Source organism: Styela clava, chromosome 4 (genome assembly GCF_964204865.1).
Source record: "Styela clava chromosome 4, kaStyClav1.hap1.2, whole genome shotgun sequence".
Lineage (NCBI taxonomy): Eukaryota > Metazoa > Chordata > Ascidiacea > Stolidobranchia > Styelidae > Styela > Styela clava.
In genome coordinates, this window is record NC_135253.1 from 15,245,873 (window position 1) to 15,367,163 (window position 121,291).

Genomic DNA, 121,291 nt, shown 5'->3' on the forward strand with positions numbered 1-121,291 from the left:
GATCTTGGTAAGGTATTATCTTTGGATGTAAGGCAACTATCTTTGGATGTAATGCCAAACCGACTCAATACACCCCGCGGTTACGTCGTAGAAATGGAATTTGAACCCTTAATATTTAATCTGTGACGCCATCGCAGCAAGGTTCAACGCAGGCCGTGAATTTCGGCACAGTGCTGTTAGGAGTGCGATTTCAACTACTGCGCGGGAAAAAATTTCCATCTGTTATGTAGGTTGATGATATTCTCAAGGAAATATTTAAAATCGTGTGCATGGGTATCTTAGGATATATCGGTTGAAAAAGGCTCATTCGCAACCATCACGGATGTCTAACAACTTCGTTACCCACCCGATAAGTAAATATGCCAATCCCAAACAACAAAAGATATTATTGCATCATTTCCAATATGGCAAAGTTGAAATTATTTAGGTGCCTTGCCATTTTATATGGTCACGAAGAATTACGCTTTCAACAAACTGAAGAGATATTTTTGGTAAATATATTTTATTTTCGCAAGCAGCATGAGAGATGATTTTTACATGCACGTTCAATACACACATTACAATACCTAATAATATAAATTGATACCACGAAAGTACAAAATAAAAGGATACAGGATTAACTAATCAGGTAGCACAGGCAGACTTATAATATAATCGCTACAGCGCCAGAATAGACAGAAATATAGAGCATAGTATATATAATGTCAATACATAGCTGATAGTGCAGAAGTCAAGATTTTTTCTAAGTAAAAAAAAAATGAAAAATTAACCCGTTCATTACCTTCGCAATAAGAGATTCTACGCTTGAATTTAGGCTCTCAAAAAAAATGTGAATATGGGAGCGGAGATAGATTCACTTTTTACCTATTTCTGTATAGTATTCGGAATTAAGTGAGGTAGAAATGGCCTTCTGAAGAAATCTAACAAGATAATCTATTTTATCTTTCAACTGTATTACAAAATTTTAAGAATAGTACTGCAAGTATTCAGGAAAGAGCACTCGATATCAGATGATCAATGGGGTATATTATAAAGTAGAAAAAACTTAGAACGGTTATCATTTACCCTGATTAGGAATATAAATGTGTCCACTGCCTAAGCTTGATTTTCCAGATTTTGAATGAAAAAATTCTCACGAAGGCACAAAAAATATCAGTTGTAGGACAAACGATATCTAGTCTGTGGTTGGAGATTAACATTTTTGCATTGGATTGTTGTGCAACCTGGCTACAAGTTTGTTTGGTTGATGCGAAACGTGAAAAGAAATATTAAGATTTTGTACTTATGTTGTTATATATTGCACTCTCAAAATGTAGTACGGTTTCACATATGGCTTAAACGCCGCATAGCAAGTCTATCATCAATTTGTTAACTCACAGAAAAATAGTCAGGAGGAAATTTTTTTGGCATGCCTTATCCTTAACAGATAGTTATCATCACACTTACAAACAAAAAAGTAAATTTCAATGAAGACCAAAGCTCTACTACACTAAATTAAAATGTAACAAGATTTACAAATTTCGGTGCAAAATATAAAAAAAAGCTAACAGGACGGAGTTACTGCAGTTATTGATAATGTTAAATTGAATAATAACAACCAGCACCACTAGAATTTCAGAAATCATTTAGGCCATTTAACATCACGGCAGTTACAGTTTCTCGAAAACAAAATTATAAGGGTTTTATGACAGTATGGAGCTTAATGTATTACTAGCTAGAAAGGCTGCACTGCATTGAACATTAAAAGCAAAATAGCAATAGAGAGAACATGCTAGAAAGTATATAGATAGATATAGGAAGACACACAGTAACACATTAAAAGCAGGGCGAATGGTACTAGTATAATAATGATTAAAAACTAAAGATTCGTAAAGACTATATATTATAACCTTGATGACTTGTCACTACAGATTAACAAAATTAAAAACTATAAAATACTACTTTAACGCACGGGTGCTGTAAGTTCTGTTTCTGTCTCAAAGAAGTGACTTTTTGAGAATGCATGATAAATATAATATACAGACTTAACTTGTACACATCAAAAACAATAGAGATCAAACTACTGGCAGCATAATCAAAACTCATATTCAACAATAAGAAAGCTTCTTAATTTTTAAAAATTTGGTAAGTGTACCACATACAAAAAATTTTCAAAGTAAAATCTAATTTAGGCTAGTTTCAATGAAATCTCAAAAGGTTCAGGGATGTAGATTTAGAATAAACCCTAAGCTTACATTCATCATAAGAGCATATTTTTCCAAATATCTATTCTTACAAACACAAAAGGATTTTTTTAAAGCTACACCTATATGGGCCAGGCTGAATTGAAGTCTGAATATAATCCACACACGCATGCACCACTGATGAAATTGGAAAAATATAAAATATGAAGACGAATCTTGATCAATTCAACCAGATGCAAACTGGAACATTTTTCTGCTATTGGAGATTCAAGCATACATGGTTGTAACAAGCCACTGTAAAAAAAAAATACACAATTAGTCTGATAAGTTAAAAATACTGGACCAGCACTTGAGAACGCTAATACAAAATTATCGGTAATAGCTAAGTGATCTTTATAAAATCTGACGCAAAGCCCTATAATTGTCTCTTATCTTATAGTTAGCCATATATATTTCCATTTTGACTATGTCTATATCCTTGAGCGATAGAAAAGAAAAATCTTAGTACATGGAGTACATCTTGTACATGTATTTCCTGAAACACTCGAGTAAAAACAAATCAAAATTTTTTTAGTGCTGTGCTCAGGTCACAATTCTTACAAAGAATGTGCATTTTCTTAACATTGCAAAATTGTTCTGTCCCAATAAAAATTTTTTTTTCTCTAACTAAGCTCAAATATTGTAACATTAACAAACAATGCCAGCACATCAAATGATGATAGTTAATGCTAAAACAAAATTCGATGGCTCATCTCACCTCTTCAAGAGACAAAGTAGCATCTTTATTTCCCTTGCTTCTGTATGATTTGAACGCTTCTACAAAGTAAAAACAAGTGAATTAGTGCACAACTATACAAATGGTGCAGGAAATCAAATAGGCAATGAATTGAATAAGCTACAAACTTTGGCCAATACCAATATGGAGGTAACTAAATGTAAAGGGACTGAAACCAATAGGCATGGGGTATATTCACTTAGCTAACACATTCATCCCTGAAATCGTTATTAAAACCAAAATGAGGAAAATCAGAATAAAAATATGGCCTAACCCTAACCTGGCACACATACTACGGGAGTATCCAAACTTTATCTAAATGTTTTTGATGAGAAAAATTCAACTCGCACTAAATATCAATTTGAGAAATTTTCATATTTATTTAGAGAAAGGTCTTAATCATATTAAATAAACCACTGCCTCTTATTCCTTGGAAGTCTATTACAAATATGAAAGTGAATTCGCTCAAATCAATGTCATGTACACACACTCAGTAAGAAGCGAAAGAGAATCATCACTGAGCAAAGTTACGGGCAACCAGTGACAGCCCAAGTTCAACAACAACATATTTAAGATAAACTTCAATTGAAAATAGTGCACTTACTGAACATTGCCTCCAGTCTTACAGAAAGAAGAATGAAGTCATCCATATTGATTGTAAGTTGTTTGCTGGCATATCGCACACACAACATTTCATAAAGACGACAGCTGAGAGAATATCCTGAGCAAAAAACAGCATTAAGACATATAAGAATAGCAACGGCCTAATAGAATGACATACCTATATGCCGACAAAAGTATTTAATGTAAAAATTTAATGAAAAGGGAAATGAATTGGAAAGACCCAAACATGATCGAAAGATCAATTTAACAATCATTGTCCCATTTATCCTCCATGAATCCTAACACTGATTAAATGGTTGATTGAAAACTACTACTTTTTCCTCTCTCCGATTTGCGCTTTTGGAGCCATATACACTGACCGCAAGAATCAAAAAAGAATTGAATCTGTTTCGACAGACCAAATCAGGTTATGAGAATGACTAACATTACAGAGTAAAATTTGTGTGATGCAAGACATTTGAATCAATCACTGCAATCAAAGCGAACAATTTACCTGCATGTTCCAATGCTTGCCTTAGTTCATACGAATCAAAACATCCACTTCCATCCTTGTCATAATCCTTGAATATATTCTATAAACAAATAACAATTGATTATACAGAAAAAACAAACCACAATTTTTTTTTAACATTTTATAAATACTTACAATCCATTTCCTTACTCTGACCCACAAATTCTTGAATTCATCATAATCTAACCTTCCAGATCTTGTGTACTATATGATTATTTGTTAAGAAAACACAAAATTGAGATATCATATACTTAACTTACATATTTATAAACAGGAATATTGTTATACGTAATAATAAGAAACACAGTGGTCTATTGGACAAAGCATTGGACCAAACTTTGTTGTCATCACAGGTTAAAGTTCAAACCATCTTATAAACCGTTGTGTAACAAATGGGGAATGGCAATGTTAAACCGAAAAGATTCTCATCCTCCAAAAAATGGTAGCACGAGGTACATGGATAAATATCTTTATATATCAATATATTTATTAAAAAGAAAAAGGATACGTCCATGAGAGAGACCATACTACGACAAGCTTCAATTCCAAAACCAGTGTATTTTCCTGTCTTGGAATCTGAAAAAGCAAATTAAAAACATAGTACATGTTCATGTACCAGCTTTTTTTATCTACGAGGTGTGGCTAAAAAGAAACGAGACTGACGTCACAGATTGCGCAACACGATTAACCATTGGTAATCAACACTTTTACAGTGTGGTGTAATATGTGTTCTTTGTTCAACAGCTTTTTTGACACAATATCGCAATTATTTTTGCTCTTTAGGAGCCATAGGTGAATGTGATTAATTGCTTGTTGAAAAAAAAATTGCCGTGCGAGATCTGATTGAGTTTTTTGGCGATAGGGGGTTCAATTGCAGAATGACGATTGAGCAATGAATTAACATTAAATTTTGTGTCAAACTTGGAAAAATGCATGTCAACTGGGCAACATTTAATCGTTGAGCTTTCTGCTCCTCAGTCAACAGCCTTGGCACCATTTTGGCACTCACCTTTCACAAGCCAAAAGTGTCAACCAAACTGGTGCGAACCGTTTTTTTTTGTCTTTTCCAACTTCGCAATGACGCGAATTGTTGAGCGACGGTCGCTGCGAATCAACTGCCTTTCACAACTGAACTCACAACTGATACCTTTTCGATGTTGGTATCAGTTGTGGAAGTGCAAGGCCTTCCTGACTTCGAATCATCCTCCACATCCTCCCTGCATCCCACAAATCGCTTGTGCCATTCAAAAACTCTTGTTCTGGACATGGAAGAATCTCCATAAACATCACACAATTTCTTCAAAGTCGCAGTCGCCGTTCTTCCAAGTTTGACACAAAATTTAATGTTAATTCATTGCTCAATCGTCATTCTGCAATTGAACCCCCTATCGCCAAAAAACCCAATCAGATCTCGCACGGCAATTTTTTTTTCAACAAGCAATTAATCACATTCACCTATGGCTCCTAAAGAGCAAAAATAATTGCGATATTGTGTCAAAAAAGCTGTTGAACAAAGAACACATATTACACCACACTGTAAAAGTGTTGATTACCAATGGTTAATCGTGTTGCGCAATCTGTGACGTCAGTCTCGTTTCTTTTTAGCCACACCTCGTATAACAAATATTATATCACGTATTTTTAAATTTTGATCAAAACTTATAAAATTATTGAAAAGGGAAGATGGAAATGGTATTTGCCCTCTGTTAACCTGGTTTTATATGCTTTTTCTTCAATTTCAAGCTTGGCCAAGTACTCAGTTATCTGTTAAAATTGCTTGCGAAGAACTCTAACTGGATAACTATGTGGGAGAATTTGAATGAAACAGTTATTAACTTACTTTTCTTCATTACAGAATTGATGATATCTTGAAGTTCAAACGCATCAATTTCACCATCCTGAAAGAAACAAAACTCAAAAATAAGAGATGAAGATATCAAGCTATTACTGTACTAAAATTTCAGCACTGTAAAAAAAGAAACAGAATGAAATTTGATTCCTTTTCAAGAGAGTGGCATTGTGACTAATGAGCACACAGTGTGTTTGGAGATTATTAAGTACCTAATCACATTTCATTTGTTACTTCACAATGGGTCAATTATTGTAATTAAGTAGTTTTGAACAGGTTTTGTTGACTTTTTCACTTCCTTTGTTTTTATTGCAATGTTTTGATATATATAAACGTATAACTTAGATACACATAACTATCTAATACAATACCATGTTGCTAAAAATCAAATACTATAAAAAATAAGCGTCCTGGAGTATTAAATACAGACTATAGAACCACTAGAAAATAAGCACATCTGAGCGCATAACACAGGCTTTTGGACAATATTTCATATAAACCAGGAAATCGCTGACCCAGATTAAATGTAAAAAAGAATGCAATAACTACTTCTCTTCAATATGTATTTTTGGATGTGTGTACATTATTTGATAGCAATACAAATAGTCACATTATTCACAAGTGGAAATCATAATTTCCAAAACCTCAAGAGCGCCAATAATTCAGGAATTCAATCATTAACTATCTATTGAGAGATATATCAACCAATTTGAACCCAGTGAGTGACGCACGCAGGGCATCCTGCGCAATGCTTTGATTGGACAAAATAAAATACCGGCCGGTCGGTTGCAGCGGTACTTACGTCCCCAGTGAGTTCTTCAAACAGCTGCTTGAATTTTTGATCATGCTCATCTGATTCTTGCTGTGTATATTTATAAATAAAGATTAGTTGGTGTTAACCGAGCATGGGTCGAACATGTGACTACGATTTGTGCCTCCACACACAAGATCTGGCTTAGGCTTGGCCGAATGAAAATGATACTTAAACCACACATTCGTAGGCATGATGAATCAATTCATAATTATAGTAACAACAGCATGCAAAAGTTTGAGAACACATAATGGCTTGTTGATGCGGTTTGTGAATAAGTAAAATATTATTACATTGAAACGAAACATTTCAAAAATTTCGTCTGTTAGTCTGTTACAATTACAATATTGAAAAGGTTTTCGTTTTTTTATCTTGTAGTTGCTGTAGTAGTGTATTACATTCATAGTCACAGCAAAACTGCTCATCCTAATTCATGTGAATTGTGGTTTTAATTAGATTTGCATTTCCAGATTATAAATGCTACTGGTGTGAGTGTTTTAAAAGTATTGATACATAATTTTAGGAACAGACATTATATTTTGATTTTTACTAATATTAAAACAAAAAAAAATTAAAAAAAGTACAGTGGAAACTGAAATATAACAACTCAGGGAATCTAATTTTTCATCTTTCATTAGTGAATGATGTAAGAAATTAAAGTAGTGAATACTAGTGATATTCATTATGATATTTAAAACAAACAGTGATGAATTTATTTGAACTTTTTAGGTCAAAAATGCGCTTTCTTTAGCAAATTATTCCTTTTTAGGGTAAGGTATGTGTAGTTCTTCCTTTTGGGTAGGAAAACCAAAATTATGTTATCTGCTATAAAAAAAAACAAGACGGGGAAGGAAATGAAATACATGCATATGACAGGTTTGAAAGTTGTTTCCCAGCAGGAAAATTAGAGCCACAAGGAAAGAAAAAAATTGAAAAGCCAATAAAATTTCGCGCAGTATATACAAGACTATAATGTTATATACAAATCTTGATGTACGGCCGTCAAGTTTAGATGCAAATAGTGTTAAATTATTAAACATGATGTAAGGTATGATAGATGAAAGGTTAATACAAGAATAAATTAGGAAAAGCTGTGTGATAGAATTAGCAAATTAAAGAAGCAACAAACAGAAAAAGTTCGAGATTGAATCCAAAAAAGTGTTGTTAGTAATTGATTGAATAACAGGAAATTAAGAGAGAAGAAGTAACATAAATTCAGCATTCTGATCTACCTGATCTCTGGAATGTTTGTGTGGCTGCAGACGTCAATAAACAAGATTAAATGCATGAAATATATAACAACGTAAAATTTCTCAAATCTCCAGATATACCGGTACATGTTTACATGAAAACTCTGTTTGAATATGAATTATTCAATTTTGCAAGAATGAATACAAATGTTCACACAAAGCTGCATATAGTGTACATGCAAATCAAGACATCAATCTTATCAGTGAACTACAAAAATGAAATGTCAATGACAGTGGTTCTCAAACTTTGTAAGCCCCCTTTTTAGAATTTGTCAAGTCTCGCGTCCTACCCCAAAAATAGCTAGCTAACAATAAGCTATAAGTAACAGATAGTAAGGAGAAAGTATGTTTTATTCCAAAACATGTTGAAAATACTTCGATGGAACGTAAATATCCAAAATAAAAAAGTGTAAATATCCAAAATAATGCGGACAAGATCAAATCTAACAAAAATTTTTATATTTGTTTGGCTATGGCCACGCCCCACAGTTTGGGAACCACTGAATTATGAAGTAGTATTCGTAGAAAACACGCTGATCAAAGAATGAAACACAGAAGAATATAAAATGAAAATATTAATATTCAATTGGGTATTTACATTTTGCACCAACAAATTTTAATCAATGCACGAATATTTGAAACAAAGACCCTATTTTTATGTTGACTAATTTAACATACGGTAAATATATCTTACATCGGTGACTGGTTCCAAAGATGCTTTTTCATCTTGTTTCGTTTCATTATCCATTTCTCTGCATAAATAAATATATTTGGTTAAAAAGAAGGCATACAAAGAAATAGTAGTTATATCAGTAAAAGTTCTAAAGAGCTTGAATAATCCAGGAAATCGAGAGCTGACAATGTGCTGATTGAGCCAAATTGGCATATGGTCTATGACTACTTCTGATACCTCTCCTCTATGAGAAAAAAATTCAAATGGTGGTGATTAACTGCTAAATTAGTCGAAATATTTGGACTTTTATGAAGTATTTCAACAAATAACACACTTTTGCCCTATTACAGTTGATCTATTATAAGTATAAAGCGATTGTTACAATAACTTTCCAACATTTCTAAACACAATCAATTAAGAACATCAAAAATGCTACAAATATAATACAGATTCAACCTATATCTCACCGTCTTCTATAGAAAGAAGGAAAGCAACACAGCATCATCAAATTAAATCTAGCGATAAAAAATACCCAAAAAACTAATTTCTCTATTTGTTAAACGCCTACACAGCTTTTTGTAGTCGCTAGAACATGAAATGAACAATTTATTTGTGTGCTTCTGAACTTGTTCCTGTATTAATCACCGAAAAAAAAGTTTGGGCATTCTAATTGGACGATGGGTAGAACGAAGGATATGGAATGTCGAAACAATTGCGCAGAGGAATTAACATGAGACAGCAATACATACGATTATTTCCTGTTATGTGAATAGTTTTAGCGATTTAGTTGGATTGTTCTAGCCAGGCCCTTGATTTACCAGTGCCAAAAATATTTTGAATATTTTGACAGAAACACACAATATCAAACAGACTAAGATTGTGGTCATATCAAAAATCAACAGCAACGACAAGTATAGATTTTAATATCTTATTTGAAGATTAAACAAGATACAAATTGAAGACATTTGGACTTCTAAGAGACTCACCAACATGACATGCGTGGATGAAACTTAGCATCAATCAAAGATTTTAAGTCTGATTCAATTTAGCAGCAATCATACACATTCACAAATAAAATTATTAAAGTCAAGATAATGTCACAATAAGCTTTTTTTATCAATGCTAATCCAATGGCATCTCATAAGGGACAGAACATGCATTTCATCCCAACCTCAAACCAATTTTTTTTTTCAAATTCAGAATTTATAAATATTTGTAAAATATTAAATGTAAATTTGTAAATACTAACGCAGTGCCAGATCTTTTCTCAGTGAAGATACGAAGCACAAAGTCTGCTTCTTCGTTGGGTTGAAACGTTGATGGTACAATAACATAATCACCGGGAGGAAGACGAAATCTTTGTGAATTTTCTCGAAGATTAATATAGTTTTTCGATCTTGCAACGGATGCGTTGTATAGGAAAAATTCTTTGCGTACAGGTTGCGTTCCGCATTCCTTCAACTGTGAGTAAGTATGGTACATTGTGAGTATGGGTTTTATATTGAGAAGAGATAATGGAATAAATAAATAGTGCCAACACACATTTGAAAAGTTCCCATTTTTAAGCCTATAATAAGGAAACTGGTCCAATTTAGATAACCATGTAATGCTTGTTATGAATACTATACTTTGATTAATTTATTGTGAAAAAAATCAATTTGGAAGCAACATATGATATATAAACCATACAACTCTTAACATTTGTACATAAAAAGATACATACAGAAGGTCTTTTTTGTTTTAATATTGCTGCATCAGCATCACTAATTAAAAAATTTCAATTCCATAAAAAAAATACTAAATACTTTTAATTTTTATACTTGTGAACTAAATATAGGCCAACTTTAAAAATGAAACAGCAAATGATCAACTCAAATTTATTTAAAAAGAAAAGTAATTAAAAGAAAAAGAAAAATTATTATTGGAATAGCATGCAATTTATCATTATTGAGTTGGTTATAAAATCTATTGTGTTATCACTCTGAAAATCACCATAAAAATCAGATGTAGTATTAAATTCTAGTTATGTTAGTCGGTAAGTCAAAGTCATTAAAATATTTTGATAATTTTCAATTTTGTTATCACCAGTAGCTAAAATTCAAAAGTATTTAGGAATAGGACTAGTAAAATGACCATCTCTGTAATTTAATTAAGTGCGAAACAAATAGTGAAGAATTATTGAGTTTCTGTGTGTGCAATATGTGTATTGTGTAAACAAAACCAGTCAATATGAAACTAGGGTTATAGTGTCAACAAGTTAATGAATTAACAGTTGGTAGGAAGACACTGTGGACTAAGTACCATAAATGAAAAATTATGAACACTTGATCGAGTGTGTACCTTTGATAATCCAGGTTTGTCTTATCATTGGCATATACTTGCTCTAGTATGACGATATGATACATGAGCCAATATCCATTGAACATATGGACAATATAACAAAGCACAGCTGGGTCCCACTGGGATGTTATAATAGGGGTTATTATTTTGAAAAGAACTTCAATAAATAAATTGGAAACAAGCCTGAATGTACTGTTCTTAGGTATGGTATCCCAATGATATCACATTCATGAAGTATACCAGTTCTTATTCTGATATACATGGTGGTGTCTATAAAGTGGTTCACCCGAAAAAAATATTCCCAGTAATTGATAATATCCCCGAACCAATCATTATCTATGCAAATTTAATATATTATCTAAACTCATAAACGTTAAAGTAAAATCATGATATATCTCTGATTTCTCCGCGATTATGTTGTAGTGAGGAAAACTTAACACAAACAATACAGGAAATTGTTTCATCTAAACTTTAAAAAATAAAAAAAATTCAAATATCATGAATTTGTATTTTATTTTACCCAGTTACACACCCCAGTTGCATACTACTTTATTTTCAGTTACCACACCATAATCCAAGATTTATTATTTGAAAAATGCTAATCAGAAACAATTGAAATATTCCATGTAGAGTGTTTGATACTAGGAAAATCCCCCCCTAAAAATTTCACGAAGGGAAATATCCTCAATTGAATATTCCACCCCGACGAAATTCAACATTTCTTTTAGAAGTTTTATTTCAATTGATTCTTTAAATAATGTCATATATGTTAGAATTGCTTAGAATTATCTGGGTGGAATTTTTCAGACACGGACTGTTTGTGAACAGTAATTCATGCATCCATTTTCAACGATAATTCAAGATAGAGTTGAAGTTCAAATACCACCAGAAATTATTAAGCAAAGATTAGAAAGAAAAAGATCAAAAAGCCAAAAAGAAAATGAAATTAATTTAAATCAGATCTGCACACCCGAATTGCCACCAAATTTATAAACCGACGTTACCTGTTTTTTGGTAAGCTGAAATAAATACGCTTGATTTATTATTCAAATGAAATGTTCATAAAATGAGAAAAATATTAAAATAGGGTAGGCTATGCAAAACCAGAAGAGTTGCGTCAAAACAAAACACAGATCTCCTTGAAATGTAGAGCCTTGTTTGTAGAGTAAATGTTAATAAATCATTTAAAGAAGTAAATAGGTGAAAAGAAAAAAAAAGACTTTTAATCAACAATAGGTCCCTCATTTTTCAGATAGATCTTTGTCGAAAGAATTAGAACTTAATTCTTTCAGTAAGAATAGTACAAAACGAATCATATTTCATGGCACAAAAATACACAAACAAAGAAGTAGAGTAGTACAGGTTTTTCTATCTAATACTGTTATTAAGATGTACAATGTCATTTGGTTTTCCTACATACGCAAAGTAGCAAATAGCATTAATCTAAATTTTAACGTCTATTTAGCGTAATAACCTCAGACAGATGGGCCCGGCCCATTCATCCTATGTAGCAAATTTAAGTACAAGACATTACCATTGCTGCCGTGAAAAATGATACCCACAAATAATAGCAGTTTAACTCAGGTGTAATATAACTTTTTTAATTGTCATTTGATTATAACTAATAATTTAACATAATTTTTATCTATATTTATAACTCAAAGTTCCTAGAGTTAATTCAAGAAGACTTACCTTGTACAATGCAAATCCTATGGTAAGAATGCCTTGTCCTTTGGCTTTCTGCTTCCTTCTATTCTTTTGTATAAGAGAAAGAATGAAACTGCATCCATCCTGATCATCATCAGGATCATCATCTTCTTCTTCCAAGGATAATCTAAACTGCGGATTCACCCAGAAAGTATCTGTAAAATATATACAAATATAAATTGAAGAATCTATAAAATAGATAGAATAGGACTTGCTTCATGAATTGTGTGAATGTGACATTATGTAAACCTTCATGTGACTAAAGTCAACAAATCATAGATTATAGCATTCAAGCATATAGCATATGTCCTAAAAAATCATTCAAATCATAATTAGTTATCAATATGGATATTTCTGATGACTAGGGCTGGGAATTTCAGGGAAAACACTTCAACCGCTAAGTTAACAGGTAAAATTAACCGGTTGACCTGAATTTATTTGTCTGAATTTATCATTGTCAAATTTTCATAATCTGCAATCTTCGTACTCCAATTGTTTTTCACGTTCATTGGGTACTTACCGATATAGTATGTGATATTCTTTTTAATTAAACGCCACAGGAGATAAATTTGCGATGACGTAATTATTTTCATAGAAAACTGTACATTATAAAGATGATTTGTACCTGAGGTGTCAGTTAACGGTTAAATAAATCGTAACCGTTAACCATCTAAAATCAGTTACGGTAACTGATTAACCGGTTAATCGTTTCCTACTTATGACAGATATCACAAAAAATTACAGACCAGGGAAATTTCTGCATCCGCCAGCAGTACAACCTCTGATCCAACGACCTTCATGAAGTGAAGTCACCCAAGTAGTAGTTGCATCATCTTCTTCCAGAGCATCAGGTCCCAAGTTACAGATTTCGAGTTTAGTGTAATTACGAGAAAAATCATCGAAGGACATCCTAAGAGTAATGTTATATGTAATATAATTTGACATGAAAAATGACATTTTGATAGCAAATACAATTAAATATTATGATTAATTGCAATAAATACAATTGATTATATTAATTAATTATACTGGCTTATGAACAACACGTGAGGAATGAAAATGTTTAAAAGTTTAATCAAAAACTGTATGATTAGGATCTTGGAGAAAAGGTTAGAATTCAGAAAATCATGAATAAATCACTATGTGAAGATTATCGGACGAGTAAAATATAATTTGGTGCCACCGCCTTCCTCGGTATACTGCAAAAAATTTATGTATATGATTTTTAAAAGTTACATGGTATATATTTGTTCTGTAACTAAAATTCATTCCACAATCAAACTTACCAAAATTCACCATCATCACCAAAATCAACTTCCAATTTCTTTCTTTCGCTTTCCGAGATTGACTTCCAAGAACTGGAACTGAAAAGTTAGACAAGTGGAATAGTAAATGCAAAGATTTATTACGATTTACTGAAAAAGGAAAGCTCGAAAAGTTGTAGTGAGAAAATATGACTCCGGTTACGTCAAATGTGGTTTCATTGAGGCAGAAAATGACTTTGAGCCAAAAACATGTGTTGAGTGTCGATGTTACGTTGCGTATAAGCTACTTTCATATCAAGCCTCGAAGAAAATGACTTTGAGCCAAAAACATGTGTTGAGTGTCGATGTTACGTTGCGTATAAGCTACTTTCATATCAAGCCTCGACTTGATCTGATAATATCCAGTATGCAAGCTCAAGTTTTGTATCAATAGTAACTTGCATGTCTCTTTCCTCATATATTAACACCTCATTGTGGGTCGCAGAAGAAAAATTGCCATACAAGTGAGTCACAAACTGAAAAAGGCTGGGGAGCACTGACCTAAAGTAGCCTACAAATCAATCAAGAATTGGTACCAAGTTTTTACTAGTTTAAGACCCGCCATAATCAAAACAATAATACACGTCCGGTTTTTATTTTGCGTGACACAAGCAAATTATGAAATAGACAAATAATATGAAAATGACTGTGGTTATTTTATAAATTCAATCAAATCATGACTAAATATAATAATCATAATAAAAAACATTGATACTAAACGGACGAATATGATGAAACAATAACAATGAACCTATTTTAGTCAAATTAGTAATAATAACGGATGACTACTTGAAAAATGTATATTGAAAAGATTGCATAACATTGAAATAATATAAAGGTAACAAAAAGGGGTGGGCAATGTAGAATAATTTACTTACTAGAATCCTATTCTATTTTTTCACTTATTTGAATAGTGGGAATTCGCCCACTTACATATCATTGGATATTAGCGTATTTTTATAGATGGTCTTGTTTGGAGGAGGAGCGAATAAGAATCAAATAAAAATAATATACATACTCATCAGACCAAGCTCCCTTCCATTCAACTTGTCCCCAAGGATTTCGAATTCGAACCAACTTTGTTCCATTTTGCAACTAAACATGAATGAGAGGTTTATTACCATGATTACAATGTATATACAATATTAAACTGTGAGAGTCGAGTTAACACAAGTTTAAATCCAGCCATTAAGAATTTTGTTTAATGCTAGACATAGGCTGCAGATGCGCCGTATTTATGATTGAACTTACTTAGTAATATTAGTAACATTTCTGAATTTTTACTGAAATAATTCTATAAAATTAGGATCTGTTTAAAATCATTATTTGAAGGCTTTCAATTTATGTGGGTTATTATACAATATAGTCTTCTGTATTTATGGAAGGATGTTTCATCTCAATTTTTGAAATATTCCAGAACAACACCCTTCATCTTTTGATTGGTCTGGTTCAAATATTTATGAACTTTTTTTACTATTCTGGGAGAGCAAACAATGACTATGTGCATCAAAAAGTGATAGGTTGCCAGGAATGCCGGATCCACGCCTTACTAAGAACAAACAAAAGCTAGTTCAAATACCTTTTCTACTCCTGTGATGCTGTAAGCATGCCCCATTATCAGACCATTACTCAATTTTGATTCACGTTGAGACATGTTCTGGGTCTGAAAAAGAGAAAATGACAATTTTTCAAAAATAATAGATTTGGTATATATAGTATGGTAATAGTGATATTATTCAAATCACTAAACTATGAATTATTTTAATAATTGCCTCAAAGAATAAAAATAAGTTACTTTTCATTTAAGTAAATAGTTGTATTAGTAGTTTTAATTACTCATATATGGTAATTATTTAATGGTAATAACTAGGTAACATCCTGCATATCTGATATCTTACTATAAATTTTATTGAATTAGAACAAATTTGAAGGGTCAGAATTAATATATTTTATTAATAAACTAGAAGTGTTATAATCTCTACAGTCCACAACAATTTAAAACGTTCCTGCTGTAGTAATATAAATTAAAACTTAAAAAAATGGGAATATTTGAAGTTTCACATCATAGATTTTCCTTGGGCATGACAGTACAGCCAGAAATGAATTTTGTTTCAAATTACACAATTCACTCCCTATTTGTTATACAGCCTGTTAAGTTTTTTTTTTATTTTCCTTGAGTGGATGAAAGTTTGATATAAACCTCCATAGCAGAAAGAAAAGAATAAAAAATGAGGGTCGACTCAATGTAAACACTAACTAGGGACATTCAACACCTACACAGACTTTTGTTTGCGGACAAACATTGATAGATATTGAGTCGACATTGCTGAGTTTACTTTTTCATGACGCTGAAATATCTTTAAGTGTAGCTTCAGAATATCCAACAATACATTGAAAGCCCTTATGAAATATAAATTTCAATGAGAACAACTAAATGGAAATGGTGGAAATGGAGAAGTTTCCGTGTACATATGGATTATTTTGTATCTCTACAGTTCTAAAGTTATGATATTTAATATCAATTGGCTATAGTTGTGAATTTGTATTTGTTGAAAATATATTTAATAAGTATTGCTGAACATTTAACATTTTATAAAAAATATTTTAATGTAAATATGTGATGTAGAATATCAGCTACCGGTCATGAATTCATACCATCTTCATGATGAAATGCCAAATATTCTAATTTGATATTACATTACTGCCTTTTACATTTACCAGTAAATTAAAAAATTTTATTATCGGATCTGGGTGGAAGTAATTCATCCAGACTCATTTTGTAAGGCATTGAAGTGTGAATACTAAAAAGCCACAAATCTCTCTTTACTTTAAGCAGTGGTTTTCTTTACACAGCACACCTCACTGCATGACATGATTTTCTCCTATTGTAATGAAACAGCAATACATTCAACTATTTCTGGTAAGCAAAGTCACGAAAGGGATAGTTATACCATACAGCCTATTGACCTGGGTAACAGGGGATAGTGTAAGATGAATCACTGCATTTTAAAAAGTGATACCTTCTACCATAACTATTCATTTTATTGCCGGAGAATGGAACTCATGAAATGAATAATTTACTATTAATCAAATTAACTTGAAACCATGAGGTAATAATTTTTTTCCTACATGCAAATCTCATATCCCCCAAACAAATTATTCTGATATACCTAATCAGTTAGGAATGACAAAATTTCTGTCTTTTTTCTAAGAGAACTCATCAAGGTAAGGTCAGGCATGCCCACTCAAAAAGTAAGGGAGATTCATCACTGAGTAAAATTATTAGCAACAATTTGAAATACCATGAGATACTCAAACACTATAAAATTATAGACATGTAGTAGTTCATGTCAATACGATCGTGAAAATAGTTATGGTTTAGCAATACTTTCCGCATAATTAAAGTTCTAGGAAAAACTTTTGACAAATTCTTTGACAAGTGGGTACACAAGACAGTAAACATAGGAGAAATCACAGCCAAATAAGTATGACGCTAAAAACATTTCTTGAGGGTGAAAGTTACGAAAGACAATTACCAAAAATACCAAAATATAAACTATTTATTAAGTATAAGTGTAGGCCAATTGTATATAGTAATAAACCAAAATTGAAATAATTTTGTCCAGCATTCAATTTTGTCAAGCATATAAGATTAGAAAATACACATTTATGGTGGAAAGCATACCACCAAAATATTACAATTAAAGTAATGAACCACGGCTGGTTGAACATTAATACCATATTATGGGCAAATGTATTCTTAATGAGGTGAGAAAAATAAACAGAAATGGGTGAAACTGGGTGAGCCGATTTATTAGCTAAGCATTTCGAAATATATTAGTGTTTACGGCAATCGTGATAACATCACATCAGTCAGGACAGGAAATATTAAAATCATAAGATGATTATTAATGGTTAGCCAGCCCAGAGCTAAGAAAATTAATTGACATCAATTACAGCTGCAATCATGATATGGGTAACTAATATTCATGTCTTCCTAATTTCCTGTGTCCATACTGAACACAAATAGAGGAAATGACCACATGAACACTTGATAACTCACACACACACATACTTAGAAGAGGCACAACATTTCCATCCAAATTTCCATGATAAAAATTTTACATTTCTCAGAATTCATGAAATGTCAGTTTAGCAAGGCATATATAAATCTTGGCATATGTTCTATATTTTGTTCTAACATAATCAATATTTGACTCTAGCAAATCAACTTCAATGTTCTTGTTTCAAGATTTTAGGTATTCATCATAACATAGACAAAAACGGTTCAATAATCAGTCTGACTCATTCGGTGTTGGTTTGAAGTATCTTTCAACTACCGCAAGTGATTAAAAATTTATATATAGTGACATGGTCAAAAGGTGATGAACAAAAAGTCGTTCTATAAATAAAATGAACAATACATTGTTGAAAAAATATATGAAATTTCAACAGGAAATGATTTTGGAACTGCACACCGATTGCAATTCACTAGCAAGTATTGCACCAACATAATTCTAATAGTTTCAGTAAGACAGTCGCTCCTAATAATTCAGCAATGGTCCCTTCCTCCGACTGAAGATGAGCTGATCAATTTTGAGTGAATGAGTCTCACTAACTTAAAAGTAAAGAGACTCATCCCTTGAACTCACACACTCACCACTTAATTCAAATGAAAAAATTAAATACAATACCTCAATAGCACATCCCATCAGAGCTCCTTTCTTGAGTGACTTTCTCATTAACTGGAAAAGATTCTTTGGAGCCTCTCTTAGTTCGTATGTCTCAGTTACACCTCCAGTAAAATCTTCCATGGCTTCAGTAGTACTGCCACCTTTGAGAGCTTCATAGGAACCATTGAGCCTATTGAAATAAATTAAACAATGATAGTTAACAATTGTCATACATGATTACTTTCTGATATCGTATTTATGAAATAAGCAATTAAATCCATAGGCATCCCAATAACTAAACAAACACATGCTAATAAGAGCTTGACTTATTCAACTTAATTCATGTGTTAGGATTGTTGTTACAATTTAAAACTATAAATTTTTTTCAAATTGTCATAATGACAAGCAATTTACAATTTCTTTTAAAACCCAAAACCAGTGAGTAATATATAAAATTACTCAACATCAGTAAAGCATAAATGTTTGATGTTTTATAAAATATAATTGACAACGATTCTATTAAAGTGTCACTGTGCCCTGTGACATACAATAAATAATTCAGTGGATCAAAATGATATTATGGATTTTATACAGAAATTTAGAATACATTATGTGAACTAAAAAAGAACATTTTGATACACACAAGTCTTATTAGCGGAAATTACCAAACTACTACACCCCAATGTGGAATTTTGAATGTTTTATTATATTTGCTGAAAAAGGTTTTCAATCTATTCATTCTAATGGAGTTCAAGCATATATATGGGAAATTTTTGGTTATCGGATATGTGGAGAATACAATGACAATCCATTTATATAGATAATTATCCTCCAGAAAGGCTGAAAAGTGAAAAGAACTGTAAAAATTTTTGGTTGAATGGCTATTGACTACATGAATGTCAGAAATTGGAAAATTCAGCATTTGTTTGTACTTACTTAGCATAAGCTTTCTCAAGCAAGGCACTCCAAAATTCATTCTTATCTGCTGAATGAAGATACACAAGTCTGTTGTTGTAAGTTGGCAACAAATCATCAACAAGAACATCAATCCATTCACCATACTGAAATAATAATAAAATGTGTTGATCTGAACGATCATCAAATTTTCTATTATCAAAAATAAGCGATTTGTAATTGTTATGTTGTGTATCAGTTGACTTACCTGCCAGAATTGGAAATGGAATATTCCAGAATAATAGCCTTTAGCAAAAGTCTGATCCTGAGGGATGATTCTATAAAGCAGACTTTCGTTCAATGACAAGGAAGCAATAGCTGCAAGAAGCCAGCAATCACCTAAACAAAACATTGCATGGTATAATACAAAGAGGTAGCTAATAAGTTACAGTGAGGGTTGTGGCGTCAGGAAAAAGTTACACTCGACTCAACTATAAAACTATTCGAATAACATCTCCTGGTTGATGGAAATATTGACTCCCAACTACAGCACCGAACTCCAAAACAAAACATTTTGGCCACGAAAACTATGGAATATGCAAGCCTTCTTGTATTATATGTTGAGAATGCTTAGTTGACTCAAATGTATTTTTAGTTTCTGTCAGAAATTTTAACATCAATTCCCACCATTAGAAAAAAGTCAAATTCAAATTTTCTACTTGATATCCAACTCCAGACTTTTGCTAGTTTGAAAATAAAACTTCGTCCCTGACTCAATATCAATTAATACAAGCCAAATTTAAGAATCAACAGTCCTGCTTACAGCATAACATGAAAAAATAAAACTGAACAAATAAAAATAATCTTAAGCGAAATCCTATTTACTTACCTAGTTCACCTTGCTTGATGTCAAATCTACTTGCACCACCAACAAAGAGCTTTGGGTCATCACAAATATCCTGCAAGTTGATATTTTAAAACGTTACGAATGGGTATTCAAAAAATATCAAGATATTGACAACATACCATATTATTTAAATAATTCACCAGTAAATATAATAATATTCGCAAATTGAACACCATGCATTCTATATTGACTAAATAATTATAAATATTCTGAAATGAATCTATATTTCACCATCTTTAAGTCTAAGCCTAGAATCTGCATTTCAGCAATAAGATGAGCCTAATAATATCTCCATAAAAAAGTCTTATTTGATTTTATAGATTCATCTTTTTAAGTTATGAAATATGATTTATCCATATACACTATATGATTGAATAATGTGCAAATAGGGTGCGCAATTTTTTTATTTTGATGGTGTCATCGCACATAAAAAACTATCCCATAGAGGCCACAGAAATTTTTGAAATAAATGAAATTATAGCGTTTTATTGAAAAATACAATCTTAATAAATTCCAAAGCAATTGGTCCAGCAGCGATTTTTTCACAAGGAGAAAAGGAATACCTAAAAGATGACAAACAACAACATAATAACAAAACAACCCATATGTACACTTTGTGTCCAATAAGCAAACAGAATTTCTATCTTAATGAAAGGCTGCCTAAATGAACAGAATTGTTCAATAAAATCCTCATTAATACACCACTTACATGTGGCCTTTTCCATTCGAATTTAACTCTTGGTCGTTGACTAAAGAACAATGCATCATCATTAGCAGGAAATTCAGGATCTTCAAACAGAACACCTTTATCCAAGCATTCCTGTCGGATCTCATCGAATGACTTATCCTCAGTGTCAACAACAAAGGAGGCTCCTTTCTTCTTTGGCGCTTGGTATCTGAAGAGTGAATAATCAGATATGACTTTCTATAAGCATAGAATATGCTGAAACTGCCGCAAACAACATACTTTGTATATTTGAATTTTGCTATTTTTATAGGGAAAAGAATGTAAATTGAGGAAACTCACTTAAAAGTAAGAATCTATCCAAAACGAATATACAAATTCTTTCAGTAATTTGCAACATGTTTATACAACAAGTCTAAACAACTTAAAATTATTTACAGTTGATTCCTAGTTAAAAGCATTATTTATATTATTCATAAAAAAGGAAGAGTAATATTCAGTCGAGAATAGGTTTCAAATTCTTGCCTCAAAAAGTTTTATTTGCATAACCAGCTCATTTTTTCCAAATAGAATGTAATTATAAATAGAACAATCAAGTCTTTACTTCATAAAATAAAAAAACTACCTTGCTAAATTATCATGTCCACCTTTTCCATGTAGAGTTTTTACATTATATCCCCCTCCTCCTATGTTTATTATACTTTTGCTTCCTCCTCCACCACGGTACGGGCCAACCGGAACTGTGCTACGGTATGTTTTCTTATAATAGGGCATTATTTTTGCTGTCAAACCTAACTTTCGACTATAAAAACAAAAAAACAATAATGTCAATGATTGGAAAATATCGTCAATTTTGTGTTTCTTTCTTTAAAAATTAGCGATGTGTGTATTTGGTCATGATTCCGCCAGCCCCCAACATTGCCTTTTTGCATATAAAGTTTTCATCTGTAAGTACCTTTACCATGCTTTCGACATTGCTATCAAGTAATCCAGAACTAGTATGGAGTAGAATAATTGCACAACCGCCACCTCCTGCACCAGTTAGCTTCGCTGGAAACCCAAATTTTTTTGCAATTAAGCAAATTTTATCCAAAGTAGGGTGACCCACTCCAATGCCACACAAGAGACATTGATTTGTTATTATAAGTTTCCCTAAATCGTTTAATAATTCATGATTTAACGGATTGGCATGAATATTTTTTAAAAGGATTTCTGATTTTAGAGTGATACCATGCATAGCGTCTAAAATAGGATTTACAATATCAGGAAATTTATTTAAAAATTCTTCCACATTTGATACCAAAGTCTTTGTGTTTCGTTGCACTTGGCTATCAACAATAAGCAGCTGCAACTTTGGCATGTTTTCTAATTTGGTAAGAATCCCTTTTTCAAATAAAACCGCCCCACCATATGTGGCAATTGAATTATCAATTCCAGATGGAGTCTTGTGAACTATTTTCTCCATTTCATAAGCCAATTCATTAATTTTATTCAAACTATTTTCATTTTTCAATTCAATGAAACTATCACTTGATTGAGTAGAAATCCTTCCTGATAATAGAAGCAATATACATGCAACACTTGTATTATAAGCTGCAGATGATCCCAAACCAGCGCCAATAGGCAACTGTGACTCAATAATCAATGAAACATGTGGTGCTGTAATGGGGTCACTGCACAAAAATACTTTATAGTAAGCATACAGAAGACATGACATGGCAAGCCTCATGAATTCATCAGCATGTTCCGATAACGTCTCTGCGCAATATTTTTCAATCTCTATACCAGGATTTTCTTCATCTTTCAGTTTGTCACAAAAAAAACAAAATTCGTTGATTTGAACTGTTATTTGCTTGTCATGAAGGGATGACATTAAAACTGAAATAACTCCATCGTTTGAGTTTGATGTTGTAGCTCTTACAAAAACTCGAGATTCAATGGCACAAGCAATGGCTTTTTTACCATGAACAACAGAATGTTCACCATGCAGAATGATTTTTCCAGGTGCAGATACAGATATTTCAGTCATGATATGATAAATATATTTAAAAATACATCTGCTAAAAGTATATTCTAATCACAGTATATACTCAAAAGTCACGTTAAACTAATTTGGGATTTCAGACAAAAAGTATTTTTTGATGGTGACAACATAATGATTTGTACTAATTCCACTAAATTTTACACTAAACTATGAGAGGAAACCTTGTCGCATCTTAGAAACAGAGTCCGTGTTTTTATACAAAAAACAAATAATGGTTCATAGAGAGATGCTACTTGCAATACAACAAGATTAAATGGAACATTCTCCTTAGGCATTTCTGAAATGAGTATTTTAGAAATCAATATATTTTTAATGATCATGATGTTGTGGGAAACTATGAACAAAGTAGGGTTGTAAATCAATCAATAGATATAAGCATATAGTAGGTAGGTAGTAGGTACGTACAACATCATTGGATTAAACACGCATTACTGCATTAGCATAATAAAGTAAGGTATTCTGGAATCATTAAAGTGAAAATGCATATCATTCTTTTTTTTTATCATTTTATAAAAAGGGTAAGGCTTAGATTATGGTACCCCAATGCACCAAGAGAAACTTTAGAATAATTAGGAGCAACAGATTTTCACATTTCCATATTCATCTACTTAAACTTTGGAAGCGGTTGGCCCAGCAGTTGAAATTTTTTTGGCTAACAATAACATAAACAGCCTGACAAGACAACAATTTAGAAGATACATCCATATCCATATATGTCCAACTGGATTCCAAGTGCTGAAGTGATAACACAAACACCACAAAGAATAAGTATATTTCATTCGATTCCACAATCCAGTAATCAGCATACCGGTACCTCACAGGACTGTAAATACCTTTAACTTACACACAAAACACGCACTTGAATCATGGAGCTTGATTTGTTATACGACACGGTATATACGGTGCATAGCATACGGACATAGGCGACAAGGCCTGTCTGCCTGTAGGCGCCTTACCTGCTCTCATCTCAGACATTGAATAACAATCTGCGCTGGTCTCGACGGACGTCGAAGCCCTCTCTAAATCAACCACGGTAACGCTCCTATTCGATTCTAAGCAATCGTGGAATCCACTTTGAAAATAACAAGTCTTCAACCCCAGTTTCATTGCAAAAGTAAACTTTACATCTGCTTTCAGAGAAGAACAGACACATGAGCTGAAGGCTAGACTATATCACGACTCCTACACACCTCCCGCGGCTACAAAATGCTTCAGTGCTTGGAAATTTTGCTTGCCCTCAAAACCAACATTCTAGGTTGCATGGAATTCCTTTTCACCGGCTTGTCACGCCATTCATATAACATGTATAACAATCAACATTGTTATTCTGAGGAAAAGTTTTTAATTGAAACAAGCAAACCCAGTATCGTGTTGCTCATAAAGCAGCAGATATCCTCTTGCTCCAACATTCATCTTTTTATAATTCACTGCTGCGGACCATCGACGTCTTCGCTCAACAACAATGATCCTTTGTGAAGCAGTTATAGGTCATCTGTGTTTCACTTTTATATTTTGACCCGCTTATATATAAAAATTCAAATAATTTTCTCCAGCGATCAATGAGGCACCGCAGTCTCTCATATCCTCATACTAATACCTTACGCTTTCGGCCTTATCGTTTTGTCTAATACAAGAGATATAGTATACCCTATAAAAGGTAGACATGTACGATTACGTAACGAGTTAGAGTTAGACAATGTTGGTATAGTCCAGGGATGGCGAACCACTGACCTGCGGGTCACAAAGTGACCCACCACGTTTTATCCGTGACCCGTCAAGGCACGAATAAAATAAAAATGCCAACATAACAGTGATAAAAATTGATAAAACCGGCTTTAAATTAATTTAACAATACCTATTATAGTCTACCGTCAGTTTGGCAGTCAGGGCCGCCATCGCTCTTATTCAAATTGGTAATTTTTCGGGCCGGTATGAAGATTTTCAAAACCCCTAATTTTGGACGCATGTCTGCACCGCTGTAAAAAGTTAATCAGCTGTTGGCTCTGACATCGTTTATGACATAACAATATAACCGATATGTTCATTTGTCGCTACGTCTGACCTCTTTCGGTAGTTCATCTAAAGACTGTTTCAGGGGTTATGCGAGAACTAGATGAGACTTGAAATAAAAGCCTAGAAATCTAAAATAACAATGAGTGTAAAAGTGCCTTAATGTGGTTAAAAGCTGATCGAAAAATAGAACACTATCAGAGTGGAATTCCCTCCAGACTCTTGGGAACCGTAAAACAATTTGTCGCATCTTTCTAAACGTTTTTGGTAATTCATATGCGTGTTTTCGTACTTTAATTACATAAAATCGAGTGCCATATAAAGTCCCTGATAGAAGTGCTGCATAAGTGAAGTCCAAAACTACGCCAACATCAACATGAGGTTATAAGATTTCTTTCAGAAGTTTATTATCAATACAAACATTGATCAAATATCTGTGACCCACTCAAGAACACATGTTATCATAGGCGTAGCCAGGGATCCCCCCCCCCCCCCATCCATAAAAATAAATTTAACATTTTTAATACCATTTTCCGGCATTTGCAGTGAGACATCAATTCTAACGGCCATTCGAAACACCATTTTGCTTTATTCTTGAACGATTTACCGAAAACCTGACGTACTATTTATTATAGGGAAAGAATGTCCCTATTTCGCGTGTCTTTACCCCAGTACTATTTGACGCAATTTAGCGGAGCAAACCTTAACTCAACTTCTTCAGTCGCCAATAAGCACACAATAGATTGTAATGCCAAATATTCGTATATTGTAAAGTTGCACAAACGAATTGATCCAAATAACTATTAACTTTAATACACTCAAAGCCTCACTCATATTATATATATGTAATGAAACCAATTTTCTAACTTACAAAGGGCGACAAAACAAGCAACACCTGAGCGAGGGTGAAAGTACGTCATCAACTTTTTCGCAAAAAAATTTGCATGAATATATCATGAAAGAAAATGAAATCGGGCAGCGACCTTTTTTCGGGTGAATTACATGCACAGGTGATGCACTATTAACAATAAGCGGTAAAAAGTATCGAAATACACATTAACTATCTTCATGTACTCGCTACACTATTAATAATCCTTTCTCCAAATGAACCAACCGAGATTGATGAAAAAGCGCGCTTATATATATATAGCTTGGATAACTTCGACAGCAAAGTAAGTCTGTAGAGAGTCTATTTCGAGATATCAGTGGCTGTCTTTATGGAGTCTTGTTCGGACCAAAAGGTACGAGTGAGAGTCGTATTACCAAATTATAATATAATAAAAAAAATTTTGCCCCCCCCCCCCCCTCTCCCACAATTTGGGTGGCTACGATCTTGCATGTAACCAAGAGTTAAATATTAATAAATATTTCATTTCACGTAATTTCATATGAAGAAGGGGAAAAATTTGTCCCCTAACGAAACTATTGATTTTGAGTAGTAGATTTCAGGAATGTGATAAGGTATATTATTTATCAGCGTTTTTATTAGCACTCATGCTCCGTTAGCTGTGTAGATGTAGAAGATCTTGAATTTTTGCCTCCAGTGTCAGTCTTCCCGAATTGGCCACAACCAGTGCAAGGAGCAAATGAGTTCTCTATCAAGAAAATCAATATATATGTTAATTATCAAAAACAAAATATAACTAAATATATTCATTTGCAGTTAGGTACAGTGTTTTTTAATTCGATAACTTAATTACTGTTTTGTTTTAAACCTATATATATACCTAAAATATCAGACACCGTGTTAACAAATGGCCTGTGTTTGATCACTTCCCATCCACCTGGCCAATTTTCAAACTCTTTTTCCATCACCTTGTCGGGTTTCTGGTGTTCTGCGTGATTGTTCTGAATAATAAATTATTTGAATATACAATCATCAAGGATACCAAAGCCATTACACGATAAATACTACGTCAAATATATATATATATTTATATATTAGAAAAATGATGTATAAAGTATATAGATGTATATATATATCGGGTAATGGTAATAATTGATGAAACCGACTGATAGCCACACTTATACTTACACGAAACTCGTATTTGTTAGCTCTGCCAATAAAACCTCCAAATCCTCCATATTTAACATAAGATGTCTCGCATATACAAACAATGATTCCACCCGTCACTCCGAATATAAGAAATACGTACATTCCAATAAAGGCCTGGTAATTATAAACAACAAAAATTGTAATACTCTAATCAATTTTGGCGACAGTATATCAATCAGATGAGATTTTTCAACCACAATAATATTCTGGCTTCATTCTTGAAGGTTTTTCATCGGGAGAGAAGAGTAATTTTGCAGTCTTTGTTGACTATATTCTATATCAAACCATATTCATATATATACCGCGTCTTTCAAAAAATGGAAGTCCACTAACTTTCAGATCGAGTTGACCTTTTGCAGTAGCTGGAATGGCATCGGTCTCACATCTCGCTTCTAGATCACCAAACCTGATTTCACATTTTGAAAAGACAAGATATTATCAGCAGAGCAACTGAGCAGCGGAAATCAGAAAACTGCTACATCATAGAATAACTAAAACTCATTCATCAATGGTATATCAAAAAAGCTTGAATTATAATTTTCGCTAAATATCCAAAGAATCGTTACCATATATTTAGATATAATTTTTGACAAAGTTCTAAAACATTTATAGTTCAAATTATATTTTATAGAAAATAGTTATGAACGTTACAAAACTGGCTGGCTTATATTGAAGGACTTCTGTAACAAAACCATACCATTCGCGTTCCAGTTGTGAGATAATACCTTTGTCATATAATCTCGCCAAGTGGTCGTTGATCATTGGAAGAAACTGCCAGCCTTGTGGGACTGGGAATCCAAATTGGTATTTGTAAAACCCATCGCCCACCTAATGCATTGGGAAAGTTACCAATGTAAAAAGAGTAAAATGGCAGACATTTGACGAAAGTCAAAGTTTTGAGAGAGTCAATATACAAATCTAAAAAATCCGAGTTATTACTAAAAAGTTCAAGGTTTTGTTTATAATGATGACATTGTATCATATTTTCTTTCATGTTCTGGTTAGTATTACTTATTTTTGTTATCCTAGAATAAATGATAATGATATGATCCATTTGAAAAATTAATTTAAATACCATGTCGTAAATGCAGCTCTCTTTTATAGCGGTAACGACTTCTTTGAATGAAGCAATCATGATAAATTTTCCAGAAGTTATTTTATCTAATGCGTCTTCAATTGATTTAGATATGCTTGTGTTGTATCTTTTTTTCAAATGTTCCCACATAGAACTTTAGAATAAAATAATGTTAGGAAGTATTATAAATAAGCATAGATTCAAAGCAAAATTAGTTTATGAACAACAACATCATAACTATATTTGCAACTGTTTGAGTAGATTTTAATTATTATCCAGGATTCGGTGGGAAAGCATGTCATTCAAATTTGATACCGTAATTTGCAAAGGCCTCTCAATCAATTTTTTATATCTCGTACAAATGTAAACTAAACATAGAACATTTCAATCGACTTTCTAAATTTGTTTAAAAAGTCTGCAGTGGACTTGGGCCCACCTGAGAATCAGTTGTTGCCAAATTATATTTGTGAGAGACATTCACAAAAATTTTGAGCAAGAATAACCCGTAGGTTTCTATGTATTACCATTGTACTGATAATGCAGTACATCAGGGGTGTGCAACCTTTATTACAGGCGGGCCAAATATTGATAACTGGGTGAAACCGCAGGCCGCACCTTTTTTACCATGAGATTTCTAGCAGTTGCATGTACAAATATTTTGTTTATTGATCTTATGAAATGCGTTGTTTGCTTCGCACAAGCTAAGCTGTTTGGGAATTGTAACTTAATGGGCATAGATAATAAATTGGACTTCGTTATAGGCTTTGCAAAGCAGAAGCAGATACTTTCTATAATTTTGAAGGGGCGAAATTGAATCGTCAACCAAGACACGCGGTGTCGTGTTGGCACATTGTTACGTCACAATAACCGTTCGAATTTGTCAATCTCTTAAGATTTTAGAATGTCATTTCGATATTTGCGCGTCACTAAATCGAACCCTTGAATTCAATGATATTTTTCCCACGGCTCTTGCTAACATATAAAAAACTACAGATTTGTTGATATTATTTTTCTGTCGTTTCAACTACTAATTTTGCAGCTTTTCGGAGTTTTTATCCATTGCGAAAACAAGACAGACGCAGTAAAAAGAGTATAAGTATTCAAGTATAAGTATCAACTTCATAAATATCACATTCCACTGTAAGTGAAGAAAATATTGTTCGTATGAAATTCGGACGCTTAATTCACAAACGGTGATGATGAATACAAAGTCGACGAAAAAGATAAAATCAGAATAAAATAGCTCGAGTCCTGAATTTACTCCTTAGTAGTTGTCCTTAACAAGGAACTGTAGTTTGTTCACCTCTTTCGACAATAACACTATTGAATGGATTTGGCAATGGAAGAAAAATAAAAACGTTTGCAACATAGTAGGGTGTAACGCAGGATGAACAGGCAATACGGAATCGCAGGATTGGCGGTGCCTGTGAAGACTACGTATTACGCGTTCAGCCGGGAATTGGAATAACTCTCACATACCGGATCAAACTCGATTAAAAACTCGTTTTGCGGGCCGCATATCATTCAATATTGGCTCTTCTCCGCGGCCGCACAATTTTGCCTTGCGGACCGCATTTGGCCCGCGGGCCGCAGTTTGCACACCCCTGCAGTACATTATACCTATATGGTGCATCTCTTGCTTGAGGCAAGAACTTGGAAAGCATCGGATTCGACTCCATCATACCATAATCATACTCTTGTTGGCCAACCAACTCTTCTAAAGTCGTGATACCTGCATTGTCTGTTTGTGTCATGAAAGCTATAATATAAATGAATGATGAAAATTTAATGTTTACAAAGCGATATATATTCAATTTCAAATATCAGTATAAAATTGAATTATTGAAAAATAAGTACTACAATACCAACACATTTATAGAGTCGATATGCACATAACAACACTCACATATCATGCTTGCGGTATATGCGGACACAACTAACATCACAAAGCACCACCATATTCCACTCAAGACTTTCAATGATGCTGAACTGGAATGAACATAACGATTAAAAGCATTTAATAATAATAAATTCATGTATTCGTACAAAAAGGTATTAATGGGGCATATATACAAATATATATATATATAGATATAGCATTTATCTTAATTTTAGTAGTTTAATACCTAATCCCTTCTTAAAAATGTTGTAACAGGTGTCTAGCAATATTGCTTCTTTTTATTTTTCATGCTATCATGAATTTCGATCTGGCATGTAACGGACATACCAAAAGGAATTGAGGCTGAATTACAATGTGACACAGCAACGACTGTTATTATCATCTAGTAAGTTCAAATGGAAAATAGCTATAACTAATTTATTTTTGAATATCCCAGCTGTATGTAAATATATTCATATTAATATTAATACATACTATGGTAAGAGTTGAGACGATTGCTGTACGAGGGCTGCAAAATTGAACCAGAGACTATTCATAATTCCCATGTGTTCAGAGTGCTTCGCCCCTTCTCGCAAATCTCTCGCTGCTCTTCGAAATTCGTTTGGATTCTTATTATTGATGTAAGTCATAAGAAGAGATACCTATATTAACCGAAATTTTTCAATGTGAAGATTTTAAAATTGATTTGTGATACAAATGTAGAAATTTAGTTCGAGTAATCAACATATCAGTAGCCACGCGTTTACTCACCACGAAAAGAGAAGTATAGAGAACCACCCAACTCTCTTCTCTAAACGGAGCTAAAAACTGCCAAATACTGACATTCTGATCTCTTTCTACTCTCTCGGTTAACAAATACATTTTGGGCTGTTGGAATGCTGTAGTTATTCCGAAAGTATTCTCCAACATTATTCTGTTTCCTTCAATTGTTTTAGCCCAAAGGAATATATCGCACTAATATACATGAAAAATAAAAATGATTTGAGAACGACACATTTAAAAAGGAGTGAACGAATCTCAGATGGGATACGACGAAGTAAAGAGAGAAGACCGTAAACTTCAATCTATACATACCGTATTGTTGTCAAAGAGCTCATTAATTCTAGATTCGATATACTGTAGCGAGTGATTGTATCCTTCTCCAAATTCAATTGCAGATTGTTCATAAATAGTAAAGTTGAACCCTACTGACAACGAAAGCTCCACGATTAATTCATACAAAAAACCCGTATAAGAACCGGGAACTGGCATATTTGTCACTGGATCAGTTTTCCACGACAACCAAGGTGGGCTCTGAAAGAAATTATCCAAGGTTATTACGAACTGTAGATAATCTGCAGTATTGGTGAGAACCAAAAAGAATTAAATAGGACACGCTATGATGTTCCCCAGTGATAACGTATTTGCAATTTCAGGAATGCTAGCCAGACTGACAGTATAGAGCTGAGTCATCCCAGTGGTAAGAGTTCCAGTATACTATATCCACTTGAGTAAAAAACTACCAGAACAGTCGATGAGAACTGTAAACTTACGTGCTACGAAATCGATTTACTTACCCAGAGAACGCCCAAAACGAAATCTCTTTCAGGAAGAACAATATGCGATATTTTAAATGTAGGATAAGTTACAGTTATTTCTCCACGACTCCCGATATATCCACCAACAGAGAGCAATTCATGTTTTCCGTTTCCCTAGAAGTATATGATAATTACCACGACATATTACAATAGTCATTGGACATGAAGTGACTCTATTCGGTTTCAAATCTTTAGTACCTAAACATGGTTGAGGTTGTTATAAGTTCTATCACTTTTATTTTTTTTTTCAGATTTCCGCTAATTTACATTTTCACTATTTTATTTTGTGGGAACACTATTTTTAGAAATATGGGAACACTTTGTTCCGTCACAATTCACCGCCTCCGACCTAATCTGAGACCCTGCTGTTGGTACAGAAGGCAATAAAAATGTGTATCCAATAATGCACATTTGAATGGTAATATACTCCCAAAGTAGAAATTCTTACATTTTCGTCCATCACGTGAACATGTTCCACAACAAAAACAGTATTTGAATCCATTGGATTTAGATGGGTGAAAAACGTTTCGCTGCAAGTTCCTGGGTTGTAATTCTGTTGGAAAAATGTAATACTAAAATTTGAGTCTATAAGACCCAGTATTACTGCTTTCAATTAAAAAACAAAAATTTTTTTTCATTAAAAGATAGTTCCATAATTGATGGATCGGAACATTAGTGCATTACGTTTAAAATGTTTCGAATAAAAAATGACTGAGAAAAAATACCCATTTGAAGACAGATTCGTATTTGCATGGATTGAAGTTAGCAGCTATAGAAAACAGTTCATCTCCATGCCCAGCGTGTGAGCTCAGTTCCTCCGCCGGAGATCCGTCATGATCGTCATCATCACCGTGCGCTGGTGGACCACCACTGTCATGCATTCCATTGTTGGAATCTATTGTGCTGGTATTAGCGGCGTTAGTCATGCCCATTTCACCGTGAGCCCCTGATCTGATAACAAAGTTATAGTATGCGGTAGTATATCTCAAAACTGAAAATATTTTTCTCAATAACGATAGAGGATCAAGTAAATTTCACATTATGTTGCTAAATTAAGTATATAAGATTACAAGATAGCTTACTCTCTCCTCCGACGCGCGTGATCATGTCCAGAAGAGGAAGATTCAGAACCACCACCCCCAGATTGTTGGATGTCGGTTGAATTAATTTCATAAATAATACAACTTGCGTCAAATTCTACTCGCTGCAAAGAAATCATAGAAACACGTGAGTAATACTTCTTGCCAGTAGTATGTTGTGACAGGGGTTCTTAAGTTTCCATTATCCCTTCCCCATTCCTAACCAAAGTTCAGTTAAATTGATGTACATCAACATATTTTGATGAAGACATGTGTTACCTTTGAATATTGTGATTCCGATTTAGTGGTCGGACTTGATGAAACATTAGACTCAGTTGCAGCAGTTGTTGATGAAAATGAATCATCTTCTGACGCAGAATAGGTACCATTTACTGTCATATCTGGTCCGCAGAACAAATACTAAATGAGAGATTGAGGTCGCGATAGTTTGCGAAAAAAAACATATAACAAACTTAAAATTGACGATTTCAACAAAATAGGCATATTGTGCTAATTATCCATCCTTTATGTCAGTGAATTAGATTCCGAAAATTGAGTCGAAAAACGTTTAAGCAAATTTTCTGAAATACTAGACTTTATAGAATGCTTTGTTCAAATGTATCTTTCTATTGAACTTTGCTTTCACTGAAAATTCAAGAATTATTTTATCTTACAATATCAAATGGCATTTTTGGACATATTTGGTAATAGAAGTAATCAATACTAATTTTTGTAGCATTATGAGTTCGTGTAAAAATAATGATAATATATGTTATGTTAATGATTTTGAATTAGCTTTTGCCCGTTTAGTCTAGGCTACGTTTGTATAAAGCATAAATTGGGCCAATATTATTATCATTTTATTTAGTTTATGACCTTTCACCCCTAAATATGTAACAAGCAATCTTACTGAGCTGTGTCCGCTGTTCATGTTTGACAGGCAAACTCCATCTTCTTCTTTGTACATATGATGGACTTTTTTAGACTCTGTACAAGCTTCTATGATTGAACGCATAGCAATGTTCATCAAACCCAAAACAACATTCTGTAGAAATAGAAATTTGATTCGCGGGTGGTAATCGACCAATATTGATGCATTTCACAACATTACATTTACCGTGAACAATTCATGTCCATTTTCTGATAAGCTTGCATTCTTTTTGAGTATTTCCAATGTGAGTGGTGTAACCAGAGGACTGTGCAGAAATGTTATGCCCACTCCATCTTTCAAGAATTCGTGAAGAACGTGTGGATTCAAAAGCTATTGATTTAGATTTAGTAGTATTAGCATGCCTAACGGGCCGATACGTAGAAAAACATTATTCCTATTCACTGTAAATTGTATTTATAGTCACTGTATTAGAGGTTTGAAAGATGAGACGGACCAGTACTTCTATAACAGTCTAAGCTAAGGCCTTCTAACTCCGTTCTAAGTTTATATTTCAGTTTGGCGACGAATCGAAAACAACAACAGAAATAGCGTATAGTCAAATCCTGGTGTATTCTGATTTGCAGGTCATTTAGCCATTTCTACAACTTGGTGTCTTAGAATCACATTCACGACCAAGGTTTCCTTCTAAGCTGCGCAACCGCGCAATTGCGCAGTACCACCAGAACATTTGCGCAGTAAAATCTCATGCTCGCGCAGCAACATTTCGTTTTTAAATCGTGGCTCATATTTCATATGTCATTTATATTAACGCTAAACTAGAATGCTCGTTTTATGTTTCACGCGTATTCTGGTTAACACTAGTCATTGTGATGTCACACACGTGTCTGTCACGAATACCTTGATTTCTGTATGCCAGCGTGGGTCGGTTTTTAAAATTTTCATCGCGCGCTCTGAACTTCGTGTTGTCGACCCGGCAAAATCTTGTTATTGTCCGTAGTGTAATCGAACAGATGAAGATATGGGATGTTTTAGAATTTGAATAGGTATCAAATGTTGCAAAGCTGGTGCCCATTGTTTGTTACAGGAAATTTGTTGGTTGCTCGTAGCCGTATGGTTAAGCTAAACTAGTTGGAATTTGAAGAAAGGCTGAGTTTAAGCGAGTGCTAGCACTGTCGGCTCTTAAATCTCTAGATTGGTACACACGTGGCCATGAGCTTAAACTGAATGATACCCATGTTATATAGCGATGTTGTAAGCATGTTTCACCAGAAATTACTAAAAAAAAAGTTTTAAGCGTTTTCATATTCAGCATATTGACCAAAACCAATAATATACTAGTTTTCTTTAACTGACGTGTGAGTGAAATGTCTATTCAAGGAAGTAAAGCTAAAAATAAGAAAATTAATTTTTAAGTGGAATGGTTAAATACAACAGTGAAGTGTTCGACACTAATTTGCAATCTTGATACCGGTATGCATTAGCTAAAACAACTGCTAAAGTTTGCAAAATTTATTGCTTTTCCACGTCAAGGAAAGTTTGTCGGGAAGTGGCACCTGATAGTGATTTGGAAAAGGAAAATCCTGGGAGGGACTAAGAAGTTGACTATTAAAAACGCCATTTAAATCATAAAAAGCACATTGACGCACTAGATGCATTAACTCAGAAGCGAAACGTGGAAGCAAGAAGAGGTTGTTCGAACTTTTTCACCGCAATACCGACCGCTGAAGAAAGTGAAGTTTTGAAAACCCCGTCAAGTGAAATGAAGCCTCACACGGGTAGTGTTCCGCCACGTGTTCAGCTGTTGTCAGTGGCGTAGCCAGCCCAAAATTTTGGGGGGGGCCAAATTTGAAAATTTTAGAAATTATATTGGGTTTAAAACACCGTTCTTCAAGCGCCCGTACTTCAAGCGCAAAACAACAACAGTTGGTCACCAAGCAAACTGATTCAATTACTCAGCTGGATTTTTGTGAATACAAAATCCATTAATAAACAATTTTTTATTTGAAACAACAAATATTAACAACGCAATTTGAATAAGTAAAATACATCGCCCCAATTAAAAGTCCATCCTTCGCTTCCCGCCAACTATGCTCGACACAACTCGATTAATTTTCTCCTCGGTGACCATTTCACGGTGACAGTGAAGCACACACAAATCAGAAAGGCGATTGGACGTCATTGATGAGCGCAGCCATGTCTTTACCCGTTTCATGCATGAGAAAGACCGCTCAGCCTCAACGGTGGTTGCTAGTAGCGTCATAACGATCTGTATTGCGGTGTACACTAGAGATGTACCGATACCACTTTTGTCGCCGATACCGATACCGATCCGATACCAGCTAAAAACGCCGATACCGATACCGATACGCCGATACTACAAAAAGGCCGATATTCCGATACCGATACTATGTAATTATTACTTAATTAGGTGTGCTGTGTAGGGCAGACGGATTAAAACAATGGTCTTTGAGCGTTGTTCATGGTACACATTATTTCAGATCGAAAAAAAAAGATATATCACATAATATGAAATTGATGTTTGGTGTTTGCTTCAACTGATTAAGATACATTGTACAGTAAGGCTAGTAATCTCGGTGTTCAATTGAAACTCATAAGCCGGGATGTCCAATTTGAACTTGATATGAATATCGCGACCTTCGAATATCGTTATTCGAGTTTAAAAGAATATCGAATATCCCCACACATTCTAGCGCCGCCGTCCTACGTTCAAATTAAAATCATTTTACAAATATTTTTTTTCGTGGCTAATCGTAATCGTCGACGCAATAAGTCAAAGCCAAATTGAAAGAATATCAAACAGCACCGACAAAAAGAAGGCCTACCTATAACGGTCGAGGATGTTTTTTTACTTTACTATTTTATAATATAAAATATTTTACAATTGCTATCATAAATTTTGAATTTCGAAATTTAGTTTATCGATGTCGACGGACTAAATGACACTCGTACTTGACGACAAACAGTCAGCATTTATAGCCGTGCCAAAAGTCCTTGTGCCGTTAATAAGGACCCCAATTCCACTGTATGATTTAAAACTGGGCGCCTAGTTGCTTTTTGTTATGTGCTGTGTTGATATATTTCTTCATAATTACTATGTAATATTAAAAATGTCAATATAAAAAATTGACAGCGAAAATAGCCAAATTAGTTGAACTAGTTTGGCTGATAAATAGCTAAAAACACGTGAATCCTATTCTTTCGCGGGGGTGGGGACATGTATGTCTCATAGCGCACGATCTCTCCAGACAAAAAATAAATTAAAAAGTAGTATTCCAACTTATCTTTTAAAACATTCTGGACCATATCAAAAATATAAATATATCGGAAATATCGGCCTTAATTCAACCGATACCGATACATGGCCGATACCAAAAAAATGGCCGATATTGCCGATACCGATACCCGATACCGATACATCGGTACATCTCTAGTGTACACGCTTGACGAGACAAGATGCCACAAAACTGGTGGATTAGGAATGGAATTCTTGAAAATTTTGGGGGGGGGGCCATGGCCCCACTGCCCCCCCCCCCTGGCTACGCCTATGGCTGTTGTCCCGCAAATTAATAAATAGTCGCATGTCAACATACACTAAATTGCCACATTCATGGTGAAGCAAAAATTACGGCTTCGAATTTTTGATAAGCATAGACTTCGTCGCCAGGGAAGAAATCATGCGGAGCATAAGACAAGCAAAATTTCATACTCTGATTTTGATGAAAGCAATGATGTTTCAACAACAAAAATGTCGAGATTGTACATCAAGTATTGTACTTTGGATGATTGTCGCTTGATTCAGCAATAAACACAACAAACATGGACAAAATGTATAAACCTTGGAAAGGCACGAAACCAAAGAGAAGCTATTTGAGTTAAACGTGTGCTTTGTTCGCATACCGACAATACATAATAAGCTACTATTATTACATTTCACAAAGTTTGCAAATAATTTAGGATTCTGCTCAGCCTTAAAATAGTCTTGCTCAGTAAAAACAATATTTGCGCAGTGTGTAATTTTCTTAGAGGGAACACTGATGACGACTCGAACAAATTAGCCCGACTAGCCACTCTGATTCTCAGTTAACCTCCCAAATGTATGGATGTAATGTATGAATTCAAATAGTATATATCTTACCACGTTCGGAATAAACCAATGATTGTTACTTGTTGATAATCGAAGTTGACGAGCTATTGTCATAATTTGCAATAATCTTGTATACGAGCAAACAAGAACGTATGTCCTGTGGAAAAAATAAAGTGACATTTACGTCAAGGTTTTTTCAAGTACGTCCCGATAACTTCGAAACACACCTTGGCTCTTGAGTTAAGTAAATGAATTATTTCAAATTTTCACGGATAATTCACGTCAATAATTTCAGCTGTATCAAGTTCTCAAATAACTGAATTGTTTAATACGGAACCTGTATCCTTTTCTTCTCGCAGCTATTAATTTTTGACGTATACTATCATCATTCCCAACTGCCTCATATGCACCAATATCAATTCCTTTATCGCGAACGTCCTGCATATCTTGGAATGTATACTTTATTTCTGTAAATTGATTTTTGAAAAGTGTTTTTATATAAATAAAGTCGAAATCATCGCAATTTTTAAAAAGGTCATGTTGAGTTGAAGTGAACCTTCAAAACCTTTAACGCATTGAAAAAATCCGATATGTTTTCGCGTGGATTCACACAGGTGCTGATGTAAAGCCTTGGGACCTCACCGTCGTTATTCTGATAAAGTACAGCTGCTGATGTCCATTCATATTCAACCATGGCTTTCAACATTGTTGCTGTCAAGACGGAGTCACTTGGAAACATGTAGATCGCTCTGGCATGTAAAATCAAATTCATATTTTATTAACTGGAATAAAGCATTGTTACGTATTAACAATATCCATAAAAACGAAGTTCGAAAGTTCACTCAACTAATATCATATGAATTCATCGATTCAAATTTGGAATTATTTCTTTGTTTCAAAGCTTTATCTGAAGCAGTCATGAAAAATTAATTTGGGAAATTTTCTATATATATACGTGTTACCTGCTATAGGGCAAATTACTATCGCAAGAAGTTTCTGTACCAGACACAAAGAAAAATGGCAAAATCTGGAACAAAGATTCAATTGCCGCACACTTGACATGACGAGATGAAACAAACACCGCTGTCAGTTTTGAATTCTTGAGAATATCTAAACCGAGACAAACAATTGAATGAAATATTAAATGAGGTAGTCAAAGCATGAGAAAAATATTTCAGATAATTTGTAATTAGGCTGATTTAAACGATCAGTTTTACAGATTAATGCGACACATGCGGACCACTGGATTAAATAGGATACTGCTTTAAATAAGGAGATAGATGTAAGGGAGAGGTGTGCTCAAACCCATGATCCGCAGACTAAACCGCTACCCAAATAGCAAATGATCTCAAAACACATGTTACTTGTATATCTGCTTCATCAGGTTGAATTTTCTTAAATGGTGTAAACTAAAATTGAGTATGCCTAACAATCATTACGATAAGCGCAGGGTTTTCCAAACTATGTGCCGCCAAGGTCTTGGAAGTGTGCCGCAAATTTTCACAAAATTCCCGAGATTTTATCACAATAATTAACACCGCAACATGAACTTTATTATATTGCAATCAGTAATGGGGCAGACAATTTAAAAAGAGTTTTAAAGTGATATTACTTCCATAATTCTTCACATTTCATTTTTCACATGAAATATTTAGAGTTCTTAATTTTACCACAAACTTCGCCATGCGAATTTTCTATCAGTATATATCAGTACAATATATGCGACACAATATATATAGTATATACAACAAAATATTTTTTTCATTTCTATTTTCATGATTCTGCATATATTAATTCTCTGTTTTAATCTTGTTGTTAGTACGCCGCGAGCTGAAAAAGTTTGGAAACCCCTGCTGGATAAAGCGATGTTCGAATATACATTAATTCAAATTATGGGATGGGACCTGCTAGATTTTCCGTGAAGTCGATGTCAAATTTTGTTGACTGTACTGAATAAATATCAGAAATTTGATATTTATCGGTATAACTCTTCAGTGCGTTTTCAATCTCTTCTGCCAGATATTTTTCAGAATTATCATGAAGAATACCTGCATGAGTACAATAGGAATTGGATTACTGAAAACGTATTTTAATTTTCACGAAGAAAATCAGGTGTTTTGATGTATTGTTACAGAACGCTATTTATTTAAACAAAATAAAAACAAGATTTTAAAAACAAAATTGACTTGTATGACGTATTTACCCTATCAGAGCACTCGACGAGTAGTCACCCAAACGGAAGATAGCTGCTGAGTTTGAGTATGCTGGAGAATGATGATTCTTCCTTACCTATTTAATAACTCATATATACGTTGAACAAGATGACATACTATTTTTTTATAGCCAGGCGCATACTGAATAGCCAACACAATAGACAATCATTATGTGAGAATGTGAGATTTCATCCATGTTCGAATTATTGGAATCAGGAATTTGTTCACCTTTACGATATAAATATTAGCATCTGTTATATTATACTGGATATATATTTTACTGGATGAACAATCATTATGGGAGATTTCATCCAAGTTTTTAAAAAAATATTGGTATCAGAAAATTGGAAACTTTTCCAATCTAAATGTTATCATCACTCAATCATACCGATATTGGGTTCGTATCAGTTTCGGTCACAATTATATTGAAAAATATCCAATTTGCCCTATTCATCGAAATTTCCACATTCAAATCACCTAACAGCAAGGGTTGAATGAGCGTAAACGCGTAACATACATACCTATTCTTATCAAAATCTTCGGTTTTCCATGACCTCCCATCATCATCGCACTTGCGAAAGATGCGTATACCATCAAAACGAAGAAAATTCGGATTTTATTCAACATATCTGCAACATAACTTCAAAGTCTCTTACCCAAGATAAAGTTGCTTGAAACTGGAAAACACATTTGTAAAAAGGCTACTAAATATGGATATTTAACACGACAAACAATAAGGTCGTCGGAAAATAATTAGTTTTTGTCATTCATGTTAAACTGTTACCAGGAGAATATGTAAGTCGTACGTGAGTAACATTGGCAACTATATCAGTTAGCAACGCAAAGTATCGTTTTATTTTCATTCCAGCATGACAATACAAAATAGTTTCTTATACTGTTATGAAAAAGCATTACTTCGTATTACTACATTGGTTTATTAATGATTTTCAATCAATTTTTTTTAAAATAAGTTCATCAAGTCAAAGAAATTGTATATATAAATATATATATATGAATGACGTAAAGATATCAACATGAATATTTCATTGTTCGGGAACAAAAACCTACTACTGTAGTTGAATATATTCATTTCTTTTTAGAAAATGTTGTAGTTATGTTCAGACTTTTATGCACTTAATTTAACGATATCGAGTCTATGATGTACAATGTTGCATATCCCGAGCCACCAAACTTAGTAGTAAGACGAATCATCTATGAGTAATGAAAAGACGTGTAAAGTATTTACATGTCGTTATGTTACTCAGAAATTTGGCTCTCGAATAAATTTTAATTGATAATCCTGACACTGCGCCGACCACTCAGCCATATAGCCAGGGTTACCATCGACCTAGAGCCAAAAATAAGCACGAGTGTCACAAGCTTTTTTTTTTTTTGGAGTCTCTTCCGCACTCCATTTTTTATCCACTCAAGTTTTTTTTATTAGAAGTCGCTTCGAACACAGTTGTATGCGGGCTCAAAATCGCAAAAAGGCACAAAGTCACAACCAGACACAACTTCTGAAGCAGGGGTCGGCACATTTTGTCGCTCGCGGGCCAAAATCAAGGGTTACAAATCTTGGCGGGTGCACAACTGAACGGGTGACTGATGAATCAACATTATTTACACAGATCAGAAGTTTAAATAGAAAGCGAAAACTGCGACAACTCGTGGGCTCATGTCGCTTACCTATGCAAAAAATTTACAAATGGCATCTAATTGGACACTATTTGTTCCATCACGCTTAATATCTTCAACATCAGGTGACAATACTGGATGAAGCCAAAGTTAGAACCTTTTCTAAATGGGTATCACTCATCCTATAGTTCTCCGTACTGAAAATTTTCTTTTGTCCGAGTAATTGAAAAACGATTTTTTTCATAAAAAGAAGAAGAATTATTAAAGAAGAACAACAACATAATAACGATTCATAGGTTTACTCCGTGTCCAATAATCTGCACTTCAGACGTAGATTATAAAATTAAATTACGGTTAAAATTCGCAGCCACGGGGCTGATTATTTATTTTACTCCGCGGGCCGTAGGTTTCTGACCCATGCTCTGAACCTAAAGTCTTCATACTTGCGTTTTCCGCAATGCTTCTTGTGTTTTGTGGTAGTATTGTGGGCACTAATTGCTGTTTTTCCTCTTTCTCGCAGTCGCAATAGCAGCATGGAGCATAGCTATTACACTTTCGGCTTTGTTAGATATTAAAAAATTCCTTTTTATATTCGAAACGGAACTCATGATTTAAATTGTGATTAGTCCCTAAAAAAACAGCAACTATTGTAACTGTTCTATTCAATTAAAGAGTCCAGCTGCACACTAACACAAATGTATTTCTGTAACGCTTCGTCCGACCAGAGTCAGACTTCCTCAGACAAGCAGTTTACAACAATGGCAAGAAAGAAAATTTGCTAAATGAATTTGAAATATCAAATCAAGTATGACGTAACAATGCATAAACATTTAATTTGCATTTAGCCGTAGAAGTAATGATTGGGAAGATTAGAACCACAAATATCAGTGGAGCTCATTTCAGATGTAATTGAAAAAAATAAAATAAAAAAAGGGTTTTATTATTGCATTTACGAAAATGATGGGTAACTAAATGTAATTGAAATTATGGGCACTTAGAGAACCACGAGGAAGTAAACCAACATTTAAACATAAATCAAAGCTTAGTCGGCGAGACCGGAAGGTCGTTAAATATCGTATAACAGAACATCTGAGAAGTATTACGAAAAGGAAATATGATTTAGTAGTGGGAGAACACTTCAACAAACTGGGACATTCAATAAGTGACTTTTCAGTAACTGGAATAAAAAAACTATTCAGAGACCAGGGCTATCGACAAACAGTAGAAGCATACTACATCAACAAATTCGGAACATTGGAACCAAAAGGACTCAATTCACGGGAGAAATAGACTGTAGACTCATCTAAGAATTATTATTTAATAATAATTTTCATTCCAACGTCATATAATATTTAAATTTAACAATCACTCTTTTTCTTAAGTTTATATTATTACTCGCCCCTTGATTGGCGTTTTATTTTACTATTTTCAAGTGTTCCAAGTTTTTTTTTTAATTATAATTCGAAACCTTGGAGTTATGTGCTTGCGATAATTTTTTTATTTATTTTCTTTTGTCCTACTCGACATATGCTAGATGGTTAATTTATTCATTTATTATTATGAATTAATATTATATTTTAACGCTATTTAAGATCAAAATTCAGCAATAACTTTTAACCTTTTTTAATTTTGAAATTGGTCCTCACCAGACTAAGCCTTGATTTATGTTTAAATGTTGGTTTACTTCCTCGTGGTTCTCTAAGTGCCCATAATTTCAATTACATTTAGTTACCCATCATTTTCGTAAATGCAATAATAAAACCCTTTTTTTATTTTATTTTTTTCAATTACATCTGAAATGAGCTCCACTGATATTTGTGGTTCTAATCTTCCCAATCATTACTTCTACGGCTAAATGCAAATTAAATGTTTATGCATTGTTACGTCATACTTGATTTGATATTTCAAATTCATTTAGCAAATTTTCTTTCTTGCCATTGTTGTAAACTGCTTGTCTGAGGAAGTCTGACTCTGGTCGGACGAAACGTTACAGAAATACATTTGTGTTAGTGTGCAGCTGGACTCTTTAATTGAATAGAATAGTCATGTTTATTCCAGCTACAGTATCCTTGCAGTATACGCATACGGATCCACTAGCATAAAGGCATAGGGAAAAGATAGGAAGTTAGTCTCGCGCAACCCAACTCAAATTTATATTGTAACTGTGACGCGGTTTGCCTGGAAATGCCGCGAACCCCATCGTTACCAGAAACAGTTCGCGATGGGAGTGAGAGTCACTAGGTCACGTCGATACGTCACAATAATGACACAGCGAAGCGCGAATAATGATAAACAGCGTCCCTCGTTTTCACAGAAGCTTTGTACCAAAACAAGAACGAGTCTTCAATGTTTCTAAGAAAAAATAAACATGCAACTCAAAAATAAGCACAAATCTTAGAAATAAGCACGATAGGGTAACCCTGTATATAGCAGAGTCCAATGAACTGAAAAATATTTTAACGCATGATGACCGGACTAGCGTTCGCGTCTTGGCGGCATTACCTATTTATTTCAGCTATTGTGTAAGTATATGAAGTCACTATTATGGTGTTCGCAGTAATTACAGGAACGATAGCGGGCTTATTTGCTGTCATTGCTCACATTAAGTTGAAGTCAATGAGACCAGTCGACAGAGTTTTTAGGAGATTTTCGTATACGTTGTTACCTATCCCAAAGCAGGTAACGAAAATATGGTGTCAAATATTCCATGTTTCCTGGCCTTTATATGTAATTCACAATATATACTACAAAACACTTCATTTGAATCACTATATATACACCTCACAAAGTTGGTAAAGATACATGAAATGAAGTTCGTTATTTTACCTTTTTATATACGGGCTGGTCAAAAACTGAACCCATTAACGTCTCAATCACTTCTACGAAAATGCAGAGAATTTATTTAACACCTGAAATTCTGTTTGTGCATGATTGTACCCAAACGTTCCAGTAATCCAAAACGTTTCGCTTAGAAGTTATATTCTCTCCTATATATGATCCACATGACCTGGATTCTGTTTTGACGGCCACACTGTATCTTTGTAGGAACGACTTGGATGCAAGAGATAGCATGGCTAATATGCATTGACATTGCATTGACATCTCTTTCATCGATCTAAGTTTAATATTTACTTTTTAGAAATTTGGCTTGTACTGTACTATCATCTCAGCCGTCATATAAAAAAAAAATCCTTTCGTATATTGACCGAAAATTTATAGCTCGGCCTGCAAACAAACATTTCTCGTCGAGTATTTGCTTGAAATATTTTCATAAAATGGTACCATTAACACCAAACCCAGGAACACGGGAAAATTTATGACGAATTTTTGCACTGGAAATGTAATACTTGGAAGTTGGTTTAACCACACTTTGAATTCTCGGGAGGTGAGTAATAACAATGTATTCGAAATAATTATCTGCTAACAAGCATATTCTGAATTCAAAACGATATCGGTTCATAACTGCAGAAATACCAAAAAGATAAGGAACGAATATACTTTGTCACCTACGAAGATTTAAAGAAAGATCTAAAAAAAGAAGTTGAATTATTATCAAAATTTATTGAAAAAAAATTGTCAGTGAAACAGATGGATGACATTTCAAAACATTGCACGTTCGACAGTATGAGTAAAAACGAAAGTATTTCTATTTTTATTTCTAAACATTTCTATTTATGAGAAAAAGGGCATTGCCATGAAAATGTCAAAGTTCATGAGAAAGGGACGAGTCGGTGACTGGAAAAATCATTTCACGATATGATGATATGAAACACGGTATGATGATGTATGTATCCACTCGTTATCAGGAAATTTTTGGTATACACTATTTTTAATATTTGTATTTCGAATTAGGAGTCTGAGAAAGTACAACAGATATATATAGTACTTTGTGTAAAATTGGTGTTCTCTTTGCGGGCCCCTAAAATTTGTTGTTTGGGACGCCCTGCTCTAGTTCATTTTATGAACACGAAAGCCAAAATGAAGTAGTGCAGGTTGGATATCTTTTCGATACCCGACTCCGGTACACTTGCCGACTTCGAATGACCAGAAAGCAACGATTGTGAATGCGGAACGACCACAAGGTGCGCAATTTAATATTTTCGATGACGTCATCACTCAAAAGTTCGTAGCGAAAATGAATCACATAGAGTCCACATAAATTTTTAAAAAGATAGCCTTCAAGCGACAAATATAATCTTCAACCTCTGAAAGTTTTAAAGCAATTGATCCTGCAACTGAAGGAGAAAGCGGTTTATCATAACAACAACAAAAAGAAAAATACCAAGTCCATTTCGTGTCCAACAAGTGATCCATAAGTGAAACGGCGTTTGACTCCAACTCGCCAAAGTTGCAATTTGAAATTTAGTAATTGTGTGTGGTGGCTGATTCAGTGGAAGAATGAAGTATTATATGAGAAAACTTTGTCAATCATAATGTATTTAAATATTGCGGAATAAAATTGTCGGGCTTATAAAATAAGTTGACAACAACGAGATCACATTTGCCCCCAATTTGAGGGAAATTATACGAAAACTGAGTGGAAATCTAAAACTAACACTCTCCATTAATTGTAATTGCCCATTGTAAGCTAGCTATTGTACTCACTACTGCCCTATTGTAGTTTTTAAAATAAAGGCGAAGAATTTGACCAGACGATATTGTCTTGAAGGCGATTAGCCGACCACCCTTGCAGAGCAGTCAACCACATCGAAGAATTCATTGACATATTATCGTAAGCCCGGCTATTGTAAACGATTCGTAGTTGCGACGACTAATTCTTTCAGGTATTTCATATGCAGCTTCAGTATTTGGAATAAAAGTGCTATGATGATGTTTTTAATGGTTACAGGAACCACAATGGCATTGTTTGCCGTCATTGCTTACATTAAGTTGAAGTCAATGAGGCCAGTCGACAGAATGCGACTACGTAAGTATAACGGCTCAGCACCATACGATGGCGATGTGCTCGTTAGGGTGATTGGAATAAATAGATCGTACAGGCACTTTTTTTTGATGACGCGGTTCTGTCTGAGTTCCTTTCAAAGTTCGAAACGATTGTCCAAAGATGTTTATTGTTGAGTCAAAATAGTAGTCAAATAATGATGAAATAGTTGTCAAACAGTAATCCGGTAAAATACAGTGCTATTACACAGGAGGGACCAATAATAACTATATGAAACAGGAAAATAGAATTATATGATGTAAATTTAAACTACGCCTAATTAATAATACCAAAAGTCCCCCGATTGATTAAGATACAAATTTATACGTCCTACCTCCAAGCGGCTCACGCCGAAAGAGATCCCGCCAACACCAAAATGGTCAGGGTTCAATGCCCTAAGTTACCGTTGCCAGTTTAGTTATAATAATAGCGGTCACCGTTTAGAACCATGACCGCTACATGGCTCCCCAAATCAGTTCCTCTCGTATGGAAGTACAAGGGGGACTGATTTCTATTTAATAAAAACAAACAAGAACCAACAGTGAAAACCAAAGTGAAGCTTCGCCGCCGGTGCACCATCAAGCATTTCAAATTGAATAATGTCAAAACATAACGATTGGCTCCACCGCCGGGGAAACCCCACAAACAAGTAATAACAAGCGAAAATATAAAAACGCTTTATAAAGGTTACAAAACGATTGGCTCCACCGTCGGGGAAACCCCACATACGAGAAAAACAGAAAGCACTTTATAAAATTACAAAGGTATCAAATTGTGAGAAAAGTTGTAAACCCGTCAATTACGTTCAATAGAAACACACAAAACATATGCAAATAGCGAAACATCAAAAAATTATTAACACAATAAGAACGTAGTGATAAAATTAATCAATTACTAACACAGTAAATTCAAGTTACTAACACAATAAAGGTGTAATGCAATCAATCCTCCACAGACCTGGAACCCTCATTGGCAATTAAAAGAACAAGCTTGTGTACAGGCCGGTCTAAATAAGCTGTGACCCCAACCCGCTTACCATTGGTTGTTAACAAACTTGTGGCAAGCTGAAGTCTTACTTTACGTACTAGCCCATCACCACTGGGGAAAACCTCAACAACCTTTCCTAATTTCCATGAATTTCTAGGAGACCCATCCTCAATAACATGGACAATATCACCCAGAGCAAGATTTCTCTTTGGAAAGACCCATTTCTGTCTTTCTTGCAAAAGGTGAAGGCATTCTCGTCGGTACCTGTACCAAAATTCATTAACAAGATATTGTACACGTCTCCTTCTTTTTAAAAGATACTGATCAGACTTTTGGAAATTACCTGGAGGTGGTAACAAAACCTTGGGCTTGAGTGTTAAAATGTGGTTAGGAGTCAGTGGCTCAGGTGCCAGAGGATCACTCAAATTAGCAACCGCCAATGGTTTCGAATTAACAACCTGCTCGGCCTCCACTAACACAGTGCGAAATGATTCTTCGCATAATATGTGACCAAACTGTAAAAACAGGGGCTCCAAGGCAGAACGAACAGTTCGTATCTGCCTTTCAACAAAACCCTGCATATGACTCGAATTTGGCACCCCAAATTTGAAATCGACCCAGTCACATTCACCCTGTAAGAGAAAATTTTTGATCTTGACTTGATCAAATTCCTTATAAGCCTTTCTTAATTCGTTACTTGCACCAATGAAATTGCTACCACAATCACAGCGTAGCTGTTTCACAGGGCCTCTTCGAGCAGTGAACCTACGCAAAGCATTGATAAAAGAGTCTGTGCTCATAGAATTCAGAGATTCCAGATGTACAGCTCGTGATGACAAGCAAATGAATAAAATTACCCATCGTTTCAACATGGACCTTTTTTCTTTAATAAAAAAATGCCCAAAGATATCCATGCCACAATATGTGAACGGACTGTCCAAATCAAACCTATCTTTTGGCAGGTCAGCCATCTTCTGGCCATGTGGGTTACCTCTAATTTTTTTACAAGGAACACAAGCATGTATTTGCTGAGAAACAGCAGAAGTGCCTCCCAAAATCCAATAACCAGATTGCCGTATAGCATTTAGAGTCATATAACGACCCATGTGGCCACCACGGACATGAAAATGGTGAATAATAATACTTGTGACATGACCTTTTCTAGGTAAGACAACAGGGTGTTTTACCTTAAACTCCTCTCTAGAGTTTCGAATTCGTCCCCCAACTCTGACAATGCCAGAGTTATCAAGGAAGGGGTCTAATCTTGAAAACCGGTTTTCAAATGAGATTTGATCTGAGCAATCAGAATTCTTTAGTACACTTAGATCTTTACTAAAATATGAACGCTGAAGGGAAAATATAATTAAATTTTCCGCCTGGCACAAGTCATCAGAAGTAACTTTCTGAAAGGCAGATTTAGGATTCTTGAGCAAATCCTTGTACTTAATACAGTTTGCAACTGCACGTTTTGCTTTAAACCAGGATGAGAAAATATTAAGTCTAGAGATATCAAAATCTTTGCCAGAACAGTCAGCTTTGAAGGCGATGGTTCGATGCACAGAGCATCCCTTCATCTCCTTCTGCACTTCTAAAATTACTTCATCATTCTGTTCAGGCTTTACTAATGGAGGAACAAATTTTCCTTCACACCACAAAAACTCTGGCCCGTTCAACCACCTACAACCAGCATTTAGCTGGTCTGCTTGCAAGCCTCGACTCGCATCATCACTCGGGTTTGCCTTGGTAGGTACATGATGCCAGGATGATGGACTAGAAAAATTATGGATAGTTTGCACCCTATTAGCCACAAAAACATTGAAACGTTTGCTCTCATTTTGTATATACCCCAGTACCACCATACTATCGACCCAGAAAAACTCTGTGGCATTTTTCAATTTTAGTTCAGTTTTAACCAAATTACTCATTCTGGCAGACACCACTGCTGCAGTCAATTCCAACCTGGGAATTGTAACATGTTTCAACGGAGCAACTCTGGCCTTACCAATTACAAGGGCACAATGTGCTTTGCCCCAATCATTAACCAGACGTAAGTATGTACACTGGCCATAACCACTTTCAGAGGCATCAGAAAAGTGATGCAGTTCCACATGCTTGATATTACCAAAATTTACCGGCTTATAGCAACGATCTACTCTCAGATTCACCAAATGACAAAGATCCTTTTGCCATTTTTCCCATTTAACCCTGAAAATCTCAGGAATGGGTTCGTCCCAGTCATAACAATCCTTGCACAAGGCTTGGAGGATTTTCTTACCCTCAAGAATGACTGGTGCTACCAGACCTATGGGATCATACACACTACTGACTGCGGAAAGAATTCCCCTCCTTGTAACAGGAGTAACCTTCGAGTCAATACGAAAACACAAGCAATCACTCTCCACTAACCAGTCCACACCCAGAGCTCTTTCAACAGGTAAGGGATCAGATTTTGGATCCAAACACTGCACACTAGGAGACACAGACAATTGAGGAACGCTTTCAAGAACCTCCCGACTATTAGACATTATCTTACAGAGATTTAAACCAGCACTCGAACACAAATTTGTGCTATTTTTTATCAACTCAATAGCATCCTCTGCATTTGGCTTTGAAGTCAGACCATCATCAACGTAAAATTCATTACGAATGAAGTCTGCTGCTTCCTTACCAAAGGAAGACTCACCATCATCTGCAGCATGCTTTAACCCGAAACTTGCACAGCCAGGTGATGAAATTGCACCAAATAGGTGAATTTTCAACTTGTAATGGCAAAAGTTACCAGTCATATCACTATTATCCCACCATAAAAAACGTAACAGATCACGGTGCGGTTCATCAACTAAAAATTGATGAAAAAATGCTTTAATATCACACTTCACAGCCACTCTCTCCATACGAAATCTGAGCAAAATACCCAAAAGACTGTTCATCTGGTCAGGCCCAGAAAGCAAATAATCATTCAAACACACACCACCATATTTTGCAGAACAGTCAAACACAACACGAATTTTATCAGGTTTCTTTGGATGATACACACCCAAATGAGGAACATAATTCACACTACCATTGCTCAAACTTACTTCATCATCAGGCACCCGTTCAGCATAATTCTCAATGATGTCCGACATAAATTTATAATAATCATTTTTGTACTTCTGATCTCGAAGCATACGCTTCTTCAGCTGCCCAAGTCTTTTTTGAGCAAGAGGCAAATTATTTGGAAGATTGATTTGTTGGGATCGTAAAGGTAATGGAAGTTTGTAATGGCCATCCTTTTTAGTGATGCCATCTGAGAGAATTTTTAGAAACCTGTGGTCTTCTGCTGACATATTTTGTTGATTGCCACAGTGCTCAACAAAATCAGCATTAAACATCGAACACACCTGATTGGGAAGTAATACTTCTTTTACTTTAGTAGAGAAGACAAACTTCTCCCCGGGATCGACTTTGGAAGTAGCACATGCTAGCATCCTATGACTTACATAGCAATCATTATCACCATGGCAAACTTTCCCAACAACACCCCATCCAAGTATGGATCTTTGCGCATATGGCTCAGTTTCTAGGCCGGCTATTATATCTCGAGGTCTGATAGCATTTGGTGCATTGCTGCCTATAAGCATAGAAACAGGGAGATCTGGCATATATGGCATTAAGTGCTTGGCTACATCAGCTAGATGTTTCCACTTTTTGCAGACTTCAGATTTGGGAATTTGAGATCTCTTGACAGTGATCTCAACTCGGGTATATGCTCTGGGAACAGATATAATATCTTTGTGATCATAACTAGAGACTTGAATATTTTTAAAAATCTTGCAACGAATTAAGTCATTACGGCTGGACATAGTGGATAATGATATCTGGGTGTCAACACCCTTTAACCCCAGTTGCTGTTGCAACTCACCTGTGATAAAACTTGTATTAGACTGGCCATCAAGCAGACAGTAACATAACACTTCTTTTGAAGTGTTACCTTTGACCCATACTGGGATAATCATGGATTGGTCTACACCATCATGTTGGTCAACTATTGAGCATACTTCAGAACAGAAAGATTGGTTACTTTCAGTCTGTTCTGGCTTATTGTCAACATGAAAACATGTCAAATGGCCCTTATTGCACTTTCTGCAAGAAGCCACGTTTTTGCATGACTTTGCACTATGACCCTTGGACATTTTCACTCCACAAGAGTAACATAAAAAATTATCCCAGAACAGTTTCCTTCTTTTTACCAAAGAAATTCGTAAGAATGTTTGACAATCACCAATTTTGTGAGGCCCATTACAATGCAAGCAACTATCTCGTGAAACATTAGTGCTAAAGGAATTTTTATTCATTCGATGACCATATCTCGAATGATTAGACTTACTATTTTGCTCAGTATTATACTTGGACGGGTTGAGATTCTCATCAAAAACTGTCATCTCAGGACAATGCATCACTGAGGCACGCTTTAAAATAAATTTTGCAAACTCCTCAAATGGAGGGTATTTGGGGCAGTTTACCTTCAAGTTATCAGAGGTGTTTACATTAAACTTACACTTCCATTCATAAACTGACTCTTTCCACCTGTTAAACAATGAAGAGGGCAAAACTCTTTTGATTAACACACATAGCTCTGAGGGAAAATCGAGAATTTTTAAATCCTCTACAACCTTTTTAACCTCAACAATTTGCTGAAGGAAATCAGAAAATGCCAACATGCCTTTTATATCATTTGGACCAATTTTAGGCCATGATGCCAGTTTTGTTCTAAAGGCTACACTAATGACACTGTCATCACCATAGCGATCTTTTAAGGCCTTTTTAGCTCTTTCATAAGAATTCTCGGATTGTAATAAAAACAAACCTTCAACCATACTTTTGGGTTCACCTGTCAAGTGACGTTCAAGCAGATTCATTTTATCTGCGTCATCAAGCAACCTTTGCTCGACTAGCTTTTTAAATGAGCTCTCCCATTGTGGATATTGCAATGGATCCCCATCAAACACCCTAACTTTGGCTACAGGAGCCCTTTGGACTGATAAAATATTACTCATTAAATTGGTCATGTCATGGGAAAGATTGCAGGTTTGTGGAGGAAGAGCAGCACTATTTACAGTGGGAACAGAGATATTATTATCATTACAATGAGTTGGTAAGCTGCCTGAATTGGCAGACACAGTGGTGGTTTGTGTACAACAGTTAAAAGGAGCACTAGCAACACTGGATACATTAAAAACATTTTGTGATACATTAGAAACAGTAGGCACTGATGGGAATGAATTCACATTAGGGGGTGGCAAGGAAAAGCTACCAACATTTACAATACCAGTGGAAACGGCCTCTTGGGAAGCACTAACATTAGTAAAGGGCGGTCGGGGATTGATTACAGGACTATAGCTCGATGCTTGGCAGGGAATATCAACAACAGTGGATGAAACTTGATCATGATTAGAAATATCTGAATTATTTAGCTCAATTTGAGGATCAATAACCATGCACGCTGGAGCCTCATTTAAAATAGGAGATGATTTTGAATTTGCATTAAAACAACTATTATTTGGATTGAAATAATTATTTGCACCTCTCATTAGATCCACATCAACACTGAAAGGATTTTCGGCCTCTTCAGCTTGAAGACAAACTAGCGCCCTGGCTTTTTTCTCCGCTATCTCTTTTTGAATCTGAAGATCAAATTGCTGTTTACGAATGCCTTTCGTAGCCTCCATTGCTGCCACATCTTTTTGCAAGTCGAAGAATTCTTTTTTGCTTGAAACTTTGCTTTCCCCAGACATTGTTGATTTCACGCTGCTTACAGTTCGAGCAGAACGGTGCCGCTTTGAAGTTGGGCGATATGATTGAGAACATTGGGATCGTTCATCTAGTTCTAATATTTTCGCACTAGCAGTTTCAGAAACTTGTATAATATTTTCAATACATTGTTGATAACGACGTGTGAAATTAATCAAATCAGTCTCCAATAAAATGTTCTTCATATCCTTGACAATTGAAGATAAACTTGACTTATACTGCACTAGTTTTGGAAACACCGCTTGAATTCCAGAACCATCTTTGCAGGTGACGAAAGACAATTTGCAGTCGGCTATGGCTTCTAAAATGTCATTCTCCATTTCAGTGAAGGCTGCTTTCAACGAGTCACTATTTCTTGTGCCTTGGTCTAGTTGGACGCAAGAGCTATTTTCACTGCTAGTAGAGCCGGACTTGTCAGCAGCAGAGAACATTTTAATTGGTTTGCTTTTTAAAGTTTCGCATGGTGACAAGGAATCCAAATCATCTTTTATATCAGTAATTTGACTTTCTCTAGATTTTGTTGACATGGTGTTGGTCGTTACGGTATCTAATTGCAGCTGATTACAATAGGCCTACACGGCCTTCTCAGCAGCACAAATTACTGATTATATGACGTTTTGCTGCAACACTTGCAGACTTTGACAATGTGTTGGGTCTGTGGGTACACCCCACAATACTTTACTGCAACACTTGCAGATTTTGACAATGTCCTCCCGAGAGATATGTATTTTACTATAACGGCTCAGCACCATACGATGGCGATGTGCTCGTTAGGGTGATTGGAATAAATAGATCGTACAGGCACTTTTTTTTTGATGACGCGGTTCTGTCTGAGTTCCTTTCAAAGTTCGAAACGATTGTCCAAAGATGTTTATTGTTGAGTCAAAATAGTAGTCAAATAATGATGAAATAGTTGTCAAACAGTAATCCGGTAAAATACAGTGCTATTACACAGGAGGGACCAATAATAACTATATGAAACAGGAAAATAGAATTATATGATGTAAATTTAAACTACGCCTAATTAATAATACCAAAAGTCCCCCGATTGATTAAGATACAAATTTATACGTCCTACCTCCAAGCGGCTCACGCCGAAAGAGATCCCGCCAACACCAAAATGGTCAGGGTTCAATGCCCTAAGTTACCGTTGCCAGTTTAGTTATAATAATAGCGGTCACCGTTTAGAACCATGACCGCTACAGTAAGTTTCATATCTTATTCACCACACTAATTTCAAGTACTGATTTCAGCAAATACTGTTTCTGGGAATTTGGAAGAATGTGTGAGTGCACACAGAATATGGATATGGAAGGCTATTTATTACTGAACGTAATATATATCGATAAGGCTACTGAATGAATTGTACCAATAATCCGTCGTCAAATTCGGTTTTATTTAGAATATCCTTGATGCGATTACCGTGTATTCTGACCTCTATGTCAGTGGTTTTCAACCTTTTGGTGGAGGGAAACCCAATGAAAAACGCCGGAGGCAAGAGGAACCGCTGTGTAGTAGTGCAATTATCTGAATTGTTTGACCTATAAATATATATAAAAGCAACCTGATAGTGACAAAACTGGCGGAACCTCGGTTGAAAACCACTGCTCTATAGGTTAGCTATCACTATTTAAATAAATGTTTTTGTTATATTAAAGTGCTGTCAATTGTCGTGAAACTGAAATTTTTTCAACTGATTAAAATGTTGGGACTGGATTCACGGATGAGGCCGAACCTAATACACTCTAAAGTTTCAAATGGCTTCAAATATTTATTGCCTCCAACGTTTGCTCCAGCAATTGAAGAAATTTTAACATTCAAAGTGAGAGAGGATGACGTATACGTCGTTACATACCCCAAAGCAGGTGAGAAAACATAACCTCAAATTTCTATCAAAGCAAATTGCTTAATATAAAGAAACTTACAATTACCTCATTGTTTACATGTCTACATTATGTCTGTGTCGTGTTCGTATTTTCTAGGGACGACTTGGATGCAGGAGATAACGTGGCTGATATGTAACGATTGCGATATAGATGGGGCAAAAAAGCAATCAATAACAATGAGATTCCCGATGATAGAAGCTGTTGATTCTCCCATGATCAAGGGAATTCATACACTGGAAGCTTGGCCAGAAAATAAGCAGAGGTATTCTAAACTCTAAAAAAGTCTCCCGTATGCAGCTTTTATGTATTGTCACTAAAAATATACACAAATATGGGCGCTCCAGAAGTGTATGTACCAATATGAAGGTTCAACCGGCAAGCTGAAGGAAAATCGAAATAAAATTATGGCCTAACCTGGTACATATACTACTGGAGTACCAAAATATGGATGAAGAACGATCACTAAAACCGTAAATATATACTACAACATCTATAAAAGAAAATTTATAGCAAGTATGCTCATAAGGTTGTGTCATAGGTTTTTTACTGTTCTTTATATGTATGATGAATATAGTGCTCTCTTGAGACCGGGGTCCAAACCACTGAAGATCTATTACCAAAGTTGCGTATTCCAAAATTTGTGGTTTTCAAATAACGTATATATATTTCGAATCATCTAAATTCTAAATGCACATATATATTATTTATAAAAATAATCATGATATAATTAGAATATTAATTCCGTACGTGTACGCAATGACATCTACGACTTTACGAACATACTCGAACAATCCCTGTCTAAATTGGCTAATAAAAAATTCCTCATTGTTGGTGATTTTAATATTAATTTATTTTCAGCAACTAACAGCACCCAAGTTGCAAATTACATTAATATGCTTGTGTCACACAATGCTATTTCATTAATATCCGAAGCCACAAGAGTCACCCACACCTCAGCCACTCTTATTGACCACATGTACACCAATTTGACACATCTAGAAATTGACTCCTTTGTCGTGCATTCCGATATAACTGACCATTTCCCCATACTTTGTTGTTTAAGAGGCATTAGACCCACAAAAACGAATGAGTGTGTATTGTCAAGAGATATGTCACTGTTCTCAATTGATGCCTTTCGATCTGAGGTACATAACATTATGAATAATCGATTTTCCTCAATTAATATAACTGCTGAGAACTTTGACAACACATTTGACGAATTCATACAGTCATTCGTTAGTACCATCGACCGGCATGCCCCACTTCGACCTCTATCGCGTCGTCAAAAAAGGCTGAGGCTAAAGCCATGGCTAACCAAAGGGTTAATCACTTGTATGAAACACAGAAATAAGTTGTTTAAAACCCATTTTTTACGTGGAACCCCCTTGCAACGCTCATACTTCAAAAAGTATCGCAACACACTTACTTCCGTGTTAGACAAAGCAAAGCAAATTCACTACCAAAATCTTATTTCCCAGACCAAGGGTAACCCCAGGTCTACGTGGCAAATCATTAATCAAATCACAACCACAAAAAATAATTCCAAGCATTCGATAGCTGAAGTATGTCTTGAAAATGGCAGTACAGTTAAAGACGGTTGCTTAATCGCAACCGAATTTAATAAGTATTTCTCAACTGCTGGATCTAACTTGGCAGCCAAGTTTTCTAATGACATGTGTGAATTTAAGCCATTTCTTCGTAACCGTGTTAGTAAATCAGCTTTTATGACTTTGGTCACAGAATCCGAAATGTTAGTGGAAATTCTAAACTTGAAGGAGAGAAAGGCAGTTGGGCCGGATAACATTCCTCCCCGCTTCCTGAAATTCGTTGCTGACCCGCTTGCGCCGCTTCTAGTTAAATTGTTCAACTGCTCGCTCTCGCTTGGAATTTTCCCCTCATCCCTCAAAGTTGCTCGTGTAATTCCTCTCTTTAAATCTGGCAATAAAAAACTTGTGTCAAATTACAGGCCAATTTCAATTCTTTCGTCAATTAATAAAATATTTGAACGTTTAATTCATAATAGGCTCAGTAATTTCTTTACAAAATATGACGTGATAAATAAACATCAATTTGGTTTCCAGAGTAATCACTCTACGTCTCATGCAATTTTAGACACCATCTCCTACATTTATGACAAATTAGAAAAAAAAGAATTTGTTAGTGCTATATTTTTAGATCTCAAAAAGGCATTTGATACCGTTAATCACAATATTCTAACCCAAAAGTTATGGCATTATGGTATCAGAGGTATACCAAATAAACTTCTCTACAGTTACTTGAGTGGCAGAACTCAATTCGTTCAAGTAGGAACCCACTGCTCCCCAGTCTTACCAGTGACTAACGGGGTCCCACAGGGTTCGACGTTGGGTCCATTATTATTCCTCGTCTATATAAATGACCTCACCCACTGTTCTTCTTTCTTCGCAAAACTATTCGCTGACGACACTATACTTCTAGATAGTGACAAATCTCTACCAGCTATACAGTCACGAATGAACTCTGAAATTGTAAAAGTGGTTAATTGGATGAAGGCTAACAAATTGACATTAAATATCGATAAATCTAAGTCTATGCTTATTTCACCAAATAAACATAAAGCCAATCATAATTTATTAATCTGTATTGACAACATTACATTAGAAAAAGTCAATTCTTATAAATATCTGGGCATATATTTAGACAGTCAAATGAAATGGGATATTCATATAACTAACTTGGCTGCTAAGTTATCTAAGTCGGTGGGAATACTGTACAAACTCAGGCATTTTATACCAATTTCAACTTTACGTATGGTTTACCACTCGTTATTCCAAGCCCATATTCAATACGGTATTTCTGCATGGGGCTCCGCTGATAAAACTCTTTTACGCAAAATTGAAATAATGCAGAATAGGGCCATTCGTGCTGTTTCTGGCAGTGGACCTTATGCCCAACTTGATCCTATCTATTATAAACTTCGTATTATTAAAATGGTGGATATTTATAAATTAGAGATATTGAAATTGATGCACCAACATCACAACAAAAAACTCCCTGTTACATTCACTGATTATTTCTTGAAACAAAGCAGCGTGCATTCTTATAGAACACGATCCTCTGCCAGTAGTTCCTATTATGTAACTCATTTTTCAACCAAACGTACTCAAAATTCGATAAAATATACAGGCGTTAAATTATGGAATGCTGTATCCGATAACATTCGAATTATGAATTACAATTCATTCAAACAAGCTTTGAAAAAATTTTACCTGGACTCCTATGTATCCTTTTAGTCGGCTTCAATAAGTGGTATAGATCCCTTATGTCCCCCACCTTTTGTGTGGCTCGATTTTTCGATAACTGGTCATTCGGTCCAGGATCTCTATTTTACCTAAACGATCGTGACTTTTTTCACCTCTTAAAGCCATTGGCATTGTCACCATTTTTCTTTATTGTCCTCACAGAGCACGAGCATTATCACTGAGTTTGCATCATTGCCCAAAGTACATGTGGAATGAACTTCATCAAAACTGTTTTTCCTGTCTGAATTGTATTTATATATTTATTTATTCATATATTGCCGTATCAGTACCGGTACTTAATCCAACCCAGCTTCCCCTGTTATGGTTGCTGGGAATTCCCCTTCAGTTGCTAAGTTTCTGCAGCGTCCTGCCAGTCAACATTTTCATATTGTGATTGCGATCACCCGAGCATGACGCTGCGAGACTGACATACTAGTTTTATCGTAAACGCGTTTTTTCTGACTTTTACTCGACACGATGGATATTCGTTCCCATTTAAACATTTCTCTCTCGATTCCATTCGATTTCTTTTTAAACCTTTCTCTTTTGACTTGCTCTCTCGATTCGATTTACGTTTTCTAAATTTCCCCTGAGCTAACTTAATTCTAGATTAATCATTTCTTCCCCGACTCTCTTGATTCCATTCATACTTTTTATTTAAATTTTTCTCATTTGGCTTACTCTCTCGATTCGATTTATGTTTTCCAAATTTTTGCCCTGATCATATATAACTCAACCTTAATCATTTGACGTTTTTTTGACGTCATTCAGCTTTAATGGTGTCGCTGACACGATGACTTGATAGTCTTTCGCGGCTCCTCGTTAATTGCAGTCGAAACATTATGTGTCTGTTGTTTTCTTTTGCCTTGATTTACTATGCTTGTGTTGTTCATAATGTTTCTTGCACGACGAAAATAAATTATCTGAATCTGAATCTACTGTCGACTAGACTACAAGGTGAATATTTTAATTTCTTTTGCTAGCTTAATGCGCTGGGTGCTGGTGTGAACACCTACCGATTATTATAGTAATAGTAGTAATAGATTATTATTGCAGAAATAGTTCTCAATGTTATCATTTTAAGACATCTTGGGTCATTTACATCGGGTAGTTAGATCTACACATGATCCGTACCGGTCTCAACTTACCGGCACAAGAGTGCAATGCTTAAATATAGAGACATGAAGGTCAAATGACTAAACGAAGTAGCGTACGCGATCTATACAGAAACCTGTTATGTGATAATTCGAATCGAGATTACATAACTAGTCCAACTGTTGCTTTTACAGGTACCGGTAACTTAGGTCTCATCCAAGCTGAGGGCCTGGTTAGTCGAATAGGCCCAAAACTAGACTCATGGCATGCCACGTAGTGGCGCCTTATGCGCAAAAATATCAATATTTGGCGTTTAAACATTCAACAACTTGTCATGTAAAAGAACCGGTAGAAAAGTTCAGCCTAGTCTATCACAGCTATATCTAGACTAATTTTGATTAGTGCAATTAAACTGAAACTCTCAGGTAATATTAAAAATTAATAAATAGCATGCTAAATGAGGCAACCATGCACGAAAATCTGTCTGAGTGGCAAAAGTGTCTGAACGGCTGTTAAAATGTCTATTGTTATAGGTCACTTTTCGCATCTTGCCGATTAGCCAATGTTATGAAAATGAACAGGGAGTCGATGTTCAGGGAAACATCCATATCCATCTCCGTGGGACGCAGCCCCCTTTGTGACCTTATTATGTACTAATAATTCGACTCGAGCGATTTTTCTCTCAGCGGCAACAATTTTATGAAATGAATCAAATGAACAACATTTCGTGCCTAATTACTTGAGCAATCGCATCCTGCAAAAATCTTCCATTGCCACATGGTGTATTATATTTTTGTGAATTTTGTTTACAGACTGATAAAGACTCATTTGCCGTATGAACTGCTGCCAGCAGATATAAGATACGGCAAAAAATGTAAAATATTGTACGCAGCAAGAAATCCAAAAGATTTATGCGTTTCGTTTTATCATTTTCACCGTATGCTCCCAACAGCACCAAACCCAGGAACATGGGAACAATTTCTTACCAAATTTTGCACTGGAAATGTAGCATATGGGAGTTGGTTTGATCACACTTTGAAATTTTGGGAGGTGATGTATAGCAAGCTATATTGAAATAAATTATTTGTTTCTGTCTGTAAAATAACGATTCAAAACGCAGAACATTCATACGATGCTGCTATAACTGTTTGGGTTCATAATTTCAGAAATATCAAGAGGACAAGGACAGAATATATTTTGTCACTTACGAAGATTTGAAGAAAGATCTTCGAAAAGAAGTTGAATCAATATCAAAATTTCTTGAAAAAAAATTGTCAGAACGACAATTGGACGTTATTTCCGAACATTGTACATTTGACAGCATGAGTAAAAACAGAAGCACAAACATGTCAGGAAAAAATAATATTACCACCAAAAAGTTCATGAGAAAGGGACAAGTTGGTGATTGGAAAAATCATTTCACGATAAATCAAAGTTCAGCTTTTGATGAGATGTATGAAGAAAAAATGAAAGGAACAGGACTGAATATTCCATTCGAAATATGATTAAATATATACTGACTATTGTTTTCATATTATAATAACGACTGTTTTAACATAAATTCCATGAATTGCGTAATTCAAGCTAGATGTAGAGCATTGAAAGCTCAACTTGCCAAATACTATCTAAGTAAAAGATTCACGAAATTCATATCTCAAAGACATGTCACGACGTCTATTCTTTGTCATAATTCATTGTCTCGAGTGAAATAAACACGTATTCCATTTTACAAAACTGTCATATCGACAACATTTGGCTTTGATCGTCGTCTTTATGATTTTACAGATGTAATTCTGTTTTTTTTCCTTTATTTCGTAAAATACTAAATAAGATTTGAAATAACGAATACCACTTTAGTAGCTCATGCGGCTTTCACCCCTGTTGTGGTTTAGTCGCCCAACTTGGGATTTGAATGTTGGTACTCGTTTGGTATAAGCAAAATATGATCATCAGATAATCAATCAACCCAGTGACGGCATATTTTGTACTACATTGAAAATATCACATTGTGGAAGAGAATGTACCTGGAAAACGCGACGAGATAAATTCTTTGAAATCGGGCTTCAATATTATTATATTACTTCAAAAAAAGTGAGAGCACATTAATCAGGCTTATGCAATGGCCCGAACGGCGGGAAGCTTTAAACTAGGTGAAATTATATCTTTTTAAATGGGTAATAATCAAACACTACTGTTGAAGATCTAAAAATTTCACGGGATTTAATAAATTTTCAAATCTCGCGTAATGACTTAATAAAAAATGTTACAATGTCAAGATGTTACAGTCTTATCCCGAGTCAAGTTAACGACTATTAACAAAGGTTAGCAAATACCAGTTTTAGTCACTATGTATAATATATATACTGTATTCAAATATTTAAAACAGTGGCCTTTTATGACTCGCGGCCCCCTTCCTGAGGCTTTTAGAGGACCCCCTGTTCATCATTCCAGTGGTATTTTGATTGGTAGATTCCAAATCCCATTTTGTTTAAACAATTCATGCATAAAAAAAGTGAAAGCACCTTCCTTAGCAAGCAATGAAACTACGAAGAACGGGGAGTTTTCTTGAAAAGTAAGATGTAAAATCAGTTTTACGCTTAGTATTGTGAACCCCTTACAACTTCTCTGTGGCCCTCGGTGGAAACTGCTGATTTAGAAGCTGGATTACGCATTTTTAACTTTTTGAAGCACATTTTTTCCTAATTAGATTTACACAAATAAACTCTACATTCATGTCTTTGCAACTATAAGGTTGGATGTATCACTACTTGCACCAGCGAAGACATGCATTGCAATACATGTGATCTTTTCGGATCATGCCCGAATGGAGCTCGGAGCCACACCCTATGCAACGAGACACCTGTTTCAATTACTTTTGCATCGAATATTTTTCAGAGCTAACAGTCGCACTCCATGTTGAGAAAGACAGTAAATGGGAACACACAATTATATAATGACACTTGAGTTCTTCAAGTGATCTTTAAGTTGGAAGCCTAGAAACAGAAACCGCCAAATTCTATCAATTTCATTCTGAACGAACTGTTATGCCTTAATTACAAACGTTTCTTGAATGTTTCGTTAAGTAAACCAGCCTTGTCACATAAATTGAGAATAGACTTCACAAAGGTTGGTTTACTACGGTTTTCACCCAAAGATCAATGAAGACTCCATAATTAATTCATTCTCGAGAGTCACTATCTCTGTTCTTGTGTTGTTATTGCCATTTATATCTATTGTCGTTTAGTGTTTGGAATTTGGGAAGCGACGTACGCCCACTACCCGATTTGTGACCATTAAGCATCTTTCTAAGTAAATAAATAAATCCCATGCTCTAGTTCTTTGAATCTGCGAGTTTTTCAGCTTTCTGTCGCCTGCTTTATACGATTTCATGAGTAGGTTAGTTGCTCTTAGTACTGCAGTGTAAGATAATAGTGGTTAAGGAGTTCTTAGAATGTTTTCGCCTCTGAGGGCGATGTCATTGGCAAAGCCATAGGATATATTCATGACCAAAATAGCAGGAAATAGTACAACCAGATCGAGCTAAAGTATGGATTCGGTTACGGGAGTCGTTAGTTGGTATCAAATTCGTGTTTTAGTCGATGACGACATTCATATTATCTGATATATTTTCAACTTAGTGATGCAATATTATGTCGTCGATCACATCAACATTCAAAAATTGGGCATCTTACCACAACCAGCGAGTAAAATTATGTGGTGAATGTAAGGTATAAATATCCTATCAGATGCCAAATGATTAGTAAAGCGATCTCATTTGAAAATGTATATAACCATTTATTTACGATATAACAAAAACTGTCTCAGATTGCCAAAATCGTAATTAACCAAAACAAATAAGGAATACCAGATTAAGCTTATTCGAGTATGGGGTTTAGTAGAGACACGGAGTCACGACGTCATCAGTACATTTCAATATACCGGCACGTATCGAAAAGATTGTCAATCATAAGATATTGCACCATTATGGCGCGCTCAACCGCATCGACCACGTCATTTATACAAACGATCGCAGCCTTTATTATCAGCACCTCAATTTTGTTTACTCATATCAATTGGACAACTTAATGAAAAAAGTTTGCAGTATTACTGCAATCTCACTGTAATATAAATTGGAATTCACACCGAAATATGAGAAGCAAACTAGTGTAATAACTAGTTTATTACAGTAATCTCCCGCTTATATAAATAGGAATTCACACCGAAATATGACGGACAAACTAGTCTAACAGACCTATTACAGGCAAACCCGTAAACTCATAATACCCAGGGTGAATATTGACATAATGTAATTTGCAATAGTTTCATACATCAAGTGAAAATAGCAGTAGGCAGTTTAAAGTTAAGAAGTTTCGAAAATTACTATACACAACAAATAGATTTGCTATTTTTTACCATGACTTAGTGCGTCATGATTGCATCATTATCTCAATGGTTGAAGGACAAAAAGTCACATAGTTCCGAAAGGACATTTATAACGAATATTCATTTAATATAGGTCACGAGTGGCTTATGGAACTCAAAGAAGGGCTGTTTTCTTTGTAATACTCAAAGAAGGGCTGTTTTTTTAACAGTGAAACTATTCAATACACATAGGAATTTGGCATTGCATGTCGTGTGTTGGTAGGCAAAAGGGAGGTTAGTCTAGCTCAGTCAAGATAAAGGTATTTTAGGCAGTTCACAAATATCAGACCTACTGTTTAGCAAGAGAAACATGAAAGGCAATCCTGCATCATTGCGGCTCTACACATTGACGAATTTATTTTGGAAGAAGACATTTCATTGTAGTTACAAATCTCGTATATATTCTCAATTGAAGATTACCAGTAAAGTTATTGCAAGTCACATATTACTACGAGATATTGACTCATCTAACTCTATTTCCAGTATTCAACATACTCAAGTCATGATGATTTTATGAAAAGCCTCGTCATTTAGTTACACATTAAAGGACGATACCCTCTATCTGAAGCTCGAAGACCAAAATACACTCAGGCGTCGTTTAACTCGGTTCAGCCATTGTAGGCAACATTTAGCTGTCTTCAGTACATACAATATCGCGTTAGGTATGGCAGGTATCGTCTTCGAACCTTTTTGTAATCCGAACTGGACGTTTAGCTGTGTTGGATGTTTTAGTTGCAATAACTTGAGGTAATCTGGCCCGCAACATGGCAAAACGTATCTCTGTATCTCGTTGGCAAATTTTAATTGGACCAATTGGTGCAATTTCACATAATACATAGGGGTTTTGCTTTCCAGAATGACTTGATTATAGTTGAAACGTAACAATGAACACAGTATGGTCGCAAAATTATTGCTTGAGATAAGTTTGGCTTCCGCCCTTCAAACATAGTTCGGCTCAGCTCCTCATCCTTGTAGTAAGTTCGGTTTTAGGTGTAAAAAGTTGGACATGATTGTGCCATGATCAATAATGACACCAACTGCCTGTTTATTAAGCCGTTTGTATAGCCGTATTTTATCAGTACATTACAGCATTAAGTGAGTAACGTTAACTATTTTGAAACTGAGTCTTTTTGCGCTTCAAATCTTTCAGGTTGAAGGTTGATCAGGTTGAATAATCTACTTCAGGGGTGTGCAAAGTGCGGCCCGCGGGCCAAATGCGGCCCACAAGGGAAAATTGTGCGGCCCGCGGAGGCAACTGGAGAGCAGTTGAAAAAAATTATTATCAAAAGATTTAAAAGCTAAATTTTGGTTCCAGCTTATTAGTTGATTTTGTCTAAATCTAACCTAGAATAAGATTTGACAGCAAATTATTTGGAAACGAATCTTGGCGTATCTTACTGAAAATATTACAACCAAGTTAACTTTCCACATTTGAAAAAAGTCATGGCTCCAAATATGGCACTTTTCGGTAACATATGTTTTTCTAAAAGGGGCGTCATATCGATTTGCTAGCACTTTCATTTAAGCAAATTTGGATAAAAGTAGTCGGTGACAATATATTTGAATTACAGACCCCTAATGATGACATGAGATCAATAACAAAAAGACACCATTTTGTGCCTGCAACTAATAGAAAGCCTGCGTTAAATGTAGGTGCGGAACGCGGTTTCACCCGGGTATTGATATTTGGCCCGCCTGCGAAAAAGGTTGCACACCCCTATTATGGCATGAATACGAACGAAGCTTGAACTAATTCTTTTCAGGTAACATCGAATTATCTACTGTAAATCAATATTTAGAAGAAAAATGATGTTAGAGTTAGGAGTTTCCGTGACCGCATCTGCCTTGTTCGCTGCCATTGCCTACTTCAAATTGAAGTCAATGAGAAAAGTCGACAAATTAAAATTACGTAAGTATAACAGCTTATTTGTGGTGCTGATTTTATCAATTATTCCAGGTTCACTGTTAAAATTATTCTCAAGCTGTGTTTTCAGAATTACAAATTTTATTTTATTTCATGTTATAGAATTTATTATATCTTAATCGAATTATTATAACCATCGAAGGTATAAAACCATTCATACGACCGATTTACTTTGAATATTAATACGATGAGCTAAGATTTTAAAACTGGTGTCGACAGCCTTCGTAGAAATACTTTCTTATTTTTCTCTATTAAGTACTTGCGATACTGGGAAAGCTGAAAATTCCACAAATGCTTCGTCTAACGGGACTAGATGTGCGGATGAGGCCAAAATTAACTGAATGCACAGCTTCGAATGAATTCAAACTTCTTCTGCCTCCAATGTTTACTGCTACAGTTGAAGAAGTGTTGAAATTCAAAGTGAGAGAAGACGATGTATATGTCATTACATACCCCAAGGCAGGTGAGGAAATATGGCGACAAGTAGACTTTTTGGCGCTCCCTAAGTATGGGCACCAAGATGGCGCACAACCTGAACCCAAACTGGTACACATACTATGTTCAGTTTGTGTGCCACCTTGGTGCACATACTTCTGGAGGTCTCAGTTCGACATTGAAAAATCCGAGAAACAATATACTGTACAATTAATATGAAATTCAATGTATCGTTATTGTTATTTCAGGGACAACTTGGATGCAAGAGATAGCATGGCTGTTATGCAACAACGGAAATATCGATGAGGCAAAGAAACAATCAGTCGCAATGAGAAGCCCGATGCTTGAAACAGTAGACTTTACTATTAGCAATGGGATTCAGTCTCTAGAAACATGGCCGAAAGATAAGCAAAGGTATTCAATTATTTATGATGCAAGAAGGGCAGTTTGCCCATTCAAAACAGATGCGGCAGGCTTCAGTATTAATTACCGCTTTTTCACTTGAATCAAAGCTTGTGAACATCGAAGTCCCATCCCCAAGTGTTCATTCGTTTGAATTTGTTTTGTTTAGCATTTGTTAATTTTTATTCATAGGGAGAATTTCATGAGATCTATTCTAAAACATCAATATTGTTGCATATTTTGCGCAAAAACCAAAGGTTGATCAGAATTACGCTTCGCTAACGTTGCAATAATGAATGACTGAAGAGAAAGAACGGCCCAAGCAACGAAAGTAAAACTCTAAGTTGTGGATAATAGCCAGAAACAATTATTTCGTAAATCACAATCATACCAAAACATGCTTCAACATATAATCAGAAATTCACATTTAAAGTTTTTAGTTATGAAAAAAAATGATTATTTGTACAGAGTGATAAAGACTCATTTTCCGTACGAACTGTTACCAGAAGACATCAAACAAGGAAAGAAATGCAAAATTATTTACGTAGCAAGAAATCCAAAGGATTTATGCGTTTCGTACTATCATTTCCATCGGATGATTACAGGAATGCCTGACCCAGGAACATGGGAAGAATTTCTTGCAAAATTTTGCTCTGACAAACTAGGATACGGAAGTTATTTTGACCACACTTTAAAGTTTTGGGAGGTTGGTAATAAATAAAATATCATCCCTAAAATACATTTATCTTTTTGCATTTCACCTGGTGTATGTAGTGACAATGTAATGGCAGCAATAGATGCGTAAAGTATTTTAATAATACGAAAGAGTACAATTGATCAGAATGTTATTTCATACTTTTAGAAATATCAAGATGACAAGCAACGTATATACTTTGTTACGTACGAGGACTTGAAGAAAGATCTTCGGAAAGAAGTTGAATCAATAGCAAAGTTTCTTGAAAAAAAGTTGTCGGATAAACAGATGGACGCCATTTCGGAACATTGTACGTTTGGCAGCATGAGCAAAAATAAGAGCACTAACATGTCTGCTGCTGCAAAATATGGCATGGATCTGACAAAATCCAAATTTATGAGAAAAGGAGAAGTAGGCGACTGGAAAAACCATTTCACAATAAATCAAAGTTCAGCTTTCGATACGATGTATCAAGACAAGATAAAAGAAACGGGATTTGATATTCAGTTCGAAATATGAATTCCAAGAATTCTTCACTGAGTCCATGTTAGCTAAATGAAGAAGTATAGGGATTCAAATCGAACGTTAAGATTATGTACGTGCTTTGACTTATACAAATTTACACTTTCCATTTAAAAACAAGACTACAAACTGCTTTTAGGAAGCTAGTTTTTCTGTGTTTTTTTTTGTTCTCTCAAGCTGTTATACCTATCAATAATGATTGCGCGAACATTTCTGTGTGTATCTCCTTGTTCTGTTTTTTTAATTGAGATGTACATATACATCAAGATTACGCAACTAATAGTTAGTCTGTTATATTTGTATAAGCATTTAGAAGACGATTTGATACTTATTACATTTGCCGGTGCAGTTCTGACAAATACAAGACTTTTATATGCATTAAAATTTTCATTCACACTCATTTTCATTCACCCTTTTTGTGTACCTACTTTCCACATCTCCACGTTTACTATTTTCGTTCTTGTGAAATTTATTTTAACTTTGGCTAATAAAGAAATCTTACCAATTTTGATACATGTACTGGGTGTACGTTAAGTCTGGACACATGTTTAGTTTTATGAACTTGGCTTCTGTTTTTTATGTCATAAAGTAATTACATTTTTTGAGTACGATCGATAATTGATTGTAATTGCGAGGAGTACATAAATCCCATGCTCTAGTTCAGGGGTGGCCAACCAGTCAATTAAAGCAGTCGTCGACGATGTAATCTGTGGCGTTTTATCTGCACTTAAATTACTTCACTCAAATGGTAAACTTCGTGTTTGCCGCCGGACTTAATTTTCGATACGATTGCGACAGCCGTTGTAGTGCAGGGTTGCCAACTGTTCAGTGATAAAAAAACCTAGAATGTTAACAAAAAATATCTAGAATATTCTAAATTCAAAAAATAATAATCTAAACATACCAAAGTTACATTTTCAAGCATTTTATAAGAATGTAGCGTACCGGCAGTCTATGTGATAATTATCCAAGTTCAGAATATCTTCCAAACATGATCTGACGCCAAGATTCCTCTCACTATTCACTTCAATTTATATTATTTTATTTATTAATTAACAATCTCAACACAACCAAATACTCCAAACAAAACGACAAGCATACAATAAAGCGTGCCAGGCAGCACAATGCAAGAAAGCAGAATATACACAATAAAAGCACTTTGAACAGTACTGATGATTGCTGATTCCCTGACAACAACCAAAAATACAACGCTAAAATAACTGCAATGGCATTGTACTGAAACAACAATAATATCAGCCTACTGTCTAGCATAAAAACATCCAACAAACCCCCATCCCGCAGTCACAAAACCACAAACAAACATCCCTGATAACTCACCGGAGACCAGAGGCACTCCCACAGACACCCATGACCAGAATCCAACCACACTGTACGGGTACAAACCACATCACACCAAAGCACACCCAAAGAACACAACCGGCAGTGTCACAGCGCCCCCAGTGTCCCCAACACCAAAATACCAAATAAGGCAATAATATCACATGACAGCATTTAACAGATAAAACAAGGGTCGTCACAAGAATAAAGAATGGAATCTCGGCCCTCAGTTGTGCACGAACACCCATATTTATGCCAATCATCACACTCGCATTATCTGTTCTGATTGCTAAAAGATTCTTCAAACTCAATTTATGTGAACCGAGTACATTCTTTAATAGCTATAACATTGTGTTGAGCACACAAGCTGTAAGTTCCAGATAGGTTGACACAATCTTTTTTTTGGACATGCTGAAATAAACTATTGATATACCTAGTAATTTATGCACAGTTATATCTGTGGACTCATCTATTAGAATGCTAAATCTGCCATCACCAATATCTCGTCTTAACCAAAGTTACCCCAGCCCACACTCGCTCATCCTGACGTCAACGAGTTAACCAACTATTTTACAGACTTTATAAACGTTAATACATAAAAACTTGGTGGCTCTAACAATATAGAGACCATATCCTAGGTCTGTTTTAAAATGCTCACACAGAGTACCGTATTTCTTATGACAGTATGATAAGGGTACATTTCTGCATTTAGTTTGGTGCATTTTCATTTCGAACACTGTTTTGTTTGTAGGGAGATTTATTTTACATAAATCAACTAAATGGCCACGATTCTGTAGTTAGAAATAGCTGAGTGACAACATAAAAATGTGGAAATAGACGCTTCCAGCTCTGCTATTTCGAAGTTTTTAAGAGTCATAAATGAATCAAGAGTCCTGGTAATGACGGGACAAGCTTTCAAATGTTTCTGGCTCTTAGTATGCTGCTTCAAATCTTGATATTTTGCTTTGACTTCACATTTACAGAACTTGCAGAATGCCCTAGATTCATCAGCAGCCATGGGCGCTAACTACTCTTTCAGCAAGTCATCCTTTAGCCACTATTTTTAAAATTTCTGGCCATATCGTTTGCCACTTCTGCACTTGTTTCTTTAGACATTCTTATAGGATAGAATTAGTGAACAACAGTCTGACAGTATTTCCTGACTTCAGATTTTACCATAACAACAGCGTTCAATTCACGCTACTTTTAGAGTAATAGCCTAATAATAATTGCCAATACAATATTTTGGCGAACCTCCCTTGTTGTTTTGAGCACTATTACCCTAACTTCGATTGGAAAACTTTTTTGTATTTTATATCTACAAATGTTAGGTACTGGTGAACTTCACTTCTTTGCCACTAGAGAACAATGCAAAATAACATTTGTAAAAATAATCTAAATATAACAAAATGGATGCTGAAATAATCTAGAAAATAATCTAACATCTAAATGGGTATTTCTTACATCTAACATACATAGTATGTTTAATCGAAACATGATGAATTGTAGTTGCAACTTATTTTTTTCTTAAAATACCCATGGCGAAAAGAGCCACATGAAACCGGGGCAAGCCGCGGGTTGGCCACCCCTGCTCCAGTTCCTTGAATCCACGAATTTTTCAACTATCTATCGTCTGCTTTATACGATTCATTAGTAGGTTAGTTGCTGCTAGTACTGCAGTGTACTATAACAGTGGAGTTCTTCGAATGTTTTCGCCTTCGTGGGCGATGTCGTTGGCAAAGCCATAGGATATATTCATGACCGAAACAACAGTAAACAGTTTAACCAAGTCGAGCTAAAGTATGAACTCGGTTACGGAAGTCGTTAGTTGGTATCAAATTTGTGTTTTAGTCGATGAAGATATTCATATTCTCTGCTATATTTTCAACTTAGCGGTGCAATATTGGGGTCTCACGGGCGATCGTAGGTATACTTTGGCAAGCTCTGTGACGTCCGAATATTGTGTAGTCGATCACGTCAACATTCATAAGTTAGTAAAAATTTGGCATCCCACCACAACCACACGATGTCACGACGTTAAACGTCATCCGTACATTTCCATATACCGGCACGTATCGAACAGATTTCAAGTCAATCATAAGGTATTGCACCACTATGGCGCGCTCGACCGTATTGACCACGTCATTTATACAAACGATAAAATTTCGTCGACGCAGCCTTTATTAATAGCACCTCAATTTTGTCTACACATATCAATTGGTCAATTTAATGAAAAAAGTTTGCAATATTACTGCAATCTCCCTATAATATAAATTGGAATTCACATATAAATCCAAGAGACAAACTAGTGTAACGGACCTATTACAGTAATTAATGTAATATCCCTATAATAAAAATAGAATTTCACAACGATATATGAGAGACAAACTAATGTAATAACTAGTTTATTACATTAATTACTGTAATCTTCCTGTAATATAAATAGCAATTCACACCGAAATAGGAGGGATAAAATAGTTTAACGGACCTATTACAGGCAAATCCGTAAACTCAGGATACCTAGAGTGAATATTGCCGGAATGTAATTTGCAACACTATCATACACCAAGTAAAAATAGCAGTAGGCAGTTTTGAAAATTACTATACACAACAAATAAATTTGCAATTTTTTTTTACCAAAACTCAGTGCGTCATTGTTGCATCATTATCTCAATTTTTGAAAGACAAAAGTCACATAGTTCCGAAAGGACATTTATAACGAATCTTAATCGAAAGATGTTCATTTAATATAAGTCACGAGTGACTTATGGAACTCAACATCGAACAACCTTACTTTGTAATACTCAAATAAGCGTTGTTCTCTAACAGTGAAACTATTCAATACACACAGGAATGTGGCATTGCATGCCGTGTGTTGGTAGGCAAAGGGGAGGTTAGTCTAGCTCAGTCAAGATAAAGGTATTTTAGACTGTTCAGAAATAGCAGACCTACTGTTTAGCAAGAGAAACATGAGTAGGCAACCATGCATCATTTCGGCTCTAAACATTATCGAATTTGTTTCAACAAAAGACATTTCTTTCTAGTTACAAATCTCGTATATATATATTCATATTCGCAAATAGCCAAACAAGTTATTTATAAAGTCACATAATACTACATGGACTCAATTAACTCTATTTCCATTCAACACACTTGAGTCAAAGTGATTTTATTGAAAAAACTCAAATTTTGACCCGTCAATTAGTTACAAATATAAGGACAATTCCCTCTATCTGAAGCTTTTAGAGCTAAGTACACTCAGGCGTCGTTTAACTCGGTTCAGTGATTTTAAGCATTAAACATTAAGCTGTCTTCAGTACAGTACATACAATATCGCGTTAGGTATGACAGGAAGTATCGCCTTCGGACCTTTTAGTATTCCGAACTGGACGTTTGGCTGTGTTAAATGTTTTAGTTGAAATAACTTGAGGCCCGCAACATGACAAACCGTATCTCGTTGGCAATTGTCAATTGATACAATTTCACATATATAGCGGTTTTGCTTGCTTCCCAGAATTACTTGCTCATAGTCAAAACTCGACAGTGAAACAGAATGGTCGCAAAATTATTGCTAGAGATAGGTTATAGGTGTTAAAAAGTTGGACATGGTTGTGCCAGGATTAATAATGGCACCAACTGCCTGTTTATTAAGCCTTTTGCATAGCCGTATTTTATCAGTACATTACAGGATGTAACGTAAACTATTTTCAAACTGAGTCTCTTCGCGCCCAAGGCCAAATCTTTTTTATATCAGGTTGAATAATCTATTTGAAGCATGAACTAATTCTTTTCAGGTAACATCGAATTATCTACTGTAACTCAATATTTAGAAGCAAAATGATGTTAGAGTTAGCAGTTTCCGCGACCGCATCGGCCTTGTTCGCTGTCATTGCCTACTTCAAATTGAAATCAATGAGAAAAGTTGACAAATTGAAATTGCGTAAGTATAACGGCTGTGGTCCCGAGTTTATCAATTGTTCTAGGGTTACTGTTAAAATTATTTTCACGCTGTGTTTTCAGAATTGCAAATTTTATTTTATTTCATGTTATAGAATTTATTATATCTCAATCGAATTATAACTATCGAAGGTATAGGAACATTCATACGGCGGTTTACTTTGCATGAGTATGATTTTAATACGATGAGCTAAGGTTTCAATATCTGGCGTCGACAGCCCTTGTCGTAATATTTTTTTATTTTTCTCTTTTAAGTACTTGCGATACTGGGAAAGTTGAAAATTCTACAAATGCTTCGTCTAACGGGACTAGATGTGCGGATGAGGCCAAAATTAACTGAAGTCACAGCTTCGAATGGATTCAAACTTCTTCTGCCTCCAATGTTAACTGTTACAGTTGAGGAAGTTTTAAAATTCAAAGTGAGAGAAGACGATGTATACGTTCTTACATACCCCAAGGCAGGTGAGAAAATATGGCGGCAAGTAGACTTTTAACCTCAGTTCGAAATTGAAAAATCCGAGAAACAATATTTATTATAAAATAATATAAAATTCATTGTATCCTTATTGTAATGTCAGGGACAACTTGGATGCAAGAGATAGCATGGCTGTTATGCAACAACGGAAATATCGATGAAGCAAAGAAACAGTCAGTCGCAATAAGAAGCCCGATGCTTGAAGCAGTAGATTTTACTATTAGCAATGGAATTCAGTCTCTAGAAACATGGCCGGAAAATAAGCAAAGGTATTCAATTATTTATGAAGCAGGAAGCAGTTTCCCCCTTTGAAACACACGCGGAAGTCTTCAGAATGATTTACAGCATTTTTCAAATTCTTTTGAATCAAAGTTTGTGAACATCGAATTGCCTTTCCCGAGTGTTCATTAGTTAGCACTTGTTTTGTTTAGCTTATGTTCATTTTTGCTCATAGGGAGAATTTCATGAGATCTATTCTAAAACATCAATATTGTTACATATTTTGCGCAAAAACCAAAGGTGGGTCAGAATTACGCTTCGCTAACGTTGCAATAATGAATGACTAAAGAGAAACGGCACAGGCAACAAAAGTAAAACTCTAAGTTGTGGATAATAGCCAGAAACAATTATTTCGTAAATCACAATCATACCAACACAAGCTTCAACATATAATCAGAAATTCACATTTAACGTTTCTATTCATTAAAAAAAACGCATTTTTCATAGAGTGATAAAGACTCATTTTCCGTACGAACTGTTACCAGAAGACATCAAAAACGGGAAGAAATGCAAAATTATTTACGTAGCAAGAAATCCAAAGGATTTATGCGTTTCGTACTATCATTTCCATCGTATGATTACAGGAATGCCTGACCCTGGAACATGGGAAGAATTTCTTGCAAAATTCTGTTCTGACAAACTAGGTTACGGAAGTTATTTTGACCACACTTTACAGTTTTGGGAGGTTGGTAATGGATAAATTATCATCTTTTAATTAAAATACATTTACCTTCTTGTATTTTATCTTGTGTATCTAGTGAAAACGAAATGTCTTGGCAATAATGGCAGCAACAGATGCGTATGTATTTTAATAATATAAGTAGTGCAATTGATCAGAATGTTATTTCATACTTTTAGAAATATCTAGACGACAAGCAACGTATATACTTCGTTACGTACGAAGACTTGAAAAAAGATCTTCGAAAGGAAGTTGAATCAATAGCGAAGTTTCTCGAAAAAAAGTTGTCGGATAAACAGATGGACGCCATTTCGGAACATTGTACGTTTGGCAGCATGAGCAAAAATAAGAGCACTAACATGTCTGCTTCTGCAAAATATGGCATGGATCTGACAAAATCCAAATTTATGAGAAAAGGAGAAGTAGGCGACTGGAAAAACCATTTCACAATAAATCAAAGCTCAGCTTTCGATGTGATGTATCAAGACAAGATTAAAGGAACGGGATTAGATATTCAGTTCGAAATATGAGCTCTAAGGATTCTTTATTAAGTTCATGTTGGCTAAGTGATTCAAATCCTCAGTTATCATTATGTACGCGCTTTGACTTATACAAATTTATACTTCCCATTTTTCCTGCACATTTTAGACAATGCAATTATTAATTAATGTGTTATATTTGTGTAGAAATTTAGAAGACAATTCAATACATACTTTTATATACCTAAAATTCCATCTCCCATTTTAATTCGCACTTTTTTATAGCTACTTTCTACATCCTCCCGTTTATTATTTTCGTGCTTGTGAAATTTATTGTTTGAAATTTATTTTAACTTTGGCTAATAAAGAAATCTTACAAATTGTGATACATGTACAGGGTGTACTTAAAGTCCATACACAGGAAATAATTCGATATTTTCAGTATGTAATTAAAACTAATGTTGCTCTCAAATGAAATTGGATGCATTGTACACTTGCTAAACCAATGATAAACCAACTGGTGAGTAGCTACCCTATACGCTGTATAATAATTAATTTTATTTATACCAACAGTTAAAACAGTAGATTTTTGTGGATGATATGAGCTCTTGCGTCGAGTTTTTGACAATGCGTTGTATATTCCAATAGTCTGTCTCTAGTTTGTGAACAAGAAGCGTTTAAAATCGATCGTTAAAATTTTTCAGAATTGTAATCTAATGTTTGCGAATTTTGGGAACAGCAGCGGCTTTTGCTTCCATAGTTTACTACAAGGTGAAGTCAATGAGACTCGTTGATAGATTACAACTCATTAGGAATCACAATATATTTCTATACTTATTGAATTAGATGTCATCTCCTAGTAATTAATATTCAGCATGGCTGAATAATGTTTTATTATGAAGCGCGATATCGAATAACCATGCCGCTGACGTAAAAAGCTCGGATCAACAACATCAATTATAAAATGTTCTTACAAACAAGTTTAGTTTTATGAAACTTGGCTTCTATTTTGAAGTCATAAATTAATTACACTTTTCAAGTACGGTCGATAATTGATTCCAATTGCCAGGATTCTCCTAAGTACACTACATTCCACTACAAATATTACTTATTAAAATACCTTCGACGTATTTCTGGTAATTTTCATGATTTTAGTTATGACGATGACGAAGATGTCAAGTTTTACGAATACTACAGATGGCCGGACTGGATAACAGGATAAGCTTAATTTCAAAATTTTGCTGTTTCCGATGTATGCTGCTGCTGTTATGAAGTTTAGAAGTCGACGAGGACGATGTTTTCATCGTAACATACCGGAAAGGAAGTAGTGATTATATGATGAGTTTTGATGACATAATTGTCGCAAATTACATTGAGTCATGTGTTAAGTGGGGAAAGTGTTTGAAAATTTTCACCCAATGGCATTTATTATTTGACATGAACTGTACAGTTTGTGTATTTCGGCTTTGCAAGTCCGTTTTCTCTGCAACTCATGAATCAACTGTCTTGAAATTTGCAGTGCTTGAAGATGGATACACCGCTAGATGGCTATTTTTTTTTAAATTTTTTTTCATCGTACCGGGCTCGATAATTCACCAGCATACTTTGCTATTACTACGAATATTGCACCATCGTCCTACCGATGGTGGTCCAGTTCCTACCGGTTACTATATATGTGAATTTCCATCTTAATGGAACTTGATGATCAATGTTGATTTGAATGTTTTGAAAGCTCAAATCATAGATTACAGTGTTTATATACTGCATAGGCTACCAGTAGCCTACCGTGTCCAATTATTGGCATTTCATGTCTCTCTTTTAACAAATTCAACGATCTATAAATATATATAGTTGATTCAAAACTGGTTTAGTGTAAGGCTTGTGACATTGTTTGGTGGAAGGTTTTACCTCAACTGAAGTCCGTTAAAGAGGAAGTATACCGCCATTCAAGGAGCATAGAGTTATGTAAGTGAAACAACTCGTAAAGATGCTTTAAATTGACTTGAAACGTTTTTCAACTCCAATCTCTTCCTTTCTTTAAAGGGTTCAACAAATATTTGTTTTTACTTTTGGTATTGTTATAACAAAATTTGTTTACCGAGTAGTGAAGACTCATTTACCGTATGAACTTTTGCCTGAAGATATCAAAAATGCAAAATATCATATGCAGCAAAAAAACCTGAAGATTTATGCGTTTCCTACTAGCATTTTCATTGAAGGTTTACAGATATGCCCGACCCCGGAAAATGGGAAAAACATTTAACCAATTTTTGCTCTGGAAATTTATCCTTCGGTCGTTGTTTTGAGCACACTTTAAAGTTTTGGGAGGTTGGTTCAAAATTATTTTTGAATATGTTTTGAAAAGTTTAATATTTTCTAGCTTAAACAGCAGTATATATATATAAAGGCTTTTAATCGATTTCCGCATGTTTTTGAAAATAAATAAATATCAGAAAACACGAGATGTCAAGATAATGATTGGGACTTTGGACTTAAATAATGGATTCATAATAACGCTGTATTTTAACAGAAACATCAAGATAGCAAGAAACAAATATTTTTTGTCACGTACGACGATTCAAAAAAAAAATGTGCGAAAAGAATTCGAATCGATATTAAAATTTATTGACATAGAATTGTCGGATCAACAGACAGAATTAATTTCAGAAAAAAGACCTTACTTTTGGCAACATGAGAATAACAAAACTACAGTGTCTAATTCAGCAAAATTTGGCATGGATCTTGATAATATTATGAGAAACGGAGGAGTAGGTAACTGGAAAAACCATTTCACAATAAATTATAACTCATTTTTCAATTTGATGTATCAAGAAAGAATTAAAGGGACGGGTTGAATATTCTGTTAGAAATTCAATATTTGGTTATGATATATGATAAATTCATACAAATCAGCATATATATATTTCATATATATATGCGAATATCTGTTTCATTACATATCTATTGACAAATGTGGTATAAGTAAATTTTAAATTGTATGAGTACGGAACCAAACTTTTAGCGCCAAATGCCTAAATTACCATATTTTCATATAAATTGAAAATTTTTTAGTTTGTTTTTCGCTTCTGCTCAACTTTTTGTAGTTGCTTTTCATATTTGGTAACATTTGTGTATAACAATCTTGATTTCAAACGATAATTATATATGTTGTTTTAAGTAAGAACCAAAGTCCGAACATGTGATCTTGCCAAGTTGCTGTAGGCCTATTATGTTGATTATTTAACTAAAATGCCACAATCCGTATATACAGGTACTAGTTATACATTAACTTGTACTGTAACTGTCCTGACTAAGCTGAAGCAGTTTATACTGATTGCGGTTGCGCCATACTATGTTAAGTTTCTTGTATCATAGACCTATGTAGCTTCTGGTTTAGACCAGGTAGAAGTTAGTCCATAAGTATCCTTATATACATACACATTATATGAGCTGTAGAATTATATCCGTTGTAGAGGCATCCGCTGTGTCAGTCCAAAGATCTTATATCTTATTCACACAAGCAGATTAGGTAAACAAGCGAACAATATTTGGAAACACTTGCCAATCCCTTCAATATGTTACTGAATATTTACGTTACATATTTTGTTCTTTACGTGGTCAAATGAAGTTGAAACGTTTGATATATTATTGCTTCACAGATATCGATACCAGGTTCATTATTTTGGATTATATTTCGCTCCAGCATGATGATATTTGCAATCTCGGGAACTGCAGTGTCTTTATTTGCTTTCATTGTATACTATAAGGCGAAGTCAATGAGGCTCGTCGACAGAATGCAACTATGTAAGAATCACAAAATATTTCGCACGTGTCAATCACCAATTACGGTGAATATTTTATGGTCTCTCTGTTCTTGTCTATATATATATATATATACATATATATAGATGTTGAAATCAATAGACCATGCTTCGTGGCCATACCATACATGCATACAAGTTAGGGTTCGGGGTGCGAATATTTGTATTTGTTTACTTTTCACATTGCGTAATATTAACACCCAGCACCAACATACAATAAACCAGAAACTGAAAATTCGATCATGTTGACTATCGCACCCTTAATCGTTGTCTACAAAGAACATTTGTACGCAAAAATGTATTCGTGCCACCAAGCATTTCACCCATAAAGTTTTTCAATCATAATTATTTGTGCCCACAAAATTGTACTCCGAAACATTGCCTACAAAACCTTTCGGTAGAACTGTACCTGTACGTAAAGGAGAAAGTACTAGGAGTTGATGGTTCAAACATAAATTGGAACAAGTGTTTCCTGATGTAAATAATCTTGTTAAATGGGAAAAAGTTATTGGTGAAATTGTGCAAACATGCATCGCCGACGACGATTGTACATTTCACCGAATTCCGGGCGGTATAATTGGAATGCCTGGAATCCAGGCAAAACTATATATATACCGAGTTGATCAATTACAGTAATTCAGTTCAATTACAAATATAATTACTCCCTTAAATATTTCAATTACATTACAATTACTCCGTGCAAAAAAATAAAATTACATTTACGATTACAACAGAGCAATGCTCAAATATATGGACACGTTTCACAGAGCGAAGCAGTCTTTACCCTTGACGCTACCACTACCCTCAAAAAAATTCCGAGTTTCGCGTAGCAAGAATTTACAGAATCAAACCAGACAGCCAGTGTTTCCATATGGATTTAGCCTATTTTATCACAGCTATTTCTAGCCTAATTTTTGATTACTACTATTTATTGAACTACAACTCCTAAGAAGACTATATGATGATTCACTTATTTGATTCAAACTTAAATTTCCGAAACACAACTAAAAACTGAAGAATAGCATTCGAAATCGCAAAATGAGATATTATTACAACCACGTCTGAAAATCTGCCTGAGTGTCTTAACGGATGCGAAAAGGCATATTGTTATATCACTTTTTCGCATCTTGCTGATTGGCTAATGTTAAAAAATAAAAAAGGAAGGCGATTCTCGGAAAACGCCCCTTGGAAAAAGTTTCGCCTTTTTTCGTGTTATTGCGGGCCAGATGAAAGAACGCCGTAGTTTGGTGACCCCTGGTGTAATTGAATGTGTGATTGAGCCAACATTTTAGCAAATTACAATTACATTTACAATTACACAGAATGAAAATGCCTCAATTGCATTACAATTACATGAAAAACTGTAATTAATTACAATTACAAATAACAATTGATCCAACTCTCATATCAACCTGGCGAAAATTTGTCGAACAGCGTTTAATTTTACTCAACAGAAAAGTTTTTGAACTAGAATTTTCATTAAAAACAAAACGTATGTACAGACGGCATTTGTGGAAATTTTTCGTTTTTGTTTTCAGTACTGATGATACTAACAAAATTGAACGTGATGAAAATACTTCAAATAACCGGACTGGATCAGAAGATGAGACCTGGATTAACTCATTTCACTGCTTCGAATGGTTTTAAAATTATGCTGACTCCAATTTTCGCTTCTGTTGTTAATGAAGTTTTGAAGTTCAAGGTTAGGGAAGACGATGTTTTCATCGTAACTTACCCCAAAGCAGGTAGGATTTATAACATGCCGGTAATTGTGTCGAAACGAATGTGACATGTGTTTAGAAATGTAAAAATTAAAGACCGCTAATATATCCTAGTATTTTTGTGTGTTTAAGGAACAACTTGGATGCAGGAGATAACATGGCTGATATGCAATGACGGAAACATAGATGGAGCAAAGAAAGAGTTAATTACAGTGAGGAGCCCGTTTCTGGAGACAGTGGACATTTCCATAAGCAAAGGGATTCAGTTTCTAGAAACTTGGCCCCAAAATAAGCAAAGGTTTGTAAGAATTCTATCTCAAAATGGAATGTTATTGTCGTCAAAGATCAAAATTATTCTTTACATTTGAATATTGTACCTGAACAAATGTAACCACGCGGTGCAACACTAAAATGAATATTTTCGTTTCCCATACCCGTGGGCATCGTAGGGTCTTATATGTGCAATATTTACCTCCTTAGATCCATGAGTCAGAATACAAGTAAAAAATTGTCGTGCCGAAAAAATTGGACTCTTATCTTTGTTAGAAATTATACACCTTTCACAATCCTATTTACTCTTGTTTGGGTTGATGCTTTCGTTTTATTTACAGAGTAATAAAAACTCATCTGCCATACGAAATTTTACCAGCAGAAATCAGAAACGGTAAAAAATGCAAAATAATATATGTAGCAAGGAATCCCAAGGACTTATGTGTTTCTTATTTTCATTTTCATCGCATGATTCCGGGATTACCAAACCCAGAAACTTGGAGAGAATTTTTGTCGAAGTTTTGTTCTGATAATGTAGTGGGCGGAAGTTGGTTTGATCACACTCTGAAGTTTTGGGAGGTTGGTCTAAAATAAATTATTTATAATTTCAGTTTTTTGAAAAGTAGTCGGTAATTGCACTAGTTTTGTTATGACGTCCGGTAATTGATGAGTTTGTATCAAAAAACATGTAGCTATTTCGAGGAAACTGGCTGCAATGAAATAACGAGATTTTCAAAAAATAAATTTGGAATGCTAGAGTGTACATTCGTGTCAAACTGATCCGAAATTGTATTGTATGTATTTTATCAGAAATATCAAGACGACAAGCAGAGAATATACTTTGTAAAGTATGAAGATTTGAAGAAAGATCTTCGAAAAGAAGTTGAATCTATATCAAAATTTCTTGGAAAAGAATTGTCTGGTGAACAGATGGACGCTATTTCAAAACACTGTACGTTTGGAAGCATGAGAAAAAATAAAAAGACTAATATGTCCTCTTTAGCAAAGTATGGAATGGACGTGGCCAAATCAAAATTTATGAGAAAAGGAGAAGTAGGCGACTGGAAAAATTACTTTACTATAAATCAAAGCTCAGCTTTCGATATGATGTATCAAGAAAAAGTTGAAGGGTCGGGTTTGGATATTACCTTTGAAATGTAGTTTTGTTTAGTCGTTGCCAACAAATTATTTCATTAACCATATAAGACATTTATAAATCGATATGCAAAAAATTATCAAAATACAGTGTTTTATATATAGTGAAATGTCACATAAGAAGTAGAGATGTACCGATGTATCGGTATTGGCAATATCGGCCAATTTTTCGGTGTAGTGTATCGGTATCGGCTAAATAAAGACCAATATTTCCGATATGTTTACCTTTTTGATATGATCCAGAATGTTTTAAAATAAAGTTGGAATACTGATGTTTAAGTTATTTTTTGCTCGGGGGAATCGTAAACTAGGAGCTACACACGTCCCCACCCCCGCGAGTAGAAACGAGTATGGGATTCTGACCTGTTCTTAGTTATTTATCAGTCAAACGCTCAACTAATTTGGCTATTTTTACTGTCAAATTTTTACATTGACGTTTTTAATATTACATAGTAATAATGAATAAATATATCAATCAAATATTAGTAGATTTTCTAATGTGTAAAATACAAAATATGTCGTTATATTGGAACAAAATCGTGCGCACGTAACTCAATGTATCAACTTGATAGGATAAGTAGGCTAATTATTTACTTATTTCACCACCCTGGTAGCAAAACCTTATGAGCAGGGATGGCCATATCCATCGACAATTTTTAATACTTTTTAAAAATATTATCGATACTGAAATTCCGAATGCATTGTATAATCCCCCACAATTCACTTTCCTAAAATCCAGGGAAATATAAATTGAACTTTCATAATGTTATCATTGTAAAGCAGTCATAAGGCATGTATGATATAAATGAAATTGCTTTAAGAAAGTAGACTTAATAAGCATTACAGCACAAAAATAAGAGCAACTAGGCTCCCAGTTTCAAATGATAGTGTAGAAACGTCTTTACTGACAGCATACGCACTTTTTGGCACGGTTATAAATTCTGACTGTTTATCGTTAAGCGCTGGTGTCATTTAGTCCATCGACATCTTTAAGCTAAATTCCGACTCAATTATCTCTCTACACAGGTATTAAATATTGTGATTCCATTAATTTTAATTTTGTTCAACTACACGATAATATTTGCGATATATTATGAAATAATAAAATCAGAAACATCCTCGACATGTTATAGGTATTTTCTAGCCAGCGCTGATTGAAATCCTCTCATGTCGATTGTAATTTATTGTCGCGACTCACGATTATGATAAAACATAAAGCGAAATATATGCGAAATGTTTTCAAGTAAAACGTGGACGACGGCGCTACAATGTGTGGTCGATATTCGATATTCTTATAATACGATATTCGAAGGTCGCGTTATTACTATTAAATTCGAATTGGACATCCCTTCCATATTTGTGAAGAATTGAACACCGAGATTACGAGCTTCAGTACACAATGCATCTGAATCAATTAACGCATTTGAATCCCAAACATTAATTTCTTATGATGTATTATCTAGGGCTGGGAATTTCGGAGAAAACACTTTAACCGTTAACCGGGTAAAATTAACCGGTTAATCGCAGCGTGACATTTGACGTAATAATTTACAATTTTAGCTTGTTACGTCACAATGGTTACATATCAATTTTGAGTATTCTTATCCTGGTATCGCTCAAAATTATTCACGAATGGAGATAGTTTCATGATCGCTCTGCTGCAAGAGATATGCAGCGTGCTTCGAACATATGGAGGTATTTTAGTAAAACCTGAATCTGTTATTAAATGTCATTTATGTCAGGGGTGTCAAGCTTGCGGCCCGAGGGCCGCAGGCGGCCCCAGAGAACTGCCAATGCGGCCCGCGAACACTCAACAATAATTGTGTTTTTTTTGTAAGTTTTTTATTTATTTAAATAATCGTCAAAGTTTTGCAATAGTTTTGCAGTATTAAGAAACTTTTTTTGGGTCGAGGGTCGGGGAAACATCCATCGACTCGCACTATATTTATTATATTTTCTAAATTGGATTAATCCAGCACTTCATATTGATATACCCTAATTCTTTATATTGAAGTTTGTGTAACGTCGTCTGTATCTCAACTCAGCAAATACAGTGTCACTGATACGATGACTTGTAGTCTTGCACGGCCCTCGTCAATTGCGGAAATATTGCATGTCTGTTTATTCAATTGAACTTTTGTATTGTTATTTTTATTTTAATTGTGTCGATACAATATTCCATGCACGACGAAATAAACATCTGAATCTATTACAGGGATGAAATAGGAAGTTTGCTTAAGATTGTTAAATGGCATACTGATACCGGTATTCATTTCGTCACACTGATTGCATAGGCAGAACATAGACGTAGTTAATCTTAATATAGATCTCCTTCTTATAGAGCCAGGTCTAACAGACTTTCATCACGTTCAGTTCGCTAGTGGAGCAATGTTCAAATATCTAAAATCCAAAAGGAGTACAACCGTGAAGGCCGCGCTCGAGGAAATTAAAACAGTATTCCAGTGAATCAAAATGAAACAGCAAAATTTTGAATATGATATTGGGTGTCAATAAATCAGAAAAATTCAGATGGAACGTAACAGCTTTTTGGCGAGTTCTGATAGCCTTGTTCCACGGTATGCTCCGGTCCTTAGGGATTGGCGATGTTGCCGAATAACCAAGTTCAATATTCAAATACCTTATACCCGCCCGGTAACCAGGCGAGAAGGTATGCTAATACTTGAGTTTAAAATGAGTAAGCCTGAATAAGAAACAGTCCCAAGTGAATACATGAAGCTCGATGGTCGGTTACCTACAATTTTATTTTTCAGCATAAAATTTTGTGTGTCAATTTAATAAATCATTAACAAATACGCTGAATCAAATGCGCTCGCTGACCTAGTAATATCGCACCTTGAGGTACCACAGCAGCAACAATTGCGCTACGATTGCAAATAAAAATTAATGGTTCGCGTGTTGGTTGGTAACTTTAGTCAGGTGCCCTATTAGGAATATTATTGGACACGAAATGTACATATGAATCGTTTAGTTATTATTATGTTGTTGTTCTTGTTGCTATTTTAAATATTACTCATTACTCCTGTTTTTCTATATAACAAAATTGGACGGTAAAATTTGTGTGAAAGTTTACAACTTACAGTAGAATCACCGTCCTCTGTTGGCGGATTGAATTGCCACTTACTTAAGTATGATTCACCACAAAGTATTCTACTGAAGCGAATGTACATTGTAACCATGAATTTCAATGTTATTTAACCCCTCAATAGTAATAGTATGTTGAAGTAAATGGAAATACGTCATTCTAGCTACTTCCCTGATGAAGAGTTGTCGCGACAGCTCCAAGCATTAGCTTTTTGCATATAACCTTCTTTGTGTTTCCGGCTTCGTCTGAGTGTTGAAATAATAGTGTTTGTCATGTTCTTGTGATTTTGCTTTGGATTCGACCGTATAACTGTAATAAGGTTTAAGTGTGTATTTGTTTTTGGATTCTTTAATAATTGGATTGTGCATATTTATAATATACGAAAATTTGGCATTACAATACATTGTGTGCTTATTGACTTCTGAAGAGTTTAGATCGGAGTTACACTCTATTAAACGTGTGTCAACCCAATAACACGTGAGTGAAGCGCAGATAGGGATCCTCTCCCCTATACTACTCTGTTTGTATTTGTCAAGTCTTTATCCAATATTATGCTCTTCGCCAAGCTCAGAAAATCAGTATCAGTAGATTAGTATAAAAGTTGTGAGGATGCTGGTATTGACAGTGGCAGGAATCTTAGCAGCCTTGTCAGGCGTCGTTTTGTACTTCAAGTTGAAGTCTATGAGACTTGTCGACCGAGTGAAACTACGTAAGTGTTTTATTAATAATGTAATAGTGCCTTACCTCAAAGCGTCAATCCCGAATTCTAATTATCGCTCAGGTCGCAGATACGATCGGTTTATAAATTTTTTATGATTGGATTGGGTCCAAAGTTGCAGTAATGACTTTTATAATTTCACACTAAATTTTGCTCGTTTTTATAATTAACGGGCTCCTATATTGTATTTAAGAAATGGCAATACATGCAAAGCTGAGGATTCCACAATTATTTCAACTAACCGGACTAGATACACGGATGAAGCCAAAACTAACCCAATTCACGGCTTCGAATGGTTATAAAATTCTGCTGCCCTCACCGTTTACTGTTGCAGTTAATGAAATTTTAAAATTCAAAGTAAGAGAAGACGATGTTTTCATCGTAGCTTATCCCAAAGCAGGTGAGGAAGAAAAGTAAAATGAAGGAATCGCGTGGTTTGTTAAACAACAAATTACAAAACTGAAAATGCCTATTTGTCTACCGTGTTTTCCCGAAAATAAGACAGTGTATTATTTCAATTTTCTTTCGAAAAATACCATTGGATCTTATTTTGGGGGGATGTATTTTATTTTCATTTAGAGAATTACGAGATTTTCAAATATACAAAATATGAAAACCGATATCCATTTACTTATAAACAACACGTTCTTATTTAAAATAACTACTAAACATAGATTCCTTTTAAACGAGTAGGAAAAATTTCTTGCTATCGAATAGGTCAAAAAAATTTGCGCTGTCGACTAGGTCTTATTTTAAAAGGGTAGGGCATATATTAAATGATTTTAAAAATTTATGATAGGTCTTATTTTCATGGTAGGTCCTTTTTTCGGGGAGATCCGGTAGTACCAATGGAGCGGGATTCGATTTTTTGTGTGTGATGAACGTCATCAAAATTAAAAATTGCGCAGCATGTATCGGTTCTGCGATCGCGATCTAGTGGTCAGGCGACGTCGGGAAGACCTCGTACCAAATCAAGTCAATTGGTACTGTGAAATATTAGATAGAATTATTAGAATACTTATATTGTATTACCTCGTTTTGGCTTTCGTGTCCATATATTTGAGCATTGCTCTCTTGTTGTAATAGTATTCGAACTTATTCCACATAAATTCATAAAGTCTATATGTATTGATGTTTGCTTTGTGTTATTTTTGTATTTTACAGGAACGACTTGGATGCAAGAAATTGTGTGGTTAATATGCAATGATGGAAATATAAAAGAAGCAAATAAACAATTGCTTACATTGAGAAGTCCGTTTCTGGAGATAGTGGATTGTCATCTTCGCAATGGATTTCAATCTTTAGAAAATTGGTCAAGAAATAAACAAAGGTATATACCGTCACGCTAATACCCAAATTGCGTAAGTCATATTCAGCAATTTTGAGAAAAACGTAATAATGATATTGTTATGCCATTGAGAGTAAATAATTTCCCATGGTTCAATTTTTTAGTCGTCTCCGAATTTGAAATTTATTTGTATGATGTAGGCACGTGACGTCATAATGGCACACTGTGACTTATGCAAAATGTGCCTATGACTTGGGAACATAGCAATTTTGCAACTTGATTTTATCCATCAGTCCTGAAAATCAAACATTCGAAAAACATATGTAATTTACATTATTCACGATGTCTAAACCCCTAAACAGCCTATCTGTTTTAACTATTATTCTTTTTATGTTTGATATATACAGTGATGAGCTGGAAAGATCGTAACAACCGGAACGCACCAAATTCGTGAAAATTTAATATATATATATTTACAACACGACGCTACCAGTAATTTTGTCTGTGGTAAGATAGAGCCGAAGAACTACAATGAAATATGAAAAAATTATCTGAAATATGACTGTTTAAAATTGAAAGAATCTTCATACTAATTCAATACAAATGTTATTATTAGATAGATATTCACGGGGTCAAAGGTCGGCGAAATATCCATTAAACGTTACTGCTGTGCACCAATTATTTGCCAGCTGTAATGTAAAAAGAATTATGATGCAACAAAACATCAATTAATAACTAAGTTTCCCGCAGAAACTAGACTTTTCGAACCATAATTTTATTTTAACAACAGGAACGCAAACGCGATAAAACGTCCAACAACCGGAACGCCGTTCCGGTTCGTTCCGGCTACAGCTCATCACTGGATATATATATATATATTTCATCAATATAACGCACTCTGTACACCCACCGAAAATAAGACTTTCCCTAAATAATAAATATAAAGAATAAAAAAGAAATGAATGAATCCTTAAATAAAAGCCAACCAATATGAATTGGACTTAGAAAGTGGATATCACACGTGCTCACTTCACTTTAACAATTGCAATAATGTGCACGTCACATTAATCTCCATTTTATGCGTTTCGGAATCCTTGGGATAAAATCTGAATTAACTGACAGGTGCGCAATTCGGTTATTAGCCTGACGATACACCTTTATTAGTTGATTCTAATGATGAAACTAAAACAAACAAATACAATCAAAATGTGAACATTGTATCACGGTCACATTCTATGCAAATTTCGACAGTGAATAGTTTTATTGAAATAATGATATATTATGATGGTCTCTCTGTATCCCATTTATTTCATTACCGAAGTCGATTCAATTCCAGCCAAACTAAAAATTTGGAATTTTCATTATATCTTTGTTATTTATAAAAAAAAAATCCGGGGCTTTTCAGCATTAGGAAATAATAAAAACTCCATATTACTTACTAACAGCTTACCCACAACGTTTTAATGTATCGTTGAGTAACGCAATTAATCCTTTAATTTTTCTTCAAATGGTTGAATTATATTCAGTTAATAAATAGGTCACAAGAACTTTAATTTCAGAGTGATAAAGACTCATCTTCCGTACGAACTGTTACCAGAAGACATTAGGAAAGGAAAAAGATGCAAAATTATTTACGTAGCAAGAAATCCAAAGGACCTATGCGTTTCATACTATCATTTTCATCGCTGCTCTAAAATGTTGAAAGACCCAGGAACGTGGCCAGAATTCTTCGCAAATTTCTGCTCACACAGAGTAGGATTTGGAGATTGGTTTGACCATACGCTAAAATTTTGGGAGGTTGGTTTGTAATTAATTTTTGTGAAAATTATTATTGAATAATACATTTAACTTGTGGTTTTCAAACTTTCTGACGGAGCGAAACCGCAATGAAACATTGCGAAGGCTCGAGGAACGTTTGTGCAATACCTGCGAGGTAGTAAGAATGATTGTATAAACTATATATATATATGAGCAAACTTAATGCTGACAAAACAAAATAATCTTTAAAATGCAGCAAGTTTGATCAAAAAAAAAATTCATAAATCTGATAATATATTATACGTTTCCGGAAAATTCGCCGCAGGAAATTTCGCCGTAGGAAATCTCGCCGCAGGAAATTTTGCAAAGGGTATTCAAAAACCAAACTGTTGTTATCAAAAATACTTGTTTTACAGCAAAATGCTCTTGCAGCGAATTTTCATGCGGCGAAATTTCCTAGAACCATATTAACTCTCGGCTTTAGATGTAAACTCCCGGAACCTCTGGTTGAAAATCAGAATATATGTTGACATGCTTGTATTGTTTATTCGATAATGGTTCACATATATTTATATATAGATCACGAAAATAAATTTATTCAAACTAAACACTCACGTTACTGATTCATGTTATTAGAAATATCAAGAAGACAAGGAAAAAATATATTTCGAAACTTACGAAAATTTGAAGAAAGATCTTCGAAAAGAAGTTGAATCAATGTCAAAATTTCTTGAAAAAAAATTGTCGGAACAACAACTGGACGCTATTTCTGAACATTGTACATTTGACAGCATGAGTAAAAACAGAAGCACAAATATGTCAATGTTAGGACAAAATAGTATTTCCACGAAGAAGTCAAAGTTCATGAGAAAGGGACAGGTTGGTGATTGGAGAAATTATTTTACGATAAATCAAAGCTTGGCCTTTGATGAGTTATACCAAGAAAAATCAAAGGAACGGGATTTGATATTTCTTTTGGAAATTGAATTTTAAGTTAAATATCATTATTCTGCATTATGATTGGGAAAGGAATTTACAAAGATAATTATTACACACCATTGTATCCACGAATAAAAATGATTCAAATATTGAAAAATTCTGTATGTTTCAATCGAAATAGTTGACGGGAAACACTGCATTTTTTAAAGTTCAGACAATTTTCTATTAGGCTACATGAAGCATGGAATAAATCATACTCTTGGGACACGAAATGTACTTATGGATCGTTTTGTTATTATGTTATTGTTCTTGTTCGTTATTCTATTTTCTTGTTGTTGTTACAAAAAAATTACTTTTTCGTGGGTAAAAGTTGTATTTTTACCAATCATTTATTTCAAAAATTTCTGCGGGCCCAATAAGAATCGTCATTTGTGTGCGATGGAGCTATCAAATTGCCCACCTTGTGGCAATTTCGCTTTCACGGTCAAGCGAATTCATGAAGACTGCGGTGCCGGTGGTATAATATGACAGATTGCATGCCCGTATCACTTCGTTTTGGCCTTAATGTTCATATATTTGAGCATGGCTCTCTTTCTTCTTATATATTTGTGACAAAGACACAAAAATTTAAATTCGACATTCTTGATCAATGAGGATGAAGAAGCAGATATTTGTATATATATATATAAATTATTATTCTATTGTTATATATTATAATCACATTTAAAATGAAATAAAATCCATTTATTGTCCTCCAATCATAACATCAAGAACTTTTTTAAAGAACTGCTTCGGTTCTTCCAATTCATGAAACAGCAGGTCGGCGACATCATTATTCGCCAGGTCTTCATTCTGTAGAAAGAAAGCGTGTGCTTTCTGAAACATCGTACCAGAGAAAAGGTGGCCAACTTTTGAATTGGGTATTGGGCATCCTAAGAGGTTGTTTAGTCGCATTGCTTCGCAAATAATGGTTTGCCATTGTGCAGAAAAGTGCAATGCTACCTTGTCATAACTGCTTTTAGGTATTTGACGAAAAGCATCTGGCAAGGAGTCACCACCGATCTCATTGTAAGAACACGAAAACGTCAGTGCTAGTGCTTTACACACTTCGTCTAGTGGTGCCTGTTCTTGACATCTTGCCCAACTGTAAATACTTAAAACGAGAAGCTTGTTTTCCTCGCCAAGAACAGCTGCATCTGAAAAATCCGCATTCTGTATCATAGCTTTCGTAAGATATTCTTCTCGTGCGGCCATGATCACTTCACAAGTGTCGCATGCTCTTAATTCATCCCGTGTCATTTCAAGATGTAATTCTTCTGTTTGGTCCGCGTTTGGAACTGTCACTGCCATCACGTTTGCTGCATAATTTTGTCCTATTCGATCCATTTCTACAATATGACGTTCAACCACATTATCATTTTCCTCCCTGTTAAAATGGATGATACATCCCAATTCGTAGAGCGATTGGCGAATCGAAAACGATGCTACATGGGAAGTGTTGTTCTCTGGGTTATCCACCATAAGCGGCATGAAACTCGCTGGGTCTTGCATTCCTTCGACGATCTCAAAACAATCTGGCTTTACGTCAGCTGATTCGCCACCGTTAAGCAATGTATCCACATAGGTTTGAATATCAGGAAGCTGTTGATATATACGTAAAAATTCTCTGAATCTTTCTTCTGGAAAGTTTGGATTGTTTGCCACGAATAATCGGATAATTTGATCGTTACTTTGATAACGGGCCAGCCACACCAACGCACATTCAATTGCATTTCGGAGATTCCTCGGACGCCTTACTTCCTGTAAAACAACGTTTGCTGTTATTAACTATGTAATTGATGCTTCGACTGATGCTCACCCACTATTAAACTATTTTACTGTTTTTTTTTCTGTATATATATGTATATATATATATATGCATTGTGAATCACTACAAAGTCACGAAAGTTGCTTTAGTGAAAAATACATTGGAAAAAAATGTTCTGCGTATCTCGAGCTCCACAAGAGGGTAGAAAATTGCGACATTGCAAATAGTTCGCATAAATGTACATAGTTTGGCTATTATTATATTTTTCAAAAATTCCGGGGTATATTGCTAGTGATTGTACAATCTCCCAGTTACAGATTTAAAACCATACCCAATGACTTATAGTGATTACTAAATCAAAAGTTTCCCATTTAATAATGAATATTTTCAGTCTCACTTTCCATATAAGACCTCATTGATTCCATCTAGAACCTAATTTCACCTTATGCCATTCTAAACATGGATATTTTATAGTTATTCACCCCAGGAAAAACTTGCAAGAAATCCTCAAAGTTTCCACCGAGGATTCCGTCTTGTGTGCTCATCAATGCCCCGAGAACAGATAACGCATTCCTCGGAGTTTCAAACGTAATTTCCAAGATTGACTGACGAAATATTTTCCCTCGACAAGACCGTTGAGGTCGTTTTACCTAACAATGAATGTGAAATAAAACCCCAAGATCGACTTTGATATAAAATGAAGCATATTTGTGAAAAGAATATAGAAATGAGATTTAACAAATTAAATAAAAGTAATATATATATTCATTATAAAATTATATCTTATTATATTTTCGTGGCCAAGGCTCCCTCCAAGGTGCGCAGTACCAACGACCATTTGCGCAGTAAAATCTATATGGCTCGTGGCCCTCTTTGGAGGCTTTCAGCACTCATGGCCCTCCTGTTTAACAATTCAGTGGCATTTATATACTTTGATTGGTAGATTCCAAATTCCATTATGATCAAACAGTTCATGCCCATCAAAGTGAAAACACCCCATGATATAACTAAGCAATGAAACTTTAGGAAGAACGGGGAGGAATAATATTGTGAATTAAAAAGGAAAATCTGTCGGAAACCGTTGGTCTGACCAGGCCTGTCCGTGGGAATAGAATTCCCATCAGAATCCAATGGTTTGGAATGGGACAGCACACATTTTTATATCCCATGGGACACGAAAACCGTATGATTTTCGGGGAAATGATGGTAAAACACTTCGTTATGGACTTCGTTTCCATATATTTGAGCATATCTCTCTTGTTAGGTATAAAGAGCCAAATATATTCACCATCAACAATATACTTCGTGATGGGGCTGATGGACACATTTATAAGGGTTTCACCACATTTGAACCCACGTACATTTGAACCCACAACAATTGCACCTGTATACTATTTTTTGTTTACGGATATTTGAACCCATGCTAACCCTAACCCATGAATTTTAGCACCCTCATATATATTGAACCCGCGGATATACGGGTGCAAATGTATGGGTTCAAATGTACGCGGGTTCAAATGTACCGTCACCATGTATAATAGTTATGAATATAAAGTTAACAAAGTCCGTAAACTTGGTTATTTTGTATGTCTATTCGTACATGTAGTCATGTTTAGTAGACGCTAAACCCAAATTTAACAATTTTTATCGAATTTCATTCCAATGGGATGGGCTGGGACAGGCATAATTGCTATGGGATGGTATTGGAACAAAGAATATGTTCCATGGACAAGCCTGGGTCTAACTCTAACCTAACTAGAAATGCCTATTCCACGTTTCAGTGCTGTATCTTGGTTATCACTGTTGATTGTGATGTCACACACGTGTATGTTACGGCCTAGTTCTAGTATCTCTATTTATCTATACAAGCGCGGTCGGAGTCGCATTTCGAAATCTTGAACAAACGATATGGATTTCTTGCTACGTCGGGAAAATTTGTCGGTTGCTCGTAGCCGTGTGGTCATGGTCTAAAATGGTCGGAATTTGAATAAGTTTACGGGACTGCTAGCGCCGTCAGCTCTTAGGCCTCGAGTTTCGGCACACGTGGCCATGGGATTTTATACTAAATGATATCAGTGTTATAATATAAAAAAATTATGTTTACCAGGAATATGAGTTGAATGTGTACTTTGTTCGTATTCTGATAATATAATATAACATTGTAATATTTTACAAAGTCTGTAAATCATTCATTTATGCTCAGGTTTAAAATATCCATGCCTATTTACAAATATTTGCTGAGTGTAAAGTTCTTATATGGAACATGGGTCGTGACATCATACCATTAATATTGCGTCGCCAGAAAACGTACGCATGTTTACTTCGGCATTGTAAATTAAACATATTCAAAATAATGGTGGACTGTTAGGGACGGATTCATGCTTGACAAAAAATGCAGAAATATATAAAAAAAAAATTAATATTAGCTTTTGTGAACTGTAAACCTAACTACATCGGAGTAACTCTACATCTTGCTTCAAATACAAAAACATTAACATTGTAAAACAATGTCTACTGCACTATAATATTACCTCTCGCCATTTGAAGTCGCTCATAAAAAGAAATCCCTTGTTGACGTCAAATATACAGAAATCAGTGTCCGACGCAAGAACCATCGCGTCAAGTTCGTTGGCAATTGCGGCGATTTGGGCATCAGCATCTCCAGGAACAACAATGAAAGGGACACCAAGTTCAGTTAAAGTTTGCCTCAACACATCCTCTAGAAAATTTTGAAAAAAGATGATAAAATTTAAACTATCATACATACTTGCAATGAAAAACAATTGAACAAATTGCATTAGCAAGCTAGTCACGTGACTGATATGGGAAACGGTTTATATGACGTGTTGCATGCACCATTCCCCGCGGTAAAATGGCAAAACATCTCTCCGCGCACCATCGCTGTTAATGGATGTTTGCTTGCTACGTTATGTCTTAATAACCGTTTATTTCACGAATAAAATTTGGCGCTTCCGACGTATGTGCACCAAGATGGCGCACAACCTGAACCCTAACCTGGTACACATACTATGTTCAGGTTGTGCGCCATACTTCTGGAGCTCCTAAAATTTAAACTGACTTCCAAGTAAAGGCTTTTCTTGTATTCTTGAATTCTCAGAGTTCACCAGTTCTCTTATACCACCCAATCTGGCAGTTTTCTCTTCGAGAAATCTTGTTATGTTGTTTCTCGATTTGAAACTAAAAACAATATCACGATAAAAGCACAACCACTGATTTATTTTTGTCATGTGGAAAAGTAGAAAACATATATTGATTAGTTATGGTTAAGTTATTACCGCGAAATAAGAAGAAAATAAATGACAAAAATCTTTTGAAATAGAGCAGTTTAAAAATATAAAATTTTATCGTTATAGTTCAAATGAGCTAGCCGCAAATAGCGCCGCATCTCAAGTTATATGTGTTAAAGTTATGGAATACTATATTGCTATAGTTCAACAAACTAGTAGAGCCCTTTTCAATAATATTTTGGTAGATTGTAAATTTGTTCTTGTTTACCTGTCAAATACCACGTAAGGTTGAATACGGCAACGGTTCAATACTTCGACAAATTGTTCTATTGTAGATCGAAATGACGTATAATCGCCGCCACGCCTGAAAATATTTTAATTGAAAGGGACTAACAATGAAGTAAATTGTGAGGCTATACATTTTGCGTGGGTAGTATTTTGCAAAGCTTCATTAGTTTTTCGTCGGTAATGAAATAGTATAATTCTATTTATACCTTCAACGTGAAACATGTATGACCCGTACGGTCGTACCCATTTTTCGGAATACACGTTTGTTATGCAATCAGAGTTTTATTTTGAAATATTACCTGCAATCTTATTTACAAAGATATCTGACATAGCTGAATAATCAACCGTACATAATCGAGCTAAATGTTCAATGATTGCTACAATAAATGTATTCAAAATATATACCGGTATATTAAATTGCAATATTCTACCTGGAATCCAAATGGCCACAATCAAAGTAAAGAAAATACAGCAATTCTGATCCATCGATGATAACGTTTGTGTCACTCACATTGATATCTTCTAATAAAGGTTTGGGGTATTTGTGAACGAAACCATGCAATCCTTTGACTCCCATTGCCACACCTCTCTACGTACCCCAATTTGGATAATGACGGTATGATGATCCCACGATATAGTTTCAGCCTCCGTACAGGAAGAGTAATCCTTTACTTTCACCCCGCCAGCATACGATAAAACTAGATCTAATAGTGATGCAAGTAGGCCCGCCCAACGTTGGTAAATAAATCCTAACTAGAACACACCACACTCTCGTGAGAAGGAATCTCCCTGTGTGGGAACATGGTGCGAACGCGCAGCGCTGGTAGGATGCGGTTGAGAGAACATTTATTTGAAAGTCAATACAATTATGGAACGCTGATGGATGAGGTATGATTCACCACATAACCCAAGCAGTGTATTCACCTTCAGTGATATTTTGCAAATCTTCATCCAATATTATGCTCTTCGCCCAAACTCGGTGTATCATATTAGGATAAAATTTGCGAGGAAGCTGGTATTGGCCGTGACAGGAACCTTAGCAGCCATGTTAGCGCTCATTATTTACTTCAAGTTGAAGTCTATGAGATGTGTCCACAGAGTAAAATTACGTTAAGTGTTTTCTCAATATTGTAAATAGTGCCTGTCAAAGAGTTGATCATTAATTTCAATACTTGCTTTGTACCGTCAAACTTTACACAATTTACGTTTTTAATGATATCTAATTTGATATGTCTTTTCGCGAATAGTCGAAAACCTTCTTTTTTCTTGATTTATGGACAGGCACTATACCTATCGATCGTCTTAAGAAATTGGGTTTGTTCTGATTGAAATGGGCCCAAATATGGAAAATGTTACTATATAAATAACTTTTATGTTTTCAAATTCTTTTAATCCTACGAGGCCACATATTTCACGCTGAATTTTGCTGGTTTTTATAACCCACGGGCTTCTATCTTGTATTTAAGAAATGGCAATACATGCAAAGCTGAGGATTCCACAATTACTTCAAATAACCGGACTAGATACACGTATGAAGCCCAAACTAACCTAATTCAGGGCTTCGAATGGTTTACATCGTTTTAAATTAAAAGTAAGAGAAGACGATGTTTTCATCGTTACTTATCCCAGGGCAGGTGAAGAAAAAAAGTCAAATACCAGCATCACGTGATTTAGTAACAACAAATTACACGACCGGACATGCCTATTTATTAAGTAGCAATAGGACCAAATATTCCACCCAAAACTCTGGTGTTTTTATGGTTAACGGGTATATGACATTCGATACAATTATTTTATAAATTACCATTGTCATAGTCTTTTGACTTCGCGTCAAATTTTTTGAGCATTTCTTTTTTGTGGAACACGGAGTGGACCTATAGATTATTTTGTTGTCGTTGTTGTTAAAAAAAATTTGTTGTTGTAATGAAAAAATTGCTTTTCTATTTAATTACTTTTAATTTTCAGGGGTCAAAAATTGGTGTTGTCGTTAGAACGCTATTACTTTTATTCATTTCTAACATTTCTGTGGTCTCTGCGGGATTCGATTTTTGTGTGTGATGACGTCATATAAATTAAAAATTGAGCACCTCATATCGGCTCTGCGTTCGCGATCTGGTGGTCAGGCGAAGTCAGGAAGACTCCGTACCAAATCAAGTCAAGCTATACTGTGTAATATTAGATACTACTTCGTTTTGGCCTGCGTGTCCATATATCTGAGCATTGTTCCCTTTTTGTCATAGTAGTCGAACCTATTCCAAATAATTCCAAGTTTATATGTTTTGACGTTTACTTGGTGTAATTTTTGTATTTTGCAGAAACGACTTGGACGCAAGAAATTGTGTGGTTAATATGCAATGATGGAAATATGGAAGAAGCAAATAAACAATTGCTTACACCGAGAAGTCCGTTTTTGGAGATAGTTGATTGTCATCTTCGCAATGGAATTCAATCTTTAGAAAATTGGTCGAAAAGTAATCAAAGGTATGGTGCCTTCATTAGTTGATTCTGTCAATTCTAATGATGAAGAGAAACGAATCTGTATCTCCGACACTTTCTTTGCACATTTCGACGGTGAAGTTTTGGTGAAATAACGATATATTATGATGCATCTTCTATATTCCAGGTATATTCACTACCGAAGTTTGAGATGTGGGTTCGATTCAATTTCGGCCAAACTAACAAGTTGGAATCTTCATTATTTCAAAAAAGGAACAACAGTGCTTTTTTGCATTAGTAGATAATGAACAACTTCTTATTACTTACTAACGGCTTACCCACGACGTGAAAGGAAAACAGTTTAGTTTCAATGTAACGTTAAATAACGCCATTATGTGTGTCATAAAGATTAGGAGATAATAAACATCTTGTTATTTACTTACTAACGGCTTACCCGCGGCGTGAATAGCACACAGTTTAGTTTTGCAGTTAAATAACGCAATAAATAAATTTTGTTCTCTTTAATTGGTTTAATAATACTTTTATTTAGTGATGAAGACTCGTTCTCAGTACGAACTGTTACCAGAAGACATCAAACAAGGAAAGAAATGCAAAATCATTTACGTAGCAAGAAATCCAAAGGATTTATGCGTTTTAAACTATCATTTCCATCGTATGCTTACAGGAACGCCTGACCTAGTAACATGGGAAGAATTCCTCGCAAATTTCTGCTCACACAAAGTAGGATTAGGAGATTGGTTTGACCATACACTAAAATTTCGGGAGGTTGGTTCTAATTAATTTTTGTGGAAATAATTATCGAAAAATAAATTTAGCTTAGTGGTTTCCAACCTCTTTGACGGAACGGAACCCCAATTAAACATTGCGGAGGCTCCAGGAACGCTTGTGCAATACCCGCGAGGTAGTAAGAAAATATATATATATATATATAAACAAACTTTATGCTGGCACAACAAAAAATTTTTTAAAATGCAAAAGTTTTTAATGATATATATAAATATTTCATAATTCTAACAATATAATATACGTGTCCGAAAAATTCGCGCATGAAAAATCGCCGCAAGAGCATATAGCAGTAAATCAAGTATTTGTGATGGAAACAGGTAGGATAACAGGGTTAGGGTATGCTCTCAAATAAAGAATCCTTGGTACTCCTAGAGTATGCGCACCAAGATGTCGCACAACCTGAACCCTGACATGGTACACAACCTGAGTTCAGGTTGTGCGCCATCTTGGTGCGCATACTTCAGGAGGTCCCCCTTTTTAAAATATTTAAAAATAAGAGGTATCTCAAAAAAATTTAACTGTTTTTATCACAAATACTTGTTTTACAGCAAAATGCTCTTGCGGCGAAGTTTTATTCGGCGATTTTTCCTATGCGGCGAAATTTTCTGCGGTGAATTTTTCTATGACCATATTATGAACTCTCGGCTTTAAATGTAAACTCTCGGAACCCCTGGCTGAAAAGCAGGCTATATGTTAACATGTCTGTATTGTATATTCAACAAAAGTTCACATATAGGTCACAGAAATAAGTTTATTTAAAACTAAATACTCACGTTACTGATTCATGTTTTAGAAATATCAAGAAGTCAAGGAAAGAATATATGTCGTAACTTACGAAAATTTGAAGAAAGCTTTTCGAAAAGAAGTTGAATCAAAAAAATGTCGGAACAACAACTGGACGCTATTTCTGAACATTGTACATTTGACAGCATGAGTAAAAACAGAAGCACAAACATGTCAATGTTAAGACAAAATAGTATTTCCACGAAAAAGTCAGAGTTCATGAGAAAGGGACAGGTCGGTGATTGGAGAATTTATTTTACGATGAACCAAAGCTTGGCCATTGATGAGTTATACCAAGAAAAAATCAAAGGAACGGGATTTGATATTTCTTTTAGAAATTGAATTTTAGGTCAATTATCAACATTGTGCATTATGATTGGTAGAGAAATTTAGAAAGGTAAATATTTACACACCATTGTAGCCACGAATAAAAATTATTTAAAGATTGAAGAATTATGTATGCTTCAGTCGAAATAGTCGATGGGAAACACTGCATTTTTTAAAGTTCAGACAATTTTCTATTAGGCTACATGGAGCATGGAATAAATCATACTCTTGAAACACAAAATGTACATATGGATCGTTTTGTTATTATGTTGTTGTTCGTGTTCGTTATTCTATTTTCTTGTTGTGGTTACAAAAAAATTACTTTTCTCACCAACTACGGGACCAATTGCTTTGAAATTTTTCATGGCTAAAAGTTGTATTTTTACCAATCATTTATTTCAAAAATTTCTGCGGGCTCAATAAGATTCGTCATTTGTGTGCGATGACGCTATCAAATTGCACAGCTTGTGGCAATTTCGCTTTCGCGATCAAGCGAATTCATGAAGACTGCTTGCCGGTGGTCTAATATGACAAATTGCATACCCGTATCACTTCGTTTTGGCCTTAATGTTCATATATTTGAGCATGGCTCTCTTTCTTCTTATATATTTGTGATAAAGTCGCAAAAATTTAAATTCGACATTCTCGATCAATGAGAATGAAGAAGCAGATATTTGTATATTTAAATATATAAATTATTATTCTATTGTTATATATTATATTCACATGTAAAATAAAAAATATCCATTTATTGTCCTCCAATCATAACATCAAGAACTTTTTCAAAGAACTGCTTCGGTTGTTCCATGTCATGAAACAGCAGGTCGACGACATCATTATTTGTCAGGTCTTCATTCTGTAGAAAGAAAGCGTGTGCTTTCTGAAACAACGTACCAGAGAAAAGGTGGCCGATATTTGAATTTGGTATTGGACATTCTAGAAGGTTATTCAGTCGCATTGCTTCACAGATAATGGCTTGCCATTGCGCAGAAAAGTGCAATGCTACCTTGTCATAACTGCCATTAGATATACGACGAAAAGCATCCGGCAAATATTTATCACTAATATCATGGTAAGAACACGAAAACGTCAGTGCTAGTGCTTTGCACACTTCGTCCTGTGGTGTCTGTTTTTGACATCTTGCCCAACTGTAAATACTTAAAACGAGAAGTTTGTTTTCCTCGCCAAGAACAGCTGCATCTGAAAAGTTCTCATTCTGTATCATAGCTTCCGTAAGATATTTTTCTCGTGCGGCCATGATTACTTCACGAGTGTCGCATGCTCTTATTTCTCCCCAAGTCATTTCAAGATGTAATTTTTCTGTTATGTTTGTGATTGGAACTTCCACCGTCACCACTCTTTCTCCATAATTTTGTCCAATTCGATCCCATTCAACAATACGACGTTCCGCCACATTATCATTTTCTTTCCCTTTACAGTCGATGATGCATCCCAATTCGTAAAACGAATGGCGAATAGGAAACGATGCTGCATGGGAAGAGTCGCACTCTGGGTTATCCACCATAAGCGACAGGAAACTCACCGGTTCTTGGATTCCTTCGATGGTCTCAAAACAATATGGTTTTACGTCAGCTAATTCGCCACCTTTACGCAATGTATCCACAAAGCTTCGAACGTCAGGAAGCTCTTGATATATACGTAAACATTCCCTGAACTTTTTTTCTGGAAAGTTTGTAGTTTTTGGCTTGATTAATCGGATAATTTGATCGTTACTTTGATAACGGGCGAGCCACACCAACGCATATTCAATCGTAATTTCACCACGAAATACACTGGGAAGATTCCTTGGAAGCACTACTATCTGTAAACCAAAATATGCTGATACTAACTATATATATAATAAATGATCTGACTATGGCATTCAATATTAAATTAATTTGCTGTTTGTCTTGATCTATATATATATATATATGTATTTTCAACCAGTACAAAGTCACAAATATATTGAAAAATGTTATGCGCATCTCATACTCAACAAGCGGGTAGAAAATTCCGACATTGCGAATAAGTCGCAAAAATGTAAATCTATTTTTATTATTTTATCATATTTTTACAATCTCGCAGTTACCAGTTACGCATAATTAACTATACATGCAATGGAACCATACGCAATGACTTATGTCTTATAGTGATTACTAAATTAGAAGTTTCCCTTCTAATATTAAATCCTTTCAACCTCTCTTTCCAAGTAGGACCCTCATCGATTCCATCTATAAAAACTAATGCAACATTCACCTTATGCAACTACAAATCTGAATATTTTATGCTTATTCACCCCCGGTAAAAGTTGCAAGAAATCCTCGAAGCTTTTACCGACGATTCCGTCTTGTCTGCTCAACAATGGCTCGAGAACAGATAACGCCTTCTTCGGAGTTCCAAAGGTAATTTTGAAAATTGACTGACGAAATATCTTTCCTCGGCAAAACCTTTGAGAACTTGTTACCTAAAAGTAGATGCGAAATAAAACCCCAATATCGGCTTTGATATAAAATGCACGATATGCGTATAGAAAAGGATATATAAATGAGATTTAACAAATTTAATCAATAAAAGAAATATGTATACATATAAACTCACATCTTATTTTTGTTGTACCCAAGGTACCTTCAAGGTGCGCAGTACCAACAGATCATTTGCGTTGTAAAATCTCATTCTTGCGCACTTGCAACATTACGTTTTACAAATGTGGCTCGTCATATTCTATAAGGTGTCAGCACATTTTCACCCACGTACCTATGCACCCGTAAACTGCACCCAGGACATTTGCACCCAGCGATATTTGCACCTACGTACATTTGTACCCATGCACCCACTTACATAGGCACCCGTAAACTGCACCCAGGACATTTGCACCCGGCGATATTTGCACCTACTTACATTTGTACCCGTGCGCATTTGTGTCCATGCACCCACGTACATTTGCACATCTGCATCCATCGACGTTTGTTCTCATGACATTTTCACGCATATGCATTCGCCTCATGAACGCACCCACAGTCATGTTCGCAAATAATCGTGTTTCAGACAAACTTTAATTACCAACTATAAATATATATTCGAAATGAAGACGGATTAAAAATTTCAAGTAGCTATTATTATTGGAAGGGTAGCTACGTTTTCACCGTCGTTGCGAGTTACAATCCTTTCACTTTTATCGGTAATTTTTCTTTCGATTGAATTAACGCAAACGTAGTACGGTGGTTAGTAGACGATGGCGAAAAAAAGTGGTCGAAGAGGTGCTTAGAGAAAAGAAAAACAGACAGAGAGAAACGACCTCGACTTTGTGAAAGCTGGATTTGTATGGAACAAATTGTTTACAGCACTTTTCTACTTTTTGTATCATCGCGTCATAATGGCGTCTACACCGATGCGGGTTGTTTTCCTCGATCTGAGTTAATGGTTGGAAATCCAAATTATTTGCGTTCGAGCCATTACTATTCCTCATTACTATGCATAACATTAGGATGTCCCTATTTCGGCGCAAATGGCAATAGAACCACTTAAATGTACGCGGGTGCAAATTTCCGGGGATGCAAAAGTTTGCGGGTGCGAACGTACATGGGTACAAATGTACGTGGGATCAAATGTCCATGGGTGCAAATGTACGTGGGGGTAAATGTCCATAGCTGCAAATATCCATGGGTGCAATCTGTATGTGGTTGCTAAAATCTGCGGTTGCTAAAATCTGCGGGTGCAAATGTATGGGTGCAATTGGTCATGGGTTCAAATGTCCGTAGATGCAAATGTATGCAGGTGCAATTGTCCTGGGTGCAAATGTACATGGATGCAAAGAAAATAAAACCATTTTATATTGCCTAGCCAGAATGTCCGTTCCACGCTTCTGTACAGTATTTAGGTTGCGATTGTTCATGGGACACACGTGTCTGTTACGTCCAAGTACCTCGCTTTCTCTATGCAAGCGTGCGCCAGTGTCGCATTTAAAAAAAATTATCAAGCGCTCTGAATTTTGTGTCGTCGCACCGGAAAAATTTGTTCGTAGCGTAGTCCAGTGGTTTCCAAACTTTTTTTTCGCGACCCCAGTTTTCGTGAAATCAAAGCCTACAGATACTCGCGACCCTACAACTAGAAACGTTCAGCAACTTCAAAATCAATATATATATATCAGTTGCAATTGCCTCAATGGGAACAATTGTACCTGTATATATATCAGGGTCCGGCAAGCTGCGGCCCACGAACTATTTTTTTTGCGGCCGCCGAACGACCCGACTTTTAAGGCATAAAACAAAAATTGATCCAAAAGTCATTATTTTTTCACGCGGATTTTTGTGGTAACAAGTGCTGCTGTACGGCGCTTGGCATTCGAACTCAACACTTTGGCCTTGACACAGAAACAACATCATCATTCACATCGATAAGAAGTAAATGAAAACAATGTATTGTCTGATAATATATTAAAAAAGGCCATGAATACGTTTCATTGTTGCGGGCTCTTAACACAGTAATAGAAGATGCGCCGAAAAAACTTCGGAAGATTTGAAGACACATGGCATCGTATGTAAACCACGATGTAAAAATCTATTAGATCAGAATTATAACGGTTCTTTGGCGAAACATAGACGCACTTGATAAAATGTGGTAGATTGTAAGGAAGCGTACGAATGCTTAGTGTAATCCAACAGTGTCGTTATTATTTTTAGTTTAATATTAACATATTACAGATTGCTCCATTATTGATTCGAAAGTAAAACAGAGCATGAAAGTGAAATAGAAAAAAACGTGTACGTACTCACATCTTTTCAATCAATGCCATACTTGTCAAACACCTAATTAAAAGCCAATCGCCAAATAAAGCAACTTTGCTTTGTATATTTGATAACCAAGCGGCTATACACTGGTACAAAAAAATAACAAACCAACATAATTTCTCGCAGCTTGTCAAAATCCGTTTTGCGTAACAGCGGGTCAACTACTCATTTGGATGTAACATGATTTAAACAACTATAAAAAGAAAAATATTATTGGCGCACGTAACACTGTCACTCAATTACATTTACTCATATTGGTACATGTCGACCAGTTGAAAAGAGGGTATTACATGAAAGTTTTACCGTGCAATTTTGGATCGTTTGGACAATAAATAGTCGAGTTTTAATAATAGCTATTTGAGGTCACAATGATGGTACTCACTGTTTGTTACAGGGAATTTGATGGTTGCTCGTAGCTGTATGGTTAGGCTAGGATAGTTGAGATTTGAAGGAGGGCTGAGCTTACGGGAGTGCCAGCGCCGTCGGTTAATAATCTACTAGCTTCGGGCACAAGTGGCCATGAGTTCATACGAAATGATACCAGTGGTAATTATAATATAATAATACCGTGTTTTCCCGATTTTTTTTTAAACCTAGTCGATAGCGAGAAATTTCTCCTACACGTTTTAAATGATAAATAATCTATGTTTTGCAGTTGTTTTGAATAAAAACGTGTTATTCATAAGTAAATGGATATCGGTTTTCATATTTTGTATGTTTGAATATCTCGTAATTCTCTACTTTGTAATTTTGTTTTTGATAAATAAAAAAAATAAGACATCCCCTAATGTTATTATTTGGAAGAAAATTGAAATTTCAAGGGAAACCTGGTACTTATGTTTACCAAAAATTATTAAAAAGGGTTTTACCCTTTTTCATATTCAGCAGGTTACTAGAACAGGTTGTTTATTAACCAAAACCAATATACCAACGTTTTTATCTGACGTGCAATTAAAATTCAAGAAAGCTTTTGCCATTCCGCGCAGTGGCGCAGCATCCACCCCCGCAACCACCGCGGTCGCGGGAGGGCCCACAGCGCAAAGGGGCCCAAGCGGTTAGAATTTAGTAATTTGAGCCTCGAAACCAAAAGCTGCATTGCAAAACCAGTAATGCACATCTTATAACGTTGATGTTAGTTCAGCTCAAATCGTTTTGTTACGTAACAATGCCAGGGAGTCGTCGACTTTCGGCGTCTTGTGGTTTGATCGCACCGACAATATTACGAAAGCTGTCAGAATGATGTCGAAAGCAAAACCGTTCAGTGGCGCACAGAAACGCAAAAAAAAGGCAAAAGAGGATGCACGTATGAAAAAAATTATTTAAGTAACCAAGATAAACTGCAAATTTTAGGTTACCATTGCCTTTCAATAGCGACATTTATGCTCAGTAAGACGAACATTTGCTCAGTGTAAAATTTTCTTAGAAGGAACACTGGTCGTGACATACTATTAAAAATGAGTCACTGGAAAACGTACGAATGAGTAACCTTACTTCCGTATTGTACAGTAAACATATTCAATATAAAGGTTGACTGTTAGTGAAGTATTCATGCTTGACATAAAATGCGAAAATAAATACTCAACAACTAACTCTTTTAATCTTAGCTTTTTTAAACAGTAAAAATAACAACACCGGGGTAACTACACATCTTGCTTCGATTATAAGAGCATTAAAATTGTAATACAATGTCTACTGCTTTATAATATTACCTCTTTCCATTTGAAGTCGTTCATGAAAAGAAATCCCTTTTGGACTTCAAATATACAGAAATCAGTGTCCGAGGCAAGAACCATCGCGTCAAGTTCGTTGGCAATTGCGGCGGTTTTGGGATCAGCATCTCCGGGAACAACAATGAAGGGGACACCAAGTTCAGTTAAAGTTTGCCTCAACACAACCTCTAAAAGATTTTGAGAAATGTGATATAATTTAAACCTTTATACACACTTGCAATGAAGTATGATTGAAACAAATTGCATTAGCCTGCTAGTCACGTGACTGATGTGGCAAATGGTATGTATATAGGAGGTGTTAAATGTGCACTTCCCCGCGGAAAAATGATATATATAACTTCTTTCCGCGCACCATCGCTGGTAATGTATGTTTGCTTGCTACGTTGCGTCTTGGATGTTTGCTTGCTACGTTGCGTCTTAGTAACCGTTTATTTTACAAATAAACATTAAACTGACTTGCAAGTAAAGGCTTTTCCTGTATACTTGAATTCCACGTGTTTACCAGTTCCCTTATACGACCCAATCTGGCAGTTCTGACTTCGAGATATCTTTGTATGTTGTTTCCCGATTTGAAACTGAAAACAATACCACGATAAAGAGCACAACCACCGATGTATTTTTGCCATGTGTGGACGTAGTAACACATACATTCGTAAGAGCATGAATACTTATTATCGCAAAATAAGAATAAAATGAATGATAAAAATCTCTTAAAATAAGGCGGTTTATATATATATATATATATATATATATATATAATTCCATCATTTTATGGCTAGTTCAAATGAGACAGTCGCATTGAATATTGCCGCATGTCAAGTTGTATGTTTTGAAGGTATGAAATACAATATTACTATATATAGTTCAAGAAGCGAGTAGAGCCCATTTCAATCAGTTTTCGGTCGATAATACATTAACTGCTGATATTTTGTTTACCTGTCAAATATCACGTAAGGTCGTATACTGCAACGCTTCAAGACTTCGACAAATTGTTGTATTGTAGATCGAAATGACGTATAATCGCCGCCACATCTGAAAATATTTCAATTGAACGAGTAATTTGTGACGCTATACAATATACAGAATTGAATGGGTGCTATTGCAGAAATTTTATTAGTTTCCTTTGAGAATGAAATAAAATAATATTTCATACCTTCAATTTGAAACGTTTATGAACCGTTTCTATTCATCGGAATACACGTTCGTAATTAACCAATCGGAATTTTCTTGTGAAATATTGCCTCCAATCATATTTATATAATAGCGGTAGACAAAGCTGAACAATCAATCGTACATCATCCTAAAGCCTAAGTTGCTATTGGTAATAGATTATTCATGCTTGAAAATGGTTACTCGAGCTAGTTGTTTAGTGTTTTGTCTATTAAAGATATTCAAATTATACTAATTTGCAATATGCTACCTGAAATCCAAATGGCCACAATCATAGTAAAGAAAATACAGCAATTCTGATCCATCGATGATAATTTTTGTGTCACTCACATTGATATCTTCTAATAAAGGTTTGGGATATTTGTGAACGAAACCACTCAACCCTTTGATTCCCATTGCTACACTTTTCTATTCGTACCCCAATCTGAATAATTATAGTATGATAATCAAATGATAAAGATTTAGCCTCCGTGCAGGAAGAGTAACCCCTTACCTTCACCCCGCCAGCAGACGATAAAACTAGACCTAACACTGGTGCGGGTAGGCTCGCTCAATTTCAGTGAATGAATCATGAATATACACCATACTCCCATAAGAGAGAATTCCCCTCTGCGGGAAACACAGTGCAAACGCTTCCCTCATAAGATTCGGTTGAGAGAACATTTTTGAAAGTCAATAAGGACGAACAGAAAGCAGCTAACTATAGTATGAAAAAATCAAAACCGCCAAAGAGTGACTTACGCAATTCGGTTATTAGCCTGACGACACCTTTATTAGTTGATTCTAATGATGAAGCTAAAACAAACAAATACAATCAAAATGTGAACATTGTATCACGGTCACTTTCTATGCAGATTTCGATAGTGAATAGTTTTATTGAAATAATGATATATTATGATGGTCTTTCTCTGTATGCCATTTATTTCACTACCGAAGGTTAAGATGTGCGCTCGATTCAACTCCGGCCAAACTAAAAATTTGGATTCTTTATTACTTCTTCGCCATTTATAAAGAAATGCCGGTGCTTTATTGCATTAGGAAATAATCAACAACTTCTTATTACTTACTAAAGGCTTACCCACGACGTTTTGACCCTCTACTGGACACAAAATCTCTCAAGACCAAGGTTTTTTATTGGAAATTTTCGAAATTTTGTCGCATAAAAAAATATTATTGGAGGAGTGTGTTTTAAAGATATATCGCTGAATAGAACTATAGCACACGCTTATAAAAAGCCATGAGAGAAGCTTTAGGGCATGGTTGACGAAAAAAATTATTTTAAAAATACCCATGCAAAATGGCTTTAGAGAAGCGGCCTGAAAAAGGTTAATGTACCGTTAGATAACGCAATTAATCAATACTTATCGATCTTGATAGGTATTTGTCTGTTTGTCTGTTAGATATACGCGATATCTCACGAAAGCGAAAGTTGAATTATGTCGTATAATTAGCGAGATATTAATTATTTAGTGATGGGACACGCGGTGTCGCTCTTAAGTCAAGGCGAAGGATACACGCCGCTAGATCGATAAGTCGGCGGTCTCCGATAAATATCTCGTTTTATTTTGATTAAATTATATTCAGCTGATAAATATGTCACAGGAACTTTAATTTACAGAGTAATAAAGACTCATCTTCCGTACGAACTGTTACCAGAAGACATTAGGAAAGGAAAGGGATGCAAAATTATTTACGTAAAAAGAAATCCAAAGACCCTATGCGTTTTATACTATCATTTTCGGTGACAGCACATTTGCATTTTGCACTCGTAAACTGCACCCTGCAAATTCGCACCTGCATAATTTTGCACCCAGCGATATTTGCACTTACGTACATTTGAACCCATGAACATTTGCACCCATAGACGTTTGCACCTATGTACATTTGCACCCACGGATGTTTGCACCCGCGTACATTTGGACCCATGTAGATTTGCACCCATGTATATTCCCACTAATGAACATTTGCACCTACGTACATTTGCACCAATGCACCCACGTACATTTGTATACATGCAACCACGTACATTTGTATCCATGCACCCACATTGATTTGTACTCGTGCCCTTTTCCCCCATGTTCATTCGCGTCATAAACGCACCCACAGTCATGTTTGCAAATACTGTAACCGTATTTCAGACAACCTTTAACTACCAACTATAAATATATATTATATATATTTGAAATGGGGGCGGATTACAAATTTTGAGTAGACTGTATTCTTGATGAGCGTCGCTACGTTTTACTATCATTGCGAGTTATAATCCGATCCCCCTAGGCGTTGCAGCGCAAAAAGATTGAAATTACTCGCACGTACCAGATTTAACTAAATTATAAACTCGTTTGGCAGGCGCCCACCATTCAAAACTGGCCCTTCTCCTCGGACCGAACAATTTTTCCTTGTGGGCCGCACTTGGTCCGAGGGACGCAGGTTGCACGCCCCTGTTATAAACTATACATATATTATATATAAGCAAACTTAAACCTGGCAAAACAAAATAATCTTTGAATTGTAGCAAGTTTGATGAAATGTATGCGTATGCATATTTTATAACATCTAATAATACAGACTCACGGCTTTAGATGTAAACTTCCGGGACTTTCCTTGGCTGTAAAGCAGGCTATATGTAAACCTGATTGTATTATATATATATATTCGATATAGGTTCACATATAGATCACAGAAATAGATTTAATTTTTAGTAAACACTCACGTTACTGATTCATGTCTTTCATGAATACAAGGAAAGAATATTATTTGTAACTTTTGAAGATTAGAAGAACTATCTTCGAAAAGAAATTGAATCATTAACAAAATTTCTTGCAAAAAATTGTCGGAATAACAACTGGACGCTATTTCTGAACATTGTACATTTGACAGCTGAGCAAAAACAAAAGTATAAATATGTCTAGCCATGCAAATTTTATGGATTTGACAAAGTCTAAATTTATGAGAAAGGGACAAATTGATGATTGGAAAAATTATTTTACGATAAATCAAAGCTTGACTTTTGATGAGATGTATCAAGAAAAAAATCAAATGAACGAGATTTAAAATTTCTTTTGGAAATTGAATTAAAGATTACATCATTATTCTTTGTTAATATTTGTAAATAAATTTAAAAGGGTAATTATTTACATTGCAGCTACAAACAGAATAACTGATACAATAAAGGAGTCGATATGTTTCAATCGAACTCATCGGCTTGCAACAGTGTACTTTCACAGTCAATTTTCCATTAGGCTACATGAAACATGGAAACAAACATACTTTTTGGACACGAATTGTACATATTGATCATTTTGTTGTTTTTCTTTTTAGTCATTCTTTTCTTCTTGTTTTTATATATGTAAAATGGCTTTTCTCATTAACTACGGGGCCAACTGCTTTGAAATTTCTGGTGGTGAAAGATTGTATTTTCCGCTTGAAGACATTTATTTATTTTTCAAAACTTCCATTTATTTCAAAAATTACTGGGGGCTCCACGAGACTCGTTTTTTGTGTGCGATGACGTCATTAAAATTGCACACCCTGTGGCGGTTCCGCTTTCGCGTTGGTGGTAAGCCTACGTCGTGGAGACGGCTGTGCCGGTAATATGCTGTGACAGATTGCATACCCGTACTACTTCGTTTTGGCCTTCATGTCCATATATTTCGGCATCACTCTCTTTTTTCTCATATATTCGAAATAAGGTCACAAAAATTTTAATTCGATATTGTCGATCACATCAATCAAGAAGAATGAAGAAGTGAATATATGACAGTTTATATATATTAAATAATATTTTATTTATTATAATCACATATGATATGAAAAATATGCATTTATTGTCCTCCAATCATAACATCAAGAACTCTCCCAAAGAATTGCTTCGGTTGTTCCGAATCATGAAACAGCAGGTCGACGACATCATTATTTGTCAGATCTCCATTCCGTAGAAAGAAAGCGTGTGCTTTCTGAAACAACGTACCGGAGAAAAGGTGACCGACTTTTGAATTGGATATTGGACATCCTAAGAGATTATTTAGTCGCATTGCTTCGCAAATAATGGTTTGCCATTGCGCAGAAAAGTGCAATGCTACCTTGTCATAACTGCTTTTAGGTATTTGACGAAAAGTATCTGGAAAGGAGTCTCCACTAATCTCATTGTAAGAACACGAAAACGTCAGTGCTAGTGCTTTGCACACTTCGTCCAGTGGCGCATGCTCTTGGAATCTTGTCCAACTGTAAAGACTTAAGACGAGAAGCTTGTTTTCCTCGCCAAGAACAGCTGCATCTGAAAAATCCGCATTCTGTATCATAGCTTCCGTAAGATATTTTTCTCGTGCGGCCATGATTACTTCACGAGTGTCGCATGCTCTTAATTCTTCCAGAGTCATTTCAAGATGTAATTCTTCTGTTTGGTCCGCGTTTGGAACTGTCACTGCCATCACTTTTGCTGCGTAATTTTGTCCAATTCGATCCCATTCAACAATACGACGTTCCACCACATTATCATTTTCCTCCCCGTTAAAATGGATGATGCATCCCAATTCATAGAGCGATTGGCGAATCGAAAACGATGCTACATGGGAAGAGTTGTTCTCTGGGTTATCCACCATAAGCGGCATGAAACTCACTGGGTCTTGCATTCCTTCGACGATCTCAAAACAATCTGGTTTTACGTCAGCTGATTCGCCACCGTTACGCAACGTATCCACAGAGGTTTGAATATCAGGAAGCTCTTGATATATACGTAAACATTCTCTGAATTTTTGTTCCGGGAAGTTTGGAGTTTTTGCCCCGAATAATCGAATAATTTGATCGTTACTTTGATAACGGGCGAGCCACACCAACGCACATTTGATAGAGTTTAGAAGATTCCTTGGATGCCTCACTTCCTGTAGACCAAAGTTTGCTATTATCAATTTAAAATTTAAGGTTCGACTAATGCTCACCCAATGTTAAACTATTTTACTGTTTTTCTGTATATATATATATATATGCATTTTGAATCAGTAAAAAGTCACGAAAAGTTGCTTTAGTGAAAAATACATTGGAAAAAAATGATATGCGTATCTCGTGCTTCACAAGAGGGTAAAAAATTCCGACATTGCGAATAGTTCGCATAAATGTACATGTACAGTTATTATTAAATTTTTTCAAAATTCCGGGGTATATCGCTAGTGATTGTACACAATCTCACAGTTACAGATTTAACTATACGTGCACTGAAACTATACCCAATGAATTATAGTGATTACTAAATTAGAAGTTTCCCATATGGTAATGAATACTTCCAGTCTCTCTTTCCATATAGGACCTCATCGATTTCATCCAGAACCTAATTTCATCTAATGCCATTCTAGATCTGGATATTTTATAGGTATTCACCCCAGGAAAAACTTGCAAGAAATCCTCGAAGCTTCCACCGAGGATTCCGTCTTGTGTGCTCATCAATGCCCCGAGAACAGATAACGCATTCTTCGGAGTTCCAAACGTAATTTCCAAGATAGACTGACGAAATATCTTCCCCCTACAAGACCGCTGTGGTCGTGTTACCTAACAATGAATGTGAAATAAAACCCCAAGATCGACTTTGATATAAAATGAAGCATATTTGTGAAAAGAATATAGCCTATAATTATAAATGAGATATAACAAATTTAATAAAAGGAATATATGTATATACAGTATAAAATCACATCTTATTATATTTTCGTGGTCATGTTCCCACCAAGGTGCGCAGTATCACCGATCATTTACGCTTTAAAAATCTTTATGGCTCGTGGCCCTCTCCCGGAGGCTTTTAGCACTCATGACCCTCCTGTTTGTCATTTCAGTGGTATTTATATACTTCGATTGGTCGATTCCAAATTCCATTATGATCAAACAGTTCATGATGATATAACTAAGCAATGAAACTAAGGAAAAACGGGGAGTTATATTGTGAAGTGAAAAGTGAAATCCGTCAGAAACCGCTGGCCTAACTAGAATGCTCGATTCACGTTTCAGTACAGTATTTTGGTTAATACTGTTCATTGTGATGTCACACACGTGTCTGTTACCGCCGAGTATCTCTATTTCCCTATGCAAGCGCGGCCGTAGTCGCATTTCGAAATTTTTATCAAACGATCTGGATTCTGTGTTCGTGTCGGGAAAATGTGTCGGTTGCTCGTAGCCGTATGATAAGTCTAAAATAGTTGGAATTTGAATGAGGGCTGAGTTTACGGGACTGCCAGCGGCGTCAGCTCTCAGGCCTCGAGCTCCGACACACGTGGCCATGGGATTATACTGAATGATACCAGTGTTATAATATAAAAAAATTATGTTTACCAGGAATATGAGTTAAATGTGTACGGTTCGCATTCTGATAATATATTATACTATTGTGGTATTTCACAAAGTCTGTATATCATTCATTTATGCTGAGGTTCAAAATATTCATGCTCATTTACGAATATTTGCCGAGTGTAAAGTTTTCTTAGATGGAACACGGGTCGGGACATACTATTTATACTGCGTCGCCATAAAACGTACACATGGTTATTTCGGCATTGTACATTGATCATATTCGAAAAAAGGTTGAATGGTAGGGACGGATTCATGCTTGACATAAAATGCGGAAAAAATAACCAATTTTTTTTTTAATTTCAGCTTTTGTGAACTGTAAACTTAACTACATCATAGTAACTCCACAACTTGCTTCGAAAACAAAAACATTAAAATTGTAATACAATGTCTACCGCACTATAATATTACCTCTTGCCATTTGAAGTCGCTCATAAAAAGAAATCCCTTGTTGACTTCAAATATACAGAAATCAGTGTCCGACGCAAGAACCATCGCGTCAAGTTCGTTGGCAATTGCGGCGGTTTCGGCATCAGCATCTCCGGGAAAAACAATGAAAGGGACACCAAGTTAAGTCAAAGTTTGCCTCAACACATCCTCTAAATAATTTTGAAAAAGGTGGTAAAATTTAAACTTTCATACATACTTGTACGGTAGGTTAATTGAAACAAATTGCATTAGCAAGCTAGTCACGTGACTGATATGGGGAAACTGTTTATAGGACGTGTTGCATGCATCACTCCTCCGCGGTGAAATGGCATAACATCTCTCCGCGCACCATCGCTGTTAATGGATGTTTGCTTGCCAAGTTGCGTCTTAGTAACCGTTTTGTTTTACAAATAAAATTTAAATCTGACTTCCAAGTAAAGGTTTTTCTTGTATTATTGGAATCCCCGTGTTCACCAGTTCTCTTATACCACCCAATCTGGCAGTTTTCTCTTTGAGAAATCTTGTTATGTTGTTTCTCGATTTGAAACTAAAAAACAATATCACGATAAAAAGCACAACCACCGATTTGTTTTTGTCGTATGGAAAAGTAGAAAACATAAATTGGTTAGTTAGTTAGAGCATGGTTAACTTATAACCGCGAAATAGGAATAAAATAAAAGACAAAAACTCTTGAAATAGAGCAGTTTATAAATATATAATTTTATCGTTAGTTCAAATGAGTCAGTCGCAAATAGCACCACATCTCAAGTTATGTGTTTTTAAGTTATGGAACACTATATTGCTATAGTTCAAAAAGCGAGTAGAGCCCATTTCAATAAGTTTTTGGTAGATTGTAAATTTATCCTTGTTTACCTGTCAAATACCACGTAAGGTTGAATATGGCAACGGTTCAATACTTCGACAAATTGTTGTATTGTAGATCGAAATGACGTATAATCGCCGCCACATCTGAAATATTTCAATTAGAGAATGAATAAGTAATTTGAGACGCTATACATATTTGAATGGGTGGTATTGCGGAAGTTTTATTAGTTTTTCACCAGTAATGGAATAGCATAATTCTTTTTATGCCTATAACTTGTCCCATACGGCCGTACCCATTCATCGGAATACAAGTTTGTTACTAAGCAATCAGAGTTTTACTTTAAAATATTTCCTCCAATCTTACTTACAAAGATGGCTGGCATAGCTGAATCAATCGTACATAATCGAGCTGAATGAATGTTTAATGATTGCTCTATTAAATGTATTCAAAATATACTAAATTGCAATATTCTACCTGAAATCCAAATGGCTACAATCGAAGTAAAGAAAATACAGCAAATCTGATCCATCGATGATAACGTTTGTGTCACTGACATCGATATCTTCTAATAAAGGTCTGGAGTATTTGTGAACAAAACCACTCAACCCTTTGATTCCCATTGCTACACCCTTCTACGTACCCCAATCTGGATACTTACGGTATGATGATCAATTAATATATGTTTAGCCTCTGTGCAGGAAAAGTAATCCTTCACCTTCACCCCGCCAGCAGACGATAAAACTAGACCTAGACCTGATATTGATGCAAGTAGGCCCGCCCAACTTCGGTAAATAAATCCTAACTAGTATACACCATACTCTCGTGGAAGGGAATTTTCCTCTCCATGGAAACACGGTGCGAACTACCACTGTGAAGCTAGCAGCAATTTGACCTTTGTGTGCGGCGAAGCGGAAAGGCGAATATTCACGGCAGAAATGGAGGCGGGTCAGATTCTACACCCGATAAAATAAAGATAAACGAAATTAGCATACTATCCTCGGAAATATGTTTATCATTTAGGAAAAATAACAAATATATAGCAAAAAATAAATAATAAAAGCTTGAAAAAAGAATGAAATAAAAAAAAACAAAAAAAAGGGAAACGAATTTTATTTAACTTCCTTTGAAAGAGCAGATAAGAAATTCCCTACCTAAAGCAATTCCCTAGTACAGTAGAACAAAACAGGGGAGATGGAACACGAGAATGAAAAATGGGGTCCCGGCGTTCCCTTTCAAGCAATTTTTAATAATGAAGAGGGTTAAATGATGTTTTTCAAAAAAACTAGAACCTAAGCCTTCTAAAACTTTTAATTTAAGGTATTCTTAGGGCGAAAATGGCTTTATTTGCAAAATATATTTAAGTTTTTCACACAACTAGAACCCAAGCCTTATTTATTTTAGAATCTAAGGTATTCTCATGGCGAAAATGGCCTTATTTGGAAAAATTACGTATAACGAAAAAAGTTAAGTTAGTCAATTTTGAAAGCTCAGCGGCAAATTCTTCCGCACAAGAGGCATCCAATTTGATTAATCAATATTAAAGAGATTTATCTGAAGTTTTTCACACAACTAGAACCTAAGCCTTTTTTCTTTTTCATTATTTGTGAACGAAACCATGTAAACCTTTCATTCCCATTGCTACACCCTTCTACGTACTTCAATCTGGATAATTATAGTATGATAATCAAATGATATATGTTCAGCCTCCGTGCAGGAAGAGTAATCTTTTACTTTCACCCCGCCAGCAGACGCTAAAACTAGACCTAAAACTAGATTTCTAGGTTTTTATTTCAAGTCTGAAAGATTATGTTTCCTCAGCGGCATTGTAGATGAGAAACTGATAAAATGCAAAGTAGCATCTAGTTCTCGTATAAACCCTGAAACAGCATGCAGGTGCACTTCCGAAAGAGACAAGACGTTGCGAAAAATGAACAGATCAATTGCATTGTTATATCATAAACGATGTCAGAGCCAATAGCTGAATAGAGGTACACATCGGTGCAGACATGCGTCCAAGATTAGGGGTTTTGAAAATTACCATACCGGCCTGGAAATATAAACTTGATTATGAGCGATCGCAGCCTTGACTGCCCAACTGACATTACATTATAATAGTTTAGTTATTGCTAGATTAATTTAAGGCCGGTTTTATCAATTTTTATCACTGATATGTTAGCATTTTTTATTTCATTCGTGCCTTGGTGGGTCACGAATAAAACCAAGTGGGTCACTTTGTGACCCGCGGGTTAGCTGTTCGCCATCCCTGGTATACACCATGCTCTCGTAAGAGGGAATTTCCATCTCTATGGAAACACGGTGCGAACACAGCTCTGATTGGATGCGGTTGAGAGAACATTGCTTTGAAAGATAATACAGTAATGACAAAAATTATTACCACAAGTTGATGACGATATAAAGTAAAAAAAAACTTATTCCACATAAATTTCCAAGTTCATATGTATTGACGTTTATTTTGTGTAATTTTTGTATTTTTCAGGAACGAAGAAAACGCAAGACGCAAGAAAATATGTGGGTAATATGCAATGTTGGAAATATAGAAGAAGCAAATAAACCGTAAATATAAACAATTGCTTACACTGAGAAGTTCGTTTCCGGAGATTGTCACCTTCGAAATGAAATACAATCTTTGAAAAATTTGTCAAAAATTTCTTCAAAGGTATAATTTCTTTATTAGTTGATCCTTGAATCTCCTTCACATTCTATGCAAATTTCGACAGTGAATAGTATTTTGTGAAATACCAGTATATCATGATACTCTCTCTCTCTATCAAAGGTTAGGATGTGCACTCGATTCAATTTCGGCTATACAAAAAATTGAAATCTTAATTATATCTTCGTTATTTGAAAAAATTATTGTGCGTTTTTGCATTATGAGATAATGAACAACTTCCTGTTATTTGCTACTGGCTTACCCATGACCCGAAAAAACACAGTTTAGGTTTAATGTACTGTACTATTAACTGGCGCGGGTAAAATTTTATTTTTCTTCAACTGGGTTAATATATAATATAAAGCTAATAAATATGTCACAAAAAGTTTAATTTACAGAGTGATAAAGACTCATCTCATCCGCACGAACTGTTTCCAGAAGACATTAGGAAAGAAAAGATATGCAAAATTATTTAGGTAGAAAAAAAAATTCAAAGGACCTATGCGTTTCATACTATCATTTTCGGTGACGGCAGATTTGCACCCACGCCATTTGCACCCGTGAACTGCATCCAGCACATTCGTACCTGCATAATATATTTGCACCCAGCGATATTTGCACCCATACATTTCCACCCATAAATTTTAGCACCCGCGGACATTTGCACCTATGTGCATTTGCACCCACGAACATTTTCACCCATAGACGTTTGCACCAGCGCCGGATTAACCATTAAACAATATAAGCACGTGCTTAGGGCACCAAGCAAAGAGGGGCACCACAGAAATTTTAGAGCAGAATTTTATATAGTTTATCGGTATTTATTAAAATATTAGGAGTTCACCAGGCGACTCAAACTTCAAAATGTTCGCTTATTTTTGTCTTCAAGTATCATATTAACCTTCTTTACTAAAAACAAACACTGAAACTTATTTATTGGACACGAAATGGGCCTATGAGTCGTTTTCTTAAATTGTTGTTGTTTTTTCTTTCTAGTATTCACCTTGTTTCTGCATTTTTTATTTTTGAAAAAATTTCTATTCTCTTCAACAATTGAACCAAAAAACTATTTACACTATGTGGCGGTTCCACGATCGCATTTCAACGATATATTGGTCAGCAAAGTCGGGAGTTTCTTGATAAGGTAGACCAGGGTGGTCCAAATTCTGTCATGCTGATACATTCCGTGCGGCTCACAGAACAAATTTAGCGTATATTTGTATCTAATGGAGTAATGTTTTTGAGTTTTTTTTCAACTGGGGTTGGAATCCCGAGATTCAAACCCCTTTTTCTAACGCTCTGTGCCTTTATTTTAGTAAAACCATTCCTCTGTTTACAAGCGTCGGCCATGTGACAGTAGTGACGAAACGCAGAACCGACTTAACGCCGCGTAATCCTTTTTTTTAACTAGGTCCCGAAAACCAACTTAGACTGACTTGGTTGGTATTTGACGATGTCACTAAGCTTGCTCACGCTGTAAGTTTTTAAATTACTCAATATAACAATTCGTAATAAAATGAGTGTCGCAAGAAAGGTGACATAAGAGAACACGGCGGAAATGTATTTCCTTGCCCATCACGCAGTGTCTGGTATGATTTCAAGTAATATCTGTCACGACAGAATATAATTTGAAGCGACATTAAACGCGAGATGCTCAAAATACAACGGTAATTCTCGGGAATTAACTTTAAAACTAGAATATCGGTTAGAAACCGAAGACTTATCGATCGAAGGTTAGGGGATCCCGCAAAACAGTGGTCTTACTCCATAATGACATCATGTGTCCCATCACTAATTAAATAATAACTCGCTACTTATAAGACATAATCCATCCAAAATCAATAGGCTCCTGATCCGAGCTATGATAAATGCACATGCAAAATTTAGAGCAGATTCAACCTCGCTTTCGTGAGATATCGCGTGCGTATCGTATCTAACATACAGACAAATACCTTAATATCTTAAGATCGATAGGTAATAACTGAAGGCTTTATATATCTTCTTTAAACGAACGCCAACCATGCAACATAATAAGAGTCTGATTAGAACGGTAAACTCTCGTTGTTTATTAAATTTAAAGTAAGTAAACTCGCGATATTTTGATCACTTTTGGGTTTTCTCCGACTTGCGGCCCGCGATACCTCCTCAAAAGTTTTTGCGGTCCTTCAACCTAGCAACCTTGAACCACTCTGAGGTAGACTACTAGGTACCGGTAAAATTTCAAACTACAGTTGTGAATCTTTATTGTTACACTTCCTCAGGATTATAGCTCAACCGATATAACGGCCCGATATTGCGTGTTTGCATATATATATTATCGGCAGTAAACGGCCGATATATATATCGGCTATATATAACAGTTAAAAAACCTAAAAATGTTCGCAAAAGTTGTTTATTTACTGTTGGTTGTGATTATTTTTAATGAATAATAATACACTTATGTGGTTATATTGTTTTTATAATCAAATTACACATGAGGGGGCACCAAAGTCTTCAGTGCTTAGGGCACCAAAGGGGCTTAATCCGCCCCTGGTTTGCACCCATGTACATTTGCATCCACCGATATTTGCACCTACGTACATTTGCACCCATGTATATTTCCACTAATGTACGTTTGTATCCGTGCACCCACGTACATTTGTATCCATACACCCACGATTATTTGTACTCATGACATTTTCCCCATGTTCATTCGCCTCATGAACGAATCCACAGGCATGTTCGCGAATAATCGTGTTTCAGACAAACCATAATTACCAACTACTGTATACATATATATTCGGCATGAAGGATTCCAAATTTTAAGTTGACTGTATTCTTGGTGAGGGTTACTATGTTTTTTTACTGTCATTGCGAGTTATAATTCCATTCCCCCTTTTGTTGGTCATTTTCTTTCGATGAAATAACGCAAACGTAGTCGAATGCACGGTGGTTGGTCGACGGTGGCGAAGAAGACTGGCCGTACATAGTTAATCAAGTCAGTGGTAAACTAATTGTACAAGACTAGAGAGAGGTGCTCAGAGAAGGAAGAATTGAGAAGAAAAGAACAGAGAGCGACAAACGACCTCGACTTGGTGAAAGCAGGATTTTTATGGAACGAGTTGTTAACAGCACTTTCATAGTTTTTGTATTATTTCCTTATAAAGGTGTCTACACACGGGTGGTCCAAACCCAGGCCCGCGGGCTTCATCATCTGTGGTCGGCGTCGCATTCGGAGAGAAATCTACACCGATGCTGGTCGTTTTCCTCGATCTGAGTTAATAGATAAAAATCCAAAATAATCGTGTTCGGGTTTGCAGTGAGTTCGTCCCCGTTCCTATTCATAACATTTGGATGTCCCTATTTCGGCGCAAATGGCAATAGAACTTCTCACTTCAAAGACTTGTATCAATGGGTGTAAATGTTGACGGGTGCAAAATTCCATGGGCGCAAGTGTCCATAGATGCGAATATCCGGGTTTGCAAATGACAAAATTTTGTTGCGCATACTACAGGAGGTCCGTTTAATGATATATATA

At 35.2% G+C, this 121,291-nt stretch overlaps 11 protein-coding genes and 2 long non-coding RNA genes across 16 annotated transcripts; 5 read left to right on the forward strand and 8 right to left on the reverse strand.

Moving 5' to 3' along the window:
* Window positions 1–483: 483 nt before the first annotated feature.
* On the reverse strand, window positions 484–22,013 carry LOC120327282 (calpain-9-like). 3 transcript variants are annotated; one of them, XM_039393735.2, is made up of 23 exons: window positions 21,812–22,013; window positions 21,211–21,397; window positions 20,484–20,553; window positions 19,863–19,993; window positions 19,637–19,761; window positions 18,722–18,890; window positions 15,607–15,690; window positions 15,046–15,122; window positions 14,010–14,087; window positions 13,470–13,633; window positions 12,709–12,878; window positions 12,021–12,035; window positions 9,926–10,137; window positions 8,698–8,755; window positions 7,986–8,009; window positions 6,745–6,804; window positions 5,934–5,991; window positions 4,602–4,669; window positions 4,229–4,297; window positions 4,076–4,154; window positions 3,563–3,679; window positions 2,941–2,999; window positions 484–2,477 (listed from the first exon to the last, which is right to left on the reverse strand). In XM_039393735.2, exons 1-23 carry the CDS (start codon window positions 21,958–21,960, stop codon window positions 2,451–2,453), a joined length of 2,250 nt encoding a protein of 749 aa, XP_039249669.1. In that variant the 5' UTR covers window positions 21,961–22,013; the 3' UTR covers window positions 484–2,450. The 3 variants fall into 3 exon arrangements, with proteins under 3 accessions (XP_039249669.1, XP_039249670.1, XP_039249671.1); XM_039393736.2 differs by lacking the exon at window positions 12,021–12,035; XM_039393737.2 differs by lacking the exon at window positions 7,986–8,009.
* Window positions 21,989–23,894, reverse strand: LOC120327283 (mevalonate kinase-like). Its single transcript, XM_039393738.2, has one exon. The coding sequence runs from the start codon at window positions 23,213–23,215 to the stop codon at window positions 22,061–22,063; it is 1,155 nt and encodes a 384-aa protein (XP_039249672.2). The 5' UTR covers window positions 23,216–23,894; the 3' UTR covers window positions 21,989–22,060.
* A 2,654-nt stretch (window positions 23,895–26,548) lies between these two features.
* LOC120326407 (uncharacterized) lies at window positions 26,549–40,802 on the reverse strand. Its single transcript, XM_039392692.2, has 24 exons — window positions 40,659–40,802; window positions 39,829–39,972; window positions 38,887–39,034; window positions 38,567–38,673; window positions 38,262–38,391; window positions 37,976–38,081; window positions 34,045–34,188; window positions 33,838–33,972; window positions 33,207–33,347; window positions 32,931–33,052; window positions 32,574–32,799; window positions 32,297–32,401; window positions 31,828–31,962; window positions 31,346–31,564; window positions 31,022–31,225; window positions 30,746–30,912; window positions 30,278–30,360; window positions 29,992–30,130; window positions 28,372–28,525; window positions 27,994–28,124; window positions 27,630–27,702; window positions 27,276–27,410; window positions 26,968–27,088; window positions 26,549–26,835 (listed from the first exon to the last, which is right to left on the reverse strand). The coding sequence occupies exons 1-24, from the start codon at window positions 40,762–40,764 to the stop codon at window positions 26,726–26,728; spliced, it is 3,285 nt and encodes a 1,094-aa protein (XP_039248626.2). The 5' UTR covers window positions 40,765–40,802; the 3' UTR covers window positions 26,549–26,725.
* Window positions 40,803–46,519: 5,717 nt separating this feature from the next.
* On the forward strand, window positions 46,520–68,660 carry LOC120326527 (uncharacterized). Its single transcript, XM_039392849.2, has 10 exons — window positions 46,520–46,699; window positions 55,153–55,359; window positions 55,477–55,642; window positions 60,569–60,806; window positions 60,923–61,252; window positions 65,946–66,087; window positions 66,359–66,565; window positions 66,786–66,951; window positions 67,408–67,645; window positions 67,802–68,660. The coding sequence occupies exons 1-10, from the start codon at window positions 46,597–46,599 to the stop codon at window positions 68,150–68,152; spliced, it is 2,148 nt and encodes a 715-aa protein (XP_039248783.2). The 5' UTR covers window positions 46,520–46,596; the 3' UTR covers window positions 68,153–68,660.
* Window positions 47,629–54,675, reverse strand: LOC144421931 (uncharacterized). Its single transcript, XM_078111536.1, has one exon. It carries the CDS (start codon window positions 54,019–54,021, stop codon window positions 47,656–47,658), a length of 6,366 nt encoding a protein of 2,121 aa, XP_077967662.1. The 5' UTR covers window positions 54,022–54,675; the 3' UTR covers window positions 47,629–47,655.
* Window positions 56,642–59,591, reverse strand: LOC144422013 (uncharacterized). The gene is made up of 3 exons (XR_013475097.1): window positions 58,629–59,591; window positions 57,712–57,879; window positions 56,642–57,315 (listed from the first exon to the last, which is right to left on the reverse strand). It is a non-coding gene; the product is annotated as an uncharacterized LOC144422013 (long non-coding RNA).
* Window positions 68,661–73,283: 4,623 nt separating the features above from the next.
* Window positions 73,284–75,750, forward strand: LOC120326411 (sulfotransferase 1C4-like). Its single transcript, XM_039392696.2, has 5 exons — window positions 73,284–73,433; window positions 73,706–73,912; window positions 74,029–74,194; window positions 74,652–74,889; window positions 75,063–75,750. The coding sequence occupies exons 1-5, from the start codon at window positions 73,331–73,333 to the stop codon at window positions 75,411–75,413; spliced, it is 1,065 nt and encodes a 354-aa protein (XP_039248630.2). The 5' UTR covers window positions 73,284–73,330; the 3' UTR covers window positions 75,414–75,750.
* Window positions 75,751–79,027: 3,277 nt separating this feature from the next.
* On the forward strand, window positions 79,028–82,937 carry LOC120326935 (sulfotransferase 1E1-like). The gene is made up of 5 exons (XM_039393290.2): window positions 79,028–79,166; window positions 80,722–80,928; window positions 81,037–81,202; window positions 81,516–81,753; window positions 81,985–82,937. The coding sequence occupies exons 1-5, from the start codon at window positions 79,067–79,069 to the stop codon at window positions 82,333–82,335; spliced, it is 1,062 nt and encodes a 353-aa protein (XP_039249224.2). The 5' UTR covers window positions 79,028–79,066; the 3' UTR covers window positions 82,336–82,937.
* Window positions 82,938–84,790: 1,853 nt separating this feature from the next.
* Window positions 84,791–90,247, forward strand: LOC120326215 (sulfotransferase 1 family member D1-like). The gene is made up of 5 exons (XM_039392461.2): window positions 84,791–86,141; window positions 86,344–86,550; window positions 87,315–87,480; window positions 88,998–89,235; window positions 89,833–90,247. The coding sequence occupies exons 1-5, from the start codon at window positions 86,042–86,044 to the stop codon at window positions 90,187–90,189; spliced, it is 1,068 nt and encodes a 355-aa protein (XP_039248395.2). The 5' UTR covers window positions 84,791–86,041; the 3' UTR covers window positions 90,190–90,247.
* Window positions 90,248–90,504: 257 nt separating this feature from the next.
* On the reverse strand, window positions 90,505–96,359 carry LOC120326213 (single-strand DNA endonuclease ASTE1-like). The gene is made up of 6 exons (XM_039392459.2): window positions 95,910–96,359; window positions 95,459–95,554; window positions 95,022–95,140; window positions 94,474–94,661; window positions 92,425–92,592; window positions 90,505–91,935 (listed from the first exon to the last, which is right to left on the reverse strand). Exons 1-6 carry the CDS (start codon window positions 96,053–96,055, stop codon window positions 90,880–90,882), a joined length of 1,773 nt encoding a protein of 590 aa, XP_039248393.2. The 5' UTR covers window positions 96,056–96,359; the 3' UTR covers window positions 90,505–90,879.
* A 1,439-nt stretch (window positions 96,360–97,798) lies between these two features.
* On the forward strand, window positions 97,799–99,806 carry LOC120326216 (sulfotransferase 1C4-like). 2 transcript variants are annotated; one of them, XM_078111790.1, is made up of 3 exons: window positions 97,799–97,959; window positions 98,102–98,700; window positions 99,515–99,806. In XM_078111790.1, the coding sequence occupies exons 2-3, from the start codon at window positions 98,467–98,469 to the stop codon at window positions 99,653–99,655; spliced, it is 375 nt and encodes a 124-aa protein (XP_077967916.1). In that variant the 5' UTR covers window positions 97,799–97,959; window positions 98,102–98,466; the 3' UTR covers window positions 99,656–99,806. The 2 variants fall into 2 exon arrangements, with proteins under 2 accessions (XP_077967916.1, XP_077967917.1); XM_078111791.1 differs by having other exon boundaries at window positions 98,465–98,700.
* LOC120326214 (single-strand DNA endonuclease ASTE1-like) lies at window positions 99,662–108,206 on the reverse strand. Its single transcript, XM_078111789.1, has 7 exons — window positions 108,012–108,206; window positions 107,769–107,942; window positions 107,285–107,380; window positions 106,805–106,923; window positions 106,328–106,515; window positions 102,128–102,295; window positions 99,662–101,653 (listed from the first exon to the last, which is right to left on the reverse strand). Exons 2-7 carry the CDS (start codon window positions 107,912–107,914, stop codon window positions 100,580–100,582), a joined length of 1,791 nt encoding a protein of 596 aa, XP_077967915.1. The 5' UTR covers window positions 107,915–107,942; window positions 108,012–108,206; the 3' UTR covers window positions 99,662–100,579.
* Window positions 108,207–114,261: 6,055 nt separating this feature from the next.
* On the reverse strand, window positions 114,262–115,696 carry LOC144421953 (uncharacterized). The gene is made up of 3 exons (XR_013475064.1): window positions 115,578–115,696; window positions 115,151–115,246; window positions 114,262–114,447 (listed from the first exon to the last, which is right to left on the reverse strand). It is a non-coding gene; the product is annotated as an uncharacterized LOC144421953 (long non-coding RNA).
* Between the last annotated feature and the right edge of the window lie 5,595 nt (window positions 115,697–121,291).

What these genes read in the sequence shown, in the direction of transcription:
- LOC120327282 (XM_039393735.2), bottom strand. Translation starts at nt 21,960, where the DNA reads ATGCCCTATTATAAGAAAACATACCGTAGCACAGTTCCGGTTGGCCCG. An exon ending in GGACATGATAATTTAGCAAG is followed by an intron (nt 21,398 to 21,811) that starts GTAGTTTTTTTA and finishes TTCACTCTTCAG; the next exon opens with ATACCAAGCGCCAAAGAAGA. An exon ending in TCGAATGGAAAAGGCCACAT is followed by an intron (nt 20,554 to 21,210) that starts GTAAGTGGTGTA and finishes ATCAACTTGCAG; the next exon opens with GATATTTGTGATGACCCAAA.
- LOC120327283 (XM_039393738.2), bottom strand. Translation starts at nt 23,215, where the DNA reads ATGACTGAAATATCTGTATCTGCACCTGGAAAAATCATTCTGCATGGT.
- LOC120326407 (XM_039392692.2), bottom strand. Translation starts at nt 40,764, where the DNA reads ATGTTGAATAAAATCCGAATTTTCTTCGTTTTGATGGTATACGCATCT. An exon ending in GAAGATTTTGATAAGAATAG is followed by an intron (nt 39,973 to 40,658) that starts GTATGTATGTTA and finishes GTACTCATGCAG; the next exon opens with GTATTCTTCATGATAATTCT. An exon ending in AAGGTCAACTCGATCTGAAA is followed by an intron (nt 27,411 to 27,629) that starts GTTAGTGGACTT and finishes TATAATTACCAG; the next exon opens with GCCTTTATTGGAATGTACGT.
- LOC120326527 (XM_039392849.2), top strand. Translation starts at nt 46,597, where the DNA reads ATGATGATGTTTTTAATGGTTACAGGAACCACAATGGCATTGTTTGCC. An exon ending in AGTCGACAAATTAAAATTAC is followed by an intron (nt 66,088 to 66,358) that starts GTAAGTATAACA and finishes TTCTCTATTAAG; the next exon opens with TACTTGCGATACTGGGAAAG. An exon ending in ACACTTTAAAGTTTTGGGAG is followed by an intron (nt 67,646 to 67,801) that starts GTTGGTAATAAA and finishes TCATACTTTTAG; the next exon opens with AAATATCAAGATGACAAGCA.
- LOC144421931 (XM_078111536.1), bottom strand. Translation starts at nt 54,021, where the DNA reads ATGTCAACAAAATCTAGAGAAAGTCAAATTACTGATATAAAAGATGAT.
- LOC120326411 (XM_039392696.2), top strand. Translation starts at nt 73,331, where the DNA reads ATGATGTTAGAGTTAGCAGTTTCCGCGACCGCATCGGCCTTGTTCGCT. An exon ending in TCTTACATACCCCAAGGCAG is followed by an intron (nt 73,913 to 74,028) that starts GTGAGAAAATAT and finishes TTGTAATGTCAG; the next exon opens with GGACAACTTGGATGCAAGAG. An exon ending in TGGCCGGAAAATAAGCAAAG is followed by an intron (nt 74,195 to 74,651) that starts GTATTCAATTAT and finishes CATTTTTCATAG; the next exon opens with AGTGATAAAGACTCATTTTC.
- LOC120326935 (XM_039393290.2), top strand. Translation starts at nt 79,067, where the DNA reads ATGATGATATTTGCAATCTCGGGAACTGCAGTGTCTTTATTTGCTTTC. An exon ending in CGTCGACAGAATGCAACTAT is followed by an intron (nt 79,167 to 80,721) that starts GTAAGAATCACA and finishes TTTTGTTTTCAG; the next exon opens with TACTGATGATACTAACAAAA. An exon ending in ACACTCTGAAGTTTTGGGAG is followed by an intron (nt 81,754 to 81,984) that starts GTTGGTCTAAAA and finishes GTATTTTATCAG; the next exon opens with AAATATCAAGACGACAAGCA.
- LOC120326215 (XM_039392461.2), top strand. Translation starts at nt 86,042, where the DNA reads ATGCTGGTATTGACAGTGGCAGGAATCTTAGCAGCCTTGTCAGGCGTC. An exon ending in CGTAGCTTATCCCAAAGCAG is followed by an intron (nt 86,551 to 87,314) that starts GTGAGGAAGAAA and finishes TGTATTTTACAG; the next exon opens with GAACGACTTGGATGCAAGAA. An exon ending in ATACGCTAAAATTTTGGGAG is followed by an intron (nt 89,236 to 89,832) that starts GTTGGTTTGTAA and finishes TCATGTTATTAG; the next exon opens with AAATATCAAGAAGACAAGGA.
- LOC120326213 (XM_039392459.2), bottom strand. Translation starts at nt 96,055, where the DNA reads ATGGGAGTCAAAGGATTGCATGGTTTCGTTCACAAATACCCCAAACCT. An exon ending in TGTGGCCATTTGGATTCCAG is followed by an intron (nt 95,555 to 95,909) that starts GTAGAATATTGC and finishes AAATATTTTCAG; the next exon opens with GCGTGGCGGCGATTATACGT. An exon ending in GCGACTTCAAATGGCGAGAG is followed by an intron (nt 92,593 to 94,473) that starts GTAATATTATAG and finishes ATTCATTGTTAG; the next exon opens with GTAAAACGACCTCAACGGTC.
- LOC120326216 (XM_078111790.1), top strand. Translation starts at nt 98,467, where the DNA reads ATGAAGACTCGTTCTCAGTACGAACTGTTACCAGAAGACATCAAACAA. An exon ending in ATACACTAAAATTTCGGGAG is followed by an intron (nt 98,701 to 99,514) that starts GTTGGTTCTAAT and finishes TTCATGTTTTAG; the next exon opens with AAATATCAAGAAGTCAAGGA.
- LOC120326214 (XM_078111789.1), bottom strand. Translation starts at nt 107,914, where the DNA reads ATGGGAATCAAAGGGTTGAGTGGTTTCGTTCACAAATATCCCAAACCT. An exon ending in GGAAAAGCCTTTACTTGCAA is followed by an intron (nt 106,516 to 106,804) that starts GTCAGTTTAATG and finishes AAAATCTTTTAG; the next exon opens with AGGTTGTGTTGAGGCAAACT. An exon ending in TCTTGCAACTTTTACCGGGG is followed by an intron (nt 101,654 to 102,127) that starts GTGAATAAGCAT and finishes TTTGGTTTACAG; the next exon opens with ATAGTAGTGCTTCCAAGGAA.